We start from the raw sequence: 135,046 nt of genomic DNA on the forward strand, positions 1-135,046 counted from the left end.
GGGGGGGGGGGGGGGGGGGGGGGGGGGGGAGGAGCGGGGGGGGGGGGTGGGGGGGGGGGGGGGGGGGGGGGGGCGTCCAGGGCACAAGCAGTGGGTTCTTCCTGGAGAGAAGTCACTTCCTCTACTCAAAGAGGACAGGAAGCAGGAAGGACCCGGGAGTCCTAGTTCAGGATCATTTCTACCAACACCAAACATGCTCTTGTTTCTTTCTCCTTTTTTTTAAGACTTAAGTTATTTACTTATTTATTTATTGGAGAGAGAGAGAGAGCGAGAGTGCATGCAAGTGGGCGAGGGGCAGAGAGAGAGAGAGTCTCAAGCAGACACCCCGCTGAGTGCAGAGCCCATTGCTTGGCTCGATCTCATGACCCTGAGACCATGACCTGAGTCGAAAACCAAGAGTCGGAAACTTGACGGACCCAGCCACCCAGGCACCCCTTGTTTCTTTTATCTTAATGCAACAGCAAATGAATGAACAAAACAAAACTCTTCGGACCTCACACCCCTCCCTGGCTCCTGTACTATTTTTCTTCTCCGTTTTGCAGCAAAACTCAAGAATTCTCTACATTCTGATTTCTCTCCTCCCAAACCCTCCTCAATCTGGTTATCGGTCACCATTCACCATAACTGCTCTTGGTGCACATGACCACATTGTTACCAATCCAGTGTCCATTTGTACATCTGCTTGTATCATCAATATCGCTACACGTGGGTGCTCACTCCCTTTCCCTTGAGACTCTTTCTTCACTTAGCTTCAGGGACACCACACTGCCTTCCTTTTCCTCCTTCATTGCTCCCTTTCTGCCTCCTCTCTTCCTCCTCTTCTCTCAGACCTCTGAACACTGGAGGCTGTCCTTCATCCTCTTCTCTTCGCCACTCACACTCTCGGTGGTCACACCCCAATCTCATGGCTTTACAAACACCATCTCTGCCAGACACAACACAAATTTATGCATTTTGTATCTTTATTTATGTAGGCTACAGCGGCAGAAAGTAGAGAGGGAAGAGTAACAGGAGGTGTGCTTGAGGAGGTAGGTGGAGGAGGCAGATCCTGAAGGATCTTACAAGGCCTTTTCTCAACCTTGGCTTTTACTCTGAATCAGATGGGAAGCATTGAAGTATTTTGAGTGGAGGAGAGACAGGATATGACTCACTTTTTGAAAAAGTTATCTTAGCTGCTCTATTAGTCAGGGTTCTCCAGAGAAACAGAACCAATAAAAAAAAGAGAGAGACAGAGAGACGGGGGAGGGGGAGAGGAGAGAGAGAGACTGATCAATTTTAAGGAATTGGTTCACATGATCATGCAGACTGGAAAGTCCAAAATTTGCAGGTGCGCCAGCAGGCTGAGGACCTAGGGGAGAGCCAATGGGTTCTTCAATGGGTTAAAGTTCAAGGGCTGTCTCTAGTGGAATTCTCTTTTGCGTGGGGGAGGTCAGTCTTTTTGTTCTATTCAGGCCTTCAACTGATTGGATGAGGCCCACCCACATTATGAAGAGCAATTTGCTTTACTCAAAGTACACTGACTTAAATGTAAATCTCATCCATAAACACCCCCACAGCATCATTGAATAATGTTTGACCAAATATCTAGGCACTTTGGCCCAGCCAGGTTGACGCATAAAGTTACCACCACAGCTTCTACATTGAGAAGAAATTGCTGTAGGAGGAAGAACAGAGGCAGGGAGACCAGTTGGGAGGAAATTGCAATAATGCTGGTAAGACATGATGGAAGCTTGGGCAGGAGGATTGGCAATGGAAGAAATGAGGGTTGGTTAGGTTTTGAATAACCGAAGACTGAGTTGACAGAAATTGCGGGTGAATTGAATGTAGGAGGTGAGAGAAAGAGGAATCAAGGATGACTCCAAGGTTTTTTGGCCTGATCCACGGGAAGAATGCCAAAACGTGGAAAAATAGAAATGATGGGCTTAGGGCATGAGCTTCGATGACGTGAGGAGTGAGGGTCTGGTGGGCACAGTGGACAGCAGATAGGACACAGCCCCTCCTCCTGGCCTTGAAGCCTGTGGGATATAAGGAAAAGCTGAGGGTTCCAGAGGGGACAGTGAAAGGACAGGTGATCATAAAGGAGAGGGAGCTTTCTTCCTGGCTGAAGTCACTGAGAGAGTGAGATAACTGGAAGCATTTACATTCTTTTTTTTTCTTTCTTTCTTTTTTTAAATTAATTTATTTTGGAGAGAGAGTGCATGAATGGTGGGAGAAGCAGAGGGAGAGGGACAAGCAGACTCCATGCTGAGCGCAGAGCCTGATACATGACTTGGTCTCATGACCCTGAGATCATGACCTGAGCAAAAACCAAGAGTTGGCCATTCAACCAACCGAGCCACCCAGGTGCCCCAAGGGCTTACATTCTTTTTTTTTTTTTTAATATTTTATTTATTTGAGAGAAAGAGAGCACAAGCAGGGGGAAAGGCAGAGGGAGAAGCAGACTCCCCGCTGAACAGGAAGCCCAATGCGGGACTCGAACCCAGGACCCTGAGATCACGACCTGAGCTGAAGGCAGATGCTTAACAGACTGAATCACCCAGGTGCCCCATTCTTAATGATGACAGAGCGAATCAATCTAATCAGCACAATCAATTTTATCTTGGGAACACTGCACTGGAAATCAAGCTAGGTGTTTAGTTCATTAATATTTGCTGAACACCTATTAAGGGTTCAACACTGTTCTAGGTTTTAGGGATAGAGGTGTGTCACTGCTGCCCTCCTTACCCTAAAACCTTACGTGGCTTTACCTTTAGGAATCGAGTCCCAAATCTTTCCCAGGTCTTTGGCTTCATCTCTATCCACACCTCATGCCTCTTCTCGATTTTCACACTTAAACCACATTCACATTCCTGCAATTCCTTGAACCACCCATGCTTTTTCCTGATTCAAGGTCTTTGTATAAGCTTTTTTCTCCACCCGAAACCAACCCTCCCTTTAGCTATGATTTGATGTATGTATATATTATGAAATGATTAACACCGTAATCTTAGTTAACATCTATAACCATGCATAGTTACACTTTTTCTTAGATTTCTCTTCAGGGAAATGAAAGGGAAGAAAGGAAAGCCTTTGTCCACCTCCAACCACTCAGTCACCCCCACTCCCACCCCTGTGAGTGCATGTGCACACAACACACACACACACACGGTTAAGGGCTTCTGTGATGCACGCCCACAGCTCCCTGAATATCTTTTTTTTTTTTTTTTTAAAGATTTTATTTATTTATTTGAGAGAGAGAGTGAGAGAGGGAGAGCACAAGCAGGGGGAGGGACAGAGGGAGAGGGAGAAGCAGACTCCCCGCTGAGCAGGGAGCCTGACGTGGGGCTTGATCCCAGGACCCCTGAGATCATGACCTGAGCCGAAGGCAGATGCTTAACTGACTGAGCCACCCAGGCGCCCCCCTGAACTTCTTTTTTTATAACATATTTATACTTGACAACTGTTCTATTTTCCTCATGAGATCACAAGCTCTGTGAGGACAGAGACCACACTTGTCTCATTCACTACTATATGCTCAGTTGTTGGCAAAGTACTTGACCTAGAGTAGGTAGTTGCTAAACATTTGTTGAGTGTTTGAAAGGATTGATGGTACGCTCTCTGGCTAAGTGAATGAATGAATAAATGAACGAATCAGTGAATGAATAATGAGACCCCAAGTAAACGTCTGAGCAATGAAGACTGATTGCCTTTTAATTATTATTATTATTATTATTTTTTATTTAGGGGCGCCTGGGTGGCTCAGTCAGTGAAGCGTCTGAATCTTGATTGCAGCTCAGGTCCTGATCTCAGGGCTGTGGGTTCGAGCCCTGGGTTGGGCTCTGTGCTGGGCAGGGAGTCTGCTCAAGAGTCTCTCTCCCTCTCCTTTTGCCCACCCACCCCCTGTCATGCGTGCTCTCTCTCTCTCTCTCTCTGTAAGCTTTTTTTCCCACCTGAAACCAATCCTTTCCTTCTGCTAGCTATGATTTGATATATGTATATATTATGAAATGATTAACACCATAAGTTTAGTTAACATCTATAAGATTTATTTATTCATTTTAGAGGGGGTGAGGGAGGAGAGGGAGAGAGAGAATCCCAAGCAGACTCCCTGTTGAGCATGGAGCCCAATGTGGGGCTTGACCCCAGGACCCTGAGATCACGACCTGAGCCAAAATCAAGAGTTGGAGACTTAACCAACTGAGCCACCCAGGAGCCCCTAATTCTTTTTTTTAAATTGAGATATAATTGACATATAACACTGTATTATTTTAGGTGTATAGCATAATGATTTGTTATATGTGTATATTGTAAAATGATTACTACAATAAGTAGTTAACATCCATGACCACACAGTTACACATTCTTTTCTTGTGATGTGAACTTTTAAGATTTTCTCTCTTAGCAACTTTCAAACATGCAATGCAGTATCATTAACTATAGTCACCATACTGTACATTATATCCCCAGGACTCATTTATTTGATAACTGGAAGTTTGTACCTTTTGACCACCTTCACCCATTTTGCCCACTCCCTACCCCCTGCTTCTGGCAACCACCAATTTTTCTTTGTATTTATGAGTTTGTTTGTTTTTAGATTTCACATATAAATGAGATCATACAGTATTTGTCTTTCCCTGACTTATTTTACTTAGCATAATGACCTTAAGATCCACCCATGTTGTTGCAAATGGCAAGATTTCCTTCTTTTTATAGCTGAGTAATATTCCATTTTGTATGTCCATATACATTATCTTTATCCATTCATCCATCGATGAACACTTAGGTTGTTTCCATGTCTTGACTATTGTGATAAATGCTGCAATGAACCTGGGGGTGCAGATATCTCTTCAAGATCCTGATTTCAATTCCTTTGGATAAATACCCAGAAGTGGGATTGTTGAATCATTTGGTAATTCTATTTTTTTTTTTTTTTTTAATGTAGACTCCACACCCAGCATGGAGCCCAATGCAGGGCTTGAACTCACGACCCCGAGATCAAGACCTGAGCTGAGATCAAGAGCCAGGTGCCTAACTGACTGAGCCACCCAGGAGCCCTTGGTAATTCTAGTTTCAATTTTTTTAAGGAACTTCCATACTGTTTACCAAAGCAGCTGTACAATTTTACATTCCCACCAAAGTGTGCAAGGATTTCCTTCTCTCCACATCCTCACACTTGTAATTTCTTATCTTTTTAAGAATAGCGATTCTAACAGGCATGAAGTGATGTCTTATGATTTTGATTTGCACTTCCCTGATAATTAATGATGTCAAGCACCTTTTAATATATCTGTTGGCCATTTGTATGTCCTCTTTGGAAAAATTCTATTCAGATCCTCCATTTTTTACTGGAATTGTTTGTTTCTATTGAATTGTATGAGTTCTTTATATACTTTGGATATTAATCCCCTATCAGATATATGATTTGCAAATATTTTCTCCCATTCTGTAGTTTCCCTTTTATTTTGTTGATCATTTTTTTTTTTTTTTTTTTTTGCTATACAGAAGGCTTTTGGTTTGTCATAGTCCCACTTACTTATTTTTGCTTTTGTTATCTTTGCTTGTAGCATCAAATCCAGAAAGTCATGGCCAAGACCAATTTTGAGGTGTTTATTGCCTTTGTTTTCTTCTAGGAGTTTTACGTTTTCAAGTCCTACGTCCGAGTCTTTAATACACTTTGAGTTGATTTTTGTATATGTGTGGGTTTATTTCTGAGCTTTTTATTTTGTTCCGGTGATCCATGTGTCTGTTTTTAATGCCAATACCATACTGTTTTGATTACAATAGCTTTGTAGTATAGTTTGAAATTAGGAAATGTGATGCCTCCAACTTTGTTCTTCTTTCTCAAGGTTGCTTCGGCTTTTGGGGGTCTTCTGTGGTCAAGATTGATTTCTTAAACTCAGTCATTAATGTCATGCCCTCCACTCAAAGCAAGGCCCTCACTCATGCCCTGTCGGTCATTAACTTGACACACACTCCCACGCACCTCTGTTACTTTGTTTGCAAGCACTCCTCCCCCCAATAAAAGAAAGGAGAAAACGTGTTATCGGCAGGTCGTATGGTGACCTCAGTGAAAAGAAACATCTTATAGCCTGAATGAGAGAAAAAATGTTATTCACAAATTAGACAGAGTGTCTTAAAACTCAACAGTACAAAGCAGTTGAAGGTATGCTGCCCAATACCTACTCCAACAGACCTCATGGGCATTATCATAAGGCAATGATGGTTTATAATAGCAATTGTTTATAATTATTTTTTTAATATTTTATTTATTCATTTGAGAGAGAGACAGAGAGAGAACAAGCAAGGGGAGAGGCAGAGGGAGAGGGAGAAGCAGACTCCCCACTGAGCTGGGAGCCCGACATGGGGCTAGATCCCAGGACCTGGAGATCAGGACCCGAGCTGAAGGTAGATGCCCAACCATCTGAGCCACCCATTGCCCCTATAATTGTTTAGAGAGGACTAAAAGGACATGTTGTATTCATTCCATATTGCGAACGCTTCCCTGTGTATTAAATCTAGCTAGTTTTTTTGTTTGTTTTTTTAAGATTTATTTCTTTATTTGAGAGAGAGTGAAGGAGAGAGAGCACGAGCTGGGGGAGAGGCAAAGGGAGAGGGAGAGAGAGAATCCTCAAGCAGGCTCCCCGCTGAGCACAGAGCCTGATATGGGGCTCAATCCCAGGACCCCAAGATCATGACGTGAGCTGAAATCGAGTTGGCTCCTTAATTGACTGAGCCACCCAGGTGCCCCTCAATCTAGCTAGTTTTTGTAGTTTATACTGTGGATTGAATTTTTAGCAGGCAGATTCTCATTCACAATAGGGAAAGCTGGTTTGAGGGGCTTATAGTATCAGTCCATAGGTACAGATGCCTGACTAGAATTAATCACAGATAAAATGCTAGTTAACTCAGGTCTCAAGAAGAGACTCCTCACATACCACGTGAAATATACATTGGTCTCAGCTTTGCCTGAGTCGATAGCGCCCTCAACTGGTTTTTGCTGGTACCAACACCTCTTTCTTTGAATAATTGTGGGAGACGCATAAACAAATTGGAAATTTGTTTCAACAAAACAAGTTGAAGCCACAGTACCCATAAAAGCCATCTGATCACTCATCTGAAAGGAATACAACACTTATAGCTTCATGATCATAGGAAATAAATTTAAAATTGTTTTTTAAATTTAAGAATAATGACATTCTATCAGTTTCAGGTGTATATTGCCGTGATTCGATATTTTTATACATTATGAAATAATCCTCATGATAAGTCTAGTTACCATCTGCCACTGTACAAAGTTATTAGAATATTATTGACTCTATTCCCTATGTGGTACATTACATCCCTATGGCTTATTTATTTTATAACTGGAAGTTTGTACCACTTAGTCCTCAAATGTCAATTTCATTGTGGGTGGGAATGTAAAATGATAGAGCTACTTTAGAAAAAAAATTGACAGTTTCTTATAAAGTTTAACATTTACCATATAGCCCAGTAATACCGCTCTGTCTTCATCTGCTAGACTTCTCCCTCTGTGCCCATGTGGCCTTTCCTCAGTCTGCACATGTGACTTTCTTATGAGGCCACACATTTATGACCTCATTTAACCTTAAGTACCTACTAAAAGCCCTATCTGCAGATACAATCACACTGGGGATTAGGACTTCAACATATGAATTTGGGGAGGACACAAACATTCAGTCCACAGCACACTCCTAGGTGTTGACCCAAGAGTAATGAAAAACTTATGTTATGCAAAAACATTTACATAAATGTGATGGTAGCTTTTCTCACAATTGCCCCAAATTGGAAACAACCAAGATGTCTTCAAATGTTGAATGGATAAATAAATGTTGGGACATTCATACGATAGAATATTACTTATCAATAAAAAGGAACAAACTACGGGCACATGGATGAATCTGAAAGGCATTATGCTAAGTTGAAAGAAGCCAGAATCAAAGGCTACATATTGTATGATGACATTTATGTGACATTTTGGAAAAGAGGAAAAACTATGGGGACAGAAAATTGGTCCATGGTTGCCAGAGGGTATATAATGAGGGGCTTACTAACAAGGGGCACTAGGAAATTTTTCAGGTGATAGAAATGTTCTGTAGTGTCATTGTGGTGAATATAACTGTATGTATTTGTCAAAATTCATAGAACTGTACACTTACAAGAGTAAATTTTACCACATGCAAATTATACCTCGACGAATCTGACATAAAAGAATAAACAGAAGGATACTTGAAAAAATTCACTTGTATATACGTTTTTGCTGGAAGAAAATAAGAAAGGAACCCATAAAGAACTTCTGAGCACAAAACTTATCAGGGTAAAATTTTGTTGGAGTAGAATGGGAATATGAGGTAAAGGAGAGAAAGGTAGGATATAAAATTTCTAACTGTTAAAGCAAAGTTTTGTTCATGGATTTTTAAAATGGATGATAATGAGTATCAAATTGTTACGAGTCCATTGGCTATAGGTTGGTAACAGTTTTGTTTTAAAAGGTTTATAGTTGCATGTTGGATATTACACCTGATCAAACTTTTAATGAAAAGTTTTAGATGTCAACTTTAAAATATGCTAGAAGGTAGCTCTTTTAGGGGGACATGACCAAAAAGTTTCAAGACCACTGTGTTTTGTTGTTGTTGTTGTTGTTTTTTGTCTTATAAAAGTTTATGCGAAGATTCATAGTTAAGCCATGTATTTTAAGGTCATATATACAATGTAAAAATATAGTTTTTTTCTAGATGACTGCCATTTATGGGCTTTGACATTCTATTGGGCTAGCATATCACAACAGGGTAAGGATTTTACACATGCAAAATTGAGGCTCCTATAAAAACAGTTGATAGATAGCATGTCTTATCCATAGGTGTTTGATTATTTCTTTTCTTTTTTTTTCTTTTTTTATGTAGGCTCCATGCACAGTGTGGAGCCCAACTCAGGGCTCAAACTTATGACCCTGAGATCAAGACCTGAGCTGAAATCAAGAGTCAGATGCATAACGGACTAAGCCACCCAGGCGCCCCAGTGTTTGATTATTTACTGCTGCATAACAAGTCATCCTAAAACTTTGTGACTTGAAAGAATAATAATCATTTCTTTTGCCCACAAATCTGCAGTTGGGCGGGGATCAGTGGCAAGGTTCATCTCTGCTCTGTACAGCATTAGCTGGAACAGCTTGATGGAAGGCTGGAGGATCTGCTTCCAGACTGGCTCATTCAGTATGGCTGGGGCTGAGGGTCAGGGGCCTCAGATCCTATGCAAATGGTCAGAACTGCAGAACTCTCCTCCAAACCTCTGTAGTAAGAGATGACCAAACCATAGCACAGCTTCTAGCAGCACAAGGCTGTGCCCTAGGATGACTGCAGCCCTGCATTAAAATGCCTGTCTGAGAAAACTCAAGGCTGTCAGAATTTACCTTTTGTTCTAGCCAACACCTGATGATAGATCCCAGACCCCCCTTTCTTATAGCATTTACCCGAAACGGCTTCCAATGGTGACTCCCTCTGTCCCTTTGAGATGTGTATGTATCTTCTGCAATTTGAAGTGTCTTTCTCAATGATCTGAAAGCCATATAGGGCCCCTGTCTCCTAATCTCTGTGGGGAGATAGAATCCTAACTTCAATAAATTGCCTGCTAGTAGCTACAGGGGCTTGATCACATTGAGACTCGCCACCCCTTTGTAATTTTTTCGTTGAGCGCCACTCTCTCCCATCCCTAGTCCTTCATTCTCCCTTTAAGTCATCCCATCACCTCTGCACAGATTGGAATGGCGCTCAGCTCCTTCGCTTATGGTCAGTAGTGTCTGAATAAAATCTGCTTTCACCCCTTTAACTAATGCCCAGCTTTGTCTACCATTGATAATATGCTGCTCCAAGTAACCTGGGTTTCCTCACAGTATGGTGGCTGGGTTCAAAGGGTCACTGTAGAGAGAAGGAAGTGACCCCATGGCAACCAGCAATACATTACTGGTTCCTCAAACACAAAAATGTTTTCTACTCTACCCACTTATAAATCAAAGAGGATTGTTATTAAAGTGATTCAAGTCTGAAAAAGAAAGCAAAATAAAAATAAAGGAATAAAGTTAAGCCAACTGAGGATAGTACAAACGTATCACTTTGAGTGAAGGTAAATTTGCTCTTCGGGAAATAAAACAATTACTGCTTTTTTTTTTTTTTTTAAGATTTTATTTATTTATTTGACGGAGAGAGAGATAGAGCAGGAACACAAGCAGGGGGAGTGGGAGAAGGAGAAGCAGGCTTCCCGCAGAGCAGGGAGCCCCATGCGGGGCTCGATCCCAGGACCCCGGGATCATGACCCCAGGGGAAGGCAGATGCTTAACGACTGAGCTACCCAGGCGCCCCAACAATTACTGCTTAAAAAAAAAAAAAAAAAATCCAATGTTTATTTGAAAGGCTCACATAAAACTAAAACATAGAACGAGAAATTAGGAGCGATGCTGAAATTCAAACTTAGGCAAACAGTCCCTTGCTTGCTACTGTTCTTATTTTAGACATAAGGACATTCAGATAATGAGTATTAATTTTGGAGATACCTTGGATACGAAACCATCACAAGTCAATGCTTCTGGGGTGTTTTCTCTTCCATACAGCGCTGCCGAATGGTCCCACCACGGGGACGTACTTAAAAGGTGGCAAAGCCGCTTTTACTTTAGCCCAAGGAACACTACGTGGGTTGATTTTTTTCAAAATAAGATTTTTGACCCGCGTGGGCCTCCGGCTCGGACTACATTTCCCAGCAGGCCATGCTCGGAACTACGGGTGCCTATATGAGGTCTAGCTTCCTTGGTGGCGGCGCAGTCGCCGTGCGGACGGCCGACGGGCGGGCGCTCCGCGGTTTGAATGGCTGCGGGCTCGGGCCCTCAGCTCACCTGAGGACCGGCCGCCCAGGGGTGCGCTATGCCGTCCGGAGGCGACCATTCGCCGCCGCCCCCGCCTCCTCCTCCGGCGGCGGCAGCCTCGGATGAGGAGGAGGAAGACGACGGGGAGGCGGAGGACGCCGCGCAGCCGGCGCGGTCGCCGGCCCCTCAGACCCAGCAGCGGTTCGACGAGCTGTGCAGCCGCCTAAACATGGACGAGGCGGCGCGGGCCGAGGCCTGGGACAGCTACCGCAACATGAGCGAGAGCTACACGCTGGAGGTGCGCTCGGGGGAGGAGAGGAGGGGCTTGCCGGGCCTAGTCGTCGCGCCCCGCCGCGGGAATGGGGCTCCTCCCCTCCCCGGGTCGGGCGCCCTGCAGGGACCCTCGGGCAGGCCCCGGGTCTCCGGTCCCCAGCCTGCAGAGCCGTGGGAATCCTCCCTGGGCACCTTGGTCCTGGAGACCTGGCTTTCGGAAAGCCCTTAGCGGCCCTGCAAGTGAACCCCGCCTCGCAGCTGCTCCCTGGCGGGTCCCGAGTGGGGAACACCTCTTGCCCTAAAGTGGCAGCGCGAGGCTGAGGTCGTGCCGGGGTCACGTTGCAAAAATACAAGCACCTTGTTGGCAGGATGAACAGGTGCAGTTGTTGAGACGGTAAAGAGAAGGGGAGGGGACTTGGCTGTGCTCCCACGGAGGTTAGCCCGATTTTAGCGCCTCGGTTGCTAGGCTGCTCCTTCAGTTCTTCTCCTGCTGACCCAAATTGCCTTTGTCCCGGCACTGCGTCCGTAGAGTGAGCGCGTCGTTAAGTTTCGGGCTGTGTTTGTGTGTAAACTAAGGCGAATCTTCCTGAGGGCAAATGAAACGGGCTTTCTGCCTACCTGCGCTTGGATAAATGCCCCCCATTTGTCCCTAGGAAGTCCGGACTGCGACGACCTTGAGGACGTTTTGGTCACCCCAGACGTTGCACAGGACTCTGTAGCCGCTGTGATTTAGGCATGTTATGTCCCTTTCTTCGGACGGGGCTTGCAGATGAGAAAAATGGCCATTCTAGCCAGTGAGGCTCAACTCTGTAGGCACCTCCCCTTTGTGGACCAATGGGAAGTGACACGGAAGTCTGGATTGTTTATCAGCTGTTTGCTTGTGTGTGGCATTAAACAGGAGGCCATATGATTTTCTTAAGTTGTTTTACAGTTTGTGGAAAGAGCGGGGCAAATAGAATGGGAAGGCCTAACCAAGGTATTGTTTAATTATAATAATAGGGTGTTTTTGCCTGCATGTAACTCACTAAGGTTACTATTTATTCTTGCATTAATAGAACCTTATTTCAGTTCCTTCTCCTTGTAGTTATATCTACAGGGTGGGGGGAAAGGCTAGTAATATGGTGGCTTTAGAACTTGACAGACCTAGGTGACTTTGGACAATTTACTTAACCACTCCGAAACTCAATTTTGTGATATGTAAATTTGAGATATTTGTACCTACATCAGCGTTGTTCTGAAGGTTTAATAAGGTAATGTATAGTTTCTTGCACATAAGGCAGTCATGGGCAGTGCTTGTGCTTGAGAGTTTACAGAGCTCCTTCCTATGCTTAGGTGATGTGGCCGAATAGGCCACATTCCTGTTTATTTCTCAGTGGTTCTGTGGTCAGTGGTTCCAGTGGTTCTTTGGTGATGGGCGTAAGTGTTTCCAAATAAGCTCTTATTTTGTCCTCACGATAATCTTTTAAATTGAATAGAACAAGTATTATCACCATACAGCTGAGGTATTTCAACTCATAGGGATTAAGTTGTTGAAGTCCAGTGTTATATAAGCAATTGACAAACAATTGATGGTTAGTAAATTATTTTTGAAAACACATGTTTGATGACTCAGTTTTTTAAAGACTTGGATTTCAGATTCTTAGCTCGGTTTACCCAATGAATGAATGAATATTCATTTATCAAGTATTTATTTATCACCTCTTCTTTGCCAGATACTGTTGTAGTTGGTGGGGACAGAGCAGCGAACAAAACTTAAAAATCTCCACCCTTGTGGAGCTTGTAATCGGGTATGCTGTAAGATAACATAGGATGTCAGTCTCATGGAAGTGTACAATGGAAAATAAGACTCATATGATATTTTTAAAAAGATTTTATTTATTTGAGAGAGACAGAGATAGCAACAGAGATAACGAGAGAGAGAGAAGGAGCAGGGAGGAGAGAGAGAAGCAGACTCCCCGCTGAGCAGGCAGCCCGATGCAGGGCTTGATGTGGGGCTCAATTCCAGGACCCTGAGATCATGACCTGAGCCAAAGGACACTTGACTGACTGAGCCACCCAGACGCCCCTCATATGATATTTAATACAGAGTATTGGTTATAGAATTTTATCTTTTCATTTCTTGTATTTTCTGTGCTTTATTCTTGTAACTCATTTCATTCTCACAGCCCTCGGATAAGAAAATTGAGTCTTTGTGACTGTTAATTTGTCCCAGGGCATGTATGCTGAGACAGTGAGCCAGGTAGAATCTTTATTGCCCTTTATGATCTTGCAAGTTACATAGCATCATTTTCACCTATGCTATTAGTTGAGACAGTTGAAAATGAGGGAACAGAACACAGATTCCTGTCTCTCAGTGTGAAAATGTCAATGTCCAAGTATAAGGAGCACATGGAATAGAGCCATCATTGAAAATACAGTTTCCCACAAACATAAAAATAGTGCCTTCCATTTAATCTAAAAAGTTTATTATATTGAAATGTTTACATAGCTCATTAGCTAAAACTCAATTTTCTTTTATTTTACAGGGAAATGATCTTCACTGGTTAGCATGTGCCTTATATGTGGCTTGCAGAAAATCTGTGCCAACTGTAAGCAAAGGGACAGTTGAAGGAAACTATGTATCTTTAACTAGAATCCTGCGATGTTCAGAGCAGAGGTAACTATGTCAGAGTTTGAAAGGTAGAATGTGACAAATATGAAAGGTCAAAAATCATACTGATAGTAAGAATTCTGTCATCATTTCCCAGGCGTTTGTACCTATAGAGTGCTGAATTTAGAAACTAGGTCATGGTTTTCCTTTACCACATCTATGTATCTATTATATTTTACTCTTTAGTGAAAAGTATTGAAATTTTAATGTATTACGCATTTGTATGAAGGTTTTACTATTAAAGGTTATGACTTACATTGTGCAGTATTGGCAGAATTCTAAATAAGGCTATTGAAAACTTTAGGATATACTCTAAATTGTAAAGGGAAATAAAATACGGTATTAAACTTAAAACTACATGCACAGGATTTGTATTTTAATATATGGAATGTGTAAAGACTTCTCCATTTCCTGTTTGGGGGGGATAAGCAACACTGTTACAATCAATTATTGAAAGGGTCAAATACTGTTTTAAAGAAGAGGCAAAAATTGCTTCTTCTATCTGTTGTGTAATTGAATTGATTACATTTATTATTTGTGCCTTTTGGGTGAATTTTCTTTTATGACTTGTTAAAGATTGGTGGAAAAAGAATATTTGGCAGTTTGTGGGGGAGAATACCACAGTCAAAATTTATGTACCTAATGGCTTAAAAAATTGCTTACTATTAAAATAACAAGGGATGTAATATTTTAGCTGTAGCCTATTTATTAACCTTGAACTCCATCCCGAGTTATATTTAGGCCTAAGAACAAGAGACAGTGCATAAAGAGTTGAACCCCTGAGCTGTAAACCTGCAGAAGTGGACTTAAGGTGCAAAAGTATAATCGTTAACGGAGAAGAAAAGGGGAGGCAGAGTAATCCAGTTAAGTGACGGATGAGGAACTTTAGAAGCAAAGGTCAAATTATGGAATCATCATCATAAACCGTAGTAAATCAAACTTATCCAACATTTTAATGCAAGTAATACAGTCCTAGGCTTCAGTTGTATTTCCATTTCAGAAACTCAGTTTCTATCTTTAAATTTTTACCTTTGAGTTCAGATTATTTACTTTTCTGCCATAATGAACTAAAATGGGTTAAACACAAAGTATGTCGGGAGAAGATATTTACAATGTGTATAACTGACAAAAGATCAGTATCCAGAATTATATAAAGAGCTACTAACAAATAGTTGCATGATTGACAAACAGCTACTAAACAAGGGGTAAAGAATGTGGTTTCCCAAAAGTCAGAACTCACATAGCTAATAGATGTATGTAAAGATGTTCAATTTCACTAGTAACCAAGGAAGTTCAAATTAAAAACAAGGTATCTGTCATTCTCATCAGATTGGGGAAATTTGAAATCTGATAAAACCAGCTTTGGTCATTATGGAGGGAAACGGGAACTCTGTATTGCTGGGGTACCTTGGTGAGAGTATAAATGGGCATGGCCACTTGAATGGGAAATTTGACAATATCTAGTAAACTTGAAGATGCACAGTCTCTAACTCAGCAATTCTACTTCTTAGTGTCCCTAAAGAAGCTCTTACATACATGTATAAGAATGTGTTGATTACAGCATTTTTTTGTCATAATGTAAAATCAGAAACCTCAATTTTCATTGGTTGGGGAATGAATGCAAAAAGTCATGGTAGTTCATATGAGGGAATATTTTTAACAATTAAAATGAAAGAGATCTGCATGTATCAATGTTAATCTCAGAAACATTGAATGAAAAAGCAAGTTGCAGAATGCTCCTTGCAGTATGATACTATTTATGTAAAATCTTAAAGCCACACACACAAAAGATACTACTTACTGTTTATGGATACATATAGATGTATATAGTAGGTACGCTAAGTAGTAAGTATTATAACACGGATTCAGACTAACTTTACAATGGTGGTTATCTTCGGGGAGGCAGAGGGGGGCATGGGTTTGGGGAGGAGTACAAATAGGAATTTGGCTGTTTTTGTAGAACCTGAAGCAAACATGGCAAAATTTATTCAATATGTTAATGTTTGTTAAATCTGGCAGTTGGGTACTTAAGTGTTGGTTACATTACTCTAATTATTTTGTATTTTTATATTTTTCATAATTAAAAAAGTAAAACCCTCTGGTAATCTCAGAAAAATAGATTAGGAGAATCAGAGAAATAAATCAATCTGTAAGCGATTAAGCTAGTCAGAGGCATGAATTGTGATTTTATCACTGTCTGAAAGTAATATAATTTAATGAGTTAAATTTTTGATTTAATTATATTTGTGTACCCTACCTTTGTGTTAATTTTGAAAATATCTCATTTTTTATTTTAATATCAGCTTAATTGAATTTTTTAACAAGATGAAGAAGTGGGAAGACATGGCAAATCTACCCCCACATTTCAGAGAACGTACTGAGAGATTAGAAAGAAACTTCACCGTTTCAGCAGTAATTTTTAAGAAATATGAACCCATTTTTCAGGACATTTTTAAATATCCTCAAGAGGAGCAGCCTCGTCAACAGAGAGGAAGAAAACAGCGGTATGTTTTTATATTTGTTAGTCAGGAATATACTTTTTTTTTTTTTTTTAATCTGTGCTACAGTTCTGATCCCTCAGTTTGTGTCCCTCAGTTTATTTTGTTAGTTTGTTTTTTTTCTTTAGAGAGAGAAAGAGTGCATGCACACGAGGTGGGGGGAAGGGCAGAGATAATCTTAGGTAGGCTCCAAGCCCAGCGAGGAGGCCGTCGTGGGGCTCAGTCTCACAACCCATGAGACATGATCTGAGCAGAAATCAAGATTTGGTTGCTTAACTGACTGAGCCACCCAGACACCCCTATTTTGCTAGTCTTAAAAAAACAAATGTGATTTCATAAGTACACTTTCTTTCCAGTAGCTCTCTTTTAATAATAATTTCTTGCTTCTCATTTTGTGTTAGCCATGAAGAATTTGGCTTCCTTCATATTGTAAAATGCATGGAATTATTGTTTCTGTAAACTTTCCCTTTTCATTTAAGCACCCCAAAATGCAAAAGCCAGATCTTAGATATTTTCGCTAATTGGCCGCCTTGGGTATAGAATTTGACTCCTTAATTTTCTGTTATTGGCTATGTTGACTATTTCTATTATTTGACTTTTATGTCCAGCTTAGTAACAGATAATCCCCTCTGAACTGGCTTCTGTATGTATTTTGAAGTTTACGATCAATCAAGAGTAGAGAAACTGGATGCGGGAGAGTAGGGGACCTGAAACGATTATGAATTTGTGCTTTCTGATCATGTCTGCAAAATCTATAAACTTACTCTGGCTCAATGTTTTCCATCTTTCCTGATAGATAAAGGCAATCATGTGATGCAAATTCTCTATCTTTATCATGAACACTTTTTCGCAAAGTAGAAATGGAAATTGTTCTTAAACTAGAACTAGAACAATGTTGACAAGAAAAGTCAGGGAAAAGGAGTTATAATTGAATGAATAATGTCTGCCTCTCTTTCTTTCTTTTTTTTTTTTTGCCTCTTTCAATATAAAATTTTTTCCCAAATTGTGAAGGATGTTTACAGTAAGTGAGGAGCTTTTTTTTTTTTTAATTTTTATTTATTTATTTGAGAGAGTGAGCAAGTGAGAGGAAGAAATGGAGCAGGGGCAGAGGGAGAGAGAGAAGCAGATTTCCTGCTGAGCAGGGAGCCCAACATGGGGCTCGATCACAGGACCTGGGATCATGACCTGAGCTGAAGGCAGACGCTTAACTGACTCAGCCACCCAGGCGCCCCAAGTGAGCAGCTTTTAAAAAATAAAAGAAACTATGTACTTTCTTATTTCTTAGATAGTTGACTCCACTGCTGAGGAAGCAGCTGCTCTAGTTTGCTTGTAGTTTTGGAGAACTATTTCCAAAGTTTGGATAGATGCTTTGTTCTAAGTCTGAGCGAGGCTGATGTCATTTACAGAAAGATAGAGAATATCTTCTTTCTTTGGAGTGTTGTAGAAAATGATTTTAGATTGCACTTGCCTTGATATTTAGTAGTCTATGTATACTACCTAATTGTAGTTAAGAAAATTGTAAGTAACTTTATTTTAAAAATTCTACATTTAGATCACTCTGTATACATTTATTAGTACTTTTGGTTAATAGTAGTAACATATACCATTTACTGAGCATTTATTATGGGGACTGTTCTAAGGTTTAAACCTGTATTACTTCAGTGAATCCTTATGACAACCAGATGGGGTTTCTGTTGTTACAAGTGGAGAAACATACGCCCTTGAGAGGTGAAGTAATTTAGTCAGGGTCACACAGTGAGTGTGGAGCTATTATTGAAATTAGTGGTCTGCTTGCAGAACCCATATGCTTCACCATGACTCTGTACTACATCTCACACACACTTTGAATATTTGTCACTGGGTATTTATTGAGAACTTACTGTGTGAAGTATGTTGTTAGGTATTATATAGGACACAAGTATTTATTTATTTTTGAGAGAGAGAGAGAGAGAGAATCTTAAGCAGGCTCAACGCCCAGTGCGGAGCCTGACACAGGGCTCAGTCCCATGACTCTGAGGTCTTGACCTGAGCTGAAATCAAGAGTTGGATCCTTAACCGACTAAGCCGCCCAGGTGCCCCAAGACACAAGTCTTTAAAAAAAAAAAAAAACCAAAACCCACAGCCACTGTCTTTTGAGGGCTTACAGTATAGTTGTGGAGAGGAGGCATGTAGAAATGCGAAAGATAACAAACGTACAACTTCTGAGCCAAAATTAAACCACTGTGCATGAGCCAGTCCACTAAGGTTCCATGAAATAAGGAACGGTTGGTGGGATTTCGATGGGTGAATTTGGAGATATAGATAGAGCCTTCATTGCATGGGATAAAGTAGGAATACACCAAAGTGGCAAAGTAAGAGGCAGTTTGGCCTAGTAGGTTAAGTTCTAGGGTTCTCAAGTTAAAGATTCAGTTTTTAGAGTGCTTGAGTGTTGAGCTAAAAAGTTTGGCTTTCATCTAGGTAGGCATTAAAACTGAATAGTTCTCATGTGCCTGCGGGAGGGAGGCCACTTGTATTTTGTATTTTTTAATTTTTTAAAGATTTTATTTATTTATTTATCTTAGAGCATGTGCGAAAATGGGGAGGAGCAGAGGGAGAGAGAGAATCTCAAGCAGACTCTGCGCTGAGTGTGGAACCCAATGAGGGGCTTGAGCTCACGACCCTGAGATCATGACCTGAGCCAAAATCAGGAGTCAGACGCTTAACTGACTGAGCCCCCCCAGGTGCCCCGAGAGGCCACTTTTAAAAAGCAGGGCACTGACATTTAATCCTCACCATGGACTGGTGACTTAAGTACAAAACTATGCCCAAGTAGAATAATCGTTCAGCAGATGAAGAGACTGAGGCACATGGAGAGCAAGTGTGCCTTGCGAAGGACAGTGGGGGAACTAAACCCCAGTGTCCTGATTCTTCTCAGAGCTCCTTGTTGGGGTGTGGAGACCACAGATGTCTTATCTAAACATCACCAGAGGTTCTGGTAGAAAAGCCAAGAGCTTAAAACAGCTCTGAAACTCCCTTCAGCAGACAGCGTTGGCAAAATAGAATGGATTGTCTTAACGATAAAGAATAAAGAATTCTAGGAAGCCCAGAATTTACATTAACTAGTCCTTTTGTGACTTGATGTAATCTGGAATGTCTTTAGGGAGGGAGGGTTTACAGTTCATCAGCTGTGATAAAGGAAAGAAAAAATGAGAGAATAATCTGATTGTATACACGGATCCGAAAGCAGCATTAGCCTTGCTGATGTCATCGAAAGAACTGTTGTTACTCATTTTCTACCTTACCTGTCTTGACCTTGAGAACCTTTTATAGTTCTTCAGAATCTTCTTTTTTCTGGGATGAGCTCTTTCCTCGGCTTTGTCCTGACCAGTATTTGGTTGGAGCAGAACTTCTTGCACGTTTTCTGTGTGAAGTGAATCTGCTCTTACTCCCTTTAACGTGGGTTTGGTGTGTCACCTACTTTATAGTCATTTCTGATGTCTTTTTCAAATGCTTCTGTTATCTCATGACTTTTTTCCTCCCCCAAAGGCGACAGCCCTGTACCGTGTCCGAAGTTTTCCATTTTTGTTGGGTGCTCTTTATATACGCAAAAGGTAAGACAGAGCAATATTTATCTAGGTGTTAGCTTATTTAAATGTTCACATACTACTTTTGTCAACCTGTAATGTGTATCAGGGAAAGATGCTCACTGAAAAATTTCTTAAGGGTTTTAGTCTCAGATTCATTTTTAAGTATTGCCTTTTCATAAAAGTCTTTTGAATTTCTTTATAATGTCCAAAACTTCTTTCGTTAAATGGAAAATCCTTTAATTTTGTTCTTACGTAACATCTTTTCCACTGAAAGCTATTCTTCTGAGTTATGGACTGAAAACACATTAGTGGTCTGTACTGGTATCTTGAGCTATATTTTTCATGAGCCACGTCTTACTTCGCTTAGTGTGACTGCTCATCCTCAGTTTGTGTAGTTCGGATTACTTTTTGCATTTTGTTCAGATAAATATACTTGCTCAAATGCCTTTGGATACAATTTATTTTCTCCCCCTTCTCATCTCCCGTAACTTACCCAAGGTCTGTATTCAGTGAAATATGTTTTGTTTTTTGGGGGGTCCTCTCTAAATTTCTATGTAGAAATGATTCTTAGTAATCTCAAAAAGAAAAGAAAATACAGTTACATTAATTACACAGACTATATAGAATGCCTTTGCTATTTTTTTTTTTTTTAAAGATTTTATTTATTTATTTGAGAGAGAGAGAATGAGAGAGAGAGAACACATGAGAGGGAGGAGGGTCAGAGGACGAAGCAGACTCCCTGCCGAGCAGGGAGCCCGATGCGGGACTCGATCCCAGGACTCCAGGATCATGACCTGAGCCGAAGGCAGTCGCTTAACCAACTGAGCCACCCAGGCGCCCTAGAATGCCTTTGCTATTAAGAAAACCCAATAAAATACAAAGTTATAATCAAAGAATCATAGAGCTAGAAGGAATTTCATAAATGTAAGAGATTCTCATTATTAGATCAAGTAGCCCAAATTATTTACTTTTAAGATTGGTAACTGAAGCCCAAAAACTAGCTGCTAGAAACAGAGCTGGGGTTTGAACCCACATCTAGCTCTTGGTTTCATGCCAGATGTGAAGGCCCTCTAGCAAGGATGTGTCACTCCACTGGTCTCGGGGTTTGATGTATCTGATTATAGCTGGTCGTCTCTCACTAGTTCAGTGAGAGCTCAGCCCTCCTCCTTGAGCTACATGGTTGATCGAAGGTATTATGCTAACTGAAATAAGTCAATCAGAGAAAGACAATTATATGGTTTCACTCATATGTGGAATATAAGAGATAGTGCAGAGGATCACAGGGGAGGGGAGGGAAAACTGAATGGGAAGAGGTAAGGGAGACAAGCCACGAGAGACTCTTGACTCTGGGAAACAAACGGAGGGTCGCGGAGGGGAAGGTGAGTGGGAGGATGGGGCAACTGGGTGATAAGCATTGGGGAGGGCACGTGATGTGATGAGCACTGGGGGTTCTGTGCATCTGATGACTTATTGAACTAATGATGTACTATATGTTGGCTAATTGAATTTAAATAAGAAAAGAAAAATCTTTCTTCTGCCAAAAATAAGCCGTTAGTTATTTTGTTTTCCATCACACTGGCATGTTTCTTTAGTGGAGATAAATGTGATATGGTAAGTGGTACAAAATAAAGGCGTAGGAGCATATAAACTGTTCTCATAGTGTCACTTGCTGTCACTTTCAGTTTGCTGTGGCTGGTTTTATATACAGTATTAGTCTTGTCGTTCGATTGTGGGCAGGTGCATCTGACTTCTGGGATTTTTATCTGTTTTGTTTATGTCTCTTATGGTGTCCGTGTACCTGGGAGTGAATGTGTTTGGTACTACGTAAACTGTTTACAAAGAATGTTACAGTCCTTATTTACATTTTGGTCTCACTTGATCACCTGGGGTGGCATATTTTTTGTCTCTGCAGTGTTTGAGTTTTATTATTCCATCTATAATTTGTTTAATCTGAAGAGTCTGTCTCCTCACTGTCTGACACTATGATCTTTTATGATTCACTGGGATCTTTTCTAATAGAGTTGTTTAATTCGTTTTATTCAGTTCTTGATTTAGTTATTTGGAGAGAGTTGTACTCTTCTATAGCCACCTTTCTCATGGCTTCCCTGCAGCATATGGGCAATCCCAGATTATCTCATTCCTGATACATAAGCCAACTTTCTGCCTGTTATCTTTGTTGACTTCCTGTGGCGAGTATACACCAGTGACAAGTTTGGGCTTGTCATCATGAAGGGCTTTGTGGCCTGAAGACCAATCAGTTCCTGTTTTACACTCTCCAATCTCCTCATTCCTGATAAATAAGCCAACTTCGGAGTTTAAACAAGTTATCTTTATTTGAAAGATAACTTATCTTACAAAGTGAGATTTATTTCTAAAGTCAGGATTTGAAATGTAAAGTATGTCAGGTTGGGACAGTCTTGGAGTTTAAGATTCTGATCTTTAGGGGCCTTTCTGTTTTTTCTTAGAAGTTATAGTGCTGCTGTTTTTTTTTTTTTTTTCCCTTTATGGCAAGTACAAACCAGTGACAGGTTTAGGCTTGTCAATCTGATGGGCTTTGTAGCTTGAAACCAGCAGGTGCCACTTCCTGTTTTACATTTGAGAAACTGAGTATACTTTAATATTAACATCTTTATAGTGGAACCAGGCAAGTTAGTTTGATTCTTATCAATGCAAAACTTAACCTATTAATTATCAGTTGTCTTTCTGACAACAGAAAAAAAATTTTCTCTTTAATTCATTTAAGTTGATTTGTTGAATGTTTTCATCTATACAAAAAGAGAGTTATCCTGATATGTGGAGGTAAGTGGTAACTTTCTTTGGAGGAAAGGAGAGGGGGGGAAAAAAAAGCCTGAAACAAAGTAGTGTGTGTGTGTGCGTGTGTGTGTGTTTGTGTGTTTGCATGTATTTGGGCAGGCATTACGTGTGAAAATGGTGAAAATGTTGAGGTTTAGAAACAATCCCTCAGATGTATGTTAGCTATTAAACTTGAATTCATGTGATGTTATAAGGGTGTAAAATCACTAGGAAGCATGCATATGCAGTGTTAAATGAGAAAAGGGATATGCTCGAAGTTATAAAAGAAATCTAGAAATATTTCTTAATTTCTAAGAATTAAACTGTATACCTGCCTATAAAAACTGATTTCAGTGTTAAAACTAGCATTGCAGAAATGACATGTTTCTATAGGTTTGAGTTTTGGTTTCTTTTTCCTTTGTTACCATGCATCTACGTTATTCCTAGGATATTAGCTCTAGACTTAAATATCTTTCATTGTGATCCTGTTGCTTAATTTGTATGAGTTTGTGTTATTGTGGAGAAAGTATCTAAAATATTACTGTTAGGAGTCTGATTATAGGTTCTGGTCTTTTTAAAGTATATACATGAAAAACTCATTTTTTAGTTATTCCCATCTAAGGGTTTCTAGTAATCTTTTTTTTTTTTTAGTTTCCCTCTTAGAATTGCTTTTTGTGCATCCCAAAGATGTTGGACCATTGTTTGTCTCCATGTATTTTTATTTTTTTTTTTACTTTTTGTTTTTAATTGAGTTTTAAATCTTAATTCCAGTATAGTTAACATACAGTGTTAATTACTTTCAGGTGTATAATATCTACTAATTTTCTTGACAGAAAAATGTTTTCACATAAAAGAATTTCCTACAGTTTGAGATAATTTATGACGTTTGTTTAGAATTTTCAAAGAAAAAAACTAGTGATAAAATTTTGGTCAGTTACTAGGGATTTAATGCTTATTTACTGAATGTTGAGTGAATGAATGTTGTTTTTAGTAAAGTTTTGGTTTTCATTACACTTAGAAATTTATTAGACTTTAATATTTCAAAATGTAAATTTGCTAGAACACTTCATATAACTTTTGAGTCAGCTTTGGTACAGTGTTGTAAATGTCATTTTAATTAAAGGAAGAAATTACTTTTAAAATATTGTAAAGTTGATGCAAATATACTTGATAACTGTTTACATTCCTGTAGGTAATTTCCCCATGATTAGTGATGATTTGGTCAATTCTTACCATCTTCTGCTGTGTGCTTTGGACTTGGTTTATGGAAATGCCCTTCAGTGTTCCAATCGCAAAGAACTGGTGAATCCTAATTTTAAAGGTAAGATTATAAATCGGAGATTACTGGACAACTCGCATTTCTACATTGTGTTTACTCTTGGGAGTTGTGCACATACCACAGGTTTCCAGCATCAGAGAATGTAAGTGCTTTGAAAAGCTCCATCATCATGGTTCTCCAGAGTACTTATAACTACTTATCACTAGGAGTTGAGCTCTCTGTAAAAATACTTACGGAAAAAGCAATTGCAAATATTACAAAGTGTAAAGTCTTACATGACAACTTGAGAAGTTTCTGCAATATATACTCAACAAGAAGGAACTTAAAAACCCAGAGTAGCAAAGTGACATTAAAACTGATGTTGTTTTTCTACATTGCCAGGCTTTGTGCCTGGCACAAGTAGGAGCTCAAAATGGATTTATTGAAATACTCTTCATTACAAATTTTTTCCTACAGAAGAGGAGTAGTAATGGTTGTAAGTAAGTAAAATGAATTTTTAGCTCTTAAACTAAAAGATGAATAGAAATGATTATTTTGGCAATGCATTTAGCAGGTTTTAAGGCATGTAATTTCTGTGAATGATAGATAGTAAGAGACCAAATCATAACTCACAATTAATATTATAAATATTAAACAGTATTTATAGAGCTAGTATATAATGCTGTTGCTATTTGAATAATACCATGGTAGGGATAGGATTCTGAGTGATTTTCAGTTTTGGGGTGGTTGCAATTAGAATTTTAGCTTGTCTTGGGGCGCCTGGGTGACTCAGATGGTTAAGCGTCTGCCTTCGGCTCAGGTCATGATCCCAGGGTCCTGGGATCGAGCCCCGCATCGGGCTTCCTGCTCAGTGGGAAGCCTGCTTCTCCCTCTGCCTCTGCCTCTCTCTCTCTCTCTCTCTCTCTGACTTTCATGAATAAATAAACATTTAAAAAAAAAAAAGAATTTTAGCTTGTCCAACTCTCAAGGTAGATTTTTAAAGTTAGGAAGTTAATTACCTAGTTGCTCCTGCTTTGGTACATTTAATGTTTTTCATTTAATGTGTTTTTTTCTCTCGTTTCCTTCCTAACTCCCTTTTATGTTTCTATATAGTGGCTGCTTTTCATTTTTCCACTCTTATTTAGTTTTTCTTATATTGAATCTAGGGCAAGAATAAGCTGTAAATCAATATGTTAAATGCTTCCAATATAATGAAATGAAAGCATATAAACTATATATACTTTGAATAGTAATGTTTTTCAAAGTCCTATTTTTTATTTGAATGTCAGACTTATTTGCAAAGTTATATTTTATTTTTATGTTTTTTAGATCTTACAACGATATACTAAAATTTTCTTTTTTTTTCACGTGTCTCCAGATAAATAATTGAATAACTAAAATCTTTTGAGTAGTGATACACTTTACTTCTATTTGCTATTTATTTATTTTTGTTTAAGTATAATTAACATACAATGTCCTATTAGTTTCAAGTGTACAATATAGTGATTCAACAATTCTATACATCACCCAGCACTCACCATGGTAAGTGTAGTCACCATCTATCACCATACAATGTTATTACAATATTACTGACTATATTCTTTATGTTGTACTTTTCATCTCCATGACTACTTATTTTATTTTTATTTATTTATTTATTTATTTTGGCTGCTTGGTGAATAAGTTTTTTTATTGTCTTTATCTGAAAAATCTTCATAGAAATTGTGGTTTGGTTTGTTAGCTTTCAGCAGCCTGCTCCTGAGCTCTAAGGAAGCTTGCCTTCTTCTGAGCTCCCCAGTCTTTCTTCTGGGTAAAAGACATTTTTGGGGGATGGTTCCACCTCTTCTTTTTAACTTCTTTCTTAGGCTTCTCATAGACTGGATTCTCTCATGTAGTAGTGAGAGCTTTCTTATACATCTCCTCCACCATGTCTAGAGATACTTTGTTCTTTATGTACTGACAGAATTGTTCCTTGCAAGCATCTTCATCTTCTTCCATTAGGTAACACATATAATCTGCAACGTTCTGACCCATGACATGCTTCCAATCTTCTTCTGCGTTGACTTCCTTGCTTTCCAAATCGTAACCAAGGAATTGTTTGGTACTGTGAGTGACACAAGCCTCCATCCACAGCTCCCTTGAGGGCCCCCAAAACTTTATTTCCAGTAGTAGTTCTGGCCAGCCCTGCATCCAAATAGCAGGTGGAGGCACCAGGTTGATCACCAATGCTTTCCACATTGCATTCATCTCTAGTCATTTCCACTTGGCCTTCATAGATCTTGTCCCTGCCAAACCTGTTGAGGAGCCTGCAGACCAGCAGCAGGTCCGTACAATATGCTGCAGCATAATTTGTCAGGCCAGCCTTCACACCATACTTCGTGAGTTCATGAGCGTGAGCTGCACAGACTATCACATCTCCTTCTATATGCGCATGAGCAATCTGACAAATGATCTCTCTGTTGGTTACATGGACCATCATCCTATATTTAGGTGTGTTGTACTTATTTTTAACCTGAATTACCAAGCATTTCTGAACATAGTTATCAGTCTTACCCTCTCACCTTCTAAATTTCATTTGGTATCTCTTGATGCAAGCCTTATTCTTGACAACTTTACAAACGCCATCCTACAGAACAGAGACTGGTGTCTGAGGCTCACCACAGACCAGCACATCCTCACCAATGCTTGTTATTTCTTGCCTTTTTGATACTAGCCATTCTGACTGGTGTGACACAGGCGGTATCTCATTGTGGTTTTGATTTGCACTTCCTGATGCTGAGTGATACTGAGCATCTTTTCATGTGTCTGTTGGCCGTCTGGATCTGCTTGTGTTCCTGCTCTCACTGTCTCTCTCTCTGTCAAATAAAGAAATAAAATCTTAAAAAAAAAAGATTACTGCCTATGTTTTCTTTTGTCTATTTGCTATTTTTGAGGTAAATTTAGAGTCAAATTAGGCCCTTATATATTGTTTCCTGTATACTTATATGCTAACTCACATGCTGATTAGACTCTATTTTCATTTATTACGATTTGACTTATTGAATGCTACCTGATCTCTCTCTTCTGTGATTTTATTCATTGTAGGCCTGTCTGAAGATTTTCATGCTAAGGATTCTAAACCTTCCTCCGACCCACCTTGTGTCATTGAGAAACTCTGTTCCTTACATGATGGCCTAGTTTTGGAAGCAAAGGGAATAAAAGAACATTTCTGGAAACCCTATATTAGGAAACTATATGAAAAAAAGGTTTGTAAGTAGTAAAGAAGTAATGTGAAAATATTTTCTGGGGAAAGATTTGTTTTAATATGATGACTTAAGGATCTTTTCTTTCATCATAGCTCCTTAAGGGAAAAGAAGAAAATCTTACGGGGTTTTTAGAGCCGGGGAATTTTGGAGAGAGTTTGTGAGTACTTCTGTTATCAAACTGTTTTAATATTTTAAATTGCATACTTAGAAAACCTTAGAGTTTACTGTTTTTATTGTTTGTACCCTGGAAATACAGAATATGTTTTGTGGGAGAACATAGAAAGCAGTGAAAAATTCCATCGACTGTTACTCTAAGCACATTGTTTTAAATTTATTGAAAATTGTGTGGCTGTTCTTTAAAGCTTTAATAGTTAAGCTTTTGGATCGTAATTTTTGAAATAAAGAAATTCTTTTGGAACTATATAGGTTAAAAACGATGATGTGGAAGTAGTGAGGTCTTCACAGATGCCTAGAGCAGCTAGGAAAGATAACTCAGCATGTCACTAGAAGCTGCACCTGCCAGGCAGACTGACTGGTACAGGGCACCCACCCTGAAACACTGTCCGCAAAATACACCCACTGTACGGAGGAGCGGCTTACTGTAGCAAGCTTGCGTTTCATACACCTCGGTTTTTATAATTAGCAATGGTCTGCAGTTTAGCTTTCGCAAAATTATTAGAACTTTTTAGTAAATTAAAAAAATGAAATAACTAAGTGGCCTAAAACATGAATTGAAATGGCAGTTCTGTGAGTGTATATGTTGTCTGTTTTCCTTTTTTTCCCCCTCTAGTAAAGCCATCAATAAGGCCTATGAGGAGTATGTTCTATCTGTTGGGAATTTAGATGAAAGGATATTTCTTGGAGAGGATGCTGAAGAGGAAATTGGGACTCTCTCCAGGTGTCTGAATTCTGGTTCAGGAACAGAGACTGCTGAAAGGGTGCAGATGAAAAACATCTTGCAGCAGCACTTCGACAAGGTGAGCTGGCCGGGGCCAGGAGAGCCGAAGTGCAGGTGCAGATGGGCCAGACGGGCCATTTTATGTGGGTAACTGTGTGTGTGTGTGCGCACACATGTTGCACTTCTTCCAGTATGAAAAAGAAAATGTTTGTCATACTTAATTGAAAAAGTTGTCTGTGTTTACTGATTTAATTTTTGTTAACATCAACTTTCAAAGTTTTGGGGTAGATCTGAGAGAGCATTTAATATAAATTTAAATGAATGTATCATGCTGATAGCTGTTGGTTTTGAAAAAAATGGGCCAGTAATATGCAGTCTTTATTTATTGAACATAGTAGACACAGAAAATGTCAGTTGACCTGAGGGGTGCCTTCATCTAGACACTAGGGAAACTGAGAATCTGTAGTCTTCAGGAAAATTCTGTTAAACAGAGTTTCAGGATCATGGTGTTATTTCTTGCATACACTTAGGGTGATGGAGACTAAGAGTTTCCCTTCTGTTGTATGATGTTCAGAGAAAATATACAGCTTTTGACAAGTGCCTCCCAAGATAGTGTGGGTAATTCCAAGGGGTAACTCACCTGTAAGATCAAACTTAAGGCTGCTTTGCTTATGCATTCAACAAATATTCTAAAGATATTCTATATGCCAGATAGTGTCCTGGACGCTGGGGATACATCAATGAACAAAACAGCCATGAATATCCTGTTTTATATTCTAATGTGGAGAGATAGATAAACAAGTAAATATACAGGACATCAGATGATGATATATGAAGAAAAGTAAAATCGAGTAGAGGTACAGAGTACTGGGGAGAAGGGAGAAAGGGTGGGCCTTGGGCTGCTAGACATAGGGCTGTGGGGAAAGGCATCTCCGAGGAGGTAACATCAACAGAGATGTGAAGTAAGTGAGGAAGCAAGTCATGTGAAGAGCTGAGAAATGTGTTTTGGAAGCCCAGAGAACAGCAAGTGCCAAGCCTTGCTGTGGGAGCATGGTTGGCTTTTTGGAGGAACCGTGAGAATGCTATGTGGTAAGAATAGAGTGAGTGAGTGAGTGAAAGAGTGATTAAAAAGTGAGGGGCGGGTGGACACAAGGGACAGGAGTTCCATATCGGGCGTTGGAAGCTGTAGTAAGAATTTTTGCCTTTCCTCTGATTGGGAGGAAAGCCATTAGGAAGGTGTTATGGAAAACAGTGACTGGATCAGTCTGATTGACATTTTTAAAGGTGTCATAAGGAAGTGTTTCGGGGGCAAGGTGGAAGAAGGGAATTAAGAGGCTGTTGCAGTAGTTCTGGTGATAGCTCACAGTGGTTTGGACCAGAGCAGTGGTTGTATTGGGGCTGTATTGTGCAGATGGCACCCACACGATTGCCTGATGGCTTGGATCCAGGATGTGAGAGAAAGAAGACAGTGATGACTCCAGTTGCATAAATGGTGTGAAAGCTGAAGTCCTTACGAAGGCCTCTAAGGTCCTCAGATATGCCGAGCATACCCCAACTCAAAGCCTGCACTCTTGCTGTTTCCTCTGCCTAGAACATGTTTCTTCGAGATATTCATGTGGTTTACTTCCTCACTTCTTTCAGGTCTCTGATAGACTGACCACTGTACAGAATAATAACCACCAACTTCCTCCCCAGCCTTCAGCACTTCCTTTCCCTCTTACTCTGCAATTAGTGTTCCTCTTAGTATTTGTCACTGTCTTAAGGTAAGTGGGTAGGTAGAAAGGATTGTTTGTCTGACAGTAAGTCATTTAGATACAAAGATAGGAAAAGAGAAAGAGTCATTTGTTATGCAAAGCTCTGGGACACTCCAAAAACTTAGAAGTCTTTACTTGGAGAAGGAATGTCCTGATATTTAAAAATCTCAATATTTATACCTGAGTCAGAGAAAGGCTCCTTAATCAGAATGCACGGGAAGCCTTAAGCCAAGAACTGAACAGTACTACCAAGAAGCTGCACGCTGACCTGGAGGACTGTGGACAGAAGGCTGTTGGTGGGAGTCCTGCCTTGTTCCCCCTGCAGAAGCACTGCTCCCTGTGGGCGGTGTGAGACGCGGCTGGCTGTTCTTGCTTTCCTGTGTGTGTGTGCAAGCTGTCCCCTCCCAGCGCAGCACTGGTTCGCATACAGGGAGGAAGCTGGCTCCAGGAAAAGCTGGGTAGAGCAGGGAGGAGCCTTCTGAATGTTCTTAACCTACCCAGGTCATCTTACCGATCTAAAAAAATTATAGAATTAATTTCTTTGAAACCAAGTAGAAGTCTTGGCTCTATCCTGTTTAAGTCACAGAGGAAGCATATAGATTTTGATGTGTATGGCGATCTTCTGTGCTTATCTATATCGCATTAAACTTGAGTAGTTTGTTTTGCTGGGTGAAGATTTTGCTGGGTGTTTTTACAAGTATCTCTAGAATAAATATACTTACTACATAGGGAAACATAGTTTTTCCTGAATATTGAAAAACACTCTTAAGCTATCTTAGCCTTTCAGAGTTTATTAGAAAAAATAGAAAAGATGTTTCACTAGCATATGTATTCATGCTTAAATTCTCGGACATGAAGTCATATATTTTTCATATTTATATTCAAGAATGTTGACTTATATGTATTTCCCTGAAGGTCCGTCTCCTTTAGGGGGGAAAGATAGATAGATTCCTGTAACTAAAGGTAAAGGAGGGGCAGGAAGGCTGAAGAAAGCTGTTTGTTCTGTGTCAGGCTGTTCTTTCATCCAGGAGTGTTGCTGTGTCCCACCTCTCTGAAACAAATGTGATGATTTAGATGGGCTTTTGTTAAATCATGGAATTCATCCGGGCCAGGTTTAATTCACCGCTTGCTTTTGTCAGTCTGTAAGTAGTCAGAAAAAAGTAGTAGATGGGAGCTGTGAAATTCTGTTTCTCAGGGATATTCTTAATAGTTTATTGCTTATTTGTGCCTTTCTGCTTAGGTTTGAAGTAGGGATACTAGGGAACTATGCCTTATCTTAAAGGTTTAACTTTTTCTTTTTTTAAAAAGATTTTATTTATTTATTAGTGAGTGAGAAGGACAAGGGAGAGGCAGAGGCAGAGGGAGAAGCAGATTCCCCGCTGAGCAGGGAGCCCCATGTGGGGCTCGATCCCAGGACCCTGGGATCATGACCTGAGCCGAAGGCAGACGCTTAACTGACTGAGCCACTCAGGAGCTCCTTAAAGGTTTAGCTTTTAAGAGACAAACTTCCTAGTTGGCTAAAATACAAATTGTCCTTTCACACATCTTCACATGGAGGGTGGTAGCTCCTAGTGGCGTTAGTATGTTTAAATTCCAAGGATGGTGATATTTGAATCATTAAAATTTATTGATAAAGTCTGATTGGTTTAAATTCTCATTTGTGAAGTAATTAAAGTCATTCTGACCTAAAATAATGTTCTCTCCGTCCCCACCCCACCCCCAATTTAGTCTAAAGCACTTAGAATCTCCACACCACTTACCGGTGTGAGGTACATGAAGGATAACAGCCCTTGTGTGACCCCAGTGTCTACGGCAGCACACAGCTTGAGCCGTCTTCACGCCATGCTAACAGGCCTCAGGAATGCACCAAGTGAGAAACTGGAACAGATTCTAAGGTTAGTTTGAGCCCTTCTTGCCTTCTAAGATTTGATTGTTGACCATTTTCTATTTTAATTTTTTAACTTTTAGTGCCTTAATTCACTCATTATTAATCGTATACCAGTTGCATGCTCAGACCCTGTTGTTAGTCTGTGGAGGGCATAGTAATATGGGATGTATGAATAGAAGGTGATCATTTTTCCTCAGTATCTTCGTGTGTTCCAGCTGTTATCACAGAAGACCATAGACTGGGTGACTTACAAACAACAGTATCAAGGTGCCAAGATGCAGTGTCTGGTGAGAACTGCTTCCTGGTCTTTTTGCTCTCCTCACATGGTGTGAGGAGGCACGGGAACTCTCTAGGGCCTCTTTGATAAGCGCACTAATCCCATTCACGAGGGCTCCACTGTCATGACCTAATCACTCCCAAAGGCCCCACTGCCAAATACCATCACATTGGGGGATTAGGTTTCAACATGAGAATTTGGAGGGGGAGCACAAATATTCAGTCCTGTAGCACTCAGATTTCTCTTATGTAGTATGGGAGGCAGTAACTAACAACACCGTACACTGTAGATTAAAGCACCAAACTGTTACCAACTGTTCTATCTTAAGATTTCAGGGAAAGAGGGATCAATAAAGATGGGAGTTGTCAAAGGACTCCATGAAGAGGTTTGGACCTCTGCAAATTTCTGAGGGGTGGGTCAGATTTGAAAAGATAAACACTTATATTCCTAACTAACGTCAAACCACTGTAACTGCTGTACGTTCTATAGAATACCCTGACCCTGAAAATGAGGGTAACTGCCCTCAGTGCTCTGATCTGCCTAAGACTGGTGGGAATGTCACTGAGCTTTAGTGAAAAGCATAATAAACTGAATCTCATCACCTGTGCATAGTTTTTGTAAATTTATTTCAAAATATTACCTCCAGGGCCCCTCCTAGTTCTAAAAAGTATAGGATTTGATGACACAGACCCTATAGGAGCCCATTTTGTTTCTGGTGGTGTAGTGTAAGAAGGCCCAGTATACATACTGTAGTAATTTCTTATTCACAGCTGGACTCATTAAACATGAAGTCTGCTTTATTTATAAACTTGATTGTGATTAATATCCAGTAGGCTATGTCTGTCTGGCCTCTTCCTAAGTCGTGTTTCTCAGACCTTGTTTACGTAGAATAGAGAAGCATTTTATAAATACATTTTAGAAGACTGACTTAGTCTTTATATCTTACAGATCTCTTTAAAATCTCTAACCAGGTGTAGCAGCTTCTTTAATCTTAAACACCATTAGTGGGGTTAAATATTACCAGTAAATATTAGGTGAAGCCAAAGAGTCCTGTTTCCTGAAAGGTACCTGTGTGTGTTCATAAATAAAATTCTGCTTGTATATGATATTCAGTGGCTAACTCCAGCAGGATTATAACTGATTTTTATTTTCTTTATAATTTTCTAAACTTGCTAAGCTTTTACAATGAATATGTGTATCTATGATCAAGATAATAACATAGTTGCTTCAACACAGTCATGCTGAGCTGGCATCTGCACCTGGAATTGGACAGGGCCACAACCTCTGCTGTGCCCACCACTTCCCATGATCTCTGGACCATGGACCCCCACAAAGTGAGCGAGCGTCAGGCCTTTGTGAAAATGCATAAGCAGGATCCGAGCATTCTGCACACTGAGGAAATGCACTTCCTGAAGGAGTGGATGGAGAGCATGGAGGGTAAAATACTACCTGCTACTCATAAAACTAAATCAGAAGAAAATATCAAGAAAGAAAAAACAGATAGTAAGAAGGCAGAGGAAAACATAAAGACAAACGAACCATCAAGTGAGGAAAGTAGTCTAGAAATTGACAGTGAAGGTGTGATTGAACCAGATACTGATGCCCCTGAAGAAATGGGAGATGACAGTGTAGAGGTGACTGGGGAAATGATGGATCAGGCAAATGATAAAAAAAGTGGCTGCCATTGATGCCCTAAATGATAGTGAACTACAGAAAGCCATTGACTTGTTCACAGATGCCATAAGCTGAATCCTTGCTTGGCCATTCTGTATGCCAAGAGAGCCGGTGTCTTCATCGAATTACAGAAGCCAAATGCTGCCATCCAAGACTATGACAGAGCTATTGAAATAAATCCCGATTCAGCTCAGCCTTACAAGTGGCGAGGGAAAGCACACAGACTTCTGGGCCACTGGGAAGAAGCAGCACATAATCTTGCCCTTGCTTGTAAACTGGATTATGATGAAGATGCTAGTGCAATGCTGAAAGAAGTTCAACCAACCGCCCAGAAAATTGCCGAACATCGAGAAAGTATGAGTAAAAAAGTAAGAGTGAAAGATCAAAGAAAGAATAGAAAGTGTTAAGAAGGTTCGGGAAGAACATGAGGGAGCCCAGAGGGAGGAAGAAGCCAGATGACAATCAGGAGCCCAGACTAGCTCTTTTCTAGGTGGCTTTCCTGTGGGAATGCGTGGAATGGCAGGGGGCAAGCCTGGAATGGAAGGGATGCCCCTGGGCTCAATGAAGTTCTTAGTGACCAAAGGTTCTTGCAGCCATGCAGGATCCAGATGTTATGGGTGGCCTTCTGGGATGTGGCCCAGAACCCAGCAAATGTGTCAAATAGCCGAGCAACCCAAAAGTTATGAATCTCATCAGTAAATTGTCAAATTTGGAGGTCAAGCATAATGCCCTTCAGACGGATAAGACCCTTGCTGAAGGAAAAACAACTTAGATCACCTAATGGATGTCGCAGTAATACAGTGTACCTCTGACCTCGTGGAGAGAAAGCTGGGGTGCTATGAAGAGAATCCCTACCCCTCGGCCCCATGTGCAACCCAAACATTTTGTAGTGGTTTGCTATTGGGTATTCATTCACATAATGTTTTCCTACCAGGAATTCCTACTAGGAATTTTAAACCTTAAAAATACTTAAAAACAAGTTAAAAGGGTGTGTTAATCCCTTAAAAAAAAAAAAAAAAGACGAAAATGTTATAAAGGCCCACGTGATGATAATTTGTATAATGCTTCTGCATCGAACATATATTGCCTTTCTGGTTTAAAAAAAAAAATGAAATAAACCTCGTTTTGGAGGAAAAAATGTAGAGTGCCAGTAATGGTTTATATAAGTCTGTAGTATAGTTTATATACCTCCTCATTCTGTTTTCTTCCAGGAGTTCCTAATGGGAGTTGTATTGCCCTCTGAGGAAACAGTTGAAGGCAATTTTGTTTGTTACCAGTGATTGCAGATGTGTAGGGTAGGTGGGGGCCAGTCAAGAAGGCTAAACTTAACTGCAGTAAAGGTACAGCTCCATGCAAGAAATATTTTTTTTTCCCTCAAAATGGTTATAACCAACACTTTTGATAAGGAGGTATGGGATTTCCTAGAATAATTTGGGAAGTGTGTAGTTTTTGTTCAAAGTATTTTATATTTACAGGTTAGTAAAATTACAGAGTTATAAATAGTTTATTACTTTGTAACTGGGTTAGACCTTTAAGTTGGATAATTTCTTACTCTTTTTTTTTTTTTTTAGGACGTGTTCCAGAGATCCAACACAGGCCATTGCCAACAGACTGAAAGAAATGTATGAAATATATTCTCAGCATTGCCAGCCAGATGAGGATTTCAGTAATTCTAAAGGTAAGGCTTAATACTGTCCATCTTGTTCTCATCTTTGATGTTTAAGTACATGGAGTCCTTTCTTGGTAAGTGAATCAGAAATATGAAGAATAGATTTAGGACTTTAGATTGAGGGCTACAATATGGATGTCCAATTTTTCTGTTAACCAAGTGGTTTCTGGGCCCGTCTCCATAAGAGAAAATGTAGACCGATGCCTGGTACTTTGTTTGCAAAATCTTTAGTTTCATTTGTAGACTGGGTATTATTAAATTTAGGAGTATAGTGATTCTTCAAAATATTAAGAATGAGTTCAGAAGATATAACTGTTTTATGCCCATACCTGTTCTAGAAGTTGTCTGATGTCATGAATTAGAACCAAGTATGAGTAGAATAGTAAACCAATTATATATACCTCTTAGCATAGAGCTGCTCAGTTCAAACTTACCAAAAAAAAAAAAAAAAAAAGCATGACTCTTAATGGAACGCTATTATAGTTTTTAAGTGCAAATTTCATTTCACAGGGGCGCCTGGGTGGCTCAGTTGGTTAAGTGTCTGCCTTAGGCCCAGGTCATGATCCCAGGGTCTTGGGATCAAGTCCCACATCAGGCTCCTTGCTCAACGGGGAGTCTGCTTCTCCCTTTCTCTCTGCCTGCCGGTCCCCCTGCTTGTCTCCCTCTCTCGCTGTCAAATAAATAAATAAAATCTTCTTAAAAAAAATTTCATTTCACAGTTTTAGAAAAATGTTAGTGTTACTGTGGCTACCATGAAGAAAATTAAGAAATCTTAGGAATGATTGGTGTAGCAGCTATAGGAAGTGCATATATATGAAGTAATTGGTTGGTTTTTAAATTTTCTTTTGTGGGCAGGGAATGGGGTAGACTCACTTTCTACAATATGTTCTTTGCATATGACTCTTGTCTTTTATTTGTGCAGAAATTGCCAGCAAATATTTTCGTTTTGCAGAGATGCTTTACTATAAAGTATTAGAATCTGTTATTGAACAGGAACAGAAAAGACTGGGAGACATGGATTTATCTGTGAGTAAATCACCAATGTATTGGTCAGCACAAGAAAATGTAGTTTCCTTTTAGCCCTACCCATACAAAACCCAGACTAAACCAAACAAAGATAAAACCGTAGCTTTGAGGGAATAAGATTGGCAGCTGAGGAAACTCCTGTCTTCGCCTCCGGTCCCCCCCTTAGTGTTTCTCAGTGTGGTAGGCCATGCACTAGAACTCACGGCTTCTGTGGGCAGTAAGACTCCATAGTCAAAGACTGAAACATTCAGACTTAAGGTAAATTGAGTTTTTAGAATGCATGGACTTATTAACCGGCACATTCCCCGAACAAACCTTGTATAGCAAGAATAAGTTGACTATTGACTAAGTAGGACTTTAACATAAATATTCAGCCATTGCTCTTTGACTAAGAAAATTATTTTTTCTAGATTTTACTAGTCAAGAAATATAAATTGATTTTGAAATAAGTATTTACTTTTAATGACACAAAAATGCTTTTTAAAAACTATTTTAGAAAAAATTGTAAAACTGACCGATAATTGTTCTAATTTCATGTAACTATTTACATTTCTTTTTTATACATGAAATTATGGGTGTAGGAATTTAAAAGGCTGTTAAGACAAATTTTTAAATTTTGAAACACATACAGGAGGGTATATAAAACAGTTGCAGTTTACGGCTGATGATAAGTGGATACCTTCACACCCAGCCAAGAAACTTACTAAAACAATTTTTTATTGTAGTAAAATATACATAACATAAAACTTACCATTTTAAGCATTTTTAAGTGTACAATTCAGTGGCATTAAGTACATTCATGGTGTTGTGCAACCCTCACCACCAGCCATGTTTAGAACTTTTTCATCATCCCCAACTGAAAGTCTGTACCCATTAAGCAATGACTCCCCATTCTCACTTCCCTTGAGCTCCTGGTAATCTCTACTCTACTTTCTGTCTCCACAAATTAACCTGTTCTAGGTATAATCATATAGTATTTGTTCTTTTGTGTCCCACGTATTTCACTTGGCCTGGTGTATTCAAGGTTCATCTGTGTTTTAGCATGTCAGAATTTCATTCCTTTTTAAGGCTGAATAGTATTCAGAATATTATTCATAATCAACAGTATATAATTGTTTGCCTTTTTTTTTTGGTCAAGTTGTAGGAGTTCTTTATGTATCCTTATATATGATTTGCAAATATTTTCTCCCATTCTGTGGGTTGTGTCTTTACTTCATTGATAGTGTCCTTTGATAGACAACAGGTTTTAATTTTGATGAAGCCCAAATTATGCTTTTTTCTCCTGTTGCCTATGTTTCTGGTGTCTAAGTAACTTTTTAATTCAAAAATAGTAAATGTTTATGTACAGATTTGAGAAATTAATAGCCAAAAAAAGGGGGGGGAATGTGATTATGTCTCCTGAGAGGAGTATGTTCACTTGTGGCCCATGACCATCTAGCCAGTCACCTGCCTTCCAGCTGTCTTTTTTCTGACAGTGGCCTATAACTGTAAATACTGTTTTGTAACCTCTTTCCACATTATTATTCCCCTAAGCAGCAGGGCGTATGTATATTTTTGTTAGGGATATAATTTTTTATCAGCTACATTTCACAATATGTAAGATTTTTGAAAGTTCTCTTACATTCTTGTAATACTTGTTTTGCTAAAACATGGGCTTATTACGCTAAGAAAAGTTCTGTAAGAAAGTAAGCACATACTTCTCACTAACTCAGAAAATAAGACTTCCTTTGATATTTTTATTTAACTTTACTGAGTAGGAAATGTCTTTGTTAGAGTAGGCTAATATTTCTAAATGTTAATAACTTTGTTTTATAGGGCATTCTGGAACAAGATGCATTCCATAGATCGCTTTTGGCCTGCTGCCTTGAGGTCGTCACTTTTTCTTATAAGCCTCCTGGGAGTTTTCCATTTATTACTGAAATATTTGATGTGCCACTTTATCATTTTTATAAGGTATTTTTAAAAATCTGATACTGATAAAGAAATTGTAGATGCAACCAACTTCCTGTTGTTAGCCAGCTAATTCATTTTGCTACCTAAGTACATCTCTTCTCTTTTTAATAATATATTTAGTAGTTTTTACTCTATCTGGGGAGAAGAAATAGAAGAGTCTTAAGAACTATTTAAATTCTTCTCAGATAGTATAAAGACCTATTTGGGGTAAAAGCTTCATTTGATTCTTCCTTTTATCTGCTATAGGCTTTTAGAATACTTTCATTTTATTGGCTAGGAAGCCTTTAAAAAAAGTAGCAAACAAATCAGTAGCTAATCTTATATAACAACCTTTTTAAATTTTATATTTTAATTAAGTAGGCTCCACACCCAGCGTGGAGCCCAACGCCAGGCTTGAATTCACAACGCTGAGATCAAGACCTGAGCTTAAATCGAGACAGATGCTTACCTGACTGAGCCACTCAGGTGCCCCAACCTTTTTTTATTTTATGGAAATAACATTGAAAAGTGTCTTTCAGGAGAAAAAAATTCTCTTTCACATGTTATATAGAAGTGCAGAGTGATGGCAATGACTTGGTGGTAATTGTTTTTGTCTTGATATCAGTTTAGTGTATGGGTTTATCTTAATTCTAATACAGTAGTCAAAAATCAGTTTTTTTAGTGGCATGGATTGAATGTTTAGACTTTTTGTTTTATTTATTTATTTACTTATTTATGTATTTATTATTTTTTTAAGTAATCTCTACACCTAACGTGGGGTTTGAACTCACAATCCTGAGAGTAAGAGTCAGATGCTCTGCCAACTGAGGCAGCCAGGTGCCCCTAGAGTTTTTAAATGTGAAATGTTAAGAGTAATATTTTTCAGCTTTAATAGAAAAGGCATCTTTTTTCTTTGAAAAATGTTTAAAATATGCCATTATACAAAAGATTTTCTGTAATTCCTACATGAATTTTAAATAATAGTTATTTATAAAGACAGTGAAAGGAAGACCAGCTGTTTCAAAATAGTACTATTATTTAGATTTGTAATTTTTGATGAATTATCTGTTGATCTATAAATATGTAAAAAAAAAAATTTACCCATTTTGCTTCACACTTAATAAACAAGTTTTTGGTGACAAAAATAATTATTAAAGCAGGGCATTTTTTTTTAAATTTCAGGTGATAGAAGTATTCATTAGAGCAGAAGATGGTCTTTGTAGAGAGGTGGTTAAACACCTTAATCAGATTGAAGAACAGATCTTGGATCATTTGGCATGGAAACCAGAGTCTCCACTCTGGGACAGAATTAGAGACAATGAAAACAGAGTTCCTACTTGTGAAGAGGTTTGTGAAAATACCTTAACATCTTTCTATAACAAAAGTACATCAGTAACTAGTCTGTTTATATTCTTGTTTCATTGAGAGCAATTAAATTTAGTGTCTTTGTTATGGGAAGTGGGAGGGTGGCAGTTGCGTTTAAAATGGTACAGTCACCCCTGTATCTAAGAAGAAACCCCTGAGTCTATGAGTCAGAAATAATGTGTGATTGCCCTACGGTTTCAGTGCCAGAGTAAGAATTCAGTGTTCTCTCTTAATTTTCTAGTCAAGTTTCTATACATTAGAATGGTTGGTATTCTGATTCTCTAAATCAGTAATGAAGACTGATTCATATTTAGTATTCAGCTATTAGCTTTGAATTTTTTAAGCCTGCCAGACTTTTTTTTTCAACTTCAGTATGAAAATGGAAAAGACAGCTGATTTTATTTAGGTTGAGTAACTGGTGAGCCAAGTTTTCTTTTGCCTTAGATTGTGACTGTATTTCTAATGAAAATGCCTTTTTGAGTAAGACATTGCGTATATCATTCTTTATAGGTTATGCCACCTCAGAATCTGGAAAGAGCAGAAGATATTTGTATTACTGGCTCTCCTTTGACTCCCAGAAGAGTGAGTGAAGTTCGCGCTGATACTGGAGGACTTGGAAGAAGTAAGTTTAAAATACTAGGGGGAATATTTGGGAGCCTAATATCTGGGAATTGAAATTCTATCTAAAACTACAAGTGAAGTTAATAGAGTTTATATAGAAGAACTATTTTGTGCATTATAGTACCACATGGATCACTTAAAAGTAATGCTTTTGAAGAATATTTAAGAACACAGGAAGATGCATGTAATAACAAGTGACTATAAAAAGAGAATGCTATATATTAACGTGATTCTTACATTTGAAGTGTGTGTTTACATATAAGCATATAGAAGGGCTGAAATGGAAAAACCAAACTATTAAGAACAATTATTATTGGATGATAGAATTCCAGGTGCTTTCTGTAAAGTTTTTAAGATGATTATGTATTTCTTCTAAAATCAGAAGATGGGCACCTGGGTGGCTCAGTTAGTTGAACGTCCAACTCTTGATTTTGCCTCAGGTCATGATCTTGGGGTTGTGGGATTGAGCCCCGAGTTGGGCTCCACACTTGGCATAGAGTCTGCTTGAGTTTCTCTCCCTCTGCCCCTCCCCCTGCTCATGTGTGCGCGCGCTCTCTCAAATAAATCTTAAAAAAACAAAACAGAAAAGCTTCTTTTAAATTTTTTTTTATTATGTTATGTTAGTCACCATACAGTACTTCATTAGTTTTTGATGTAGTGTTCCATGATTTATTATTTGCATATAACACCCAGTGCTCATTGCAATATGTGCCCTCCTGAACACCCATCACCGGGCTACAGAGCTGTATGATGCAATTAGGTATAGACAAGCAAGTGAGTTAAAAGTACTGAATGGCCAGAGCGAGTTCAGCTTTGACTCTTGTCAGTCGAGCTGTGCTATCCTGGTTAATATGACAGCAGCGCTGGCCCAAGAAGTACAGAAAAGAGAAGTTTCACTATTCATCTGGTTATATTTAGGCAGCTTTTTAAAAAAAGTAATCTCTGTGCCCATCATGGGGCTCGAACTCAGAACCCCAAGATCAAGAGTCATATGCCCTGGGGCGCCTGGGTGGCTCAGTTGGTTAAGCGACTGCCTTCGGCTCAGGTCATGATCCTGGAGTCCCTGGATCGAGTCCCGCATCGGGCTCCCTGCTCGGCAGGGAGCCTGCTTCTCCCTATGACCCTCACCCCTCTCATGTGCTCTCTCTCTCTGTCTCAAATAAATAAATAAAATCTTTAAAAAAAAAAAAAAGAGTCATATGCCCTGTGGGCTGAGCCAGCCAGGCTCCCCATCAGGCAGCTATTTGTAACATCTTCCAGGTTCAAGGTTTAAGTTTACATAGTTGAGACAAAACTGCTTTTTAAAAAGTGATTCTGTAAATTTAGAGAGTTCTAAATCCTTAGATGCCATTAGAAGGATATTGTTGTTTCTAGATCAACCTCTTAATGTAATTGATAAGCACTGGCTGTAGACGAAAGATCAGTTTTAAAATCAGGAATCACTTTATGTCAGTGCATACTCAATAAATATGGATGATCTCTATGAAAATGTCCTGATTTCTTGGAAGAGGTGTCATAATGGCCTAACTATTTTTCTGCTTTTATCCACCTAAGACCCACAGATCTGACAGCCGGTCTTCCTCAGTCCTGTATCTGTAGTTTTTCCTTCCCTAGTCTGTGGATTAGAACTTGACTTTATATTTCATTTTCTTTGTACTCATCACTTTTCCAATTTCAAGGTCTCTTAATGCATTACAAGATAATGATCATAATGCATTCTTTCCAACTGCAGCTTTGTTCCAAATACAAATCTAGTCAGTTTATTGGCTTTTGTACCATTGAGAAATTTAAACGTTAAGCTGTAGACTGTCAGGACTACTCCTGTCAATCCCCTTATGACCTCCCTACATACATTTTTTAATTTAAAAAACCTACTGATGTGTTGTTGAACATGCTGCTTGAAAATTCAGGCACTGTCAGCCACTGTTGTGAATATTTAACAACAGACCGTGTCATGAAGGTTACAGAGTTTGTTTCTATTTATGATGGTGAAGAAGTTTTGGAAATAGCGGTGATGGTTGCACAACATTGTGAATGGAATTAATGCCACTGAATTGTACACATAAAAATGGTTAAAATGGCATATTACATGTTATATACATTTATATTAAAGAAACTAATAATGTAATATACCAAAAACCATTGAAGTGTACAATTTAAGTGATTAAAATATATGTGAATTATATCTGAGTAAAATTTAAAAACTATAATAAACTAAGCTTAATTGAGTCCAAAACACATATATCCATTCTTGCTGAAGAACATTACTGAGTGTTAGTAATTTTCTGTATGTGGAAAAAGGACAAAGATGAAAACTAATAAAACTGGGGTGAAATGCTCCCAGATGAAATCATAGTAATATCAAGTCCCCTTGTTGAGTAGTGGCTTTACAGTAAAATCACATTGTATGTGAGTGTTAGGTAGAAATTGAATATGGTCAAAAGTATTGTAGGAAAATAGAGTAATTCTTTAAATTGCTCTTAAGTCATCAAGGTTCTGTAGCAGTAGAGGGCAGAGTTTGGTTTGATTTAGCCAAAGCTGGAATAAAGTAGGGAGCACTGTGAAACAAATAGAGAAAAATTCCTGTGTTTAAATTTTGCTCTTAATAGTGTCTGGTTGAGTTTTCATTAGTTGAATGTAGCTATGATATGACTCCTGTGATTTTTATGAAGTATTTCAGACACTGATCAGTTTTGAACTTAAGAGCTTGGATTCAGAAGTTAGGTCTGAGTTTCCTTGAGTTAAACCGTTTGTTTGATTTGTCGTTGTTGTTGTTGACTCTAGGCCTAACATCTCCAGCCACACTGTATGACAGATACAGCTCCCCAACAGCCAGCTCGACCAGAAGGCGGCTGTTTGTTGAGAATGATAACCCCTCTGACGGAGGGACACCTGGGCGCATTCCCCCACAACCCCTAGTCAATGCTGTCCCTGTGCAGAATGTATCTGGAGATGCTGTTCCTGTCACGCCAGTTCCTGGACAGACTTTGGTCACCATGGCAACAGCCACCGTCACAGCCAACAATGGACAAACAGTGACCATTCCTGTACAAGGTAAGGAAGTTGGATATTGAGTTCTTTCTTGGTGGCATTTATTGGAAAGTCACTTGAGATTTGGCTGGAATGACAATATGAGAGAAGAGTGGAGCGGGGAAGGAGGCTGGGAGGGGGGAAATTGGAAACCTATGCCTGGAGAACCTTTCATCCTCCTCATTTTCTCCCTAACAAACTGTAGGTATTGCGAATGAAAATGGAGGGATAACATTCTTCCCAGTCCAGGTCAATGTCACAGGGCAGGCACAAGCTGTGACTGGCTCCATCCAGCCCCTGAGTGCTCAGGCCCTGGCTGGAAGTTTGAGCTCTCAACAGGTGACAGGAACAACCTTGCAAGTCCCTGGTCAGGTGGCCATTCAACAGATTTCCCCAGGTGGACACCAGCAGAAACAAGGCCCACCTTTAACTGGCAGCAGTATTAGACCCAGGAAGACCAGCTCTTTATCGCTTTTCTTTAGAAAGGTAATTTTTCCTATACCCTTACCAGAGCAGAAGCTTGGGAAATATAAGTGTTAGGTAAACAAAGTTTGAAATGTTTCTGTTTATCTACCAGGTTTACCACTTGGCAGGTGTCCGCCTTCGGGATCTTTGTGCTAAACTGGATATTTCAGATGAACTGAGGAAAAAAATCTGGACCTGCTTTGAATTCTCCATAATTCAGTGTCCTGAACTTATGATGGACAGACATCTGGACCAGTTGTTGATGTGTGCCATTTATGTGATGGCAAAGGTGAGTACCATTTGGAATATAAAAGGAAAAAGTAAAGATGCCACTTCCGTACTCTCAGAACACTTTTAACAGTTTTATTGAGATATAATTCACTCCATTCATTCATTTTTAAGTAGGCCCCACACCCAGCATGGAGCCCATTGCGGGGCTTGAACTCACAACACTGAGATCAAGACCTGAGCTGAGATCAAGAGTTAGGACGCTTAACCAACTGAGCCACCCAGGCACCCTTTAATTCACTCATTTAAAATGTACAACTCTGGATTTTAGTACATTTTAGTACATTTACAGATATGTGCAACCATCACCACAGTAAATTTTAGAACATAATATTCCATTGTATGAATATATGATATTTTGTTTATGCATCAGATCATGGTCATCTGGGTATTTTCACTTTTTGGCTATTATGAATAATGCTGTCATGAACATTTGTGTACAAGTTTTTGTGTGGACATGTTTTCATTTCTCTTTGGTATGTACCCAAGAGTGGATTGCTAGCTAGGTCATATACTGTGTTTAACCACTGAGGAACTGCCAGACTATTTTTCCAAAGTCCCTGCACCATTTTGTACTTCCACCAGCAGTGTATGAAGGTCCTCATTTTTCCACCTTTTCATCAGCACTTTTTTTTTTTTAAGATCTTACCTATTTGACAGAGCACAAGCAGGGGGAGTGGCAGGCAGAGGGAGAGGGAGAAGAAGGCTCCCCGCTGAGCAAGGAACCTGGTGCAGGGCTCTATCCCAGGACCCTGGGATCATGGCCTGAGCCAAAGGCAGATGCTTAACTTACTGAGCCACCCAGGAGCCCCTCATCAGCACTTTTTATTATCAGACATTGTTTTCTAAAATAACTTATTGAGGTGAAATTCACATAACATAAGTCAGCCATTTTTTAAGTGAACAATTCAGTGGTATTTAGTACATTCCCAATATTATACACCCAATCTTTGTCTTGTTCCAAAACATTTCCATCCCTGCAGAGTAAAACTACTTACTGAGTAGGTTGTCTGCATTCCCCCTCCCACTAGCTCCTGGCACCCACCATTCTACTTTCTTTTTCTATGAATTTGACTATCTCAGGTGCCTCTAGGAGTCATACAGTATTTGTCTTTTTATGACTGGTTTATTTCAGTTAGTATAATGTCCTCAAGATATATCCGTGTTGTAGCATGAGTTGTAATTTTCTCCCTTGTTAAGGCTGAATGAGCTTCCATTGTATGGACATACCACATTTTGTTTATCCGTTCATCCATTGATGCCCACTTGGGTAGCTTCCACTTTTTAGCTATTGTGAATAATGCTACTATGAACATGAGTGTATGAATATCTCTTCAAGTTTTTAGTTTCATTCTTTTTGTATAGACCCAAAAGTGGAATTGCTGGGTCATATGGTAATTCTGTTTAATTTTTTGAGAAATTTGCCATATTTTTCACGGCAGCTGCACCATTTTACATTCCCACCAGCAGTGCATGAGAGAGTTCTGATTTTTCTACATCCTTGCCAGCTTCTTTTCTATTATTATATTCATCCCAGTGAGTATTGATTGATACATTCTGGTGGTTTTGACATATATTTCCCTAATGACTATTGATGTTGAGTATCTTTTAGTGTGCTTATTGGTTGTTATTTGAGTTTTTGATTCTGGCCATCCCAATCATTTGTTTACTGGTCATTTGTTTATCTTCTTTGGTGAAATACTAGTTTAAATCCTTTGCCAATTTTTTTATTTGGATTGTGCTTTTTTGCAATTGGGCCATAGTTCTTTATACATTCTGGATGCAACTCTCTTATCAGATATTTGCAAATATTTTCTCTCATTCTGTGTGTTTTTGCACTTACTTGATAGTGTTATTTGAACCGTAGTAGTTTTTAATTTTGATTAAGTCTATTTTTTTCTTTGTTGCTTGTACTTTTGCTGTCATATTTAAGAATACACACTGCCAAATCCAAGGTCATGAATATTTATCTGTTTTCTTCTAAGAGTTTTATAGTTTATCTCTTACATTTAGGTCTTTGATCCATTTTGAGTAACTTTTATACATGGTAGGAGGTAGGAGTCTATCCAAAGATCAACTCTCTTGACTGCTATGGGGCGCCTGGGTGGCTCAGTCGTTAAGCATCTGCCTGGTCCTGGGATCGAGCCCCCTGCTCCGTGGGAAGCCTGCTTCTCCCTTCCCTGCTCCCCCTGCTTGTGTTCCCTCTCTCGCTGTGTCTCTGTCAAATAAATAAAATCTTAAAGAAAATCAACTGTCTTAGCAACTTCCAAGTATATAATACGGTATTGTTAACTATAGTCAAATGCTAGATGTTAGATCCCTAAAACTTACTCATCTTATAACTGGAAGTTTGTACTCTTTGACCAACATCTCCCCAATTTCCCCACCCCAACATATGCATCTTAACTATATCAAAATCAGCTTCAGATTTATATTGACTTAATTCCAGTGAGATAAAGAAGTATCCTATGTAGCTGTTTCCTTTTGATCTTTTGAGGTGTATTGTGATACATATTACATCCATAAGTGTTATAAATCCAACAATTGCATTGCTCTTTTATAATTCTATGACTTTTAAAGGAGCTGAGAGAAGAAGTATATTCAATGTACATCTTTTGTTAATCTCATCATTTCTGATTCTCTTTATTGGTTCCTGTGGTTTTGAGTTGTCATCTGGAATCATTTCCTTAGCCCAGTACAGCGTTCCTCCTCCTTCTTCTGTGCTGTTCTTGGCAAATATATCACATTTCTGTATGTTTTAGGCCCTATAAAACATTATATATGTATTGTTTTATACAATGGCTTTTTAAATCAGTTAAGGAGAAATAAATACACATTTTATGCTGTCTTTACAGTTACATAATTATCTTTACCAGGGCTCTTTTTTTTTTAATGTGTATTTGAATTACTGAGGTCACTTGCTTTTAGTTTGAACTTTTAGTATTTCTTCTAAGATTGGTCTTTTAGCAGCAAATTGTTATTTATTTTGTATTTATTTTTCATTTTTGAAAGATAACTTTGTTGGACACTGAATTCTTAGTTTTTTACTTTGAGGACTTTGAATATGTTATTCTACCACCTCTTAGCTTCTATAGTTTCTGATGAGAAGTTGCCTTGTTATTTTTTGGCCTTCTCTCGAGTTTTCAAGATTTTCTCCCTTTCTTTGGTTTTTGGCATTTTTACTATATGTCTGCATTTATCCTATACTTGGAATTCTTAGAGCTTCCTGGATGTGTGGGTTACTGTTTTTTAAATAAATTTGGGAAGCTTTCAGCCTTTATCATTTTTTTCTGCTTCTCTCTGTGTGTGCTGAATGATGTTCACAGATCCCTGAAGCTCTTAATTTTTCTTCATTCCTTTTTCTGTGTTCTTCAGGTTCCACAGTCTATCCCAAGTTTGCTAATTCTTTTTTTCTTCACCAGTTCAGATCTGTTTTGTCCTTCTGGTGAATTTTTCATTTGTTAACTGTACTTTTTTATTCCAGGTCTGTGTTCAGATACCACCTACTTCCTCTTGTTACTGAATTTTAGTAGGTTTTCCTGAATAGTTCATTTTGTATATGCCCTTTGGACCATTTCCAGAGACTTGAAATGGCTGTTTATATGATTTTCACCAGTTTGGGAAGAAGGTTCACAGAGCTCTTCAAAATATTTTGAAATCAATTTCTCTCTCAGAATACTCTTATTCTTTGACAGGTCACAAAAGAAGACAAGTCCTTCCAGAATATTATGCGTTGTTATAGGACTCAGCCACAGGCCCGGAGCCAGGTAACTACATTTTCTCTCAGGGCTAAAAATAAAACTTAAAGTCTTCGATAAATATAAGAAATTAACCACAGTTGATTCTGTGGCCTTTTCTCCAGGCTAAAAACTAGGATTCTACGTTAAGGAAGTCTTGTCTTTAATACTCTTTAATCACTGAAAGACAGCTTTATATCTTGATTAGTTTAAGTCCTCTTTTCTCCAAAAGGTGAGGAGGTGAAATATTTGATTCCTTCTTAATTTGGATAATCCCAAGATAGATGTCAATTTAGGAAGTTGTTTGTGTACCTTTCAGGCTGGTTTAGAATACAATACATTTAACCAAGACAACATTAAATGAAAACTTAAAACTTATTTTATCTTTAACACTATTCATTTATCTCAAGGAGTAGGTATGCAAGATCTTTGTATCTGACTTAGAATAACTTGATTTTATGGTTGGGTGCTAGCACTGCCCTTTGTATTATAGTATTAACAGGCCATAGTTGAAATTTGAAGCCAGACAGGCCCCAGTGTAGATCCCGGCTGTTATTTAACAGATATATGACCTTGGCTGCATATATTTATCTCCCTGAGGACAACAGCTCTTACTACATAGAAGCCACTGTGAGAATTTAATAACATGTCAAGGTCCTGTAGTCCAAGATGTGCTCAATAAATCTGTCCCCTTCTCATGGTCTCTCTCAAGGTGTATAGAAGTGTTTTGATAAAAGGGAAAAGGAAAAGAAGAAATTCTGGCAGCAGTGATAGCAGAAGCCATCAGAATTCTCCAACAGAACTAAACAAAGACAGAAGTAAGTGTTTAGGGTCTTTATGAACACTTACAAAATTAGGAGCTTCTCACTTTTTAGGCCTTTTAGACTAAGGGTTTTTTAGATGAAGGATTACTAAATGAAATCACAACTATATTAAAATATTGGCAAAAAATTTGTTGGAACAATAAACAGAATCCTAAATTTAGTGGCAAAGTTGTTGATCCTTCCTCCCACAGCTTCGAGGTACATTGTGCGTAGCATTTTTCTCCAGGGAAATTAGAGAAGGTTTCAGGCAGGAATTTCTTGGCCTGAGTTCCAGAAAAGTCTGGTGTGCCAACTGAAAGCATGCTATGGAAATACCACCCCTAATTGTTGATTTGCATCACTTAATGCAGGGCACAGGTCCTAGAAAATTTGGTGTAATGTATTAGTGAAAACTACTCGGTGAGCCTTTGCATGGCAGGGGGTGAAGTTAATACTTAGGCGTGTCTGTGCTTTGCTCCCTGGGATGAAGAACAGAGTGCCCATTTGCTGCCATTAAACAAGTACAGTGGGTAGCTGTTGGCCTTTCTCTTACTGAATTTTCTTCTGAAAAACAACCGTGCACTAGTAGTCTTTCTGTCGAACACCCTCTGTCTACCTGCTGCAGCCAGCAGAGACTCCAGTCCCGTCATGAGGTCGAGCAGCACCTTGCCGGCTCCACAGCCTAGCAGCGCCCCTCCGACGCCGACTCGCCTCACAGGTGCCAACAGTGACATGGAAGAGGAGGAGAGGGGAGACCTCATTCAGTTCTACAACAGTATCTACATAAAGCAAATTAAAACCTTTGCCATGAAGTACTCACAGGCAAACGTAGTAAGTTTGACAGGCATTATTTCGTACTTTTTTCACTTGTCAGGGAGGAGAAATAACTTAGGTTGAGCTAGTCTTAGAAATCATTTTTTGTTAAATAAAACTGAGGAAATCTCTAACAGAGATTATTAACATGCCTAACCGACAGAATTTCTTTTTATTGTGAAACATTAAACCAGATGGTATTTGGGTTCCCTACAAATTACTGTAATACAGGAGAGCGAGTGCATGCATTCACGTCCAAAACTTACCAGCTACGGTAACCTTCCAAGTTCCTTAACTTTCTCTCTGCCTCTTGTCTCTTCATGTATCAAATGGGAATAGGAGTAGACCCTAGCTTATAGGGTTGCTGTGGGGATTAAATGCCATAATGTATTAAAAATGCTTAAAACAGTGACTGGCACAAAATAAGCACTTAAGTGTTATTTGTATGGTTTTCTTTAAGTATAATTGTGGCTGCTAATACATTACTGTTTACTCTTCAGAAAGCTGCTGCTTTAGTATATACCTCTCCACTCTTTCAATAAAAACAACCATTTTCATAAAAAATACCTGGTTAGAAATTTCGTTACCTTTCTTAGGAATACGGATTTTTTTTTTAAACAGATGGATGCTCCTCCACTCTCTCCCTATCCATTTGTAAGGACAGGTTCTCCTCGCCGAATACAGCTATCTCAAAATCATCCTGTCTACATTTCTCCACATAAAAATGAAACAATGCTTTCTCCTCGAGAAAAGATTTTCTACTACTTCAGCAACAGTCCTTCAAAGGTGAGCCTAACATAAATCTTGGCCTTTATTAATCCCAGAATGCCTAGGATGCTGGAATTGGGGTTAATGGGAAATGCTCAGTACTCACATGAGTGATGGGAACTACCAGGGAAAAGTGACCAGTAAGTCCCAGTGGAGCAAAAACCAGGGGCTGGGGGGAGAACGTTAAGGCTGGAAGTAAAGGATTTAGATTTATTTTCATTGCTTTTCCTATTCGTGCATTTATAGTTCACTCTGCTGTAAATCTGGAGTTTTATGGTTTTTACTCCATTTAAAATCCAAATTTTTGTTAGGAAAATTTGGATTTCTAAACTGATATAGAGTGTGTGTCTGGGACAGGTAGTGTCTCTGTCCTTTGGATTCTTTGTCTAAGGGGAGAAATGGACATTTTGTATAATGCAGTGTGATAGTCCTATTTAGTACAGATTTGTGTGGCAGCATCTGCCTCCGTCTGTGATGGGGAGGGAAGCTTGGAAGCTTGCATGAGGCCTTAATGGAAGAAAAGTAAGCAAGATGCTGAGGTGTGGAAGGAAGGGGTATCCAGGAAGCACCAGAAAAGGAAAGAAAACAATGTCCTTGAGGCAGTAAGACTAGATCACTGGGAATCATGTGCTGTGTTTAGGAATACAACTCGATCCTAAAGCCCCTTACGTGATGCTCGTATTTAGAAAGAAACACACATAACCAAAAACCAATGTCAGTATCATGAGGAGAGGTTAGATGGGGAGGGTACTGTTCTAGAGTGAAGGGGACTAAAGAGACAAGACACCCAAAGATTGGATCCTGCACAGAAAAGCACAGCTATCAAGGACATTTTTGGGACAAGTGGGAAAATTTAATGTGGACTTCAATGTTAAATCTTATCTTTAGATTTCTGTTTAATTCCTTTGGTATTGATGATAGTACTGGATTATGTAGGAGAATATGTTTAAAATATTCAGAGGTACAATGTCCCAGTGTGAGCAACTGACTTTCAAATGGTTCAGCTAAAAAGAAAATTATATAGAGAGAACAAATGTGGTAAAATGTTATTGACTGATTACTGGGTGTTCAATGTTTTAAAGTAAAAAGTTGGGGAAAACGAGTAAGAAAGCAGCAAAACTCTTAGAAAATGGAAAGCCTTTTCCATTTTCTGTTACAGTAGTAACGAAGCTGTCACATGCCTTTGAGTAAACGTATCCCTTGTAGAAACTTCAGTTAACCTGAATAACAAAGACATACTGATGTTTCTGAACAGGAAGACCAAATATTTAAAGATAGTTTTCTCCAACCACTGCATAGGTTTGATCTGATTCAATGATACTGCCAATGGGATTGTGAAAGCTGGAAACATAAATCAACAATAGCCCCAAAAGCAACTGGAGGAGATGACTGACAGTCCCTCTAATATAGGCACAGCTCAGAGATATTGTAGGTTCAGGTCCAGACCACTACAGTGAAGCCAGTTAAATGAATTTTTGGATTTCCCAGTGCATATAAAAGTTACATTTATACTATACTATTGTCTGTTAAGTGTGAGTTATATCTAAAAAAAAGTGTTCATACCTTAATTAAAAAATACGCTAACCATTTATCTAAGCTTTCAGTGAATCATAATCACCAAAGATCACCATAACAAATATAATTAAAAACTTTGAAATCTTGAGACAATTACCAAAATTTGATACAAAAGACACAAAGTAACAAACCCCATTGGAAAATGTCACTGGTACACATTATCTGTGAAGCACAATAAAGCAAAATATGCCTGTGTTAGTCACCTTATAACCAAATAAATTCCATCTGGATTAAAGAGTTAAATGGAAAAAAGTGAATACTCAGTAATACAAGTCAGAATACTCAATTCAAAAGAAAGAGAAAAAGGAGGAAAAAGGAAAAAAACACATGGGAAACTAGCAAACAAATAGCAATTAAATGTATATGGTCTAAATATACCAATTAAAAGGTAGAAATTCTAAGACCGGACACAAAAGCAAGACCTATTTACTGCTTACAAGTAACCCACTTTAAATATCGAGACACACACAGTTTAAAGTAAAAGGATATAACTCAGATATCCCATTAACTGATGAATAAGTGCGTGTCCATACGGTGGAATATTACTCTAATAAAAAGTACTGACACATGCTACGATATGGATGTACCCTGAAAACATTATGGTAAGTGAAAGTAGTCACAAAAGGATAAATATTATATGATGCCATTTATATGAAATGTCCAGAATGGGCAAATTTATAGAAGCACAAAGTGGATTAGTGATTGCCTAGGTCTGGGAGGAATGGCGGGTTTCTGTTAATGGGCACATGTGGTACTGAATTGAACAATTAAATGTGGTAATGATTGCACAACTCTAGGAACATACTAAAAACCATGGACTTGTACACCTCAAATGGGTGAATTGTATGGTATGTGAACTATATCCCAATAAAGCGGTTTTTTTAAAAAAGGTAAAAGGATGGAAAAGGTTATATATAATCTGCTAACAGTAATTAATGTAGCCACTCCAACTTTCATATCATTAATAAGAACATTATCACTGATAATGAAGGTCATTTCCCAGTCACAGGGCATAAAATCCTAAATAGAAAAAGAAATTTATAATCCAGAGATTTCAACATCATTGATAAAACAAGTAAACAGAAAAAAATCACTAAGGATATTCAAGATGTGAACAACCAAATTGGCTAACTGACATTGATAGAACACTCCAGGAGCATCAGGTGCACATGGAACATTTACCGAGATAGACCACATTGAGGACTATAAAAAAAATTTTAAAGGATTCAAATAATGTATTTTCTTTTACCACAACAGAATCAAATCAGAAATCAATAACAGAGATACCTGAAAACCCCCCAATTTTTGCAAACTAAATTGCATATTTCTATGAGTCAAAGAAGAAAAGAAATTAGAAGGTATTTTGAACTAAATGAAAATGAAAGCCTGACATACCAAAATTTGTGGGACGCAGCAAGAGCAGTGCTAAGAGAGGGAAATTTATAGCACTAAAATACTTATGTGAGAAAAGAAGAAAGGTCCCAAATTAGTGACCTAAGATTTCACCCTAAACTAGACAAAAAGCAGGAATCAGTGAAATAGACAAAATACAGAAAATTAAGACCACTGGGCGCCTGGGTGGCTCAGTTGGTTAAGCGACTGCCTTCGGCTCAGGTCATGGTCCTGGAGTCCCTGGATCGAGTCCCGCATCGGGCTCCCTGCTCGGCAGGGAGTCTGCTTCTCCCTCTGACCCTCCCCCCTCTCATGTGCTCTCTCTCATTCTCTCTCAAATAAATAAATAAATAAATCTTTAAAAAAAAAAAAAAAAAAAGAAAATTAAGACCACTAAAAACCAGGGTTTTTTGAGAAGATTTTTAAAATATTGATACAGCTCTGCACAGACTAATCAGGATTAAAAAAGAAATGATGAATCACTAAGATCAGAAATGGGAGCTATCAGTACAGGTCCTACAGATATTAAGAATATATAATGAAGGTTAAACAACTTTTTGCCAATAAATGTAATACTGTGGATGAAATGGATGATTTCCTTGAAAGACACAGACTTCTAAAACATACTCAACAAGTAATCTCAGTGACCCTGTATCTATTAGGTGAACTGAATTTGTAATTTAAAAACATCCTCTCAAAGGAAACTATAGCCCCAGATGGCTTCAATGATAAATTCTACCAAATACTTAAGGAAGATACAGTTGACCCTTGCACAACATGGTGGTTAGGACACCATGCCCCATGCAGTTAAACATCTGTGTATAACTTTTGACTCCCCAAAACTTAACTATTAATAGCCTACTATTGACTGGAAACCCTACCAAGAACATAAACAGCTAACTAACACGTATTCTGTATATATATTATGTACTGTATTCTTAAAATAAATGAAAATATTAAAATCATCCAAAAAAAAATCAAGTGTAAGTTGACCCATTCAGGTCAAACCCATATTGTTCAATAGTCAACTGTAATGCCAGTTCTATACAAACTCTTCTAAAAAGTGAAGGTGATAATTTATCGCAGTAGTTGAAGAAAAAACATTTGACAAAATAAAACATTTATTCATGATAAAACCTCTCAGGAACTTCCTCAATCTGATCCAGACTGCATACCAAAAATATCTGCAGCTACCATCATACTTAGAGAGAAGGCATTTAGATGTCCACTATTAAGATCAGGAACAAGGCAAGGATATCTGCTCTCACCACTCCTATTGAACATAACTCTAGGCCCTCACATATATAATAAGGCAAGATAAAGAAGGCATACAGACTGAAAAGGAAAAAATAAAACTGTCTCCATTCACACATGATTTTCTCTATAGAAAGATCAAAATCTAAAAAATGTTAGTGGAACTAATAAGATTAGCAAGGTTATATGACTAATATATAAAAATCAAATTTGGGGCACCTGGGTGGCTCAGTCGGTTAAGCATCTGCCTTCGGTTCAGGTCATTATCCCAGGGTCCCGGGATCGAGCCCCGTATCAGGCTCCGTGCTCAGCAGGGAGCCTGCTTCTCTCTCTCCCTGCCTGTCTGCCTACTTGTGATCTCTCTGTCAAATAAATAAAATCTTTAAAAAAAAATCAAATTTATTTCTATATACTAGCAACAAGTAAGGAGTAAAAATTTTCTAAAGCACCATAACATTAAATACTTCAAGGGGTACCTGACTGGCACAGTCAGTAAGCATCCAGCTCTTGATCTCAGCTCAGGTCTTGATCTCAGGGTTGTGAGTTCAAGCCCCATACTGGACAAACAAAAAACAAAACAACAACTTAGGGGGGCGCCTGGGTGGCTCAGTCGTTAAGCGTCTGCCTTCGGCTCAGGTCATGATCCCAGGGTCCTGGGATCGAGCCCCGCATCGGGCTCCCTGCTCCGCGGGAAGCCTGCTTCTCCCTCTCCCACTCCCCCTGCTTGTATTCCCTCTCTCGCTGTGTCTCTCTCTGTCAAATAAATAAATAAAATCTTTAAAAAAAAAAAAAAAAACAAACTTAGGGATAAGTTTTGACAAAAGATGTACAAGACTCATATCCTGAGACCTATACAACACTGGTGAAGGAAAGACTGAAAATGGAGAAATTCCATGTTCATGAATTGGATGACATTTTCAAGATGTCCGTTTTCTTCCACTTGATCTATATATTCAATCCAATTCCTGAAAGTCCCAGCAGAATTATCTGTGCAACAAACTGGTTCCAAAATGTATATGAAAATGCAAAGGAACTAGAATAATTAAAACAATTTTGAAAAGTTGGAAGACCCACACTATCTGATTTCAAGACTTAACTATGAAGCTATGGTAATCAAGACAATGTGGTATTGGTGAAAGGACAGACATACAGATCAATAGAATAGAATAAAATCCAGAAATAGACCACATATACATGGTCAACTGATTGTCAACAAAGGTGCAAAAGTAATTTAGTTGTTCAACAGATGGTGCTGAACAACTAGATAACCATATACAAATAGTAAACTTGCACCCATACTCTGTACCACATATAAAAATGAATCAAAATGGACCATGGACCTAAGTGTAAAACTTATGAAACTTCGAGGAGAAACCATAGGGGAACAAAATCTTTGTGAACATGGTTTACACAAAGACTTCTTAGATAACAGAATCAAAAGCACAATCCATAAAAGACCGATAAATCGAACTTCATCAAAATTAAGAATTCCTGCTCTTTAAAAGATAGAAAAAACAAGCCGCAAACTGGGAGAAAAGTTTACAAACCTCTTATCTGATAAAGGATTTATTTCTGCAACTATAAAGGATTATCAAAATGCAAAAGGAAAGCCAACCAACCAAATTTAAAATCAGACAAAAGATTTAACACACTTCATCCATTACATGCCTATTAGGATGGCTAAAACCAAAAAATGACAGTAACAAATTCTGGCAATGATGTGGAGCACTTGGAACTTTTATATAATCCTAGTGAGAATGCAGAATGATTCAGCATAGCTCTAACACCTGGAAAATAGTTTGGCATTTTCTTATAAACATGCCCTTACGATATAACCAGTAATTTCACTTCTAGGTATTCACCCAAGGTTCATACAAAAACATGTACATGAACGTTTAAGACTATTCCTAATTGCCAAAAAGTGGGAAACAACCCAAATGTCCTCCAGCTGGCTAACGGATAAGCAGACCTGTGGTACACCCGGATAATGGCCAACTGCTTTGCCGTAAAGGGGAACAAACTACTGATACACTCAGCAACACAGACGAACCTTAAGTACATTGGTGCTTAAGTGAAAGACACTGGATTTGGTAGGCCACTTACTGTAGGGTTTCATTCCTATGAAATTCTGGAAAAGGCAAACTATAGGGACAGGGAACACATCAGTGCTTGCTGGCTGGGGGTGAGTAGCTTAACTAGCAATGTGGGAATTTTGGGGAATGAAGAAACTGTTCTTCACTGTGGTAGTTACATGATTGTCAAAACATTCACCAGTGTACAATTTATATGGGTGAATTTTACTGTAGGTAAACCTTTAAAAAATGACATTTTGTGCAAAAAAAGTTAGATCAAGCATCTAGATCGGTGGCTTTCAATCTTGCCTATCACCGCCTGGAAAGATTTCAAAAAAAAAAAAAAATTGCATAGAATTGGGAGTTTCTCCAATAAATAATAGCAAAATTAGACTGTTGAAGAAACATTTGTCATCATGACTTAATAGATGATAGCTGAGATCAGAAGTACCTTGAGTCTAGAACCAACCTGTAATAGCCTAACATTTACACACTACCATGAGAAAAGAATTCTAAAATACCACGCAAGGTAATTAACATGATTTGGGATCATTAGTGACACTTGTCGGGGCAGTTTCAGTGGACTGGTACAGCCTGTTGAGTATTGTAACATTGTTTGTAGTATTAAACAACTGGGAGGAAAAAATACCTTAATAGGGGATTAAACTATGACAGACATACACTACTGTATGGCAACTAAAGAGACGTGCATATACACTGATACGGGATGTATACTGATGTATATGCTGGTAAGGTCTAAGATGCAGTGTCAGTTGAACAGATATTCCAAACAACACATAAAATATGCCATTTCCATTTTTTTTTAAGTAGGCTCCACACCCAGCATGGAGCCCAACATGGCACTTGAACTCACGACCCTGAGATTAAGACCTGAGCTGAGATCAAGGGTCGGACGCTTAACTGACTGAGCTTATCCAGGCACCCCTGCCGTTTCAATTTTTTTTTTTTTTTTTAAACCTCACTTAATAGACAATATTAACATTTCTAGTGAGTGCATTCGTAGATAGAAAGCAGAGGCTATAAGTAAGCCTGATTTGTTCAGTGAATGAAAAAGTAACAGGTGTCCCAGGAACTGGTGAGGACAAGAAATCTCAGCATATTCTGTATGCATTTTTTTTTTTGGAATAAGAATTTATTCGTGTTCTAAATATGTACATATTGTGTAAATAAATTGTGATGTGTAAGATACTGTGTATTGTATATAAATTACATGTAATGTAACACATTAATGTACAGTATATATTAATGTGTGGTGTAAATGTGCTATGCACATTAAGTTATACAGTTATACACTTATTTCATATAATATGTAGACACTATATACAAATAACATTTATACAACAACAATTTAAGGAATACTCAAATAGGAAACTAGAGATTAGGAATGCAAGTGGGTAGAAGAGAAAGTCAAAGGAAAGTTTTCTTAAGGTGGTTAAGATTTGAGAAGGTGCATATGCTAATAAGAACACTGGTGATTTTATTTAAAACCTCAGAAAAATTTTTAAATAAAGAATAAAATATGAATAAAATAAGTCTAGGATTAGCTTTAAAACAATCTGGTGAATGGGAAATGAATGAGGGTATAGATCAAGTAAGACTGGCCAAAATTGGTGCAGTGGGGTGGTAGTTACCGGAGGATTCATTACTCTCCTCTGCCTACTTTCCTGTTTGAGATTTTCTGTTAATAAACCCAGGTGAATATGGTGAGTATATTTTCCATAAGGAAACATGGATAGTGAAGCAAAGCAGCATGTGAAAAAAAATTTGTGACCAACAAACTACCAGAAAATAACATGGCAACTGAGTTTTGGGGCTTTGGAGAAACTTAATGCTAAAGGCACTATATATAGGTCCAGTCTCACTAGCATCCAGGCAGTTTTTCCTCAATCAGGGTTCCTCACATTAACCACAGAACACAGAAAATAATTTGCCAAATTGTTCTCAATTCTCCCAAGGATGAAAAATAACTAGTACCTTCTAGATCATACTAATAAATTACCTACAATGGATACCTTAGGGAATTAAGGCTTACTTGTACTGTGAAGTTCCAGTTGAGAACTGCTAAAAAAATGAGTAACACTAGACTGAAAAGGGCATAATACTGTGTAAAATCACACTATTTTTTAAAAAAGAAAAATGGAGACGTGTGGAATTGACTGACTATGGCGTAGCAAGGTAATGCTCCATAACTATTGTAGAAAAAAAAAAATCACAAATTTGCAAACTCTTATTTTTGGAAAAGTGTACATCAGAATCACCCCTGGAGCTTGTTAAAAAATAGAAATACTCTGCCCTCCAACCCAGATAGTCATCAGTGTTGGCCGGCTGAGAAGTGAAATCGGAGGATGTATAATTTAGTAGGTCTTTTCTTTATAAAGATGTTCAAACTCTTTAAGTTAAATTCTTAACTCATTTGAGGTTCTTTGACTTAACCACTGAACTCTGCGTATTAGAATTTAAAGTTTTGTATTTATTTTTTTCCCCACTCTAGAGATTGAGAGAAATTAACAGTATGATACGGACAGGAGAAACTCCAACCAAAAAGAGAGGGATTCTTTTGGAAGATGGAAGTGAATCACCCGCAAAAAGAATTTGCCCGGAAAATCATTCTGCCTTATTACGCCGTCTCCAAGATGTAGCTAATGACCGAGGTGCTCACTGAGGTTAGTCTATTGTACTGAAACGGTCTTTTCACAAACTCTGTTCAGCAGCACCATTAAATGCATGCTAGATTATGGGGCTTTTCCCAATCTTCTGGTATCCTTGGGATATCTCTACTCATCCCAACTGCCTTTTTCCTACCACTCAGTGCTTGCCATCAAGGCTGCTTAGAATCCAAACATGGATGTTTTAACTCTTCAGCAACGCTTTTGCAAGTATTACAGGGAACAGAGCGTGCTCAAATATATGTGTAAGAGGTCTCTGTTGACGTACTCTGGCAGAGGGACTGGGTTTCTGTTCATTCCTACCTGTTTTGTGGTCAGCTTCTGGCCCTCATGAAAAGCAAAACAAAAACTTAGGTGTTTGTCCCAAAACGCTTGGTAGGAGTTAGGAGGTTTTTGCATTCCTGAAACAGAACAAGGGAGAGAGCCCAGATCCGGAGCTCCTAGATTATCATCCCAAGTCTCCCGTTCCCTTTGTGTAATTCTTCCCTCTCCCCGTTAGGTGTGGTACAGTGTGGTAAGTGCTGGACTGTTTGGTGTGCAATGTGTGAGTGAACTTGTAATAAGAAGTGGCACTTTAGGGCTGTAAGAAGCATGATTTTGTAACCCAGATTTTGCTGTATATTTGCGATGGCACTTTCTACAATGTGAACTTTATGAAGTACAAAACTTCCAGGCTAAACATGCAATATCATCTTTGATGCTTTTGTACTTTTTTAAAACTGTTCAAGCCCCAGTAGCCACCTTTGGGCATGTGTTTTAAATTCTCCAGTTTTTTGTTGTTAATAAGGATCAGTTGGCTAAGTAAAGATTGTAAATCAAGTTGAATTAAGGGAATATGAAAAATTATGACCTCTTCTTTAGGAGGTAGTTATCTGAAAGACACGTGTCTATTAAGGTGATAAATTTAAGATATCTTTGGGTGTGTTCCTGGCAGTTTAAAAAACAGATTGGAGAATTTAGGTTTTTATTAGTACATAGTACCATTTATAAAAATTAGAAATGTTATTTAACAGCTATTGAATTATCTATATATACCTTTATTAATCACTATTGTTCCAGCAGTTTTAAAGTTGAATGAATAATCTTATTAGGGAGAAAATTCAATTGTAAATTGAATCAGTATAAACCAAGTTACTGGGTAACTTCATATTGCTCTGAAAGAAATATGGAACTTACACTGTTCAGTTAGAATAGTGGTGCAAAAATATTTATAAAACCTCTCAAGATACTTACTGCTACTGTAATTTTATATGAAAATAAGTGTATTTTTCAATAAAGCATTTATAAGTTAATCTTTGTTTAGTTATATTGAGAAAGGGGTATTTAGTTTCCTGCATAAATGACAAAGAACAATCATTTATTGGTTTATTTTGTCTCTACAAAACACATTAGTCATTCATCATTTAAATATCTGACTTCATTAGAAACCGTTTTAACACTTTCTCCCTCCTGCCATAAAAATACAGTAATTAATAAGTAATTTGCTTTAAAAAAAAAAAAACAAACTATGAACTAGTGTTCTGGTTTCCTCTCACTCACCTAATGTGTACCTCAGTGACTGACAGAAGTCTATAAGTCAGTCAGTAAAACAGTAGGCTGAAGACTGAGGTTCAGATGATCTTCCACTTACAAGTGCTCATCAGCTACGGAACCTGCTCTCTCTCTACCTCTCTTCACGTCCTAACATATATACAACTGAAACCACAGATGGCAGAGTCGTTAGAGAGTGCCGAACTCGGTCTACTCTATTAGTTTAAATGAACGTAACTTACCTTTAGCGTTATATTCAGAAAAATACTTAAGCCTCGAGATCCCCAATAATTTGGAGTACTGAACTAGATAACCACCCTAAAGACACTTCTGACGGAAGTAATGCATTACTTAAAAAGAGGTTTCCAAAACTTGCTGTTAGAACCTAAGCATACACGGACACACTGATACCAGTCCTCGTTCGCACAGTTTTACTCTTCCGGCAGTCCTTTGCCATCGGTCAGCTCTAACTAGGCCCGAGTCCAGCAGGAAAGTGCACGGTGCACCAGATTCACCAGCGCTTAAGTTGCTACTGTTTTCTCTTCTTTACTGAAAGGTTGTACTGAACCAGGCTTTACCCATGACAGGCCAGCAACATGAACACTTTTATTGTGCTGTTCTTCAGGCTTCTTCTAGGCATAATCAAAAACAGACATTAAAAATAGGACTGATGGAGACGTTGGCACTGTACAAACTCATTTCCCAAAAAGTTATTTGTACATAATAGTCTCCAATGAAGACATTTCAGAAAGGAAACAGTTAATGATTTCGAAAATGGTTATGTACTTACCTTCTGAGTCAGCATCTTCTCTCTGGCTTCATCATGTACAGAAGGATTCCATGGAGAAAAGCTTAAGGATGAGAAAAATATTAAAAAACTGCTTTGGCTTACTAAATTTGTAGAACATCCATTTATTCCCTTAACAAAACTTAACAAGGAGCAATACTCCGTTGTCAACATGTAAGTTTTAGATGTGACTCTAGATGATTCTCTCACAGGGTAACTATCCCTTATAGAGCACTTACACATGTCAGCTCATTTCAGCCTCACAACCATCCCTGAAGTACTGTTGTTTACAGATGAAGAAAGGGTGGCAGTCAAATTTAGTCATTGCTCTGGGTCAGCCAAGTCAGTAAGCGCAAAGGCCAGCCCGTCTATCCGCAGAGGCCAAGCTCTTACCCACTGTACCACGCAACCTCCCAGAGAGCTAAATCACCAATTCCTCGGTGATGTGTCTAAGGTTAAGTATCATAGTGCTAAAGTAGCCCACTGTTCACTCTTCAGTCTCCCTCCTTTCCCTAAATCTGAACGTCGGGGGAGGGGGTATATGGCAGTGGGAGGGGCTCCAGCTACAACTGCCGGCTGAAAAGCAAAGTCTGGACATTTGAACGTGCACATGACAAGGATCCTTAGGAAATCAGAGTCACTCAGTAGCTTGCTGTTGGCACAATAGGCCAGTCGACATACAGCTTTCTGTTTAAGGGATACCCGGGAGGTATCAGAAAGCAAGCTGCGAATAAATTATAAAGGTTGGAGGCTAACAGATGATACACTTTCCTTTTAAATCCCCATTCTAAGACCACCCGGAACATTGAAGTACAGGACGGCAAAGTGCAGTTTATCTAGATCATGTACCACTTACCTAATTGCATAGGGGTCTTCTATTTTAGGTTGGTCAAACAAACGAGCAGTGCACATCTTAACACTGTCAACCACTTTACTTTTAAAAAGCTGAACATCTTTTTCATACCTGTGTTAAAGGTTTAATTCAAAAAGTTACCAACATAATCTACTTAGCTGCATTTTCAAATTTATCTAAAAGGACAAAGCAAAGTAACATACAGCACTGCAGCCTCTGGGTTTAAGGGGCTTGATGTATCAATCTTGTAGAACACTCTCCTTGCGTACATTAAAACTTGCCAAATGTGATTATGGTTCCGCCTGAAGAGAAACACGTAGGATCACTGAAGCATCCTTTTGCTGACTTAGGTCCCCAAAGTAAACGTTATTTACTAACCTCCATTTTGCAAACGCTCTCTTCACATCCAGTTCACCTGAGGTGGGATCGACTAGTGGGTGAAAGACGGGAATATCAAACACCAAGCGCTGTGTTTAAAGAGAGACATGTCCTTTAATGGAAGCAAGGAGCTTATTAGGCCCATACAGACATGTGTAAAGGGAGCTTCAGGACAAGGCAGTCACGGTGTTTTAAGTCAAACAGCTGCCTCAAGAGGGATCCTTGACAACTTCTACCATCTTCCCGTAAAACTCAATTTTGCAGCGGGGGGGTGGGGGGGTGGGGAGGGAGAGGTCCCCCGGGGCCCTGCTGTAGCACGGTGTTGCCAGGCGCACGGTCGGTGCTGGATGGAGGGCGGCCGCCAGCCTCCCGCGCACACCCCGAGCAGAGAAACAAGGAAAACTAACGGCAGAGGCCGGTGTGGCAGAAGATGCAACAAAGCACAACAATCCCCTTCAAAGACGGACTGTGTAGACAACACATTTTGGGAAACTGAAATCGTAAAATCATGAGCTCAGGAAAAGAACCAAGAAATCTTTCAAGCCCTTGAAGCCGTCCTCAGACCCAACAAGTGAAGCCAGACTTGACTCCTTACTTACGGGGCAGTCACCATCTGGGTAGTTGTCAGGGATGTAAACTGTAAACTTAAACACACCGTCTTGATATAGTCCGTGCCGTATGAATATGACTCCAAACCACACTGTGGGGAAAAATGAACAGCTAAGGCCCACGTTTGTGTTAGAGGAACCAATATGCTAGAAATTAAGAGTGACTCCTCCTTACTTAATGCAGAGCGGTAAGATGGCTGCACATAGACACCCGGTAGCTTCTGCTTCACAACCAAGGTACTAAAACAGAAGCAGAATAATGAAATTGTACAGATGTAAATGACACATACGGATCAAACAACCCTACACTCCCTTTTCGAGAGAAGGACTAGTCCCTTGAGGGGCAGCCGACAGCTCACACACAAGCCAAGTCCTCACCACCTCACTGGCCCAGACTCTCGCCCGTTTCCCAGCCTCACAGATGAAGCTCACAGAGAAACAGGAACCAGAGAGGGCCCCAGACGAATAAATTCAAGCCAAGCGGGGATACACAAAGAATCAAGTTTTCCTCCCAGAAATCAACTTTCCCAAAACATCAGCTTGGAAACCAACCAGCAGGTAATGCTGTACAATGCAACCTGATTTAATATTCTGGACATTAACTTTTAGGGAAAAGAGTGTACAATTTTTGCTTTTGTGACTGTAGACAATAGATTGCACCCACACACATTCAAAAGCCTCCTGAAGCACAATTTTAGGTAGTAAGGATAAAAGTTCCATGGAACTGCCATCACTTCAGTGTCCTTTTAGGTGTGAACACCAGTCCATGTGGCAGAGGGCCGTGTTCAGATTTGCAGCATTCTTGGTGAAGGCAGGCATGTGCGTGAGGCGCTCCCCCTATGCTCTCCCTCTCAAGTGACCCCCCAACCCGGGCGCCTGACCTCTGTGGGCCCTGCAGCGAGGGAAGACAAGTGCGCCGACAAAGGCGGTGCCAGCTCTCTGGGGACCTCGTCACTGTGTGCCTAAAGGAGTACGGCTGAGACCGGAGCTGGAACAATGCTGACCTCGGGCCTTAAAACATGTTTAACCTGCCAAGCCTGATTTTTATTGAGAAACAACTTGTTGAACCTTTGTTCTTATTACCTATTTACCATCACGCTTATTTTTAATCCTTTACTCCGTGTTTAAGTCACTAAGATTCAGCATGTCAGCAGCAGGTGCATCTGCTCCAGTGAGGCCGGTCTGTGTGCTAATACAGACAGCAGATTCGGGCCACAATAGACGCCTGTCCAGCTCGCTGCCCAGCCTCACACACAAGGCCTCCATTATAAAGCCGGAGGGACCACTGCGGCGCTGGGGCCGCAGACCCTCTGACCGCTCCCACAGGAGTACAGCGAGGCAACGCTTGAGGATGCTGTGCAAAGGAACTTAACAATGACACAAATCAAGAATTCATCCTCCACACTTGGGCCCCGGGAACACGGGATCAAACCCGACACTGCCCGAGCCCCTGCGGTCGGCGTGGCCAGCACGCTGGGCACGCTCCTCGCCTCCCGCTACCGACACGTGCGACTTCAGTCCGACTTTCAGCTGCTGGGACTCGTCCGGTTCTCACCTGCACGGAGCCCAAGTCTTTGTGACTTCCCTGTCACTGCCTACTTCTGCCTCTGCGGGTCACAAGGCAGGAGTCCAATCCCCTTTGTAATGACAGGCCTTCAAATACACGAGGACAGCTTTAATAAGTACCTCCTACGTGGTCTCTTCTCCGAGTCGGCGGTTCCAGTTCCTTCAACTGTTGGCTCCTGAGGTCTGGCTTCCTGACCTCGGCCTACTGGGACCCTCTCCTCGGTCTGTCGCCTCTTACAAGGTGGGCACCACAGGGGAGCACAAGCCTCCGGCTGGGTCTGACCCAAGAGGGGACAGATTACTACCTCCCACTGTCCCGCTCTCCACAAGCGCCCCCTCAGGCGGGGACTTCCTCACCTCATATAAAGGAACACCAAAACTACTCCGTTCCTGACCGACTTTAGGTGCTTCATCTTCGTCTCTTCCTCTTGCTCTCCAAAACAGACACGGAAATGCAAGCCCATGTTTGCCTTTAAATCTTATTTACCTGATATTGGAGGGGGATGCATTTGAGCTTTAAGATGGAACGACACAGGCATTTACGGAGTGCACCAGAATAAATTTCATTTTTCACCTTCAAAGGTCAGTCAAAATCTAACCAGGTAGTTTAAGCACTTACAATTCTGCAAGAAGAGAGTATTCCAGGTAGAAGGGTCCATAAGAAGCATGTGTGCCGTTTGCTGACTGTGCTGCCGGGGCGGGGGATGTAGGCTTAGTTATGGGCAGAGCGTTTTTGGGAATACAAGGCAGCTGTTTCTTCGGGGCGGCGCGTGGAGGGCTGGTTATCACGTCCCCTGCTAACGCCTTCTCTTCACCATCAGATCGCTATTCAAGATGAAGTGGTGAGAACATTTGTTAGCATGATTCTTAAATCACGAGAGTACATGTGACGTACGCTTATCCCTAACCTAAAAGCTGGAATGACTCTTTCACAAGGACGTTCTAGCACCACGACCAGGAGGACTTGAAAGTCCTCTGAGTAGGCAGGCCATTAGAAAGAGAACAAAGCTAAAGGAAGACTAAAGCAACAGGAAAAATTTTTAAAGCTACATCCCACAAAAACAACGCCAATATTTACAGGATGTACACGAAACAGAGAAAGAAATGGTTTCCTCTGGTGACCCCAAAAAGAGGGCAAGAGGTTACTTAGCAATTAGACAACTGTACGAGAAGAGTCCCTTGGCTCCTATGTGCTGTAGAAGGTCAGGTGTGAAGCAGCTCAAAACCAACAGTAGAGGTGACTCAAACTAGCCACCACCTGGCGTGAGCATCTCGCTTAGAAACAACGAATGAAGCTACGTTCTCATTTGCGCTGCTCTGATTCTGATCTTGTCCCTGATGGAGATGATCGACATTTGGACTCTCCCCGGCACAGACTGTCAGTCAGCCTGAGTCAAAGACAAAGGTCTACATGAGTCAGAGATGAAACCACCACATCATAGGCACTTCCTTGGCTCAAGTACAGCCAAAGGCTGTTTAAATTACCTGCATTAAAAATGGATATCATGCGCAGAGGAAAAAAGATGATTCCTAGCGGTGGTCTCTTAGACGTGGGGTTATGGGTTATATTCATTCTCTTTTTGTCTGCATTTTTTAAGCTTTCCTAAAATGTACTGTCTTTGCAATTTAAAAATGGACATTTTGTTTGGAAAAATTAAACCAGTGCCCTCAAGTCTGAGTTGGCCACATTGGACTGGTCTTTCTCAAAGCTTCTCTGACTGTGGAATCTTGCAAATTAGTAAAAAGACTACTACAATCATGTGTCCCAAATTTCATCATGTGTAAATATACCCTAAAAAATAATCTTAGAATTGTAATTACCAGGAAGATTTCTATTTGAGATGCTATCTCAGTCTCAGAAACTAACTTTAATCAGCAAAATAATTATTTTTCAAAAGTAAAACCTAGGGGTGCCTGGCTGGCTCCATCGGAAGATTCTTGATCTCAGGGTTGTGAGTTCGAGCCCCACGCTGGGTATAGAGATTACTAAAAAAAAATAAACTTAAGGAAAAAAAAACAAAAAACTAAGCAAAGCCAGCTAATTTTGTTAAGATTATAGGCAACCTCGGAATGAATTATTTTTGACCTCTACTTTGACTCAAATGGGTTTCCTCGCTAAGTTTATTAACTATACCTACTTTGCGGACAGAGCTTGCAGACATGCTCCAGAAAGGGTTCATAACGTGGACTCCAAACAAAGAAATTCAGTGGTCTGTGTCATCAAACTCTTCTGTCCTCAGAAATCACTTTACCTAAAAATGAGATGGGAAAATATAGAAACATACCAACATCAACAGTTAAGATTTCCAAAATAGTTAAGAACTAAATCTGACACTCTAAATAGAAATTCAACATAACATTATATAATATATAGCTATAAAAATTAGGGGGAAAAAGTGTTTAGAAAGTTCCCTTCAATACCCCCTCCCTCTTCTGAATCCAATTTCTTTCTCACCTTTAAATGCCTACAGGAATCTGTGTAATGAGTCCTTGGCCAGGATTCAGAATATTCAGTGACACAGTTCAGCTTTGGTGCCAGAAATGCAGAAGATACGGACAGACTACAACAGTTGCTCCTAGCATAATATGTAGGCCTTCGGTTATAGGGAAAGCCGGGGCAGGATGCACTGTACCCACATACGCAAAAGGCCTGTCACTGTTCAGGGCTACGGGAATTAAAGAGCCAAGGGGTTGATTTGTGTCTTAAAATTACTCTTCCCAGCAAAACTAGTAGCCAAAGACATAACAGAGAGAAGGTAGAGCAGGTAAGCTAGAGAGGGATAACTGGGTCCTGGCAGGATCATCCCCGAGAAATGGTCTTTTTCTCTGCTTAATGTGTGGAAATTACCGAATTAGACGCTGAAGGAATGGCCAAGCAGTACATATGAACGCAACAGAGGAGTGCAGAGACATTTCACAAACAAATCTCCCAGCAAAGCTTCAAGTAGTGGACAAGAAAGTATGCCTCAAAGGTCACAAAGTCAGTGGGTCATTTACTAAAAATACAGAGGAGGAGGCAGAGGAAAAGGAGCAAGCCAAGCTGTAAGAACAACTTCTCCGCTCTGGTGATTCTACCCAGGCTCGGTTATGTGGAAAGCAGCCTCGACCCTTGCACCCATCCAAAAGGCTGAAGGTTAAAAGGGTCAAAACTTAGCAACATTCTACTAAATTCATAAGAAGCAAATCATTAGAGAACCCTGTACCAAATGTCCCTGACAGCAAAAATTTGTTTTGTGACAAGCCTATGATATCCGCAGGTGGGTACCAAGTCTCCCATACCTCGCCTGTGCCAATTACTGCTGTTTTCCTTCCACGACATAATGCCACCCAGTAATTAAATCAAAGGAATGAGGCTCCTGGTTCTTCCACTAACCTGTTGACTTACACCCAATAAACAGCAACTTATTGCTGAGAGCTCTCCACAAATCTGCCTTTAAAGGTGACTAGGGCACAGAAGAGAATGGTTGGGACATCAAAAATGTGTGCAGGCATGTTCCCGTTTGGCCCAAATGAAAACGTTGGTTTTCAGATCCAGAGTAATGTACAGCACCCAGCTGTCATCTAGGACACATATGACTTAACAGAGGATCCCCTCCCCTTGGGACACAGTGCTCACCACCGTGTAAATTTACCCGAGTGATTCATTCACCTGTATGGTCCCTTCCAAGTCTAACACCTAATGAGTCTGTAACTTTGCCTTTAAGAATCCAAACTTGCCCCCAGTTCCTGTTCTCTTTAAGCAGGAGGTAGTTTCTACTGCTGCCTGTGTTTCCAGGAGCATCATAATCACCTGAAGTAACTAGCACACTTTTAGAGAATAACTACACTCTTAGATGTCTAGTCTACCCAGGCTGGGTTCAGCATTTTCCAACAGGAGTGACGTAGATGGAAGGAAGCCCTAGGACACAATTTGAGAATTTCTGCTGGTTCGGCCATACAAACCAAACAGGACGGTCTTCCTTTACGTCATACAGCTCAGAAATCAGTGGACCTGTACAAATGATCTGAGCGTGGCTTGAGCCAAAACTTAGAAGAAGGGTGCCGCTTTCCTACGTGCCACGGCCCCTAAATAGGCACCAACTTAATACATCACCCCGAACAGCCTTATATTCCACGTTAAGAGGAGACAGAGTACGGCACCAAGAACGGACGAAAAACAGCCTCGACCCTGGCCCGGCGACTCGCTGCGGACAGCCGGGACCGGCACCCTCGCCCGGGGCGTAAATCCATCTCCACACACGCACGGAATCTGGACAAACCTGTCTCGAGGTGAGGCAAGGCAGGGGCCATGTCCCTGCTTCGCAGCTAGCTCGAGGCCGACCCGGGGCCCGCGAGCCCCTCCGGTGGGGAGCCGAGGGCCTCCAGGGCTCGAGGACGACCCCCCCCCAACCCCGGCGCAGGACGGAGGCGGGGAGGGCGGGCCGCGGACGGGGTGAGCCGGTCGGGCCCGCCTCCCTCCCTCAGGCCGCCGGGCCCGGCCCCCCGACAGCTCCCAGCGCCCGCAACCGCCGGCGCAGCAGGTGCCTGCAAACGCGGACAGGTGCCCGGCCCCGCCCCCGTGTCCCAGCGCGGCCGCCGTCGCTACGGAGTCGAGAGCGCCGGGTAAGGCAGACAAATGCCGGGCCGAGGACGCTAGCGGCCCAGGTTTAAAGACTCCACAGCCCTCCCGTCCCCCCCAGCCGGCCCGGCAGTACACCTCACCTCGGCGTTTTCAACGCAGTGCTCCCGGCTGCTGAGCGCCGTCGCGGCCCCACAGCATCTCTGGCCACAGCGCCAGCCCAGCCCCTGCCTGCTCCCCGCCCCGCCCTGCTCTCGGTGTCGGGCCCCGCCCCCTGCCCCACGCCCCTCGGCCCGGACGCTTCCGCCCAGCCTCCCGGCGCCAAGTGGCTCCCATACCTGTCCGTCAAGGACGTTCTTCCGGGGGGCGTTGGGACGACAGCACTCCGCCCTGCCAATCAAGTCTGCTCCGCTCGGGTGGGGCAGCACTTGTCCCTCCCCTTACGTAACAGCGCCCAGAGTGAACTGTCAGTCACGGAAGTCTCGGCCCCGGGGGAGGGATGGGGAGGAAACAAACAAGCACCTGAACGTAATTGGTTACGACATCCGTCAGTCATCATAGAGGCCCGCCCACAGGTTTATGCGTGGCCACTGCAGCCATTTAGGGAGGCTGAGAGTGCGTATTTTCCAAATCCCGGCGGGGGCAGGGCTAGGGCGGGGCCGGTTTCCCTGAGAGCGCGACTTGTGGGCCGGCGCGGCCAGGGGTGGGAGCGCCCCGTTCCGGGGACGCGCCGCGAGCCCCGAGACCCCCCTCGTCGGGCCCCCTCTGTCCGCCCGGAGCGGGAGGGGCCGGTGTGGCTGTCAGGTCGTGGGAACCTACTGGAACGTTTTATGTCACGTTGAGAAACGCGGTGTTCCCGGTCACAGAATGGACGAGCGCATGGTGGGAGCTCAGCCCTGTCAGCGCTTGGCGGTAGCGCTGCCAGAGGAGCTTTTAAAAAAATGTACCAATCAGACTGAACCTGCAGAATCCGAATCCAGGGGGGCGGTGAGCAGCAGGAATTTACGTCTGTCACAAGTTGCCCTGGTGATTCTGGTGCACGCTCAAGTCTGGGGACCTCTTCCATGGCAACATAGCTCCTGGTCCCCCGACCCTGTCTTTTTACCCACAAACCCTCACTCTGATCCAGAACACTTCACCACGTCTAACCCTTTACTGCTCGAAAGTTTTCCACGGAAGCCAGTTCGGGCTGCAAAACGATCTAAACTCAGCCCACCTTCAAGGCACACCCCATGCTGGCCTCCTTCCCGAGTTCCCCTCTCATTTCCCACGCCTGTCTCCAGCCCCATTCTGTGATGGCCGCCCTTGGCTTTCACGCTGCCGCGGCTTTTCTTACGATGGTGCCTTCTCTCTGGACGCCCTTCCACTCTGCACCTGGCTCAGTATCCTACACTCCTCAGCAGAGGAGAAGTCGTCTCTGATCAGGTTGTTCCATTTTGGGCTGCCTTTTGAAATCCTGGTAAAATGACCTTGAATGGCAGGCAGCCAGCCAGACTCTCCTCTTGTTAATCCCCAGGGCTGGTTCCGAAATCCAACTTCCTCCCCTGGCCGAAAACACTCCTGAGCCACTTCCTTTTGTGCAGGCTGAATACACTTATGAATGTTGTTGTGCTCTTACTATTAGTTTCAGTCAATACCAAGAGGAAGGCAAGCAGGAAATCCTTTTCTCTGGCCACAGGTGGTCTTCCCTGGCACCTCTCTAGTCCAATCCCAAAGCAAGGGGATTTATCCGCAAAGCAAGGGGATTTATCTCACAAGGTAGGGCAAGCTCTGGGAGTGGCCCCGTGGGCTTCGGGACAGAGGCACACCCAAATGTGACAATGCCTAGCAAAATAAAAGGATCCTTTCCTTCCAACGGTCTTTTCCAAAGAGCAAGAATACCTTATCCAGAAGTCATCCAGAAGAATGCCCGAGTTCCAGTGACCCGAGATGAGTCACTGGGTCTCCGTCCACAACTCAACCAATCAAGGGCAAGTGGAATGAGGCTGCCATGATGGGCTAGGGCCAATCAAGATTAACCCTGGATCCCTGGACTTGAGGCAGGGCGATGACATGATCAGGTTTGTATTTTGAAAAGGCCACCAGAGTAAGAGAAGCTTTGGGAAACCATTGTAGTCGCTGAGCAAGAGACAGGTGCATGAAGGTAATGGTGGAGAAGGCGAAGGGGGATGCATTGCAGAGATATTTAAGAGGTGGAATGGACAGGACTGGGCCATTGATAAGACATGGGGGTAGGGGTACAAAGACAAAGGGGGTATCATGGATGACACCTAGATTTTTGGCCTGAGCTACTGGGGGGATGGTGAGAACATTCACCGAGATGAGTGACAGTAAGCCATGCTGTTTATGGGAGGGTGGGAAATGGGGGGAGAGTTCTGTTTCCCATAGATAATGTTAGGGTTGTTTCTATGAGTACTGTTGCTTCTGTACCTAATATCCACGTCCCTCCTCTTCATTGCTGACAGGGCCTCAGTGTTTATTGAGGAGTCCAACCCTTCAATGGTTTCCCATAGCCCTTCGGACGAAGGCCAATGGCATGGCGGGGCCAGCACCTGTTCAGCCCCATCTGCCCCAGGCTGCAGTCACTTGCATTCTTGTAATTCCTCTGAGGTGTGATGCTCTCCCACCCCACCCCACCCCACCCCACTGCAAGGTGGGACCTTCGAACTGGTTGTTTCCTTTGCCTGGAACCTTCTTTTTCTCCCCTATCACAGATCTCAGCTGAAACACCACTTCCTCAGGGTGATTTTCCACTTATTTGGGAGAGGACGTATTAGTGTCTGTCTCCCACACTACACAGTAAGCTCCATGAGGCCGGGACCATGTGTTTCTCCCTTCGTGGTCTCCCCAACAGCCAATCCAATGCCTGGATGTAGTAGATATGCAAGAAGTATTTGACAAATGAAGGACAGAAGCAACTAAAGTAAATTTAAAACCTGTATGCCCCCAGCCCTGCAGCAAGAAAGTAGCTTATTACAAAAACAAGGATGACTGACTTCAAGGGAAATGAAGCAGCCTCAAGGCACCATTTCTTTAAGACTGAAATAGATACTCTTCAATATGGTGCTGGGAACACTGGATGGATATGTGCAAAAGAATGGAACTGGACCACTTTCTCACACCATACACAAAAATAAACTCCAAATGGATTAAAGACCTAAATGTGAGACCTGAAACCATAAAAATTCTAGAAGAGAACACAGGCAGTTCTTTCTCTGACATCGACCGTAGCAACATTTTTCTAGATCTCTCTCCCAAAGCAAGGGACACAAAAGCAAAAATAAACTATTGGGATGACATCAAAATAAAAAGCTTCTGCATAGCAAAGAAAATAATCAACAAAACTGAAAGGCAACCTATGGAATGGGAGAAGAAATCTGCAAATGACATAGCCAATAATGAACTTCTAAACTCAACACCCAAAAGCAAATAATCCAATTTAAAAATGGGCAGAGGACATGAGCAGACATTTCTTCAAAGAAGATATCCAGATGGCCAACAGACACTTGAAAAGCTGCTGAACATCACTGATCGTCAGGGAAATACAAATCAGAACCACAATGAGATACCACCTCACACCTGTCAGAATGGCTAAAATCAACAACACAAGAAGCCGCAAGTATCAACTAGGATGTGGGGAAAAAAAGAACCCTCTTGCACCGTTGGTGGGAATGCAAACTGGTGCAGCCACAGTGGAAAACAGTATGGAGGTTCCTCAAAAAATTCAAAATAGAACTACCCTACGATCCCAGTAATCATACTATTTCCCTCAAATATGAAAACACTAGTTCAAAGGGATACACACACCCCTATGTTTACAGCAGCATTATTTACAAGAGCCAAATTATAGACGCAGCCCAAGTGTCCCATCGGTAGATGAATGGATGAAGAAGATGTGGTGTGTGTGTATATTTTAGTTATTTATTAAATGGAATATTACTCAGCCATAAAAAAGAATGAAATCTTGCCATTTGCAACAACACGGATGAAGCTAGAGTGTAATGCTAAGTGAAATAGTCAGAGAAAGACAAATACCATATGATCTCACTCATGTGGAATTTAAGAAACAAAAGGAAAAATAAAGAGATAAACCAAGAAACAGACTCTTAACTAGAGGGAGCAAACTGATGGTTGGGGAGGGGGAGGTAGGTAGGGGAAGTCTGGGTGAAATAGGGAATGGGGAATAAATAGTGCATTTATCATAATGAAAAAAAATAAAGTAAAATCTCAGTAGCCACAATTAACACTTTAGAATAATAATGTTTTTTTCTTGTCCGCGTTAAGCTTTGGTCTAGTGCCTTTTAATTTGATTTACCTGTAAACCAAGGAAACAAAGAGACATGAAAACAAAACAAAAAATTAAAATATATAAAGTACTGAGACAAAACTGACTCTAAACCTTACCTATAGAACATTTTCAATCACTTCATTATTCTAAATTTTTAGAGCATATCTGGTATTGGTGTCAAAAAATGAATTCTCACTGTCAGACTTTTTTTTTTTTTTTTTTTTTTTTTAAGATTTATTTGACACACAGAGAGAGAGAGAGCACAAGCAGGGAGAATGGGAGAGGGAGAAGCGGGACTCCGCTGAGACTCCCTGCTCAGCAGGGAGCCCGACACGGGACTTGATCCCAGGACCCCGGGATCATGACCTGAGCCAAAGGCAGACGCTTAACTGACTGAGCCACCCAGGCGCCCATTGCTGTCAGACTTAATAGACAGGGGGGCTGTACGAGCACTTGGGTCTCCTGCTCACGTTCTAATCAGAATACTCACTGAATCCATTCTTCGCTTGGTCCCTGGGAAATTAATTGTACAAAGCTTTTAGGTCACTGATTTACTACTGAAGGAAGGCCTTCACAGAAGGAAGGGGTAAAAGGATGAAGTTTAGCTGAAATGTGTGTTTCATACACATGCGCAGACGAGCCAAGATCTTTAGTTCACCCCATTTGCCCCTGAATCCTTCTCTGGAAGGTAGCTTCCTATTTAGTGTGGTTCATGTATCACTGACTATACATGTTATTCAAGACACAGATGATTCCACAGCTATACATTTATTTTCATAGGTCAGGAAAAAATAGGTCATTTACACATCAAAACTATGATTTTAGGGATAGTAATGTTTAGTACAAGGCCATAGTAGGATGGATCCAAGGGAAGCTATTGATAATCCTATAATTAACAATGATCCTTAGATGGGGCAGAAATCATGAATTTTTGACAATTATTGAAGTTTGGGAAACACTGCTATGGAGGGATGACATGGCTTTTCTCCTTTCTGCACCTTCACGGATCATCACCATTCTTGCTATCACATCACAGTTCTTGCCGTCACATCACAATTCTTGCCATCACAACACAAATTGTGGTTTGGGGTTGTATCATATCTTCTTCCCCTGCCCTAGTCCCCACAACCCTCTTCCCCATTAGTTGCTGAGTGGCTGGATGGACAGATGTGTGGATGATGGATAGGTAGATGAAGGGATGAATTTTACAGATAGACTACAACATATTAAAATAAAAAATCAGAGTAGCTGATGGACCACCATGAATATTTATGCTTTAAGGAAAAGCTAGCAATCTACAACATCGCAGCTCACAGAGGGCTGGAAAAGAATAGATTTCCTTTTATAATCAGACAGCATTTTGAATATACAGAACACTGCAAATAACCACCCACTCTCTTAGCTTGCTGCCAAGTCTACCACCAGCCACAAGAGCAATCTTCTCTTCGATTGGCGTTATCTTTGCAAAACCACCTCACTCTGTGGTTGCAAAGCATTTGGAAAGACGATAAAGGCTTAACTTTAGCTGGAGTGGGAGATTCAGACAAAAAAGAGAAGAGAGAGAGAAAGCAATAGTCATCCACTGCTAAATAATGCTGTGGGCAGGACACTGTTCCAGACAAGACACCTTCCTTTCTTACAATCGGTGAATAGTCGGTCATGAAGGACACCTAAGGGGTCTCAGTGATTTTGAGAGTCTGCCACCCATCATCTCTTCCAACTTTTTGTTCTGGAAACTGTTGGTCATACAGAAACGTAGAGCTTATGACCATCCTTATATTCACCACCTCGATTCAAAAATGGTTAATGGTTTTGCTGTATTTCTTTTTCCTAACTTTTTTCCCCCCTCTCAAATCATTTATAAGTAAGTTGTAGTCATCATGACCTTCACTCCTAAATACTTCAGCATGTCTGTCCTAAGGGCAGGACATTTCCCTACAGAACTATAGTACCACAGTCACCCTTGAGAAAATTCTCTAAATCCCTTGTCTCCGTGGAGGCCCACACCTACTTAAATCACCCTAGTTGCCTCACATCATGGGGAAAAAAAAAAAAAAAGCTTTTATGGTTTTTATTTTGTAAGCCAGGATCCAATCAAGATTCACTCGTTACATTTGGTCTCTTCAATCCTATATTCTAGAAGCCTGCCATAACATGGACTATCTGAACAGACCAGGATGTTTCACATTCTGGATTTCTTGTGATGTTGTGTAGCTTGGTCCTCTTTCCCTGTATTTCTTGCAAACTGTTAGGTCTGAAGACTTGATTAGATTCACCATTTCTGGCAGGAGTATTTCCTGAGTGAGAAGCTTCTAGAACTCCACCAACTACTGATTTAGTAGAACTGCATCCTAGTGATTATGCATGAAATATGCTCTGTGCTAACACAAGTTACTTGAATATCTGGTACTGTCAATATTAGTCAATTTTGAAGTTTCCAGTTGGGTGTTTTGGCCATTTCTACTTCCTGCTCTGAAGGCTGACTTACTGTCGATGACTCTGTTCTCACAAATACCAATGAGTCTGGAAATCAGACTCGTTCTTATGGCCACTTGCTGGGTACCTGGCGAAGTTGAATCCACGTGGGGAAGAACAACGTGGTTCAGAAGACACGAGGTGGCGAGCTGTCTGCTAGTGAAGGTTAGGGAGGGCAAGCAGGGGAAGCCTAAGGAGGGATGTTTATGGATTTCCCACTTCAACATTTCTACATCCTCCCTGGAGCCAGACTCAGGCCTCAGGTGCCCGCTAACTGGTACCCTGTAAACTTTTCTCTCTCCTTCTCTGATGTGACAAGGTCCCAAATATTCCTTAATGTGTGGAGAAGTGAAAACCAAGCCTGCTGAAGAATAGGAAAGCCAGGTACACCGTTGCTGTCTCGGGGAGTCTGAATCCGCACAAATGCGACCGCAGAGACTGGGACTGAGTATCCCAATGGGTTCATAGCAATGTATTTTTATTTTCCCCAGTAGCAGGCAGCAGTTTCTCCTGACACCCTTTACACGGCCCTTCCTTTTCAACTGACGCTAAAAAGCAACCCATTCCCTGCTTTAACTTGGCTCTAAGCCTGGGAAGGCGCTGGGTGAGTTTAAGTAACCCTTCACTCCTCCTAGTGGGTGGTCGAGCGCCCTCTGGTGGGCATCGGGAAGAATGCATGCAAAGCAGAATTAATTTACCTGTTTTCTCAGAGAATATTAGAAGTACATTCAAAACACACCCATTTCTTAAAAAAAAAAAAAAAATCCTGCATCTACATTTGCATTCCTAAAAAATAATCATACCTAAAAGAGTTCTCTGTTTCCCTTAGACAAAGTACTTACTAGTCTCAAGCAGGGGAGCATCCCCATCGGAGGGACTCAAGTACACAGAGAAGAGGAATGGATTCAAAATGGGATTACTGACCCTTTCACCTAAAATACCTTAAACATCCTGTATGTATCATCTCAGAAGGCATTCTTCAGGGCTGCCGCGCCTAAGAAAATTAATGCCACTAGCCCCCCCTCCTTTGGCACCCTTGTCACGATTGGCTTCACCCCTCTACCCCTACGTTCCTCCCTCCATCAAAACCGGAATCCTCATCCCCTAAAACAGAAAGGATTAGCCACAATTCAACCCTTTCGCACCGACTTAGGGCTCAAAGCCTTAAGGAGTTGAAGCATTAACAGTAATTTCCAGCACAGGGCCAGAGCACAGGGATGAAGTCTGTCCTCCAGGGTGGTCTGGGGAATGAGGGGACAGGGATGAGATTGGGAGGGGTTGAGGGCTGGGAGCGAGAAGACAGTTACTACAATCCTCTCCCCAAGGCTCCACACTCACCCGGCACTACTGCCCAGTAGAAGGCCAGCCCCGAATATGCACATGTGATGAAGGACCAGGTTGGCAAACGGGGGCAATGTGGTCTCTGACTGAATGTGTTTAGGTCCGTGGCCCCAGGGAGGTGCACACTCCTAATGATCCAAGTTATGCAAGAGTTAGGCCGTTACCCGAGAGTCATGTGACCCAGCTTCGCAGGACAGATATTTACTTTAATCATTGCACGAGTCGAAGCTGCGCTGGTTGCACCAGGCTGGTGGGATCCGCAGGCTCCTTCCAGAAGGAAGATTAGCCCCAGGTGATGAGCCCTCTGGGGTTAGCTGGGAAATCCTAACTACTGAGAAGGTTTGGGAGAAGACCTGCTGCCCCCGACCACTATCCATCTGTGTCTTCACAACCAGTATCCCAGTATCCCTGTTGCCTGGGATCTTTCTACGTGAAATCACAGCGTGGGGTGCAGGGACCCTATCTGCCACCACCTGGGGGTCCTCCTGTCTCTCTTCCCTTCTGGAAGAGCTGTAGGCGCTTAACGCAGCCCCCTGTGCCCAATGCAGCTGTGCAGAAATGTAGCTGATTCGAAGGTGTGTCGCTATTGCTTCCTGGCCAGAAATCTCAGCAGTAAAGTTCAAGGTCACATTCACGGAGAGGAAGGAGAGTAAGGGACTGTTTCGCACAACAGACAATCCCTAATTCATCTGTATGCCTCTACTGCTAGGACCCTGGCCCGAGCCACCACGACCCCTGACATCTCATGGGGATGACATTATCAGCCTCCTCGCTAGGTTCTGGCTTCCTCCGCTTCCTCTCAGTCTGTTCTCAACATGGAAGGTAGAGAGAGCACATTAAGCCTCAGGTCAGGCTGTGTCACTCTCTGCTCGAACCCTCCAATGGTTTCCCATCTCCCAGACTAAAGGCCTAGGAGATCCCAGGTAATCTAGCCACTGTCACCCACTCACCTGTCCCCAGCTCCTTCATCTCCTAAAACAATTCCCCTTCTCACTCCATTCTAGCCTCAATGGACTCCACTGTTCCTGGAATAGGCCAGGCATGTGCCTGCCTCAGGGCCTTTGCACTTGCTATTCCCTATACTTGGAAAGCTCTGCCCCCAGATATCCATGGGGGTTCACTCTCTTACTACAATTTTTTCCCCAGTCAAGAACATGGTGTTTATTACATTGTGGCTTTCAATGTTGATACAGGAAAAGTGACATGACTAGTTATTTTATTCTTAAATGGTACCAAGAGCTGTGCTGAAATCTGCCCAATATCTGCTGATACCGAAGACTACAGTTACCAAAAACAATTGCCAAAACACAATTATTTTTGTAATATAATATTCCAGTTTAAAATGACAAATTGCTTAGTCAAGACATAATTGTAACTGGATTTTTTCAGTGTATGATTTCCTTATATTGGGGAACTAGAAATTTGCATAGCAAAAGTAAAATTTCTATGAACACATACGCAAGGATAGTTCTGATTTTTTTTTTTTTTTAAGATTTTATTTATTTGTGAGAGAGAGAATGAGAGACAGACAGCATGAGAGGGAGGAGGGTCAGAGGGAGAAGCAGACTGCCTGCTGAGCAGGGAGCCCGATGTGGGACTCGATCCCGGGACTCCAGGATCATGACCTGAGCCGAAGGCAGTCGCTCAACCAACTGAGCCACCCAGGCGCCCTGTTCTGATTTTTTAGTTATATAGTTTCCTTTTTAAAAACCTACTTTATTGAGGTGTGATGGACATACGAAAAGCTGTGTTTCATGTATACAACCTGATGAGTTTGAGATAAGTATTCACCTATGAAACCATCACCAGAATCTAGGCTATAAACCAATCCCTCACCTCCAGAAGCTTCCGCCCATTTTTTTTTTTTTTTTACAAGAAAATTTGACATCTACCCTCTTAGCAAAGTTTTAAGTATACAAATTTTATACTTAAAACTAAATTGGATTGTTAGTTATGGGCAGGTTGCTATCCAGCATTCAGCATCTCTGCATAATGGACACTTTGTAGCCTTTGACGACACCTCCCAGTTTCCCCATCCCCGGCCCCTGCTAACCACCATTCTACTCTTTGCTTCTGGGAGTTTGACTATTGCAGATTTCTAATACATGTGATATCACGTAGTAGGTGTTCTTTGAGGTCTGGCTTATTTCACTTGTCTTCTAGATTTATCCATATTGTCTCAAATGGCAAGCTTTCTTTTTTATGGCCAAATAATATTCCATTATAGATAAATACTGTATTTTCTTCATCCATTTATCCACCAATTGGCTGTTAGGTTCCTTTTAGGTCTTGGCTGTTGTGAATAATAATATTGCAATGAGTGTGGCAGTGGGGACAGCTCTTCAAGATTCTGAGTTTAGTGGCACCTGCGTGCGCTCAGTCAGTTAAAGCATCCGGCTCTTGAATTTGGCTCAGGTCATGATCTCAGGGTGGTGGGATCGAGCCCCACATGGGGTTCTGTGCTCAGCACAGAGGCTGTCTATCCCTCTCTCTCTGCACCTCCCTCTGCTCATGCTCTAAATCTTTTTTTTAAAAAAAAATCCTGCTTTTAATCCCTTTGGATATATACTCAGAAGTGAGATTGCTGGATCATAGGGTAGTTCTATTTTTAATCTTTTGAGGAACCTCCATCTCCCACAGTAGCTGCACCAATTTACCTTCCCATCAACAGTGCACAAGGGGTCACTTTTCTCCACATCCTCGTCAACACTTATTTTTATAATTGCCACCTTATAGGTGTAAAGTTATATCTCATGATGGTTTTCAATTGCATTTTCCTGATAGTGATGCAGAGTACTTTTTCATATAGCTGTTGGCCATTTGTCGTAGGTCTTCTTTGGAGAAAGGTCTGTTCAGGTCCTTTGTGCATTTTTAAATCGGGTTATTTGTGTTTTTGCTGTTGAGTTGTAGGGGTTCCTTAGGTTTCAGATATCGGCTTTGATCACATATGTGGCTCACAAATATTCCCTCTCATTCTGTTGGTTGATTTTTCATGTTGGTGGCGCTTTCCTTTGCCATGCAGAAGCTTTTTAGTTTGATGTAGTCCTGCTTATTCATTTTTGCTTTTGGTGCCTGTGCTTTTTGTGTTATATCCAAAAAAAATCATCGCTCAGATCAATGTCAAGGTGTTTTTTGGCCCCTCCATTTTCTTCTAGGAACTTCAGCGTTTCAGGTCTTATGTTTCAGTCTTTAATCTATTTTGAATTGATTTTTGTGTATGGTGGAAGATAAAAGTCTAATTTCCTTGTTTTGCACGTAGATACTCAGTTTTCCCGACGCCATATATTGAGGAGACTATCCCTTCCCCACTGGGTCTTCTTGGCTCCCTAATCAAAGATCAGCTGACTGTATATGCTTCCCATTATTTCCAGGCTCTCGATTCTGTCCCCCTGGTCTATGTGTTTTTATGCCAGACGGGAGGCTGTCTCCAAGCCAGAAAGAGAGAGAGAGACCTCATGGGAAACCAGCCCTACTGGCATCTCGATCTTGGACTTCCAGCCTCCAGAGCTGTGGGAAAATAAATTTCTGCTATGGATGCCACCCAGCCTGTGGTATTTCATTATGGCAGCCGAGCAAAGTAAGAGCGTAAATATTTGCTGACCAAATGAATGCCTTTCATGGGCCTGAAATGGTTGCTTTTGTCACAGCTGGGGACTGACTGGCTTCCTTGTTCTTCTCCTTCCCATGTTAAGGTGGGTGTTCACTGCGTACCCCCCATTCCTGGGGGTGGGGCATAAGCCACCACTTAGCATTAATCACGGATGCTAAGAAAACAGGAAATGATAAAATGAAGGTCAAAGCTCTTGATGGTCACAACCTCTCCATGGGTAAAAATGGGCCCCAACAGCTGGGCCCCACCATCTGTCTCCGTGGATTCTTTGACCTGTCTTTGCCACCACCATGTTAGCAGAATTCTCTCAGCTGTGGCCCAACAGGTGACGTGAGTGTGGGAATGGAGCTAAGTAGGAGCCACAGGCCTGCCTCCTTGCTTCTAAGACAATACAGGCCAAAGAACAAATGACCAAAAATGGCCCCAGGCTGCCAGTTTGCAAACCCCTGCAAAGCAGCTAAATAGAGCCCATTTGGGCTAGATACATATTTTCCTATGAGGAGTTCTGGGCAATTGATCAGCCATCAATCTGTCTATTGGGGTGGGGGTCACCAAGGAAACAAAGCCTAGGAACAGGTTTTTTTTTGTTTTTTTTTTTTAAGATTTTGTCAGAGAGAGAGCACAGGCCGGGAGAGTGGCAGAGGGAGAAGCAGGCCTCCCGCTGAGCAAGGAGCCCGATGCGGGGCTCGATCCCAGGACCCTGAGATCATGAGATCATGACCTGAGCCAAAGGCAGACACTTAACTGAGCCACCCAGGCACCCCGGAAATATGTCCTTTTTCATGTGATGGATAAATAAAGCGTAGATATAGCATTCGACTCCAAAAATCAAGCAATCTAGTCAGAGAGTCTATTGTTACTTATGGACGGGTTGCTATTGAGCATTTCTCCAGGATTTAATCATCTTGCATAATGGACACTTCATAACCTTTGACACCTCCCAGTTTCCCCGTCCCCGTCCCCCAGCCCCTGCTAACCACCATTCTACTCTTTGCTTCTGGGAGTTTGACGATTGCAGATTTCTAATACACGTGGTATCACGCAGTAGGTGTTCTTTGAGGTCTGGCTTATCTCATGGTCTTCTAGATTTATCTGACAACTACAAGAGAGAGGGGTCAGTCCATCGGTCCCTTCCTTGGATGGGCCCCCGCCGGGCTCCAGGAGAGGTACAAGAGGTACCAGAGGCAGATGGCCACGTTCCTGATCGGACCTGGGACTCCGAGCAAGCCGGGACGGGAAAGAGAGGCATCTTTCGATTACGAAAAACATGGTCTCTGGTAGTCCTGTGGGCCGGGCTGAGTGGCTCCTGGAGGCATCCATGACCTGTTTATTCCGGAGAAGGATCACATTTTCTTCCCACTTAGCACTCTGCAAACTCACAGGCCGAGGGCCACCCCCAGTATTTACCACACAAGTCATACAAAAGAGAGAACAAGCCACACTCAGGAAGAGGAGGGCCTGTCCATCAGCCGAGGCCTTCTGTGCATGTATACTCCTGTTTCTGCAGTTCTGGCCCCTCTGATTTGAACAATTCTCTCAGAGCCAGTGGTTTTGGGAAGTTAATGGGAGGACAGTGGCACCTTGGTGACAATTAAGTGAGCCTGGGGTGGGGGGGAGGGGCCTCTGACGGCTGCCATTTTTCTGGTTGGGGGGACTCATCACTCTTACTCTGCTAACACAGAGGATGCAAGAGATGGAGTTCAGCCCCAAACAGTGTGACAAAATCCCCTCCGTGACATCACGCCTGGTTTGACAGCCATGGGGACAATGTGAAGATCCTCTGGTGACAGCAAATACTTCTGCTCACCACCCACCCCCCGCCCCATCCTGCTTTGCAAACCACACGTCTCACAAGTCCCCTGCAACAGGAGAGGAAGAGACAGGGTCAGACGTGTGTCCGAGGGACAGCCCCATCTGAGACAGGATCGGAATAGACCAAACATGCTCTGGCCCCCGAGGGCCCCAGGCGGAAGGGTCAGGAGCATTTCTGCATAATTCAGACTGGACTGCTCCTTTGGCTGGGCCATGTCAACAAGCTGTTAGCTCTGCCGTGTGGACGTACGGAAGGCTGGGGGCTCCTCGCCTGGGGGAGGGGGCGTCCACCTTGGACCCGCGCACGTAGGCAAATCCATAGGCTGATCTCACACGGAAGCTCCCCCACATTTGTTTTCACGGTGGGGAGCCCATCTCCTGGTGCCCCTGAGCTTCGGGGAGCCTGGAACAGTTGGGGTTACGCTTCCGATTCTTTGTGGGTGATGCCCTTCATGAGAGCACGCAGCCTGTCCACATCCTCACGCGCCATTCGTGTTGTTTCCCAAGACCTGCTTCTTCTACCTGCTTCTCCAGCCCCCACCCCAGACCCATTGCTCCAGCAAGAACAGAAGGACACCCGCCGCAGCAGCCACTTGCCCGAGAGCCTCTGGGGGAGGGTCTTCGCTTCTACAACTAAAAGCCTGTCTGCTCCTAAGAAAGAGAAGAATTAGCCCCAAGCCACAGAGAGAGAGATGGGGGCGGGCAGATGGGGTCCAGAAACCCGTCTCAATCCCTATCCTGCCATGATTGCCATGACCAGCCGGGCCATGGGTCCCATCCCTTGTAGGAAGAGCCTCCGCTTCCCAAACCGTGAAATGGGGAGACCTGTCTCGAGTTCCTCGTCCCTTCCAGCTCTCAACCCTTTGATTCTCAAGATTGCGAGTCAGAAAGGATTTTAAGAGAAAATAGTGCCATCCTCCAACGTTGCAGAGGAAACAGAAGCAGAAGGAGGGGAGGGGAGGTTTCCAGTGCTCTAGCCAACCAGCTGCACGCGTGAGGGGTGGGAGCTGTGGGGGGGTCCGAGCGGGTGTGCACACGCGTGTGTGGGCTGTGTGTGTGTGTGCCCACACGGGAAGGGTCAGGGTGGGAGCGAGGCACAGAGAGAAGGTCTCTTTCCTTTCACAGATCACCCCCGAGATCTCGCCTTTACAGGTGGAACTGAAGATAAATGGATTAGCCAGGTGAATAAACCTGTATTAAAAAACCTTCTGAAAAAAAAAAAAATCAGTTTGAGAGAGAAGACTTGAGAAAATAAAATACGATCAACTGTGTCAGCCAGCTTGAATAAATCGATGCCTGCGAGTCTGGTAAACAATTTCCGACCTACGGCTCCCATGGTAGCCTCGCTGCTTGGTAGTTACCTTAGTAACTGGACCATGGGATGAGGCCAGGCCAGAATGAAAGGCATTAAAAATGATATTTCTTCAAGTGAAAATTAATTTATTTGCTGACCAACAAAGACCAAAGTAATTTCAGAATTTTAAGGATGGCGAGACATCATAAAATTGTTTATACTTTGCACCCCTCCTTAAATTAGGCATGGAACCCAAATGGAAATGAGAAAGAGACCAGCCTCTCCGTCCCCACGTGGGATACTCTGAGCACAGAGGCCGGCAGCTGACCCGAGCGGGGTGCAGGTGCCCGGGGGGGGCCCTGGGGGCTGCGGGAGCAGGGGGAAGGAGGGCCAGGCAGGACCCCACGCCCAGCTCCAGACAACCAGGATCTACTACAGGCAAAAATCAAAACACCACGGAAAGTCAGAGGAGCTTGGCTTTTCTGCTCTGGACTTGCTCCTCCCGAGAGGAAGGCAAGTTAAAGCAACAGCTTTTGGTGCTAGAATGGGTCAGTCTCAAAAAGAATAGGAGTTAAGGCCTAAGGTGGTGGCGTGCACCTGCTCAGAAAAGGCAGGTGGGTCTGGGGCGGCGGCGGCGGCACAGGTGGCCTGGAGGGCGGGCCGTGTGGTCACGTGTGCCTCGTGGGGCTCAAATGTCCACACGGCAGCCAGAAGGTTCTTTGTAACGGGGATCAATGTAGACCCCACTCCAGCTTGAGCCACTGGAATACAGGAGCTGCCTCTTAGCAGCTTGTCAAGTGTCGTTTTAGAAAATGCCCTTTAATGGGTAGAAAGCAGAATGCTTTCAATAAAATAAGTCCTGAGAAGCAACGAGCTATCATTCACACCCAGTGGATCATCTGTTCGTGGGCCTCTTTTTTCAATTCCCATTTCAGCGACTTCACTGTAGTCACTTCCTCGAGATGGGGGTGTTCCCATCATTGAAATGGGAGCCGATCTGCAGTGTTGGCCCAGCTCCCCAGCTGATGGTTGAACTTGTACCAGCACGCCACGGCCCACAGCCTTCTGTGGGCTTCAGGCTGCAATCCTCACAGACAGTGGGCCCCTTCCCTCCGGCCTGCAGTGTCCCTAGCTCTCCCCGCCGCCCCCTCTGCACCGGTCACAAGCCCGAAACATGCTCCTTGGATGATCTCTGGGACGGCCTGTTCCTTCGGCCCGGGATGCTTCTTTTCCAGATCTTTGTGTGACCATCTTCCCCTTTTTCAGGCCTCGGCTGAGAAGTCACCTCCCCCGGGGGTTTCTGTTACCTCATCCTCTTTGGTCACTGTCACAATGACCTACTTTATTTTCTTCGCGGGACTCCCTATGCGCTGGAATCCTCATACTGTTTGCCTGGCCTGGCCTCCTGACTTAAGTTTCCTTAAGTGTGGTCATCTGAACTCACGCATTTCCTCGGAGTCCAGCCCAGGGCCTGGAGCATCCCAGGCTGCTAAATTGAATGAGTGAATGAATGAATGATGAATGAATGAAAATGAATTATTGAATGAGTGAATCGTAGAGAGCCTCAAATACCACCATGGACTAATCACCGTTTTTGGTCACTATTATACCTCCATTTCTGTTCTGAAAGTAGATAATTTCAGAGACAATCCCACTTCCAATGGTGAAAACCCTCGAGGGAGTAAGTTTCTCCTTCCTCCAGGTAAAGGAGGCCAGAAGAGCCTGGGCTAGCGGAAGAGGCCAAGCAAAGAAAAAAAGGCCACCAAGTACAGACTTTGCTCATCTAAATCTGCCGAGTGACAGTTCTAGGAGCTGAGTTAAGAGCTACCGACAATCCTACCTGCCGACTACAACTCCCTTTAAAAAAAAAAAAAACACCTCTCAGATGGAAAAGATCAGACAATTTGGTAACAGACTGTGTTGGAAAATGTATCAACACACATGCACTCTCATCTGTGGCTCTTGGGAGCTTAAACTGATACCTCCTTTGACACTATTAAAAATCCCAATGCACATGCCCTTTGACCTAACTATTCCACATCTAAAAATTTATCCAACTGATCTGTGCTCACACAGGTACAAAAGTTTGAGTTCACAGGTTTAGTAATTGTGGCAAAAGATTAGCAACAATGTAGGAGCCCCTCGGTGTGGGGCTAGTTAAGCCAATTACAGAATGTCCAGAAAATGAAATCCTATAGAAAAAGAATGAGGGGGGCGCCTGGGTGGCTCAGATGGTTGGGCGTCTGCCTTCGGCTCGGGTCATGATCCCGGGGTCCTGGGATCGAGCCCCACATCGGGCTCCTGGCTCGGCAGGGAGCCTGCTTCTCCCTCTCCCTCTCTCCCTGTTCATGCTTTCTCTATCTCTGTGTCTCAAATGAATAAATAAAATCTTTAAAAAAAAAAAAAAAAAAGAAAAAGAATGAGGAAGTTCTTGATGTGCTACTATGGAATGTTCTTCAAGATATATTAAATGAACCACAGGTATATGCTACCATTTGTGTAAAAATGGGCAGAGTGAGACAGATGTATGCACAACACACTGGGGCTAAGAACAGCTCTGGAAGGATGTACGAGGCACCGGGGACCTGGCTGAATCCGGGTAAGGAGGCAGATGGCCAAGCAACAAGAGTAAGAGGACTTTTTACTGGGTGTTGTAAATTTCAATGAATTAAGAAATGCCATCTCTTATGCCAAACACTTAACAAACATAAGCTATAGATTTGGCACCAGAGCAGTTGAGAGAAAATTCTGTATCTCAGTCCTGTTGATGCCGCCCAACTTTCCTTGCTGGAAAGGATGAACCAGATGGGGAAGGACTTCTAACTCTGGGACATAACTGACCTGCTGCCTTCTTTGGTTTCTGCACGTGTCCCCGGCCTTGGGCCGCAGACCACCTCTGCTCTGCCTACATTCGCACACGCAGGGACTTCAACCAGTCTACACACCAGACTCCCAGTCTGTGTCTCCAGCCTGGACCTCCCTCCTGAGCTTCAGACTCATGGCGTCAGCTGCCTAGGTCTGTGCTCAGACGTGGTCACCTCCAACACCACGGCATCGGCCCCGGCATGCAGCCCTCCACAGGCCTCCCGAGGTGTAAGCGCTCATAACCTTAGGGTCATCCCTCCCCCACCTCTCCCTCCACATTTAACCTGTCAGCAAACCTGGGTCACCCCAACCCTAGTCATAGCTCAAATCCACCCACGTGTACACGTACACCACTCCCACTGCTCACATGAACTACTGTCAAAGCCTCCCGCCTGGTCTCTCCCTGACAGCCCTGAAAACACAGCCAGCTGGACCCTGTGAAAACCCAACTCAGATCATGTCACTCTTCTGCTCCCAACTCCCAATGGTTTCCCATCTCAGAGTAAAACCCAAAGTCCTTGCAGTGTCCCCTATGACACTCTGTAATCCCTTGTCCTCGCCCTACACTCTGGCCTCATCTCCTACCACCTTCCCCCTTACTTGTGCTGTTCCATCTACACCAGCCTTACTCTTCCTCAAATATGCCAACCACAGGACCTTTGCACTTGCTGTTCCCTCTGCTTGGAAATTTCTTCCAGACAATGATGTGGCTCACCTCCTTGCTTCCTTCAGGCCTTTACTCAAACATCACCTCCTAGGTGAGGTCTACCTTGGTCACTGTATCTGCAGTTATAACCCTCCTCCACTATCACTCCCCCTTCTCCCCCACTTTGCCACCTCCCTTCTCACCAATAAACCATGTGTTTTACTTATTTATCTTGTATATTATCGATTTCCCCCTCTTGAATGTTCCACTAGGGCAGGGATATTCGTTTTCTTTATGGCTGTGTCCCCAGAACTCACAACAGTGCCTAGCCCATAGTAGCTGCTCAATAAATATATGTTGGACAAACATATCCAAGTGGTTGGCTCTCCGGCCAGTGGTTGGCAACCTCCTTGAGTCTGTTTTATTGCATAAGGACAGAATTCTCAGCAACGGCTCTGATGGGCTTAAGCAACATCTCTGCTGCTCATGTTGCTCACCTGTAGGGCACCTTCTAGAGGGGCACCATCTATCACCCTGACCATCCTCAGCAGGCAGAGTCCCGCGCATCCCTAATCCCCAAAGCTCTTTCTTTGGTGCTACACTGAGGTCACCATAGAGCATGCGCCAGAAATCCAAATGCCCACAGGTATCTGACAGGACATGGAAGTGAGGGATGTGGACCAGGCCTGGGGTGGGGTAAGGGACAAGCCCAGCCAAAGGGGCAGTCTCTGTCCAGCTCAGGCCAGCCAGTACCAGGCAAGGATGTGGATCACATCCTTCTGGTCTTTCCAAGGATGTGGAAAGACCATCCTTCTGGTCTTCCCAGGGAAACTGGAAATCTATTTTTTTAAATGGGAGGCCTCCTAGAAAATGCTCAAACACTGAGGGTTTAATCCAACCCATCCTAAGGGTCACTAGTTGGAGACCTCTGCATGGACCCTGGACCTTGCAGAAAGCTGAAGAGGGGAGGCCCTTGGGACAGGTTCTACTTGTGGTTGTGATGCACTGGGAAAAATTGTGTTTCCTCTCCAGTGTTCTCTAAGGAGGGTGGATTCCAGCAACTGAAGGATCTGCTTTGCTGACTTCAGCTCTATTCTCATTGTATGGCCTTTGCTCTGCTTAAAGAGGGGGTTCACAAGTTTATGTGGGCATGCAAGCTTAAGGAGGGGAGACTCCACTCAAGCGCATCAGAAAGGAGTAAAATGAGAGGAGAAGACAGAGGTGGGGAGGGAGGGGGAAGAAAGGCTGGAGGGGCCGACAAAGAACGAGGAGGCCAAATGGGGATTTTTATTCATCGGGAACTATGGGGCGTTCCTCGTGGATCCCTTCCTTGGTCTGGGTACAAAATCTTTACTCAATACATTTGTGCCAGTGCTCTTCATCTCTAGGGGGAGGAGTTTGAAGGAGGAGGAAAGGAGTGAACGGACATGAGTCTCTGTGGCCAAAGTTAGTTTTAAATATTGATCCAAAGTTGGGGGCAAAGACCAGGGATTCCACTCATAGGCCTATGTGCGTATATACACAAAAGAATTGAAAACCGATGTCCCAGCAAAAACTTGTACACAAGTGTTCATAGCAGCAGTCTTCACAAAATCCAAAGGTGGACGAATGAACGGATAAAACCAACATGGCGCATCATTCAGCCATAGAAAGGAACGCGGTACTGACACGTGCTACGACATGGATGAGCCTCAAAGATGTGAGGCCAAGTGAAAGAAGCCAGTCACGGAGAGACCACATATTCCAGGATTCCATTTATCTAAAATCACCAGGACAGGCAAATCTAGAGAAACAAATTAGCAGTTGCTTAGGACTGAGCTGGGGGAGGGGGTGGGGTGACTACAGGGCAAATAGCTAAAGGGGACGAGGTTCATTTTTGGGGATGATGATGATGGGGATGTTCTAAAACTGGCGATGGTCGCACAACTCTGAACGCACTGAAATCCATCGGATTGTACAGTTTGTGAATTACATCTTACCAAAGTTATTTAAAAATAAAAAAGTTGGTGCCACACCCGTGGAAAATTCACGATCCACCAGGTACCATGACTCACCCACCAAAAACCTAGAGCCAGACACGTGCTCAGGCAGGAGAAGCCGGACGATGGGGCAGGACTGGGTGGGCTTAAGACTAGAAAGCTCCCTGAGAGTAACCGCCATCAGCTCAAGAAACCTGACCTGTGAGCAGAACACCAGCCTCTTTGCGGCGCCAAAGTAAGAAAGGGATGGAGGGATGGAGAAGTTACCAGCACCCTTTCCTCCCGGGGACAACCCCCTCTGCCTTCCACAGCGAGCACAGCAGCTCTGCCCTCCGAGAACAAGTTTATTTCATAAACTCAAGCCTGCACCCAAGACAAAGTGTGCACGTTTAGAACTAAGGCTCTTTTAATACTAGAGATTAAGGGGATCAATCTAAGGAGGCGGTGGCTTAAAATGCGGGGACGGGTGACATGGCGGCCGCTGGGACCATGGTCCGTCTGCGCAGGGACCAAGGCTGGGAGGGGCACAGGAGTTGGGATCTTCCTGGTTTGTTTCCAAGCACTGACACATTGTAACAAAGGGCCCAGAAAGCTCGCTGGAGCCCCCCGCTTGGCTGCGACCCTAGAATGTACTGAGGGGGGCAGAGCCGGGAGCCCTCCCTGGGCTCCCTCTGCAACTGGCTTCCTAGCAAAGAAAGCCCAGCTCCTTGGTGGCACTTGGGGACACGATGGCAGTCCCAGGGCTGGTGGCAGCTGCCTCTTTCTCCCAGCACTGGCTTGCTCTTGGGCCTCCTCCTGGCGAAGCTCCTTCCATTTGCCCCCGTGGGCTAGATCTGGAGCTTCCAGAGCCTTCACTGTCAGGGCCTACAGCTCAGCATCTTCATTTGTCATCAACAGGACAGGCATGAGACTGACCCCAGATGGTGTCTTCACGGCTGTTTAATGAGCAGATTCACGTAAAGCACATTTGTTCCCCTTATACTGGATGTGAGCGTGGGTAGTGGGGGACGCGGTCCCTGGGTCTGTCGCCGCCCACATGACCAGGTTCAAGCTGAGCCAGAAAGATAAAGCCTCGAAGGCGGCGAGATAAAACTAACGAATGTTTGTGCTCCACAATAAAAAAAAAAAAAAAAAAAAAAAAAAAGGCATCCTTCGTGGGAATACCAAAGCAAAACCATGGGCAACTTTCAAATTAACTGTGGTTTCTCCCCCAGCCACACTCTGGGAGAGCCCTGCCTCCCTGAGGGGGCTTACCCGGCAGCCCCCCAGGCCCGATGGCGGGCCAGTCTCTGCAAGCCTGCCTTAGCCGGCCACGCAGGCCCCACCTGCTTCTCCCCAAGATGAGGCAGACCTTCCGGGGCAGGTTGCAAAGGGGCTCCGTGCCCACCCGTGTGCGTGCCCCTCTCCCCCCTGCGCACCCACCTGGGTGTCCGGCCACCATCAAGGCAATCGTCAAGTACTAAGGCCACGTCCGCTTTCCTCTCCACAGAAATAATCACCGGGAGCCCCTTTGATTTGCAGGGAAATCGGGGCTCCTGGCTGCACTCCTTGTCAGGCCGGCCCTTTGAACAGGCTCACTCCATAATTTAGAGTTTGAATCTCGTTTTAAATGGCAGTTAAAAATTGTATGTGGCAGTTCACAATGAAATTTAGCTTGACAGCTTGGACATAAAACTAAAAATAAATGACTTCACATCCAAATAATAAGTAATAACAATGTTAGCCTGCATAAGAATAGCAGGGCTGGATTCAAATACAATATTAATTTTAGGAATATGAGTGACTGGGGAGAGACAGAGGCAAAGAAACAAATCCTTCATATAGCGCCGGTCTCCTCTTATCCCCCAGGCAACTGGCTGGCTGGTACCTCCACCGCCCGGCAATTACGTGCTGTAATGGAGCCGGCGCAAATAAGCAGAAAGATTTTATTAAACCAAATGAGCAAATCATCTGCGTATTATTGCGATTTGATTGACACTGACAAGTGTCGAGCAGACGCGGATGTGAATATGATAAAGAAGCTTGCAGGAAAGCTCTTGATAATGTTACTCTTGATAAAGTTGCCCGGCCACCCTCTCTAAGTAAATAAAGGGGAGAGGAAGATGACGCATATTAATTCGCCTCGTTGGCAGCCTCCTGGAGGGTCGGGGGGGGGGGGGGGGAGTTGCAATGGGTTCAGGGTATGGCATTTTATATGAATACCAAAATTGCATCCGTGATTCGCACAGACTTTACGATAATATATTAATATTAAAACTAAAGGTCATTCCACAGAACGGTTAAGCTGCCTGAGCTGCAACCTTTATACCAATAACAGACTCTGGAAAGTAAGTGAGAAATATTTGAATAGTCAAGAAATATATATTTTCTTTTTTTTCTTTATTTGGGAGGCTTGCCGGCTAACATTAGCTCAGGTGGCCCCTCACCCACCTGCCTTCTCCGGGGACAATTACGGGGCTACCTGGAGGATGGCTGCATCTGAGACAGCTGGTGCTGCCAGGGAGGAGAGGTGATTAATTGCCACAGGCCTCGGGCCCTCCGCGCGGCTGCATGGCACTAATGACTCCCTTATGAGCCGGGGACGCGCCCCACCGCCGCGGCTCCACGGAGTCAGCACAAAACTTTACGCGGCTGCTCGGGGGCGCTCGGAGCAAACGGGCCAGCGCGAGGCGGGCTCTGTCTGGGATGATTTAAGGGGAGACCCACCTGAAGGCAGGGGGCTGGCCGTGATGACCTCTGGAGCTCCCTCCAGGGCGTGGCTTGCTCTGATTCGGGCAGTCGGGCTGGCTGGAACCAAAGAGAGCCCTGGCTGGACCGTGCGTGGGCGGGCGGGCTCTGAAGTCCTCCTAGAAGAGAGGCTTGGAACTGGGAGATCTGCCAAATCGAGAGGCCGTCCAAGTTGACCCGGTGTCCAGAGAAGGGGGTTTTTCTCAGTGTCATGGGCAGATCCACAAGTGTGGTCTCCTAACTCCAGGTGGACAGAGAGCCTGCTGCGCTGGAGGCAGCTGGGGCAGGCTCACCGGCTTCCGAAGTGCAGCAGGGACCTGGCCGCGTGCGGGAAATTGACCACGCGGGGAGTATTTACACCGCGGAAACTGGCAGACACTTTACATCAGGGCTCCTTCTCCACCTGCCAGTTTTTAGACATCTCAGCAGCATTTCACTGGCTGACTCCCTGCAAGGTATGGGGGGAGAGTCCACTTTCCATAAGCATCTGGGTTGTTGCCATGTTTACTGGCATGACCTTGTTTGGACACAGATCACAGTTTATCTAGTAAATACCTAGTCTTCACGATCCCCATTTGGTGCAAAGCAAGAGGAAGGGGGAGGAAAGGCTAAATTAAGTCCAACCTAATACAATAATTCTAACAACTTCTCTAGGCAATTTTCTACCTTTTTTGGGAAAAGAGCTCGGGCTCTGATTTCTCAGACTCCTGCCTCTCCGGCCGGCTCTGCTCTGAGGCAGCGCCTGAGTGAACGGGGAAGGCGATGGCAGGTGTCTTGAGGGGCTGCCTCTCTGCGACGGTGACCCCTGGCTACTGGTCACCTGGCTGACATTCCGGTGTTGGAATTAGCGATCTGGGCCCCCGTGGCCTGGTCAGCCTCATCTTTGGCAGGTAGATGCCCCTCCCACCCACAGCCTTCTGGCATAGGCAGGCCGGTCCCCTTCTGCCACGGAGCCTCCTTGTCCTTCCTGGATGGGGGAAGCTCCTGGTTGCACCTACACCATGACACAATGGAATGGGAAGGCCGCTCCGGAAAGCTGTTCTCCTCTGCTGGACCAGGTACCACCCACTTCACTGTGCTGTGACCCAATCCAGGTCCGTGCAGAGGCAGGGGATCTGTTTCCAGGGTCCTCGGGGGAGCTGACGGAGAAATACCTCCCCCATTCCTTTTGGCCACATCTTTCCCTCTCCAGGCCAGAATATGGAGCAGGGAAATAGAGACACACAGACTGCTTTCTTCTCTCTGACCCTCCCACCTTCCTCCTCCAAATCTGCCAAGGCCAATGCAGTTCCTCCACCTTAGCGTTTTTCAATCTGTGAGCCATGACCCATTGGTCAGGGATGAAATAAAGTCAGTGCTCCCTGACCAACATTAATTAAAAAGACAAAGACAATTTTAAAAGTGAGAAAATACCATATAAAACAAGGCTAAGAACTATTCTCTGAAATGTGTTTTGATTGTGTGTGTGTGTGTGTGTTCTGGTTAAAACTGTAAAATGAATTTCTTACGGAAAACATGTCTGAAAGTCACAGCTCCGTATCCTATTCTCTTGTTACAGGGCAACAGGCCACACGGGTCAAGGGCATCAGGGGTATGACCTCCACCCCGGGAGGCCCCAGACACTGCTGCTTCCAAGCTTGGCTCTTGATCTGCTGACCGAGGAGATAACCCAGAAAATCTCCCCAGCACAAGTCTGGCTTGCCATGCAAAACCGATTTTGAATGTCAGAACTTTCTTCTTGCACCTTTTCTGTAAGCAACTGTGACCTCTCCTTTTGCCCCAAGTAAGACCGAGGCCTCCAGGCAGCTTCTCCAGAGCATCGCATTCGGAAAGGCCAAAGAGAAAAGGGGATTCGTATTGCTAGAGAGATTTCTCCCGTTACACACCGATTGTCTAAGAGGTTGATCTGCCAAGCCTCTCTCATCCCCCCCACAGGACCTTCTCTTCGCTTAGGCAGCTGGGGGCCTGAGCCACACACGGTCTCAAGAGTTACTCAGAATAAACTGCCGTGCTTCTGAGAAGCCTCCGTCATGCACCCTAGTTGCTGATGCCTATGTGAGCCACGCTTGGCTTCCATGAGCAAGTCTACATGAAATTGTGAAAAAGCCAAATGACTTTGAGCCTCTTCCACCGGGACTAGGTCGGTGCCGTCCTAGCAGAGTCTCTGGGACATGGGGTAGGCCCTTGCTAAAATTGGGTGGGATCAATATGGACTTACGTGGGAGATGGGCCAATTGAAGGGCCTTCCATATTTCTTCAAAATATTTTTTGTAATGGGGGGAGCCTGGGTGGCTCGGTCAGTTACGCATCCAACTCTTGATTTCGACTCAGGTCATGGTCACAGGGTCATGGAATTGGGCCCCACGTTGTCGAGCTCCACACTGGGCATGGAGCCTGCTTAAGATTCTCTCCCTTTCCCTCCCTGTCTCCCCCTTCCTTCCCTCTCTCTATATATTTATATTTATATAAATATATTTAATGGGTTCCAGGAACACTTAAATGGGGTACTCCAACCACATCACATCACTGTATTAAAATAAGTAAAAAACACCTTATGTGTGTTCTTTTACGGATTTGCTAACAGGCAGAAACCTGGGATGAATTAAGTGATTTCTGCTTTGTCTATTAATCTTGGAATAAAACATTTTTGTTTGCTTGTTGTTCTAGAAGAGTCCATCGTAAGAGCCCATCATTTAAAATAGATATGGTTTACAGGGTGATACACCAGAGTGTTGCATGCTCTTTGTGTCTTTATACACATACCCTTACGGCTAGTAAAAGTGAGATACACACCCATCAATGTGTTTTATGCCCTTCTGTTCCAGAATACACACAACGATAATATCATTCCCTATTTAATTTTGAATACTGGTGGGAGGGAAAAATAAACAAGGCTATATATTTTTTGGAATAATAGGTCTTTAAATTCTAAGAACTTTCAAGGGATAAAAATCAGTCAGATAGATCTTAAATGTTAACATAAGAACACAGGGAAATGGCAGTTAACAGAATTGGAAACCACAATTGCAGGCTATTCAATGTCTATAAGATATATGTATACTAATCCTTGCTTTCTTTATAGCCCACTGTAACCAAAACTATTTTGAATGAGGAAAGTTTTCTCAAGGTACCATTTTGAACACTGTTTTTCCATTGCCTGCGCTCAGAGCAAGGTTTGTAACTGGGCCCTCAAGACTTAGAGAAGCCAAACCTACACTATGAGAACTATGGTTCTTTTTCTTTTTCTTTAAGATTTTATCCATTTGACAGAGAGAGAGAGAGAGAGAGAGAGAGAAACAGGCTCCCCGCAGAGCAGAGAGCCCGATGCGGGACTCCATTCCAGGACCCTAAGACCATGACCCGAGCCGAAGGCAGATGCTTAACCGACTGAGCCACCCAGGCGCCCCCAAACCTATACTATGTTTCTAATTTTATTTATTCGTTTATCCCATCATTCCATCAGAAAATACCTATTAAACAGCAGAATATGGGGTAAGACCTTGGAAAGACAGACAAGGCCTCTCCCCTCTCAAGGCCTCATACTGGAATGTAGGTTCTAGTAGGAGGAGATGAAGTAAACACGTGGATGATTACAGATTGCTATCTGGGGTAAATACGTGGATGATTACAGATTGCTATCTGGGGTAAACACGTGGATGATTACAGATTGCTATCTGGGGTAAACACGTGGATGATTACAGATTGCTATCTGGGTTATGAAGACCCAGGTGAGGTGATGGAGGACACCTGCTGGGGAGGGAGGGTGAATTTAGCTAGAGAGGTCAGGGAAGGCCCTTGAGGAGGCATGGAGAGCCAGCCATGGGAAGGACCAGATCAAGGCCAGCTTGGCAGGGAAGCACCTGGGCTACAGACAGAGTAGGAAAGGGGTAGGGGGGAGCCCTGGGAAGAGGGAGAAGTGCTCAATGACAGGATCCAAACCACACAAGGCCTTGAGGATCACAGGGAGAAACCCATTTTATGTTAAGAGCCATTTGAATACAAAGATCATACTACCTGGTAGCTTTATTCATAATTGCCAACAAATAGGGAAAAATTCAAATGCTCCACTGTTAATGGATACATAAACCGTGGCACATCCATTTAATGCTGTTGTTCAGCAATAAAAAGGAACAAACAGGTGGCGCCATGGTGGATATGTTGCAGATGCATTATCTCACCAGTAAGAGCCAGACTTTGTATCGGTTATCTACGCTGGGTAACAAATTATCCCCAAACCTAACAGGGGCGAGGAAGTACAGTCTGACCCTGTGTCCAAAAGGAACATTGGAAATATTTAAGCAGAACAGCTAGTTGGAGAAGTTATGACTATGTGGTCATCTTGCTTCTAGAGAGCAAGAGAACTTTCTATCATCCTCCACAAATGAGCCTGATCCATGGAGCTTTGCAAAGCAGTGGAGACAGAACCATACAACTCTCAGTACTAATTAGTCACATTACTGGAAGCAAAATGTACTATTTGATCAGACCAGCTGGGAAAGGAAAAGAGAATGTCCTGTGACATGACCTAGCCATGATAGGCATGAGCCAGCTCCTGACAGATCTACAGCCACAGAGCCCTGTGCTGGCTCCCCACCAACACCTCTGTGAGCCCAGACCCTCCAAGCTTCAAAGCCTCAGTGTCCCTCACCTGTAGAAGTTGGGGCTAGGACCTAATCTCTCAGGTCCCTTCCATCTATAAGTTATTAGCCATCATCCTGTGGTTTAAGAACATGCTGCTGCTTGCTCCCAGGCAGAGCTGGGGGCTTCCTCAGTCGTTTGGGCATATCCATGCCTATCTCCCAGGGCCATTTGGGTACCACCTGCCTGATTTCTGCCACATCTGCCGACCACCTGCTTGACTGTTTACTTCATCTTTTCATTCAAATGAACTCACTTTTTAGAAACTTAAACTTATGTTTATTTTAAGAATAAACTTTGTCACGATGGTGGACATAAAGGTCCAGAATTTTCCACCAAGGGGGGGAAAATTAGTGATACTCATACATTCAAAGCCAACTATAAAATAAATACAATGAAAGCAATGTTTCCAATTTCTGGTTCAATACCATTAGGGTTGGAGACTTGGATCTAGGTTGTTTTTTTGTTTTTGTTTTTTTTTAGAGGCAAGATTGAAGAGAGGCATTATAGACCTATTAGCACCCAACTGAGCCATTCTCCTTGCTTTATCTAAAGGCTTCAAAGATCACTGAAAAGGGAACTTTGTCCTTTGCTGATTTAGTACTATTTGATGCTGTATCTACATGCCACCTGATACCATTTCCCGTTATGCACCCACATGGCATCCACACTTTGGGAAACGTTGAATTTGACATGCATTATAGTTATTTCAGACTTGGTTCCCTTGCTTCCCCTGACTGGGCTCCCAGTGACAAGGTAGCTTCTGGTTTCTGTGTCTCTGCACCCCTGCCAGACATTCCCTGTTATTCCTGCAGAGTTTGGTGGCTCTCGCACAAGTCACGCCCTACAGAAGTGTAAGAGTGAGCAAGGGGGAGAAAGGAGGGCAGCCACCATCATGGTTATTGTTACCACGTCAATGAGCTTTGTCTGAACTTCTAAGGAGGAGAAAGGAGCACACCAAAGGAAGGAGCTGGGCTAAGTACAGTCTTGGGAAGATTTTGAGAGATTTTGAGCCTCTAAGTGGTTCAAGTCTACAAAACAGAGGGCGCTTGGGTGGCTCAATCAGTTAGGCATCGGACTCTTAATTTCAGCTCAGGTCATGATCTCACAGTCATGAGACTGAACCCCTGCATCAGGCTCTGCGTTCAGCAGGGAGTCTGCTTGTCCTTCCCCCTCTCCCTCCCCCCCATTCATGCACTTTCTCCATCTCTAAAATCTTTTTTAAAAAGTGTGCAAAACAGTAGTTACACGGAACACAAAAGCAGTGAAAATTCTGGAGAGGAGTTTTTTAAAATTTAAAGACATGGGATTTGGGGTTTCCAATTTTTTTCATGAAAAATTAGAGCTGAGTCTCCCCTGTCAGGAGAGAAAACTGAGTAAGGAGGTGCCTTCGAAGGCTGGAAGGTCCACACACAAACTCGTACAGCTGTGTTCATTGTAGCATCATTCACCATAGCCAAAAAGTAGAAACGAAGGACCGCCAGCTCATGACTGGCTAAATAAAAAGGTGGCATATCCAAACTGGAGAGTCTGCTTCAGGCATACAAAGGAATAAAGCACGGATGCATGTTACAACGGACCTGGAAAACACTATGCTAAGTGAAAGAAGCCAGACACAAAAGGCCGCATATTATGATTCTATTCATATGGGACGTCCACAACAGCCAATTCATGGAGACAGAAAGCAGATTAACGGTATCCTGGGGCTGGGAGGAGGATAGGATGGGGGAGGTGATGTCTAAAGGGCATGGGGTTTTCTTCTGAGGTGAAGGTTCTAGAATTGATGTGGTATGTGAGTGATATCACAATAAACCTGTTACACACCATGCATACCCCCCCCCCACACACACACACACAGCTTGGAGGCATGTAGTTTTGTAAGCCAGCTGGGAGGGCTATGGGTGATGCCTGCTGACGAAGTTTGCTTGGAGCAGTGGCTGCCCCATGGGAATCACCTGGGGGGCTCCAGGAACCTCTGATGTCGGCCCCACCTGGACTGCTCAGGGCAGAAGCTCTGGGGGTGTGACTGGCCTTCATGGTTTAAAAATCTCCCCAGGCGATTCTCAGAGGCAGCCGAGATGGAGAAGAGTGGTTCAGAAAATTCAGAAATAAAGAGGTAGACTCAGCCCAGATGTAGGCCTTTGCTCATCACCGGATTGGCCCTCTTTTGCCTGGATACCTTTCTATCCCACAAAACCTACCCTTTAAACCTTTACCCTAAGTAAACCTTACTTTACAAATAAGTCAGCCGCACGAGAAGCCACATGCTCAATGTCATCAGTCATGAGGAATACACAGATCAAAACCACAACAAAATACCACTTTACACCCAGATCACACCCATCAGGCTGGCTATGATAAAAAAAAAAATGAAAAATAAGGTGGGCAAGGATACAAAGGAATTGGAGTCCTTGTATGTCCACTGTTGGTAGAAATGTAAAATGGTGTAGCCGGTATGAAAAACAGCGTGGCAGCTCCTCAGAAAGTTAAACCTAGACCTACTCTAGGACCCCCAGTTCCACTCCTAAGTATATGTCCAACAGAACTGAAAACAGGTCCTCAAGTTAATGCACATATATGCGTTCCTAGCCACACTAGTCACAAGAGGTAGAAACAACCCAGTTGTTGAGCAATGATGAATGGATAGACAAGAATGCAGTATATCCACACAATGGAATATTATTCAGCCTTAAAAAGCAGTGACATTCTGACCCCGGCTACAACATGGATGAACCCTGAGGACACTATGCCAAGTGAAATAAGGCAGACATGGAAGGAAAAATACTGTAGGATTCCATGTCTAGGAGATCCCTAGAAGCAGCAATTTCATTGAGACAGCATGGACTAGGTTACCAAGGGCTGGGGGAAGGAGCAAATGGAGAGTTATTTTTGAAGGAGTACAGAGTTTCTGTTTGGGATGATGAAAACGTTCTTCAGATGGTTGGTGGGGACGGTCGCACAACGCTAACATACCGCATGCTACTGAATTGTACACTTAAAGATGGTTGAAATGATCAATTTGGTGTTGCATAGATTTTACCACAATTTAAAAAATTAAGAACTAAAAAGAAGAAAAAAAAAAAAGCCACAATGGCAGGCACGGAGAGATCTTTCCATACTTCACAGGGAACAGACCCCTTAGAAACAGTGGAGGGGAAGATCCCACGATGGTGGGTCACGTGCTCTCTCTCTCTCTGCACCTCGGTTCCCTCACGAACAAAAGGAGGGGAGCATGGCCCACCCACCTCTGGGTGTGATGCAGACTGAACGAAATATGCAAAGCACCACGCACAGTAGCTGGTACACAGTGAACACTCGAGAGGTGGTAACACCGTCATTATCCACACCCACACGATGTGTCTACTCTGACTCCGATCTCCATTCAAAAGGCAGGGTGCGTTTTGGGGATCATGAAAATTTTCTGGAATTAGTAGTGGTGATTGTACAACCTTGTGAATATACTACCACTGAATTCACACTGCAAAATATATGGAAATTATATATTTTTTTTCAAAAGGGCAGGGTGTATGTATAGTCATGTGGCTATCCATATAAAGACGCACAATTGCGTGGAGGGTACACACATTTGCTGAATGGCAAAGTCACGACCACCGAGGCAGAGAAAGGCCTGAGAGCCGCCATCTTGTAAGAGCCCCCACCCCATGGTATCAGCGACCAGCTGGGGCTGGGCCCCCGGGCACTTCAGTCATCTCTGTTCTTTTAGGTTAATGAGAGGCCCCATCATCTCAGGGCACCTGGGACAACCTGCTTGGAAGTGGGGTTGGTACCTCCAAGTCCACCACAGACGATGTCACCCCTCTTTAGCCACCCAGGGTCGGTGGTGGGGTTGGGGGGCTGCCAATACCTGCCACAGCTGGGCTGGGAGTGCGGTCATGTGGGTGGGGAGCCTCCCCCCGAAGAGGCAGTGAGGAGACCTGAGCACTCGCTATCACTGGGGCGGGGACACCTGCTCCCTAGCAGACACCATGCAGGACAGGTGTCCTTCTAAGGACAAAGCCAGAGACGGGGACCCGCCCGCCATCTCCTGCCTGGAGCAGCCCGCGCCAACGTCTTGGGGCCAACCCGAGCTGGCTCTTTAGTGCCATACTGGGGGGGAAGGGAGAAGTCTGCACCTACCAGAGGCACAACCAAGGCTCTGTGGAATGGGGCTCCGGCGAAACAGACTCAGGTTCACGGACATCCCAGAGTCCACAGTATCCCCACCCCCTTCCAGGCTCACACTCACCGCCTGCAACTTTCACGCTGCCTCCTTCCTCGAAGCTCTCTGCACTTGTCTTTCAGAACAAACCTGCAGGGCCAGAGGGATGGGGGAAGACAGACCACTCGCCGCCTCACCCAGCCTTGATTTCCTCCCGACTGACCATGGAGCTAACAACGCCGGCCTTTAAACTGTTGGGAAGAGGAGGTGGGATAATGCAAATCACTCGGAGAGGGCCAACAAGCTCCAAGCAAATGCTCAGAGTGGCACCTGCTTCCATGGTAACAATCGTGGCCAACACCAGCCTCACCTGCTTGGTCAGTGCCCGCACCTGGCCACTGCTCCACGTGGCACCAGGAAAGAGTTCTCACCTGGGGACCCAGCAGCCCGCGCCAGGGACCCGAGAGCTTGGCCCAGCTGGAGGGAGGGTGCGGATTCAAGCCTCTGTGATCCAGGTGGCAAGAGTTGAGCTGGCAGCAAAGGGCAGATTCTAAGATTTCTTGAAAGAAACTTGGAGATTCTGGTATGCTAGGAATGGGCTGGAACCATTTCCTTCTGGGGCCCGTGAGATAATTCTGGCCCATGATGATCACATGACAAGGTGGAACCCTAGCAGTACCCACCCTGAATCCATCACCGGTTGATAGAAAACGCACGAACCAGAGTAGCAAAGTGAATGTGTGGGGTCTCAGGAAAGAAGGAGAGAGAGAACCACCAACGTTTCAGGCTGGAGGAGGATGGTCTCTGAGGCCCGCATATAGGAATCCAGGGGAAAATCGTCCAAAATAATGAAAAGTTCAGTGTTATGATTATTTAGGAGAAACATCTAATATACTTTAAGTACCTCAATAAACATTTGAACTTAAAAAGGTGAGTTACGATAAGTCACTTGACCCTTACAGATGACTTACCAGGTCTCATTTCCTTCTGAAAACAAGGAGAAAGGAATGAGCTACATCTGAGGGGGCTGAGGGCTCATGCTATTTAGGTGATTTATTGAAGGTCAGCCAGCCAGAATGATAGCGCTGGGCCTCAGGTGCCAGCCCTGGTGAACTTTCCAGACAAATTCGTGAGCCTTTTGTGGGCTGGATGGTGGGAAAATTGTCAGAAAAAAATGCCAAGGAGCGTTTCCATTTGGGACTTACCTTCAGCTCGCTGTGTCACCCTGGCCGGCTGACTTTTCTCTGGGCCTGGTTCCTCATCTGTAAAACGGGGTCAGGGAAGAGGGTCTCGAAGACCCCTCTTTTGCTCTGGGAATCCAGCAATGATCTGTGAATAGTTTTTCTAATTTCAAAAGCAGTGGAGCCTCTCCTTCCCATCTACCTACTGGAAAGAGAGACTCACCCATTTCCCAAGCTAAAGCAGCCCTTTTCCCTAATGTAACTTTGATTTTGCTCTGAAATCCGCTTCCTACTTCTCTGACTCGGGACCCCAAAGGTACAAGTTTTCTAATTCCATTGTCTTGGCTATTTAAAGTGTTCTCGAACTCTGTTTAAAGGACTCAAAAGTATGCTTTTGGCTTTGAGACTAAAAGGTTTGAATATCTGTTTTGTTTTGTGTTTAAGAAAAATGATGGGTATCGGCCCTTAGAAAAATCAGCTCACTTGGAGACCTCCGTGGCATTATTGCCTTCTTTAATATTGCTGACAGTCTCTTGCAAATGTATCACAAGCTGGCGTTTATTAGTGTGAGGCACAAGTAAGGGGCATGTTATTTGATTTGAATAACAGCTCGGAGCTACAGTTTGAGTCCAGAAATATATTAGTCAGAAACAATCTCATTTAATAACACAGAAACTAATAAAAGAAAAGTATTCCAACTGATTCAGAATTGAATTTATGAATATTGCTTTAGCAGGATTAATGATCAAAACCCCAACCTGTTTGTCACGTTATAACTGACTTTTCCATTTAAATGCAAAAGCAGAAGTCAATGAGTCCACAGGATTGTATATTGCTTTGAAGAAAACCAGTTCATTTTACATGTAAGCTTCCAAATTGGCAATAAACTTTAATTACAGGGTCAGATAATCAAATTATAATCAAATAGCCTCACATAAAAATCTATGTTTGAAATTAATGAGATACAAGGCTGCCACTTGGTATCATTGCACCTCTGTAACTTACTAACAGACATTTCATTTTCATTCAAAAGTCACCTTAAGGACTTTCTCCTCAATTTCCACTGTGTCGCTTAATTTGATTTAGAAAACATTTCATTCTTAGATCATACAGCCCTTCGGATTTTCATATTCATCTCTGCATTTTCCCTCTTCTCAGTGCGGGGGAGGTCTGTTTTATAATTGACAGTGGGATTTCCAAATTGGCACTTTTGTAAACCTTTCCAACAGTGAGGAGGGTACATATCTATCTGGGTCGGGGAAGAACCTTCAGGCTGGTGCCAGGTGTCATCTGACAGAGGCACATTCACACCGTGGGGCTGAGTGGCCCCAGAGGTTTTGCCAAAGGAAAGAATGTGTATAGCTTAAAATTACTTGAATTATTTTGAAATCAACAAATACATCAGCAAGTGAATGGTGTTAACACACAAGACGATCCCCGGCTTATGATGGTTAGACTTATGATTTTTTGACTCTTAAGATTTTGCAAAAGCAGTATGCATTCAGTAGAAATTGTACTTGGAATTTTGAATTTGGGTCTTTTCCCCAGGCTTGCAATATGTGGTAGGTTCCTCTCTCGTGATGCTGGGCAGCCCCATGATCATGAGGGTAAACAACCAACCAATACACCTGCACCATTCTGATTTTCACTTGCAGGATGGCATTCGGTAACTCACATGAGATTTTCAACCCTTTATTATAAAATAGGCTCCATGTGAGATGATTTTGCCCAGCTGTAGGCTAGGGCAGGTGTTCCGAGCATGTCTAAGGTAGGCTAGGCTGAGCTACGACGTTCCATAGGTGAGGTGTATTAACGTGCATTTTCATCTAGGGATGCGTTTATCAGCACGTCACTCCTTGGTAAGTTGGAAAGGTCTGTACTGCTCCACGGTCCCATTTAGTACCGACAAGCAGAATGCTCAGTTGTTTAATACAGAGGTAAAACCTTCACATTTTATCTTTAAAAGCACTTTCCTTGCGTTCTTCAGTAGTGGGAGCTTTTGTTTGTTTTGTCAGAATGAAGAAGAGCCAGAAGCTGGGGCTCCCTCTTGCTGGCAAGCAGGCGAGCGGGGACCAAGAGCTGAGAGGTTTAGAGATTGGAACGTAAAATGGACACTCTTCTCTCACTGACGTGCTTTCTTTTGCTAAACATTAGCTTTTCCACATTACACAATAAATGGGGCACATAGCATCTGACAGAGTTGCCAGATTAAAGGAAAGTTTTTAGTATAAGTATAACCCAAATATTGCATGGGATATACTTACACTAAAAAAATTTCATTCCTTATTTATCTGAAATTCAAATTTAAGTGGACATCCTGTATTTTTATTTGCTAAAGCTGGCAATCCCAGTCTGAAATAATAGCAATAATAAACTCACCTTGGAGTGTTCAGAGCTTGGTGCCTTCTGAAACATTAAAGGATTTCGTGGTGATTCCCTCAACATTCCCCAAGCTTGCCTGAACACACAATCACAAGTTCTTTAAAACTACAGATGCCCAGGCCCATGCTGGAACTGCTGACTTAGTAAGTTCAGGGTTTGGCTTGAGAGTTCATATTTTGACATGTTTCCCAGGTGATTCTTGGCATCAGCCAAGTTTGGAAAACACTGCAAATGACTCTTGTCACTACATCACTGAGAAGCAGTGGTGGATGGAGTACTGGAGTTAAGCCAAAATTATTAACCTTCATTTCCAGCCGGGAAAATCGTGGCCCAGAAAAAGTATGGGGAGTTGCTCAGCTGTATTCAGGTCCTTGGACCTATTGAAATATCATCCTCAAAATATTTTATTCCATTGTTGCTTGAAGCATAAGGCCTTCCGGTTTGGAGATGGACAGGTAGAAGGTATGTGACCGTGTAAGTTATTTTTTGTCAGTGTAATTAGATCTTTGCTGTTTTGTCTGGCACGCTCAAGGGTCCCACTGTGAGCTACGGAAGTGTGGGGTATCGATCACTTCTGCCTCCGGTCTATCAGTAATAAGGTGATCCTCGCTGCCTCAAGCTTTCCCACGGGGTGGGGTGGGGGGCGGGTGTTACCACTAGGAGCAAAAACAGACAGATGAATTGAAAGCTGGGTAAGTCCCACCCACCAGGGGCATGCCCTCAGTGTGAGGGTGGAGGGAGGGTGCCAGGCGGGTGAGCAGCGCGGCCTCGCAGGTGCTCCCCCCCGCAGGCCCCCCGGGGACACCGGAAGATGGGGGCCCACATTCCGGGGCAGGTAGAACACCATTTCCACGAGAACCAGAGCCTGAGTCTCACCCACACTCTCAGCATGACACATATGCAGCAAAGGGAAACTGCCAGGATGTCAAGGTGAGAACATTCAATAAAAACCTAGAGGCCCTGAGGGTCCGCCTACGCGGCCCTGCTCTGTGTAGCCGCCTGCCGGGCAGGCACGTGGAGTGGAAGTGTGACTCCTAAGAGAAGTGTGACTCAGACAGAAAAGAGCAAGGTCTGCTTTCTCCTGCTCCTGGCTCCCCCTGCCACCGCTCCTTTGGGGGCGGGGGTCTTCTTGCTCCCTAAGGACTAAGCACCTCTTCTGCTACATGGATGAGCCGCCTGAAAGGCAGGGCTCCAGCCCATCCCCGTCCCCCACCCCCAAGCCCGGTGACCTTGGTTGGGTGACCCTTGTCTCTGCATCACCTTCCACCCAGAGGTGACATCAGGCTCTAACGTTCTGGGGTTCTCTGCTACATTCTTTCCTTTTTTTCGTGACTGATGAGAGTCAATTAGGCACCCAGTAAGAGCAAAGACAAAATTTAGTTTCTCCTTTTCAGCTGAAGCTGGTTATTTCTGCCTCTTCTCTTTCCAAAATTAACCCCCCCAAATGACTTTTGCTGTGCAGTCCTCGTGTAAGATCTGCTTGTCACTATCCCTTGAGTCGTTTCCACCCCACATGAACCCAACAACTGGAGGGATCATACGGAAGAATGTTTCAATTCCAAAGAAAATGATCTGCAAGTCTTCCCTAAGCCAGTGTATTGATTCCTTAGATCACACCTCACATTTGAGAGGTGCCAGGATTTTTTTTTCAAAGACCTAATGAATGTAATTGCCTCCAGAGGAGCCCAGCTCAACCTTATAAAACATGCAGGGCAAGGCGAAGCACCTGTGATCACAAACAGTGGATAGGATGTGGAAGAAGGAAGAATAAACCAGGGGCGACTTGAATTCTGGCAAGTGGTGAGGTATGGGTGATGAGGACTAGCATTATCCTCTCTCCCTTCACCTGCCCAGCTTGTGGTAGTGCTCTGTTGACTAAATCCTTACCAGGTCCCGAACATGTCTGGCTGCCTGTCTTCCAGAGGCGTTCCAGTCTGAATCACCTACGAGGTGGAGAATGTAGCAAAAAACCCATTCTGACCCGGTCTCGCTCCCTCCAGCTGTGAGGCTCAGCAAGGGTCCCCTTCACACACTAATCGCCATCACGCTTACCTCCTTCTGAAGTGGCCAGCACTCAGGGCTCCTCCAGGTAGATGTTGGTTCCGATGTGACATGAAGTTCTAGGAGATCAACCCTGGATGGCAATTTGATGTATTTTCTTGGAGGCCTCCGTGGGGTGTGCCCTCTGACCCAGAACTTCCATGGCCAGAGGTTCATCTGAAGGAATATAGTCTATACAGAGCTTTTAATTGTGAAAAATGGGGACTCTGGCATGGGGTAAATAAATTCTGGTTCATTCATATAAAAGCATACCTGCAGCCATTCAAAATCACGCGGAAGAATATGCAGTGACTTGGAAGGATGTTCGTGTCCTGTGGGTTGGAGAGAATACAGTGCCACTGCGAGAAAGACAAAGTTAGTTCAGGGTCATGTTAAGCTGGTCAACCGCCAAAGTGGTCATCTTTGGCGGATGGGATTATTAACGCCTTAGATTTTCTATTCCTTACTGTCTTTCTTTCCAAGTTTTCTGCACGAAGTTATTTTTGTATTACTTTTTTTAATAGGAAAAAGCTAGTTACACTTCCGAGGAAGAAAATAGAAAAGGACAAACATCTCACCCTTGTGGAACTGACTTCCAGCTTCCATTTTGTCATGAGTCAAAGGATTTCACGTCACCAGGTTTTGAAGGCCTTCCAAGCTCCATCTCTGGTGGTGACCCTGGTCTTTCTCCTTGCCTTTTTCCTGACCCATGGGGGGGTTCCAGCCAACCAGAGGAAGTAGCAGAAGTTCTCTGATGAGTCACTTAGGGGATGCATTCTGGCCTGACGGAGCCCTGTGCTGATCACAGAGGCAGATGCAGGGAAGGTGCTAATTAAATGTTTATTCGGTGAATGAAAGAGAATGCAATCTTGCTATCTTAAGGGCTTTTATTTGTTCTCTTGTTAAAAAAGAAAGAAAAAAGTGGAGGAGAAAAAAAAACAAACCCAAAACTCCATTTAATTCAATTCATTACAAACAGTGGTTTAAAATAGAAACTCCAAACCAATTTTGGCTAAAAGGGTTTCTGGTATATTTTGAACAGCTGCTGTTGTAGACACAGCCTGAAATAAATAACTTCCAGTGTAGTTCCAAAGCTGCGTTGAATAAAGGGCCTTATTAGCATTAATTGCAACGAGCCTGTGCAGCTCCGAGGCTGTCACAGAGGAATCTCGCATCGAGATCCTTCCTCGGGCTGTAGATGGAGCCATAACATCACTAAATGGTACCCCAGCAGGCATGGTGGGGCTTTCGTGCGGTCAAAGCCAGATGTTTGGAAGTTCTTCGGCTTTAGCTTCTGAGTGCGAACAACCAGAAAACTCAGACCTTCTTATTTTCTCCGAAGCAGACTGGGCTCCTAAGAAGCCAAGATCCTGGCTGGGTGGCTTGTGCTTTCATTGTCCCGGCCATTTTCCCGGGCTCTCACCTCCTTCTCTGACAATCTCTCGGCTCAAGGGCATCCTGGGGCTGTCGGTCCCACGTCACTGGTGAATTCATGTAGAAGATCAGCCCTCCCCCTCACAGGAGCCCGGGACTCACCTGGCCACCTGGCCCGAGTGAAGCTCAGGTTGGGTGGCCTCAGTGAGTTGGGGGGGTGGGGCGCCCCCTCCTGTTGCCATGGAGAGGCCTACACTTGGCCTGCGAAGCATCCCGAAATGATGTGGCTTCAGAAACCTCCCTGATGGGGTGCGTCCCTCATTTTCTTTGTCTTGTCTCTCCTGCCTTGTCTGACATGGACAAGGACCCTAAGCGCAGGCCAAGGGAGGTGAGGCCCACCAGGCTTGCCCCTGATGCTCCTCCAGCTCGTCCCTCCAGGTCCCTCTAGGCCCAGCTCACACGCTCCCCCTCTTTCCTGCAGGCCTCCATGCTTGCCTCCAATGGGAATTTCTCTCTCTCTCCTGGGGAAGGACTTCACAAGGGCACATACCATAGTCACCCTGGATTCTGGCCACTTGGGTGCACAGCTGTGTGATAAGAATTATTTGAAGGATTTCCCGTGTTTCCTGGTACACAGGGGCCTTTCCCATTCACTCAGGACACTTCCTGGGCTCCCTGTAGCCAGAGAAGAGAGGGCATATATCAGGGACAATGAGCTGCCAGAGTGACTTCCTATCCGTTGGGGGATAGCAAAGTCCCTGGCAAAAACAAACAACAGCTTCAGGTTGCCAGGTGGTGGGCCTAGAGGATGTCCTCACTTCCCTGAGGTGAGGCGGCAGGTCCTCAGGCCCAGGGCCGGGAGGGCAGAGGGAGAGTTGAAGAAGAGGGGGGATGCAGATGCCTGTGGGTCCTTGAGAAGGGGCGGCATCCCTGCCCCATGGACCTCACCCTGGCCACCAGAGAGCTTTTCCATCTGAGAGCAGAGGGCCCCTGAGCCGTGCTTCCTGGGGAGGACTTAGGAGAAGTGAACAGAGCCTCATGGCAACCCAGCTCAGGATGGGTCTTGGCAGAAGAGGCTTTAGTCGGCCCTGCAGAGTTTCCAGTCTCCCAGCCTGTCATAGGCAGCCCTCGGGGACATACAGAGCCAGGCCTTGCTGCAGAAGCAGGGGTGCCCCCCACCCCCACGGCCCTTGGGTCACACCTGCTCCTTCCCTGCTGCCTGTCTTCAGCAGAGGGATTTCTGTAGTAGCTCTGCCCTCGCACCTGGGAAGATGATGCCGGGGCAGCCCTCACCTCAGGACTGACAGAGCTGGGGGATCAATACCCCAGCTCCCTTGCCCCTCACATGGAGTCATTGTATGTAGTTTTCAGGGAGACTGAGCTCCAGTAGCCTGCCAGGTCACGCCCCCCCCTGCTGGTTTTGGGGACCACCTCCAAATAAAGATCTTGTGGTCTGATTTCAGGGGAACCCAAACTCAAAAGAGGCTCTTGGGAAGAATGATGCCGTAGGAAGCCGCGGAGCCTGACGCCTGTGTGGGAGTGGAGCTCCCTTGGCTGATTTCATCATGGACAGGCGGCCACGGGGACCAGATATGCCCCCCTTCCCAGAGCCTGTCTCCTAAGCCCCACCCTCCTTCAACACACTTCAGGGTACCAAGGGAGAAAGGGGATGGAAGGGTGTGCTTTAAATTACCGTGATTTGTTGAAGGAGGGAGATTGCACAGTGACTTCATCTGAGTTTGTGGCTGCCTCCCCCATTGGTGTCCCTCTTCAACGGCCTCCCTCTCTGTTCTCGCCGCTTGAAGGCAGGGAATGGGCCTTGCTCAGCTTGTAGCCTCCCGTGCACCAGTATCTCCTATGAGGGAGGCTTGTTGAGCCAGATTCAGTCCCCCTGGCAATGTGACAAGAAATGCAGATGGCCTTAAGTTGTTAGAGCGGCCCCCAGCTAACGGCCAGCACAGAGCACAGGGACCTCAGCCCCCAGAACTGACTTCTGCCAACAACTAGAAGGAGCTTGGAAGCGGATTCTTCCCAGGGTCTACAGATAAGAACCCAGGCCAGCCGACACCTTGATTTTGGCCTTTCGAGACCCTGAGCGGAGGCACCAGGGAAACCCGCCTGGAATTGTGACCCGTATGACTACGAGACCATGAATTTGGATTGTTCTAAGCCACTAATTGTGAAGTGATTTGTTGCAGCAGCAACAGGAAGCTGATCAACAGGTTGTTGTGGCAACTTTGAGTAATCAGTCTCTCTAGAAATGCCCTTCAGGCCTCTATCCGTCCTACAAAGCACAGGGGTCAGAAGTGGAGAATTCCCTATCAGGATGGCCTGTTGATGGAGAAAGCTGCAAGCTCCTTCAAGCCCTAAGCGGCCAGACGTGGCTTCATATCCAGTGTGGCTTTAGGTGGCTTTGGTATGATGAGGCGGCGAGGTGGACGGGTGACCTCTGGGGAGGCCTTGGCATCATAGAGCTTGAGGACTCTTTGCTGACTTGACTCACTTCTCTGTGGCTTTTGGCAGGGACAGCCTGGGAATCTGCCAGCAGGTCTGGTTGTGTGGACAGAGAAATGTCCCATGAGCCTGACTGACCGTGCCCCGTCTGGTTCATTGTTTAGTCCGGTGGGATGTCGATGATGCACTGGGGGTTAGCTCCAGGTTTACTTAAGCTCATTGGCTCAAAGAACATTGGCTCATTGGCTCCTCTTCACCCAAGCAAAGGGTCCTTGGAATCCAGGGCTGGAATTTTGCTTTTCCCTCTCAAACTTCTCTGCTTCAACAGATTCGTAAGTCAGTGGTAGCTACAGCTGCCCCCTGGGGCTGTTCATTTATGTCCTGGACTGTGGGAGGGACAGGATGTCCCACGTTGATCTCCGCAGAGGGTAAGTAGCATCGTCCAGTCCCCCGAATGGAGGAAGTGGGAGGTGGTTTCCTGCCTTAATCACTGAGCTCTGTGGAATCTACTTCTTGTCTTGGGTAAAAAGCCCTCCTACTTTGGGCTTGACTTTCATGTCTCTCACTGGTCACTATAGAAAGACTGTGAACTAGGGAAGTAAACAAGTGTGCGATTGGAAAACCATGTCCCCTAAGGGGGGGTTCAGTGGAGACTGACCATGGGGCAGTGGGACCTGGACTCCAGTTTGGACTCTGCCTTGTACTCATTCCTCCCCTCCAACCCCCCGGCCCTCAGCTCCCTCACAAGTGAAGACACCAGACCTCCTTAGATAGCTTCTGTGGCTCTTTTTGGCTTTAGGATCCTAGGATTAAAAAAAAAAAAATCTGGAAAAACAGACACCAGTTGTTTCCAGCTGCAGTCTCTGGTGGAGGGAAAAGGATTGTAGAAGACTAATTGTCCAGCTCAAATATTTTTTACAGCTTGTGCATACTATGCAACAAAATACATTAATTTTTTAGCATGATCTTGTTTTCCTTTCTGAAATGAATACATCCTGTTATGGAAATTGCAAACATATATAATAGTCCAGAGTATGAGATATGAACTCCCATGTACCCATCACTCAGCTTCCACAATAATCAGCTCTTAGCCAGTCTTGCTTCTGTATGGGAGAGGGACCCTACTCCCTCACCTTCTGTATTATTTTAAAGCAAATCCAAGACATTACATCATTTCATTCAGTAAAGCATTCCACGTTTCTAATTAGGAATAAAAAGAATTACTTGACTCATTCTGAAACTAAATACCCCCATACTCTCCTATAGAGCAGAATAGGCTGGAAATGAAATGTAACTCAGTCTTCGAAGGATTTGGAAGAAACGTTTTCCTTTCATGATTCTTGAGGATGTTTAATACAAAGGAAAGAATCTCTAACAGTGGAATTTCACATATCTGCGGGAGAGGCTGTATTTTGGTGCAGGGCATAGGAGAATATTGTCAGCTACTCTACTGTGGATTGCCAGTCCTGGGGGGAAAATTGCTGTCCATTATCTTCCCCATCCTTTTTTTTTTTTTTTTGCCTTTTATACATCAAATCCCTCAGTAAATACTGAGAAAATTATTTTAAAGATCTCTCAGGAGTTCAGCAGCCCCTTTCCTCTCATCAGCAAGTGGGAAGTTTGGAATTCCTGTGACTCTCGCATGCCATTGTCCTCATCAAATTGTGCTTTATGAAATGTCCACTTGGACTCACAGCCCCACCTGTTACCACTGGCGTCTCTCTTTGACTCCATTTCAGGGGTGAATTGTTCTGCTTTGTTCCTTTGGATTAGAGACCCCATGATGTTCAACCTGGCTCACATTTTTCCTTTTCTTTTTCAAAACAATAAAACTGTTTTGGAGGGATTCTGGACTACATTAGGTGATCATTTTCAATTTTCATGCAAGACATATGGAAAGACTCACCTCCACTTACAGCTCATTCCCTGAGACTGTCTGACCCACGGCCGACACTCCGAAATGGAAAAGGCCTTCCAGGCAGTCAGCATTTAAGCACCATTTCCCGCCCCTGTCCTGCACTGACCTCAGCTCGTCAAAACTCACAGAAATGTGGGACTTGGATGATCCGGGCCATGAAAACTTTTAGTCTGGGGGTGTCCCCCTGCTCACTGATGCCAGGGCTCCCAAAACTCTGTGAAGTGAGGTTGGGGAGAGGGGTGGCGCAGGTGTTTCTGTTCTTTGTTGTCTTTGGGAGAGGGAGAAAGACCAGAGGGAATAGTTCTCTTTGGCCACGGTGCTTCCTTTTTGTCTACTTGAGTTAATGGAGAAAAGCCATAAAATGCTGTCTACTGGGCTCGTTAGGTTTTCCTCGCAGATACAAATGTAAATTACTCTAACATGGGGAATTTTAATGGCTGAGTCAATGTTTGACCTTCAGTAAGTTTCCAGAATTGAGGTGTTTGGGTCTATTTTGCATTCGAAAACACGGGCTTGCACATCACAAGTTAAGGGGTGACAGAAGTAAAGACAGACAAGATCATTTGCCCCGAAGATGGGGTGGGGAGCTGGAAAATTCGGTGCCTGTTCACAAGGCTCACGAGCCTCTTGAGGTGGGGATGAGAGGAACGCCAGAAGCAGCCTGCGGTAGGGGGATTTTAAAGGACATTTTCTCTGGGAGGAAGGAGAGACTGGCTCCGTGGAAGCAGATCCAGCTCTCTGACAAGGTAGGGCGAGAGGTCTACAGAGTGCAGAGAGGAGAAAGAGGAGACGTAAGGCCGCCCTGGTGTGGGTGGTGGTGGGGGGTGGGGGGGTGGCTGGGAGACAACGGGGAGGGGACATTTTGCTATGGATATGCTGGGATTCCTCTGGGCCTTTCCCCAGAGCCCCTGATGAAGAACATGATTTCTTCTTCATCGCTCTTGGTTGTGGCACGGGACGCTGAAGAGTTGTGATGCTGATGGATGCGGGGGCCTGAGCAGATGCAAATAGATTTGGGTGAGAGTTGTCGGGATGCTACACCTTTCAGGAAGAGGGAAGAAAAGCAAAGTGCAGCCCTGGGAGAAATGAACTATGGCCTGTGCTTGGAAGACCAGACCTCTCTTTCCTTTTTGACAAGGAGTGGCTCATGGCCTGGCCCAGTACCCTCTGGTCTGCCCCATGGCCCAGGGATCCAGGACCGTCGGGTGTGTCCCCAGCAGCGTGTGGAAAATGGGCCCTGCAGGAGACCACCCCTCCCGCCCCCCCAACCAGCTGGAGCTGGCTTTCCTGGCCTTGTGCTAGGAGCTTCAGGGACTCAGCCCGTCGTGCTGTGCTGGGGTGCCCCGTGCAGGCGGGGGGTGGGGGGGGGGTGGGGGAGTGGAGCCACGAAGGACAAAGGCGCATGTCAGCAAGTCCTGCATCCTTCAGGCCGGGGGGACTTGGCGGGCCAGCCGGAGTTTCCTGGCATTTGGTTCTGTAGTAGGTGAGGCCAGCTGGCTCCAGAGAATTTTGTAAAGCTTATGTCAGCCTGTGTCTTGGGGTCTTGCTTGCTGCCTGGGAGGTGATGGTGCCGGCTGGCAGAGTCCCAGCGGGTCCTTTGGGGGCCCGTGTGGAGGCTCTGGACTCCGACAGGGTCTTTCAAGCCAGGAAAGGATGGGGGACAGGAAGATGGGGCTGGGGATGGAACTTGGGGCGGGTCTCACAGCCAGAGCTGGTCTCCAGGCCTCAAGCAAGTCGCCCTCCCTGGAAGGAAAGAATTCTTACTGACCTGGAGGATAGCCGGGGAGTGTTCCTGCGAAGCACTCTGCAGGAACCTCGCCCTCCCTGGCGGCACTCTTCCATATGGGGTGGGAGACAGGCCTTGAAAAGGCATTCTTGACCCAGTACCCTCCACAAACACTTCTTCTCTGGAAACAAAAAATGCTCTAAAACTCAAGTTTTATGCAAACACTGAAGAAGGCTGTCTTTCTGCCTCTTTGCATTACTACTATCATGAGACTCGCTCCATCCCAGGCCCAGCCTGGGTCAGGGGAAGTTTGGGGGTTTGCCTCTGAAGCCAGGGGATCTGAGTCAAGGGATGTGTGTGTGCACACTTGACTCCCACTGTTCTGGCCTTCAAGGTCATTTACACTTTAAAACCTGAAGTTGCTCCTTCCTTGGAGCAAAGGGATCCTTTCCCAGGCACTTTCCAGTCCCTCTAGTGCTCCTGAGAATGGAGGCGTCCAGTGCAACCCGGGGTGTGTCTGCGAGCATCCTTAGCCCCGTGTCCCAGGCAGACTGAGATGACCAGTGGCTCTGTCCGCCTCCCCCACACCAGAAAATAAACCTGTACAGGCCGGAGGCAGTAAGAGCAGCTGATGGCCACGGAGGCTTAGCGTGTGCTAGACACTCTTCTGAGTGCTCAGCTTGGAAGACTCATTTAGCCCCACAGTAATGCCTACTGGAAGTAGTACTATTTATTTATTTTATTATTTTTTGTAGATTTTATTTATTTGAGAGAGAGAGAGCATGAGCAGGGGGGAGAGGGAGAAGCAGACTCCCTGTTGAGCGCAGAGCCGGCTCAAGCCGACTCGATCCCAGGACCCTGCGATCATGACCTGAGCCTAAGGCAGACGCTTAACCGACTGAGCCCCCCAGGAGCCCCTGGGGCTCTGGAACCGGAAACTCTGAATGAGCAGCATCACCGATGTGTGGGGGTCCCTGCTTTCCCATGTTGTTAGCACTCCCTGCCCCCTGCCCACCCCAGCAACGAGGGATGGGCAGCTTGGAGCATCTTCATCCAGCATTTGCTCCATGCCAGGCCCCAGCGCTCAGAGCTAAGGGTAGAGATGAAAGGACACAGCCCTTAGTACAGGTGACCAGGACCTGCACACAGGTGACCGAATCTCATGGATGATGTGGGGAGGGGAAAAGGCTGGTGGAAAGGTGGGGGGTATTGCATCCTGTCGGCCTCTTGGCAGAGTTGCCCATAGTGGGAAAACACTTCTAGTGTCTGGAGAGACCTCTTTGACTGAGAAAGGCGTCTGCCCTGTGTGGGCATGACCTAGGGGAAGAGGTGTGGACAGAAGTGTCCAACCATGCGTCATGGAAAAGAGAAGGACTTTGGTGTTATCTATGAGACCTTGAGAAGGGCTTTGGGGTCCTGGAAAAAGAGGAGGGACTGAAGGGCCCCCCAGTACTGTTTTAAGTTGGCAGTTCCTGTGAGGGTCTGAGGCAGGCACTAGCTGATGAGCTCTAGGAAATGGGAGGACTAGAAACTTCCAATTTATTTATTTATTTATTTTAAGATTTTATTTATTTATTTGAGAGAGAAAGAAAGAGAATGAGCAGAGGGGAGGGGCAGAGGGAGAGGGAGAAGCAGACGTCCCACTGAGCAGGGAACCTGATGCAGGGCTTGATCCCAGGACCCCAAGATCATGACCTGAGCCGAAGGCAGACGCTTAACTGAGCCACGCAGGTGCCCCTAGAAACTTCCAATTTAATGTTGGTTCCTGCAGGACAGTAATTACAGTCACCTGCTGCTCCCCGATCCTCTCTCCCCAAGACCCGAAGTAAGACTGGGTCCCCTACATAGTGCAGGGACACTTCCAGGCAGTGACCTGTGGCAGAGGCTGGAGGCGGGCCAGCAAGACCCTAAGATAGGAATGACCACCGAGGGACAGGCCGCAGTGCCCGCTGACCCAGAAGCAGATTCTTAACAAACCCCGTTTTCCTCCACCATCCTGGAAGGCGAATCTCGGAAGAGTAGGAGGGAGGATAGGAGGCTGGATCCTGTTACCTCCCAGCACACAAGGATCAGGGTTGGGATGGGGTCAGGCAGGTGAGGCACTTGCCTCAGCACATTTGAGAGTGTGCACTCCAAAACTCGGCCGTCAAGAGAAATCCTATTTTCATGAAATGTTAAAAACCCAAATACAAAAATCTATGATGAACAGACTACCAAAATTTTAAAAACAGACAGGGTATCAGTATACCACTGATTTTTCCTTTTGCCTCAGGCTCTGGTAATAGCGGAGCAATGCATTGTTCTGGATCCTTCTTTATTTAGAATGTTGGTAATTTATTCATCATGGATTTTTCTGCATTAATTTTGATTTTTAAAATACTGCATTAAAATATTATTTCCTCTGATGGCTGAGTTTTTGGCACCCCCTGAAATGCTGTGCCCGGGCGAGTGTCTCCTGGCGTTGCCTGGCGGCTCCAGACATTTTATTTGGCTTTATTCAAAGGGTAACCCATGAACCTGTGGGTTCATGGGGAAGGGCCATTACCCGGGTGATACTCACTCTTGCAGAATACCTTCAGAGACTCTGGGTCAGCTCCGACAGATGTCTCTCCTCCAGCCTGTTAGTGCTGACAAATGACAAAAATAAAACAATTTAGCAATGACTTGGATGTCCTGTATTCCAGAGCAGACAATTCATGCATGGGGTGGGGGGGGAATGGTGCCTCATACGCAGTGGAGCGTTCTTCCCGAGGGCCTTGGGGCAATGGGAGCTTTATGGAGTGGTAGGGGAGACAAGGCAGAAGCAGGGCAAGGTGGGCTAGGAGGATCCTCTTTCCTACGGTAAGGTAAGCTAACCAGAGCGGAGTTGGAGGACTGTGGTTGGTGTATGCTGGTTTTCCTTGGCAGTGAGGCATTTCCCCTAAGTGCCGGCTGACTTAGGTTTAGCTTTGTGACATGGGCCGGAACAGCCTCTGTTCTGTGGGTCCCGATCCACGAATGACCTTTATCAGTGCCCTGACTGCGACAAACCCATGTTCGCACATCACTGCAGGCAACAAGGCTGAGGCCTCCCTGGGCACAGATGGTGGGCACCGAGCCAGGGGGGCCCCCCGATCCAAGAGGGAAGTGTTTGGGGGGCAGTGGGTTGATTTGATTTTGTCTCAACGGGAACTTTCTTTGGATCTCTTTCCCTGACTTCACTGCACATTTCAAAACAACATTCTTTTATGAACAAGCACCAGGACATCAAATACTTCCACACCCTATGCTAGAAGTGCTTCAGGCCATGTTGTTCTTTTTCTTTTAAATAGTTCCATGTAAAATCAGATGTTAACTCTCTCTGAATAAATCCAAGTGGAAAGGGTTTTTCTTTTCTTTAATAACACCAGTGACAATCAGAACAGGTGGAAAGAATATGTGCCCTTAACGCACAGAGCGCAGTGGTTTAGAAGAAAAACACTAAGTTGATACATATGTAACAAACAATTCTTATTTATTGATGGTGAGAAAAATGAACAACAAAGCTCAGAAGGAAAGTACGGCAGGAAATGTATTAGCAGGAAGGAGGATTTATGTCTTTGAATGGGGCCTATTTCTTTCATACATGGGTTTTGTTTTGCAACTTGGTCAACACCAGCTTTGCCCCACTTTTTAATTACTAAAGCTTGTTTCTGGGTCCATCGTTTATCACAGCTTTTTGAAACCTCTTCAGCCAACAAGCCAGGAAACAGACAGGATTTCCAGAATTTGTGACTCAGGCTCTCCTGTGCTGGAGTGGGACAGGATTTGGGAGGTAGAGAGGTGCAACATTACGATCTCCACCTTGGCCACCCCTACACCCTCCCCATTGTACTGTGAGGGAAATGAGTCTATGAGAGAAAGGATCCCACAGTGGGTTGGTGGTGGAAATAGATCATTTGCAAGTGACGCTTTGTAAGGGGACTCAAGACCTAGAATTCTAGACCTGGTTTCTTTCTCTCATTTTTTCCCCCTAACTCGTTGCATGAAAGAGCAACTTCATTAATTGACATTGAGTATGGTATGGGTGGTGGTTTTGACTACAACTCATAAAATACGTCGGAGCATTCATGTTTTTGTTTCCCTCACAAGACTGGTGTGGCATGGTATTTGCAAACACTTGGACTTCATACAGAGGGCAGGAAGAAACTCCAGAAGAACCCTAATTTTTTGATAAAGGTGATCAAATAAGGTGTTAACATGCTTCATGCTGCCAAAGGGTGAGTTAAAGTAGGAAGAGCTTTTCATGTGTAGACATGGACCTAAAGAGCTCCAAAAACATTTGTCATGAACCTTGTGAAACCCTGAAAACTGTAGGCTTACTAGCTTATAATAACACCTGCTGTTCTCTTGGTGGATTCACAGGGCCAGACAAGGAAAAGTCCCTACCTGCATACTTACAGAATTCTCTCTGCGTTCAGTCTCTGAGGGGGGGACTTCAGTGTCCACCAGGGGACTCAGCGTAATACTGGCCCCGTGCCTTCCTCCTAGATATCAGTAATTTGATTCCTGACTTTTCAGACCTGTTCTCTTCTGAACTTTTGTTTTGTGGTGGCTGTCTTTGTTTATTTACTTTGTTTTTAAAGCTTTTATTTCACAAATACTGTATTTATTTTAGAAGAATGAGAAAATACAGATAAGGAAAAAAAAAGAGAAATAGAGAGCACCTATAATCCTAGAGGTAGCCAACCATTGACATTTAGGAATACACATTTCTAGACTTTTTGTGTAAATATGTACACACTGAAGTCGATCTTCTTTTTTTTTTTTTTTAAAGATTTTATTCCTTCATTCATAAGAGACAGAGAGAGAGAGGGAGGCAGAGGGAGAAGCAGGCCCCCCGCTGAGCCGGGAGCCCGATGTGGGACTCGATCCCAGGACCCTGGGATCATGACCTGAGCCGAAGGCAGACGCTTAACCGAATGAGCCACCCAGGCGCCCCAAGTCGATCTTCTTAACAACAAAGGTGGGATCATACAGGATATGCTGTTGTACTCCCTGGTCTTTCATTATTTGGGAACATGCCAATATTGGCAATGAATCTTCTCTCTGGGCTAGGCTCTCGTTTGAATTTCTTTCAATAAACACAGAGAGAATTTTCAGGATATGAGTTGGGGACCCATCAAGTGAATATTCCTCTGCCCTTCGTTCTCTGTCTAGGATAATCCTAAGCATTGCTTTCAGCCTTTTGCTAGAAGTGGGAATATTTTCAATTTGTAAATAGCCATAGATGTGCCCACAGTCCTGGATCCCCCACCTGCCTATGGTCCATTGGTGAAAACACAGAGTGTTTTGCCTACCAACCATAGCCGCACTCCATGCACATGCCTGGGTCAGTGATTCAAAGGGACTGTGGTGGTTCCACTTTCTGTTATCAGTTAGGATGGGTTGACTTCTGCTACAAAAACCAACCCCTAGATCTCAGTGTCTTAAAAAAAAAAAAGGTTTATTTCTCATGTGCACTTTGTTCCAGACACCCTCACTTTGGGACATATGCTGATAGCAGATCCACCATCTTGAACGTTGTCTGCTGGATTACATGTCAGAAAGAAAAAGAGTTTTTATTGGACAAATTCCCTGCCTTCCAAGTTATCACAGGAGATAGTTTTACCATGTTTTGTCATTGCAAGCCTGAATCGCACACCTTCCAGGCACCAAAGAAAATGTTGCTATGCAGTTGAATGCTTGCCGCCCATGACAGTGCTATATACTTTCCTTTGTGATGGTGTTACCATGTCCTAGGTACTAATTTCTGTATCAGTCAGGATAGGCTAGCTTATGCTGTGGTAACAAACAACACCAAAAACCTCACTCATACTCTACATCTATTGAAGTTTGCCTAGGGTCTATGCCATCTCTGTGTTTGCGCGATTGTTTAGGTCGGAAAAAGGAAAGGAGACAAAATGTACACTCTGATAAAGTTTCTGCCACATTTCATCGACTAAAGCAAATCATATGGCCACACCCAACCCCAAAAAGTGGAATTGGCAATTCTATCATAAAATGAGGAAAACCAGAAATATTTTATAAACAGTACTAATGATTACCTAATATTTTGTTACCTCCGTTGGCAGTGAAATGGGTTCATGGTGATATTTGGTCATAACTCTTTTAGATTATTAAATGGCAGGTTTAATGGAGAGTTTCTAGCCAGTATTGTTTTCCTTTAGCCTGAAGAACTTCCTATAGGGTTCTTTGTAGTGCAGGTCTGCAGGTGACATTTTCTTATCTTTTATTTATAGAAAATGTTTTCATTTTGCCACATTCTTGAGGGATATTTTTTGGATATAGAATGATGAGCTGACAATTTTTTTTCCTCTCAGCATTTTAAATTGTGGATGCACTGTCTCCTAGCCTCCGTCTTTTCCTAGTGATAAGCCAGAGATCATTTGTGGCCTTGTCCCTTTATACATAATATATCCTTTCTCTTTGACTGCTCAAGATTTTCTCTGCATTTTTAGTTTTCATCAGTTTGAGTATGATATGCCTAGGTACGCTTTAGTTTCTACATATCCTGCTTTGGTGTATTCAAATGCTTTTTCCATTTTCTCTCTCTCCTCTTGACTTTTTCATATTTCCCCACAGACCAGTGACCTCTGTTCACTTTTGAAATGTTTTTTCCTTGGTGCTCCTTAGTTTTTATTGATACATTTTATTTTATTTTATTTAAAGATTTTCTTTATTTGACAGGAGAAACAGCAAGAAAGGGGACATAAGCAGGGGGAGTGGGAGAGGGAGAAGCAGGCTTCCCGCTGAGCAGGGAGCTCCACAGGGGGCGGCGGGGGGCAGGGCGGGGGGTGGGGGGGGTGGATCCCAGGACTCCAGGATCATGACCTGAGCTGAAGGCAGACGCTTAATGACTGAGCCACCCAGGTGACCCTATTGATACATTTTAAACTCACTAACTCTTTTGTTATGTATGATCAGCAATGCAAATTTTACTTCAGATTTTAATTTTTGGTTCTAGAATTTCCTCTTGGTTCAACTGTTTCTATTTCACTTCTCAGATTTCCTATCTGTTAATTTATTACAAGCATATCTTTACATTATTGAACAAAGTTATAATAACTCCTTTAAATTTCTGTTTGCCAATCCCAATATCTGGGTCTTGTTGGAGTTAATGTCTTCATTGGTTACCTTCTCTCTTTTTTTTTTTTTTTTAAAGATTTTATTTATTTATTTGAGAGAGAGAATGAGAGACAGAGAGCACGAGAGGGAAGAGAGTCAGAGGGAGAAGCAGACCCCCCGCTGAGCAGAGAGCCCGATATGGGACTTGATTCCGGGACTCCAGGATCATAACCTGAGCTGAAGGCAGTCGCTTAACCAACTGAGCCACCCAGGCGCCCGGTTACCTTCTCTCTTGAGTGTGGATTACATATTCCTGTGCCTTTGTATGTCTAGTAATTTTGGTTAATATCCTGGATTTTATGAATGATATGAATGAATCCTGGATTCATTATTTTCTTCTGAAGATTTTTGATTTTTTTTTTTTTTTCCTCTTAATTAGCAGTTAATTCAAACTCCAAATTCTATCTCTTCTGTGGTGGACAGCAACTGAAATCTCTGTTGAGTTATTTTATTCTTTATTGGACTGATTGAAATCTGCTCCATGAATCTGTAGGTCAGGGGCAGCTAGAGATATAAGCAGAGTTTATACACTGAGTTTAGAGCTCTCCCTCTGTGGATCTCTTCTTCTCAGGATATTGCCCACACCCTGTTTTTCAACTGCTGTGGTCATCCTAAACTCCTCTTACTATTCATACCTCCTAAACTGAAGGTTTCTGAGTTTTAGCCCCTTGCATGGTGGCTGACAAAGGCCTGCCCTCCGGCAAAAAGTTCAGTGTGTGTGTGTGTGTGTGTGTGTGTGTGTGTGTGTGTGTGTGTGAGAGAGAGAGAGAGAGAGAGAGAGAGAGAAAGAGAGTGACAGAGAGAGAGAATGAGAGAAAGAGAACATTTTTTTAGTTTATGCCTGCTTTGGGACTTTCTCCAGTGCATTCAGATATTTGTACTTTTATATTTTATCCAGAGGTTTTAGTTATTATTCTGCCATTACTGCAAGTACAATCCTCTCTAAAAAAATTGAAGTATAATTAACATAGAGTGTTATATTAGTTTCAGGTGTACAATATAATGATTAAATAATTCTATACATTACTCAGTGCTCATCAAGATAAATGTACTCTTGATCCTCTTTATCTATTTTACCCTTCCTCCACCCACCTCTCCTCTGGCAACCACCAGTTTGTTCTCTGTATTTAAGAGTCTCTTTTTGTTTTTGTCTCTTTTCCTTTGTCTATTTTGTTTCTTAAATTACACATATGAGTGAAATCATATGGTCTTTGTCTTTCGCTGATTGACTTCTTTCACTATGCATTATAGCCCGTAAGTCCATTCATACTGTTACAAATGGCAAGATCTCATTCTTTTTTATGGCTGAAAATCAGAATGGCTAAGTGATTTTCCATTGTGTATATGTACCATATCTTCTTTACCCATTCATCTATGGATGGAAACTTGGGTTGCTTTCATATCTTGGCTATTATAAATAATGCTGCAATAAACATAGGGATGCACATATTTTTTCAAATGACTGTTTTCATTTTCCTTGGGTAATTGCCCAGTAGTGAAATTACTGGATCATATGGTAACTCTATGTTTAATTTTTTGAGGAACCTCCACACTGTTTTCCCACAGAGGGTGTACTAACTTGCATTCCCACCAACAGTGCACAAGTGTTCCTTTTTCTCCACATCCTCACCTATACTTGTTATTTCTTGTCTTTTAGATTCTAGCTATTCTGACAGGTGTAAGGTGACATCTCATTGTGGTTTTGATTTGCATTTCTCTGATGATGAGTGATGTTGAGCATCTTTTCCTGTGCCCATTGGCTATCTGTATGTCTTCTTTGGAAAAATGTCTATTCATGTCGTCTGCCCATTTTTTAATTGGATTTTTTGGGTGTTGAGTTGTATAAATTCTTTATATATTTTGGATATTAACTTCTTATTGTATATATCATTTGCAAATATTTTCTCCCATTCAGGAGGTTATCTTTTAGTTTTGTTGATGGTTTCCATTGCTGTGCAAAGCTTTTTATTTTGGAGTATTCCCAATAATTTAATTTGCTTTTGTTTCTCTTGCCTGAGGAGACATATCTAGCAAAATGTTTCTGTGGCCAATGTCAAAGAAATTACTGCCTATGATTTTTTCTAGGAGTTTTGTGGTTTCAGGTCTCATATTTAGGCCTTTAATCTATTTTGAGTTTATTTTTGTGTATGGTGTAAGGAAGTGGTCCAATTTCATTCTTTTGCATGTAATTATCCAGTTTTCCCAGCACCATTTGTTGAAGAGATTATCTTTTCCCCATTGTATATTCTTGCCTCCTTTGTTGTAGATTAATTGATCATATAAGCATGGGTTTGTTTCTGGACTCTCTATTCTGTTCTATTGATCTATGCATCTGTTTTTGTGCCAATACCATAGTGTCTTGATTCCTACAGCTTTGTAGTATATCCTGAAATCTGGGATTGTGATACCTCCATCTTTGTTCTTCTTTCCGAAGATCGCTTTGGCTATTTGGGGTCTTCTGTGGTTCCATACAAATTTTAGGATTATTTGTTCTAGCTCTATGAAAAATGTTGCTCGTATTTTGATAGGGATTGCATTAAATCTGTAGATTGCTTTGAGTAGTATGGACATTTTAACAATATTGGTTTTTCCAATCCAGGAGCATGGAATATCTTTCCATCTGTTTGTGTCATCTTCAATTTCTTTCATCAATGTTTTATAGTTTTCAGAGTACAAGTCTTTCACCTCCTTGGTTAACTTTACTCCTAGGTATTTTGTTATTTTGGTACTATTGTAAATGGGATTGTTTTCTTAATTTCTTTTTCTGCTAATTCAGTGTATAGAAATGCGACAGATTTCTGTATACTAATTTTGTCCTGCAACTTTACTGAATTCATTTATCAGTTCTAGCAGTTTTTTTGTAGAGTCTTTAGGGTTTTCCCTATATAGTATCATGTCATTTGCAAATAGTGAAAGTTGTATTTCTTCCTTACCAATTTGGATGTATTTTATTTCTTTACGTTGTCTGATCTCTGTGACTAGGACTTCCAGTACTACGTTAAATAAAATGGTGAGAGTGGACATCCTTGTCTTATTCCTGATCTTAGAGGAAAAGCTCTCAGGTTTTCACCACTGAGTATGATGTTAGCTGTGGGTTTTTCATACATGGCCTTTATTATGTTCACGTATGTTCCCTCTGAATCTATTTTGTTGAGAGTTTTTTTTTTTTTTATCATGAATGGATATTTTACTTGTCAAGTGCTTTTTCTGCATTTAGTGGGATGACCATATATGGTTCTTATGCTATCCCTTATTAATGTGATATATTACATTGATTGATTTGTAGTCACTGAACTGGATAAATCCACTTGATCATAGTGAATGATTTTATAATGTATTGTTGGATTCGGTTTACTAATAATTTGTTGAGGATTTTGGTATCTATGTTCATCAGAGATGTTGGCCTTTAGTTTTCTTTTCTCTTCTTTTTTTTTTTTTTGTAGTGGCTTTATCTGGTTTTGTTATCATGGTAATAGATGTAGAATGAATGAATGTAGAATGAATTTGGAAGCTTTCCTTCCTCTTCTATTTTTTTTGAATGGTTCAGGAAGAATAGGTATTGACTCCTCTTTAAATGTTTGGTAGAACTCACTTATGAAGCCATCTGGTCCTGGACTTTTATTTGTTGGGAGTTTTTCTTTCTTTTTTTTTTTTTTTATTACTGATTCAATTTCAATGCTAGTAATCAGTCTGTTCAAATTTGCTATTTCTTCCTGATTCAGTTTTGGAAGGTTATATGTTTCTAGGAATTTATCCATTTCCTCCAGGTTGTCCAATTTTTTGGCATGTAATTTTTCATGGTATTCTCTTATAATCCTTTGTACTTCTGTGGTTTTGGTTGTTATTTCTCCTCCTTCATTTCTAATTTTATTTATTTGAGTCATCTCTCTTTTATTCTTGATGAATCTGGCTAAAAGTTTATCTATTTTCTAAATCTTTTCAAATTATAATCCTCTGTTTACCTTTTAAGAATATGAAATCTGGTAAGTGTTCACAACTCTTTTTCATTCCATTTCATAAATATCTTCTCCATGTGTCTTCTGTTACAGCCATGTCCCTTCAGAATATCCATACTGAATCATTCAATTTTTCCCATATTGGGGAGAAATCCATCCTTGAGAACCTCTCTGTGTAAATCACAATGGATATTCCATCAGCTCTGGATCTTTCCTCTGTGAGGGACAGGGTACTGCCAAGTTTGCTGGGTAATATCTCCTGGATCATTATACATTTTTTAAAATGCAAATCTCTAATCCTGGAACATCTTTCCTCTTATTTATCCAATACCAGAAACTGCCTGACTTCCAAAGTTAGGTTCTCTCTAGAATAATTTGGTCCAGCGTGACAGTGGCCCTGAAACCATACCATCTGTATGTCGAAATAAAAAATAGAAAATGGAAATAAAAGAATCACAATTTCAAGATGCAGGTGATTTTAGAACTGTCTAGTCCAATATGCTCACATCAGGTTAAAGTGAAAGATCCAAGGGAGTTGGTTTAATTATGGACATGCAGTCGGTTACTAGCAGAACCAGTCAACCTTGTTCAGTGGACTCAGCTGTCTCTAACTCTTTTCATATAGTTTGAAGCTATATTTTTCTATTGTCACCCAAGAATCTTATATGAAAGAACTTAATATCTAAACAGCTCCAGGGCTTCAAAAAAGCAGGAATGTGAAAATGTAAGTCTCTTCTGTAGTTTTTTTTTTTTTTAAAGACTTTATTTTTTAGAGTAGTTTGGGGTTCATAACAAAATTGGGTGGAAAGTACAGAGAGTACATAAATTTCTTGCCTTCCGCCATCCCCCACTCCCTCCCTCATATGCACACTTATCCCCCACAATCTACATCCTGCACCAGAGTGGGACATTTGTTACAACTGGTAAACTTACATTGACATATTATTATCAATCAACGTCCATAGTTTACGTTAGGGTTCCCTCTTGGTGTTGGACATTCTATAGGTTTGGACAAATGTATAATAACATGTATCCACCATTATAGCACTATACAGAATATTTTCACTGCCTTAACTATCCTCTGTGTTACACCCATTCCTTCCTCCCTCCTCCTAACCTTGGCAACCACTGATCTTTTTCCTATCTCCATAGTTTTGTTTTTTGTAGAATGTCATATAATTGGAATCATGCAGATTGGCTTTTTCAGATTGGCTTCTGTCACTTAGTAATACGCATCGAAGGTTCTTTTGCGTCTTTCCATGGCTTTCATGCGAATAATATTCCATGGTCTGAATGTACCACACTTTATTTATCCACCCACATATTGAAGGATATCTTGGTTGTTCCAAGTTCTGGCATTTATGAATAAAGCCGCTATAAATGTATGTATGCTGGTTTTTGTGTGGACATAAGTTTTCAACTCATTAGGGTTAATGTCAAGGAGCATAGTTGTCAGAGTGCTCCGTAAAAATATGTTTAGCTTTGTAAGAAACTGCCAAACTGTCCTGCAAAGTGGCCATATTGGGGCGCCTGGGTGGCTCAGTCGGTTAAGCATCTGCCTTTGGCTCAGGTCATGATCCCAGGGTTCTGGGATCGAGCCCCGCGTCGGGCTCCTTGCTCAGCGGGGAGTCTACTTCTCCTTCTCCCGCTCCCCCTGCTTATGCTCTCTCTCTCTGTCAAATAAATAAATTTAAAAATCATAAAACAAAAACAAAACCAAAGTGGCCATATCATTTTGCATGTCCACCAGGAATGTTCGAGAGTGACTGCTGTGCTACGGTCTTGCCAGCATTTGGTGCTATCAACGGTCCAGATTTTGGCCATTTTAGTAGGTGTGTAGTGGCATGTCATTGTTGTCTTAATATGTAATTCTCTAATGACATATGTTGAGCATCTTTTCATTTGCTTATTTTCCATCTGTACACTTCTTTGATGAGGTGTCCAGATCTTTGGCCCATTTTAAAAATTGGGTTGTTTCCTTATTGCTGAGTTTTGAGTTCTTGTATATTTTGGCCAACAGTCCTTTATCAGATATGTCTTTTGCAAATATTTTCTTCCAGTCTTCTTCGCATTCTCTCGACAGTGTCCTTTGCAGAGCAGAAGTTTAAGCTTTAATGAAGTCCAGCTTCTCAATTATTTCTTTCATGGATTATGCCTTTGATTTGGGGTCACTGACTTTAATAACAAAAACAGTGGCAATAACAAGACTAACCCAAGGTGGGATGTTAATTGCCATAAAAGCGATAATATGGTATTGACTAGAGCTCGATGGTGATGTTTTAATTGCCATTTAAGGATTTTTCCATGCAAATCATTCCCACATGTAATATGAAAAAAAAATACATATTTACAATTATTTTGTTTATCAGTGTAGCTATTTCAAATGAAATGTCTGCAGTAGAAATAGACCAGGCTGCATATGTCAATCCTGATTTGAGATTAGCAGGCAGCGACCACTCCCCAAGCTGCTGCTCCTGACATCTTGCTTGAATTCAAAGCCAGGTTTTATCAACAGAGGTGTTTTTCCATTCCCTGGGAAGCTAGTAATGGTGCTCCATGGAAGAATGCCTTCCTTCTCTGTTCCCAGTAGCAGAAACCACAGCTGCTAATGACTATAACTCTGCATTCATGTTAAACATCAGAATTTGTTAATCATGATGGAAGAGTTGCTATGCTGGGGCAAGAAATTACAATGATAGTATCAAGACAATCACACTGCAAGGAGCTGGACTCCAGTGAAATATGTATCAGGGAGATCTTTAGGAAAAGATATGGGCCATTCCTGGTCTAAGAGATACCACAGCCTGTGTGTTTATCAGCTGATGAGCTCAAATGGATAGATAACTGAAGAAGAGCTCAAAGGCAATGAGGGACTTCTTAAAGGCGGTATCAGGGACTAACGTAGAATCTCTTCCACTGTATTCTCTTGGTCAGTGTAGTCACAGGCACAGCCCAGATCCAAGGGGGAAGAAAAATAGATCCCACCTCTTGATGGGGCAGTTTTGAGCCATCGTTGATCCACCACCTATAATAATTTCTATTTTTTCTTTGCCTCTTAGTCCATGGGCATGAGGAGCCCAAATATCATGCACTAATTGTGGCTTCTGTGGAACTCTTACTATGTTCTCTTAGGTGAAATGGTTCCCTCTTAGGACCTAGGACCTCACCGAACCTAAAATGGTAGGGATGGAAGCACATATTCTGCAAATGGGTTACTGGGAGTGGTGGTGAAGGGGCGCTCCTACTTCTACCTTTTGGTTTCTGGATCCACATATTTTCGCTTTTGGGCACAAAGTGCCCTATCAGCTATAGACTCGGTACATAAATTGCATCCTGGAAGATAGCACTTCAAGTTGCTCAGCTGTCTCTGAGCAGGCACTTCAGCTGAGTCCGTAATAGGACATTCTATTATTCTATTAGGATAGCTGCCTCTGGGCACTGCAATATTTGGTTGAAACGGTCATATCTCCTCTTCCATAAAAGGGGTCCCTTGATCTGAGGCAATGCTGTGTGGGATGTCATTTGGTAGCTCAAACATTCCGTTATCCTTCTGATGGAAATACTGGTAGGGGCATTGTGGACAGGGGAGGCAAATATATATCCAGAGAAGGTATCAATTGCAGTAAGAACAAATTACTGCCTCCTCCAAAGTAGGAGTCCAATGTATCAACTTGCCATCAATGGCTCGCTGGTCTCCTTGAGGGATGGTACCGTACTGAGGGTTCAATATTGGTCAGTGCTGCTGGCAGGCTGAGAATTCAACAGTGCGGTAGCTTGGACCAGCCTTGATGGGAGGGAGTCCATCATGTTGGGTCCATGCGTGACCTCCATCCCTGTCCTTGGGGGCCATCCTTAAGTGAGGTTGTAGTGTGGCAGCAAAATCTGTTTTCAGCTCACATCAACAAACTGGGCCTATTAATCCATAAAGCAATCTAGAGACTTTTTTACTTCCTCTGATCTCCAGTTATAGTGGATGCCCCACCAGTCCCATGAAACCATAGATGTGAGTTTAGGAAGAGGCACTGGTGTAACCCAGTCAGGTGGCATGGGAGTTTGGGCATTTATTTTGGGGTATTTTTTTAAAGATTTTATTTATTTATTTGAGAGAGAGAGAGAGAGAGAGTAAGAGCGTGAGCGGGGAGGAGAGGGAGAAGCTGGCTCCCTGCTGAACAGGGAGCCAAACATGGGACTGGAGCCTGACTCAGGACTTGATCCCAGGACCCCAGAGATCATGACCCAAGCCGAAGGCAGACGCTTAATGTACTGAGCCACTCAGGAGCCCCCTGTTTTGGGGTCTTTTTTTTTTTTTTTTTTTTTAAAGATTTTATTTATTTATTTGACAGAGAGAGACATAGCGAGAGCAGGAACACAAGCTGGGGAGAAAACACAATGATCAGACTTGGGAGTGCTGAGCAAGAGACGTTGGAGGATCTCTAGCCATGGAGAAAACATGTGATGTCGTTGGACGTTCCCTGTGTTAAAACATTTCATTCCAAGATTTATTTTGTTGTTTGTGGCTCCCTCCTTTTAAGGCTTTTCTTTCTGTACATATGCCAAGAGTTTTCCCCTCTGTATTCCTGCAAGACGGTTCTGGAACTCCAAAGTGTCCTTTTTGTAATTCCTACTGAATTTTTTAAAAATTGAGAACTGTTCCATTTACTGTAGATCATTATACCAATATAAACTCAAAGACATTCAGTGGGTTCCTGACATCAGTCTCCAAGTCTCCAGTTCCTCATTTTTAAGAAACTGATAATAATTCCAAACCAGTGTTTTTCACGTTGGCCTTGTTCTACCCAATGTATGCTAGGATGTGTCCTGGTGTCTGGGCTTAGTTCCTGAGTCCTTAGTTGTTTTAATTAATGCATCACTATTTTATTCCCACCCACCCCCTCAGCTTTGTCTTCTCCTTCAACCCCTTCCAAAGCATTGTTAGTACTCTCATGTGCATCCTTCCACATTCTTCTCCCTGATCATATAATCATCTTTCATATTTGTAGGTCATAGTGTCCGACAGTGCTCCCACTCTTCCTTGCTAGTGGAATCTTGACTTCATTTGCAATGCAGTGTGCTTAATCCTGGTAATGGGTCATGATTGGTCCAAGCCAATAATGATAATCCTTTCTCCATATCTCCCAGCCTAGCCTGCGGCTAGAGGTGGCCACATGACCCAGCTCTGGCCAAGGACATGATAGCTATGGGTGGGGCTTCCAGGAAAACTTTTGATGACTCATTTAGAAGAGTCTTTGCCCTTTGTCCTTCTTCCTGGCTGTATGTTGCCTGTAGGTGCTATAGGCGTCTTATGGCCATGCAGTGATAAAGATGGTGGTGTAAAAGGATCTGGGTCTTTCAGAGCCCTATGGAGCTGCTGAAACAGGCTAGAAACTGTCTATATTCAGACTACCCCTCATGGAAGAAAAACAAACTCCTTTGTTTAAACCACTGCTAATCTGGTTTATTGTTACCTTGCATCCAAAACATTTATAACTGATACAAGTTGCATATGCAAGCACACACAAATTTTTTGGTCTTCAATTTACAAAAGTATAATCATACATATTTCTCTTAGTTTACAGAATCTTGCTTTATATCCTTCATAATACATAATGGAAATTTCTCCAAGTCAATGGGTATAGTTCTAATTTATTATTTAAAAAATATTTTATTAATTGTCATGGATAGGTAATACTGGTACATGGTTCAAAATTCAAAATGTATAAATGGAAAATGGTGTGGTCACTTTGAAACACTAGCAATTCCTCAAAAAGTTAAACACAGAGTTACTATATGTTAGAAATTTCACTCCTAGGTATATACTGAAGAGTAATGAAAGCACATATCCACACAAACAACCTGTACATAAATGTTCATAGCAGGATTATTTATAGCCCCAAAGTGGAAAAAAACTAAATGTCTTTCAACTGATGAATGAACAAAATGTGGTATAGTCATACAATCGGAATATTACTCAGGGGGAAAAAAAAGGAATCCTGACGCAAGCTACAATGTAGATGAACTGTGAAAACATTAATGCTAATGAAAAGAAGCCAGTTTCAAAAAATACAATATTGTATGATCATATTTATGTGAAATGTGTGGAATAGGCGAATCCACAGAGACAGATTAGTAGTTACCTGGGGCTAGGGGTGGGGGAGCTGGGAATGGAGAAATATTGCTAATGTGTAAGTGGTTTCTTTTTGGAGTGCTAAAGATGTTCCAAATTTTCATTTTGGTGATGGTTGCAGAACTGTGTGAATATATTTAAAAAAATCACTGAACTGTACACTTTATTTAAAGATTTATTTATTTTAGAGAGAGAAAGAAAGAGAGCATGAAGAGTGGGGGGCAGAGAGAGAGGGAGAGAGAGAATCCTCAAGCAGACTCCCTGCTGAGCACAGGGCCCAACGTGGGGCTCGATCTCACAACCCTGAGATCATGCCCTGAGCAGAAATCAAGAGTCAGAAACTTAACTGACTGAGCCACCCAAGCTCCCTGACTCCTTCTTTTAAATAGTGCCATAGTATTCAATTTCATGACTGTAACATAATTTAGGGTATTTAGAGTATTTCCAATTTCTGCCTTTCCAAAAAATGACGAAATAAATAATCTTGTCCAAACATCATTCCCTACATTTGCCAGTACATATTTGGGATAAAATGGTATAAAATCCTAGAAGTGGAATTCTTGGGATTAAAGGATAAGTGTATTTTTAAATTTTGATGGAATTGCCAAACTGATCTCCACAGTATCTGTGGGAAGTTACCCTCCCACTAGCAATATGTGAGTGTGTCTGTTTCCCAGAGCCCAATAGCACCGTGTGTTACAACATTTTTGATCTTGTCAATCTGGTAGTTGAAAAATTATATTGCATTGTGGTTGTAATGCACATTTTTGTTATTGTGAGCACATTAAGCAACTTTTCCACATCGAATACCAACACGTTCAATAAAGTTAATGTTATATTCATTCATTAAGTCATCTCAGTTTTCTTTTTTAGATTTTATTTATTTATCTGACAGAGAGAGACAGTGAGAGCAGGAACACAAGCAGGGGGAATGGGAGAGGGAGAAGCAGGCTTCCTGCTGAGCAGGGAGCCCGATGCGGGGCTCGATCCCAGGACCCCGGGATCATGACCTGAGCTGAAGGCAGACCCTTAACAACTGAGCCACCCAGGGGCCCCCATTTGAGTTTTCTGGAAATCGTTCATATCCTTTATCTGCTTTTCTATGGGTTTTGGTCTTTTTCTTATTGTTGTTTTCTTTAGGAGCTCTACTAAGGAAATTAGCTGTTTGTCTCATTTTTAGCAAATATTTTCCCAAGTCCTTTGATATTATGGTTGGTTTTGGTGTTTTTTTTTTTTTTTGCCATGAAGAAAATTTTACTTTTGGATATAGTCAAATTTATTATTATTTTCTTTTATAGCTTCTGGATTTTGTGAAATGGTAAAAATAATTATTTATTTCTAGTGCATTTATGGTTTCACTTTTTAATATGTAAATATTTGTAGAATTTATTTTGCTTTAAGGAATGAATAGGGATCCAATTAATATTTTTCTAGGTGCCTTTTTAGTGGTTCTGACTCCACTGTCAAGTAATCTACTTCCCTCCACTAACTTGGAATGCCACTTTTGATGTGTCAACTTCTTCTATGTATTGTCTGTGTTTCTAGACCTTGTGAGTGACATTGCATTCCTGGAATAAACACCTCTTGATCATGACTTGTTATATTTTTAACTTGGTGTTCAAGTCTATTTGCTAATATTTTACTTGGGATTTTTTTTTTTTTAAAGATTTTATTTATTTGACAGAGACACAGCGAGAGAGGGAACACAAGCAGGGGAAGTGGGAGAGGGAGAAGCAGGCTTCCCGCTGAGCAGGGAGCCCGATGCGGGGCTCGATCCCAGGACCCTGAGATCATGACCTGAGCCGAAGGCAGACGCTTAACGACTGAGCCACCCAGGCGCCCCTTACTTAGGATTTTTGCTTGTGTGTGTGTGTAGTGTTTATTTGGTCTACAGATCAATGATATATCCAGTTCTTTAAAAGATTATGGAAGTTTTTCTTCTTTTTATATCTCTGGAACACTTTGAAGGCATTAAAATTATTTAGTCCTTGAAGGTTATTAGAATTCCCTTGTAAAACCTTCTGAGCCTGTTGCTTTTTGGAATTAATACTTAAAAAAAGATTTATTTATTTATTTGAGAGAGAGAGAGAGATAGAGAGAGTGCATGGGCAGGAGGGGCAGAGGGAGAGGGAGAGAGAATCCCAAGCAGACTCCATGCTGAGCATGGAGCCCATAGTGGGGCTCCATCCCATGACCCTGAGATCACGACCTGAGCTGAAATCAAGAGTCTGACGCTTAGCCAACTATGCCACCCACGTGCCCCTGGAATTAGCATTTTTAATATTTTATTTCTTCTGTGGAAATTGATCTTTTAAGCTTTCTTTCTTTACCAGGGTCAATTTTGATAAGCTGTATTTTTCAGAAATTTATCCATTTCATCTAGGTTTTCAATGTATTTTCAAAGAATTAGACAATTTAGACTCATGATATTTTAAAATAACCCCTGATTCAATAGTTGATCTCCCATTGTCTTCTTTCATTTGTACTTGTGCTTTCTCTCTTTTACAATGATTAGGTCCATTTTGTTGATTATTTCATAGAAGTATTTTATTTACTAATCCTACTATTTGGTTTTTAACTCAATTACTTATGCTTTTATTTTTATTATTTCCTTCTCTCTACTTTCATTAGATTTACTTTTCGTTTCTTTTTTAACTTTTGAGATAGATATTTAATTCATTTATTGTTATGCTTTTATTTTCATTCTTATGTTTAATCTATGCATTTTCTTTGCTTTAACTGTATCTCAAAGATTCTGATATATAGGGTTTTCATAATCATTATTTTTCTAAGAAACTGTTCAATTTTAATTTATATTTCTCCATTGACTAAGGAATTGCTTAATAACATTTTATTTCCAGATGGAAAAGAACTTGTGCCTTTTGATTTTATTTTTCCATTTTATTACATTGTGATAAGACAATGTTGGTTTACATTATTTTTATTTGGAAGAATTTATTGAAGTTTCCTCGATGACCTCATATATGGTCAATTTTCATGAATGTTCCACATGTATTTGAAAAGAAGAAATATTCTCTTTCATAAGGGTGAAGGGTTCAGTATGTATTCATAACATCTATCTTGGGATTATGTTGTTTAGGTTATATATACCTGTGTGTGCGCATGTGCATGTGTAGTTACATAATTTCTTTTCTTTTCTTTTCCAATTTGCCCTGTGTTGAACTGAGAGTGGATCTATAGTCTGTTCTAATTAATGTACTTCCTTGTATTTCTCTTCTTATCTCCTGTATTTATGCTTTATGAAGGTTGTTGCTCTGTTATTTGATGCACAGTTACGGACGCCATTTATACCTTCACTGTGAAGTATGGCCTTCAGTATTATAAAAGTGTCCTTCTTTTGTCTCGTTAAGCACTTTTCCCTCCACAAATTTTATCTTGTCAGATGTCAAGTTCACAATTCCTGCTTTCTTTATGTGCATTTGTCTAGCATAGTTTTGCCCATCCTTTTAATTTTATTGCACTTTGTTTTGGAAGTATCTCTTACAGTGTA

The 135,046-nt window shown here is 42.7% G+C and overlaps 2 protein-coding genes, 1 long non-coding RNA gene and 2 pseudogenes across 7 annotated transcripts; 3 read left to right on the top strand and 2 right to left on the bottom strand.

Moving 5' to 3' along the window:
* The first annotated feature begins 10,907 nt into the window (after nucleotides 1–10,907).
* Nucleotides 10,908–60,412, top strand: RBL2 (RB transcriptional corepressor like 2). Of its 2 annotated transcripts, none has more exons than XM_032424116.1 (22): nucleotides 10,908–11,147; nucleotides 13,648–13,778; nucleotides 16,076–16,276; nucleotides 19,796–19,860; nucleotides 23,822–23,950; nucleotides 26,972–27,132; nucleotides 27,225–27,289; nucleotides 27,923–28,109; nucleotides 31,513–31,679; nucleotides 35,195–35,301; nucleotides 36,215–36,318; nucleotides 38,134–38,271; nucleotides 39,433–39,597; nucleotides 40,126–40,237; nucleotides 43,021–43,290; nucleotides 43,472–43,752; nucleotides 43,844–44,020; nucleotides 47,715–47,786; nucleotides 48,469–48,574; nucleotides 49,185–49,390; nucleotides 49,994–50,158; nucleotides 58,946–60,412. In XM_032424116.1, the coding sequence occupies exons 1-22, from the start codon at nucleotides 10,908–10,910 to the stop codon at nucleotides 59,114–59,116; spliced, it is 3,420 nt and encodes a 1,139-aa protein (XP_032280007.1). In that variant the 3' UTR covers nucleotides 59,117–60,412. The 2 variants fall into 2 exon arrangements, with proteins under 2 accessions (XP_032280007.1, XP_032280008.1); XM_032424117.1 differs by lacking the exon at nucleotides 10,908–11,147 and adding an exon at nucleotides 11,194–12,098.
* Nucleotides 25,579–26,620, bottom strand: LOC116644511 (annotated as a pseudogene).
* LOC116644510 lies at nucleotides 31,911–34,828 on the top strand (annotated as a pseudogene).
* On the bottom strand, nucleotides 60,315–69,667 carry AKTIP (AKT interacting protein). 4 transcript variants are annotated; one of them, XM_032424119.1, is made up of 11 exons: nucleotides 69,102–69,434; nucleotides 67,298–67,508; nucleotides 66,981–67,094; nucleotides 65,462–65,667; nucleotides 63,452–63,516; nucleotides 63,268–63,368; nucleotides 62,669–62,757; nucleotides 62,494–62,592; nucleotides 62,294–62,401; nucleotides 61,441–61,501; nucleotides 60,315–61,282 (listed from the first exon to the last, which is right to left on the bottom strand). In XM_032424119.1, exons 3-11 carry the CDS (start codon nucleotides 67,020–67,022, stop codon nucleotides 61,172–61,174), a joined length of 882 nt encoding a protein of 293 aa, XP_032280010.1. In that variant the 5' UTR covers nucleotides 67,023–67,094; nucleotides 67,298–67,508; nucleotides 69,102–69,434; the 3' UTR covers nucleotides 60,315–61,171. The 4 variants fall into 4 exon arrangements, with proteins under 4 accessions (XP_032280010.1, XP_032280012.1, XP_032280009.1 ...); XM_032424121.1 differs by lacking the exons at nucleotides 67,298–67,508; nucleotides 69,102–69,434 and adding an exon at nucleotides 69,544–69,667 and having other exon boundaries at nucleotides 60,315–61,279; XM_032424118.1 differs by lacking the exons at nucleotides 67,298–67,508; nucleotides 69,102–69,434 and adding an exon at nucleotides 69,544–69,667.
* On the top strand, nucleotides 67,519–72,541 carry LOC116644514. The gene is made up of 3 exons (XR_004301773.1): nucleotides 67,519–69,111; nucleotides 71,271–71,460; nucleotides 72,115–72,541. It is a non-coding gene; the product is annotated as an uncharacterized LOC116644514 (long non-coding RNA).
* The last annotated feature ends 62,505 nt before the right edge of the window (nucleotides 72,542–135,046 follow it).

Source organism: Phoca vitulina, unplaced genomic scaffold (genome assembly GCF_004348235.1).
Source record: "Phoca vitulina isolate PV1807 unplaced genomic scaffold, GSC_HSeal_1.0 scaffold30, whole genome shotgun sequence".
In the NCBI taxonomy this organism is placed as follows: Eukaryota; Metazoa; Chordata; class Mammalia; order Carnivora; family Phocidae; genus Phoca; species Phoca vitulina.

Bases quoted from the DNA above. Each gene is read 5' to 3' on its own strand.
- RBL2 (XM_032424116.1), top strand. From the start codon at position 10,908: ATGCCGTCCGGAGGCGACCATTCGCCGCCGCCCCCGCCTCCTCCTCCG. The intron at 27,133-27,224 runs GTTTGTAAGTAG...CTTTCATCATAG, and splicing joins GGAAACTATATGAAAAAAAG to CTCCTTAAGGGAAAAGAAGA. The intron at 44,021-47,714 runs GTGAGTACCATT...ATTCTTTGACAG, and splicing joins CCATTTATGTGATGGCAAAG to GTCACAAAAGAAGACAAGTC.
- AKTIP (XM_032424118.1), bottom strand. From the start codon at position 67,022: ATGAACCCTTTCTGGAGCATGTCTGCAAGCTCTGTCCGCAAA. The intron at 63,517-65,461 runs GTAAGTGCTTAA...CTTCTGTTTTAG, and splicing joins TACTCTCTTCTTGCAGAATT to TACCTTGGTTGTGAAGCAGA. The intron at 61,502-62,293 runs GTAAGTGGTACA...CTCATCCTTAAG, and splicing joins GAAGACCCCTATGCAATTAG to CTTTTCTCCATGGAATCCTT.